This window comes from Hirundo rustica, chromosome 25 (genome assembly GCF_015227805.2).
Source record: "Hirundo rustica isolate bHirRus1 chromosome 25, bHirRus1.pri.v3, whole genome shotgun sequence".
In the NCBI taxonomy this organism is placed as follows: domain Eukaryota; kingdom Metazoa; phylum Chordata; class Aves; order Passeriformes; family Hirundinidae; genus Hirundo; species Hirundo rustica.
The window spans coordinates 2,035,790-2,140,012 of NC_053474.1; the positions used below are offsets into that span (position 1 = coordinate 2,035,790).

The 104,223-nt window shown below is 52.7% G+C and overlaps 5 protein-coding genes across 8 annotated transcripts; 1 reads left to right on the forward strand and 4 right to left on the reverse strand.

Moving 5' to 3' along the window:
* The first annotated feature begins 367 nt into the window (after positions 1-367).
* COL8A2 (collagen type VIII alpha 2 chain) lies at positions 368-30,914 on the forward strand. Its single transcript, XM_040086240.2, has 3 exons — positions 368-402; positions 21,838-22,022; positions 26,367-30,914. The coding sequence occupies exons 2-3, from the start codon at positions 21,854-21,856 to the stop codon at positions 28,286-28,288; spliced, it is 2,091 nt and encodes a 696-aa protein (XP_039942174.1). The 5' UTR covers positions 368-402; positions 21,838-21,853; the 3' UTR covers positions 28,289-30,914.
* On the reverse strand, positions 30,787-37,543 carry ADPRS (ADP-ribosylserine hydrolase). Its single transcript, XM_040086241.2, has 6 exons — positions 37,315-37,543; positions 35,905-36,001; positions 34,937-35,144; positions 34,662-34,846; positions 34,470-34,570; positions 30,787-33,954 (listed from the first exon to the last, which is right to left on the reverse strand). Exons 1-6 carry the CDS (start codon positions 37,541-37,543, stop codon positions 33,662-33,664), a joined length of 1,113 nt encoding a protein of 370 aa, XP_039942175.1. The 3' UTR covers positions 30,787-33,661.
* A 217-nt stretch (positions 37,544-37,760) lies between these two features.
* Positions 37,761-51,842, reverse strand: TEKT2 (tektin 2). 2 transcript variants are annotated; one of them, XM_040086316.1, is made up of 10 exons: positions 51,740-51,842; positions 42,598-42,769; positions 42,095-42,220; positions 41,250-41,455; positions 40,618-40,761; positions 40,031-40,145; positions 39,581-39,688; positions 39,074-39,217; positions 38,791-38,870; positions 37,761-38,117 (listed from the first exon to the last, which is right to left on the reverse strand). In XM_040086316.1, exons 1-10 carry the CDS (start codon positions 51,796-51,798, stop codon positions 37,916-37,918), a joined length of 1,356 nt encoding a protein of 451 aa, XP_039942250.1. In that variant the 5' UTR covers positions 51,799-51,842; the 3' UTR covers positions 37,761-37,915. The 2 variants fall into 2 exon arrangements, with proteins under 2 accessions (XP_039942250.1, XP_039942251.1); XM_040086317.1 differs by lacking the exon at positions 51,740-51,842 and adding an exon at positions 43,792-43,835.
* AGO3 (argonaute RISC catalytic component 3) lies at positions 44,230-77,660 on the reverse strand. Of its 2 annotated transcripts, XM_040086313.1 has the most exons (19): positions 77,568-77,660; positions 70,814-70,985; positions 69,672-69,792; positions 68,932-69,140; positions 67,641-67,777; positions 65,485-65,619; positions 63,253-63,340; positions 62,975-63,122; positions 62,548-62,667; positions 61,968-62,090; positions 61,659-61,792; positions 61,041-61,225; positions 60,607-60,766; positions 59,875-59,965; positions 58,883-59,077; positions 58,414-58,548; positions 57,738-57,839; positions 56,489-56,688; positions 44,230-55,540 (listed from the first exon to the last, which is right to left on the reverse strand). In XM_040086313.1, the coding sequence occupies exons 1-19, from the start codon at positions 77,584-77,586 to the stop codon at positions 55,432-55,434; spliced, it is 2,583 nt and encodes an 860-aa protein (XP_039942247.1). In that variant the 5' UTR covers positions 77,587-77,660; the 3' UTR covers positions 44,230-55,431. The 2 variants fall into 2 exon arrangements, with proteins under 2 accessions (XP_039942247.1, XP_039942248.1); XM_040086314.2 differs by lacking the exons at positions 69,672-69,792; positions 70,814-70,985; positions 77,568-77,660 and having other exon boundaries at positions 69,063-69,083.
* Positions 77,661-80,518: 2,858 nt separating this feature from the next.
* Positions 80,519-102,739, reverse strand: LOC120763180 (protein argonaute-1). Of its 2 annotated transcripts, none has more exons than XM_040086315.2 (19): positions 102,668-102,739; positions 95,641-95,824; positions 94,830-94,950; positions 94,518-94,699; positions 94,130-94,266; positions 93,895-94,029; positions 93,552-93,639; positions 92,318-92,465; positions 92,096-92,215; positions 91,186-91,308; positions 90,675-90,808; positions 89,782-89,966; positions 89,472-89,631; positions 89,090-89,180; positions 87,252-87,446; positions 86,992-87,126; positions 86,013-86,114; positions 84,963-85,162; positions 80,519-84,543 (listed from the first exon to the last, which is right to left on the reverse strand). In XM_040086315.2, the coding sequence occupies exons 1-19, from the start codon at positions 102,690-102,692 to the stop codon at positions 84,435-84,437; spliced, it is 2,574 nt and encodes an 857-aa protein (XP_039942249.1). In that variant the 5' UTR covers positions 102,693-102,739; the 3' UTR covers positions 80,519-84,434. The 2 variants fall into 2 exon arrangements, with proteins under 2 accessions (XP_039942249.1, XP_058279564.1); XM_058423581.1 differs by having other exon boundaries at positions 94,130-94,262; positions 94,514-94,699.
* Positions 102,740-104,223: the final 1,484 nt, after the last annotated feature.

Below are 104,223 nucleotides of genomic sequence, written 5' to 3' on the forward strand. Positions count from 1 at the left end.
GCGCGCAGTCTCCCTCCTGCGCCGGACGAACGAGCAGCGCGGCCGGGCCGGGACCGCCGAGGGGAGAGAGGGGGAAAGAAAAGAGGGAAAAGAGAGAAAATCTCAGCGGCCGCCCCGGCGCGGCCCCGCTCCGCGCCCCCCGCACCTTCGGTCCCGCTCCGCATCCCCCGCGCCTCCGATCCCGCTCCGCATCGCTGTGTCCGCATCCCCCCCCGTCCCGCTTCGCATCCCCCGCACCTCCCGCACCCCCGGCCCCGCTCCGCCCTCCCTCCCGCCCCGCTCCGCCCCGCGGGGTGCCCGGCCCGGCCCGGCCCGGCCCGCCGCTCCCGCCAGCGGCCGCCCGTGCCCGCCGCTCCGCTCCGCTCCGCTCCGCTCCGCTCGGCCGACGGCAGCTGAGGTGAGGTAAGGTCCGCGCCGGGATGGGCTCAGGGCTCCGCCGCTCCCGGTCCCGCTCCTGGTCCCTTTCCTGGTCCCACTCGCCTGCGCATCCCGCGGGTTGCGCCGGGCTCGGGCGGGAGTCGATCCCGTGGATTTCCCAGTCACGAGTCCCGCTGTTCTGGTGCCTTTTCCCGAGGAACACCGCAGGACGCTCCAGCCATCCCTCCTCGGGCAGGTCTGAGCTCGCTTTCCTCTACTTTACCTTTTCTCATCCTCTCTCCCTCCTCTGACCCACCTCGGTCACGTCCCGTTCCCAGGGAATCCTCCCCAGAGCCTCTGCCCTTTCTTTCTGCTGTTAGGAAATACGTTTGTGAGAACAAAAAGTGTTTTGGGGAAAGTGCCGTGACCTTTGGGACAAACCACTGCTGGCACTCACTGCTCCAGCCCTGCCTGGAGTCCTGACCCCTCCCGCCTCTCCCAACATCTGCACCCGGGTACCGGCACCATTCCCGGGTCCTGGCACTGCGGCGCCTTCCACAAAAACCTTGGGAAAAACAAGGTGCTTGTTTTTTTTTTTAAGAGCCTCGCTGTTAATTGGCTCCTGAGCTCCCAGGTTCTCCAGCTTTGAACATTCCCAATAAGCCAGGAAAGATCCCCCCCTGTACGGTAGCCCCAGGCCAGGCAATAACCTACCGGAGATATTTCTCATCTATGGGCAGCTTTGCTATAAGGAACATGTTTAATAAATCATAAGGCCGGTGAATTCCTGGGATTTTTATTGCTTCTGTAAAAATGCAGTTTTGATCCGTCTGCGAGGGATACTGGGAAACAAAGCGGCTCCTTTCAGAGGCGGATCCGACGAATTTAGGACACAGACCTGGCAGCGGGGCTGGTGGCTGTGACCCCCCCGGGCAGGGGCAGTGCCCTGGTGGGGCACAGGGGCTGTCCTGTGCCTGCTCTTTGAGGGACCAGTGTAACCCAGGTGCCTGAAGCCCTATCTTGGCTTTCCTCGCTCCGCTGGGGCTCTGGACACAACCGCGTGTGTGGAGCCGAGGCAGCGATGCCAGGGGAAACATCACAGCTGGAAACGCTGCGGGGCTGCACCAGGCTTCCAGTTACATTTTTCCTCCTTGCCCCGTCGTCCAAAGGGAAAAGAAACAGCAGAACCCGAGCTGCTAAAAAATGGGAGAGGTTCTTGCAGGAAGAGTCGCCTGGTTTCCGTCAGCTCAGCTGAGCCGATCTCCTGGCAGTGGGGCGGTGGATTGTCCCAGATCCCAGGCTGGGCAGAGGAATGGCAATAAAGCAATTTTCTTTGCCCATTCCAATCTGAAAACTGGGCTTTAGAAGCAGGAGCAGAGGCGAAATTCGAACGGCACACAGAGATGTGAATCCAGCAGCTGTCAGGGGCTCATTGGGATTTCGGAAACCATGAGTGCCGTGGCCAGGGCGGTTGGTTGTGGGTTGAAATAAGTGGTGGAGGCTCTGTCCCACTGAACTGGGCCAAACCGAGAGGCCAGGCTGCCCTCGTCCAAGGAGGCAGCGGTTTGGTGATCGGGATTTGTCCCGTCTCCTGCCATGCCTTTGTTTTAGGCTGTGCAGAGCCCGGCCACAGAGGCGGGGAGGGAGCGTTTCTTTGTACAGGGAAGCATTTAAATTCTTTGCAGTGATTCATATATTCCATTCATATGAAACACAGTCCTGCCGAGTGTGAATGGGGACTGCGGGGGGATTTTTTTTTAAGGCAATAAGCCCTAGAAGTGTCAAAAGTTATTCACACCTTGGTGAAATCAAGGATATTTCTGTCCGTGGCTCTTGGCAGGGGCTCAGCACAGCTCGCCTTGCGTTTGGGTTTTTGGTTTCCCACTTGGACACGGAGCAGGGGGAGCACAGGGGCAGCGCTCCCGTTCCCCGTGCCCAGTGCTGGAAGATTTCCTGGTGCCAGAGGGGCCCGGCATGGGCTGTGCCCAGGGGTCACACCCCAGAAACACCAGGGCTGGTGAGCAGCCCATGGCTGGAGAGGTGCTGTCCCTCGAGTGGTGGTCACCAAGGCTGTGACCATAGCCACAGACCAGCAGTCCCCATCGGGGCACAGCCTGCCCTGTTTGCCCTCAGCACAGGGCACAGGAACAGCCCCCAGAGGCGCCTTTTTGGGGGCTGCTGGGACCTCGGTGAGGGGCTCCTGGGGTCAGGCATGACCCTGGGGACACTGACCCGCTCTGGGGAGCTGCCAAGTCCCTGCTGAGGAGCGTTAGTCTGGCGGGAATCAAGCGGAGCAGCTGGCGGCCAAGATATGGGGGCAGCACCCCGATGCCACGAGGTGCCCCAGGTGAGGGGGCAGCACCCGCGGGGAGCTCTCGCCTCTGCCGGCCGCTCCAGGATGCTTTGAACCACCGTAAATCCTCCCCGAAGGAACTGGGAAGACAGTTTTATGGCAGCTGGGGAGGGAGATTAGCAGGGTGTTGTTTTCAGTGCTGATCCATCACGGGACGCCGGCGCTGCGCGGCGCATCCAAGTGCTCGGCTGCTGGCGGGCGGCGCAGCCTCTCCAGGGAAGGTGGAGATGAAACCGCCGGGGGTTTTAATGCTCTGTCTGCTCTCTGGATCGGTGATGTGAGGGACAAATCCTCCTCCCCGGGCTCTGGGAGCCATGGCCGGCAGTGGCCAAGCTCCTCACGCTCCACGACAACGGCGGATCAAGGGGGTTTGGGCAGCGGCACCTGCAAAAGGCATTAACCCGGTGGGGAGGGCGTGGGGCCGGTCCCGCCTGTCCCCACACACCCCTCTGTCATTCTCTCCTATTTCATCTTGTCCACAGCCCAGGAAGGAGCAGAGTTTCCATTCCTCGGCGCTAAAGAAAATATCTGTGACAATAAAATCCCATAGTTCAGAAGAGGGAGGGATAAAAAGACACCGAATTCCTTTTGTCTTCCCTCGGTTTCTCAATCCCACCTTTTTCCCTCAGGGAGAGGGTGCAGACCATCGACTCTGTTGGGCAGGTGCTAGACTCTGAGCATCCCTAGTCCCCCATGCACTTTGTCACCGCTAATTAGAGCCGGTAATTAACTGCCTTAACACAGCAGGGGTGGTGGGGACATTGACACACGCTCTTCTGCACTCAGGGGTTCCCTGTGCCGGACATTTGGGGAGCAGGGCAGGGTGCTGCTGGACCCTGGCTGCGTCCTGCCCAGTGGGATTGGGACCCTCAGGGTGGGTGGTGAGGCAGGGGTGACACCCCACAGCACCAGCCCCCCAACTCTCCCCTCCTGCTCGGGGCTCGGCTGCACGTTGCTTCCCTGCGTTGGCGACTTGGACGCCGGCACAGACATAATAAACCGCTTTTCCTTTTCCCCCTGTCACCGGAGCCGTTCCTGAGTCACATCCCTGGCCGCCTGGCTCTTCCCCAGGGCTGTCTGCTCTGGCTGCATAACCCTGCTCATCGGCTGCAGACTTCAAAGCAATGGGATCCATCCCGGCCGGGAAGGGCTGGAGGGACAGCAGCGCTCCGGGAAACATCTGCACGGGGCCGGGGGGGCCGGCTGGTGGGATGTGGTGCTCTGCTCCCCAAAAGCCTGGCTCACCCCTGGGCATTGCTTGTCTGCCCCAGAGAGCTGCAGGAGCTGGATCCTTCACCAAAGCCACGTGCTGTCCTGTTCTCCCGTGTTCTTGCAGGAGCATCCCAGGAGCGCGGAGCCCACGGCTCCCGATGGCTGCTGCCTCCCCGCAGCGCTCCCGAGCTTGGCTGGGGGCTGCAGGTGTGAGATGGGTCCTACCAAAAATGGGAGGAGATTAAAAAGGAGCCAAAGGTGGCAGTGTGAGGGTGTCTGCTGTCCCCTCAGCCCAGTGGCCGTAGACTGCTCCCATGGCCTCTGGCCCCGGTGTCAGCCGAGTTCAAGGAGCAAAGCTCCAGACCACAGGCAGCAACTGCAGCCAAAATCTGCAGAGCAGCCAGGTCTGGTGTCTGTGACCTTCCTTGGGGCAGAGCCCATCCCGCTGGCCCATCTGGAGATGTTTGTCCTCAGAGGCTCTTCCAGGAGCCTCCATCCAGATCAGGGCTTGGCAGGGAGCACTCAGGGAGGAGGACAACCACTTCAACCTCCACCTGCTGTGGGTGCAGTGGCCGATGCAATACCTTGCCCAGCGTGGTGGTTTTACGCAAAAACCTGAGTCCTTATTTCTTGCATCACTCCCAGCCCAATTTCTGCCTTCCCCTGGCAGGATGTAGCCCCAGAAATTGCCTCAAACCAGCAGATTTCTGCAAACCTGCTGCGCACCAGGGCAGCCTGGCAATGCTGGACCCCTGGGACCTCGCAGCGCTCCTGTGCCTGCCCCACAGAGCTCTGGCTGTTGCTGAGAGCCTCTTTATTGTTCTGGTGGAGGGTTTTGTTTCACTGCTGCCTTCCAAGTTCCCAGGGATCTAAATTCTAAAGCAGGGTCTTGTAAAGAGCCCTGTCCAGATGGGCGAGATGATATCGCCGTATCAGATGAGAACTATCCCTGTCTTTATCCACAGACAATGCAGCAGTGGGAGCAAACAAGGATAGAGCCTTTCTTCGGAGGCACATTAGCCAAATAAGAGCCTTCACTTTGTTTCGTGCCGAAACCTACGGCCTTGAGGCCAGACCACCTCAGGGAACTGTCCCCTCCCCTGCAGCCACACGAGGATTTACCCCTTTCCCTGTGCCCGTTTTCCTGGCAGGGCAGGGCAGGGCAGGGCAGCAGCTCCTGCCCGTGCCATTGCTGGGGTGGAGTGGTGTCCATGCCCCCAGGGCTGGGAAGGTCTCAGCAGTGCTGCAGAGATCGGGCAGCACTCAGGGACTTGTGTCCTTGGATACCAGAAGGTGGAAGATGCTCTGGTTGTGCCCCGCTGTTGTGGGAGAGTCGAACCCACTCAGACAAGAGTGGCGGCTGTGCAGGGCAGCCGAGGCTGCTCTGTGCTCTCGCTTGTGGGGATGCACAAACCCTGTGGCCAATTCACCTGCTTTCAGATCTCATTACAAGACCCAGATTTCAGCCCAGGTTTGTTTTAAGAAGTTACCGGAGGCTGAGAGAGCCTGGGACTGATTTATGGCTTCCCATCAAAATCATGTGGTTTCACCATGAAACTTGGAAGCTCTGGCTGCATTTTTCCTTTGGAGATTTTGGCTTTGCTCCAGGGCCGAGAGTGTGAATCCAGGGTGTGCATCAGGGCCGGAGCGTTCGGGTGCTGTGACTGAAACGGAGGAGATACGGATCACCACAAGGAGAATATTTAATGTCAGGACAACGCAGCCATGGTTCTCAGGGAAGCACCGATAAGGCGGCGGGAGGCTTGGCACGGCACGGAGCTGCAGCAGGTCCTTTGCTCTCACTGTAGCTTTCATTTCAACACTCAACGCTTATCGCCCTCACATCCTGCTCCGTGTCAGGGGCCAGAGCAGCATCTCCTGAGCTGCTGTGCCCAGGCAGGCTGGGAAGTTCCACTGCCCTGCCTGAAGCCCTGCTCCGGACTCACAGGGTGAGCTGCCGGTGCCCACCGGGGTTAAATATGTGGGCTTTTGCCAGAGAAGCATATTTCCAGCCTCAAACACGCATTGTCAATGACTGCAGAAAGGTATTTCTCACTGCTCCATGTGCTGTGAGCCAGCGGACTAGAACAAGACGACTTTTATTGCTATTTCTTCATATTTCCTGATATTGCCAATCTGGCACTCACAACCCACAGGCAGATCCTGACCTGGGCCTGGGTTTGGATTACAGCAGCGATACTTTTGTCTTTGCTTTGCCTTCAATTTCAGATGCTTTGGGCCCCGTAGGGCTGAGCTGGAGAGCAGAGCCCCACAGCCCCGGGGTGGGCAGCCTGGGTCAAGGGCAGACCCCAAACCAGACCCATGCCCAGGCACTGCAGGCACACAGAATCATTGGGGTTGGAAAAGCCCTTCAAGTCCAACCTCCAACCAAATACCCCATGCCCACTAAGTCGTGCTGTGAAGTTCCACGTCTGTTTTTTGAGCGCTTCCAGGGACTCTGACTCCACCACATCCCCAGGGAGCCAACCCCCTGCCCCTCACAGCAGCTCCAGGACCCCAAAACCCAGTGACTGCCACAGGCCCGCGGACCCCCGAGGGTCACGCCGTGGGGGTCTCGTGGCAGTGCACGAACAGAGGAAAAGAGCTTTGTGTTACATAAATAACGAGGTCAGGGCCCCGCGAGCTGCTCCCGCTGCGCGCGAGCACCGCGTCCCGCCGAGCATCCCCCGGCGCGGGGGCCAGCGGGACAGCAGAGTCGCTTCAGGGCTTGGGTGCCTTTATGGTTTTAATTTAGTGGCTTTTTAAAGTCAAGATGAAAGGGAGAGCCGGGCAGGGCCGCAGCAGTTCCTCTGTCTGCATCCAAAGGAAGCTGGTGGGGCCGCGCTGAGCACCAGTGGCTCCGTGCCCGCTTCCCGATCCTCCTCTTGCTCCTTCCCACCGCAGGCACGGACACGTCCGCACCACGAGCGGGCCCTGGCCGTGCCTGTCAGCTCGTGTGGCAGTGTGAGTGACCCCTCAAGGCCGCTGTGGGACACTCAGGTGTCCGGCTCTGCTCCGACAGCCCAGCACACTTGGTGCTGATGATCTTCTCCATTACACCTCCCATCGCCGTCCATTAAAGACCACGCGTGATGTCACTGCCAGGACGAGACCCCAGCGCTCCTCGGGCAGCCATAAATCGAGCTGTACGAGGAGTCTGTAATTATTTTATGCCAAGCCTGGTATTTTCCTCCCCCCAGGGAGGCACTAGAGCGAACAAGAGCAGGCCTGTGCCAAACCATGCCCGGGCAGTGCTTTTATGAAATCTTGGGTTCGTCAGAATTAATTTCATTTAAAACATTCTTCTCGTTTTTCATAAAGCACAGCAAATCCGCGGTACTTAGGGCAGGAATGCAGCCAGAGTGCTGCCGGGCAGGCGGTGAATTTCCCGCGGCAGATGGGCCGTGACGGCGGGGTCGCCCACGGTCCGGAGCTGCGCCGGCCTCGGCTTCCCGGGGGCATCCGGCTGGGAAGAGATGCTGGAGTGACCGGAACAGCCAGGCATGGGGCTGCAGCAGACCCATCCCATCCTGTGCTCCCAGGGGCGGTGGGAGTCCAGGTGTGTTTGTTTGTCCCCAAAGCTCTGTGGAGGCTGTGGCCATGAGCGTTCTCCTGCTGTTCCTGCACGTTTGGGCATCACAGAACGTTGGCTTGAGTCCCCTGGCTGGTAGCAGGTGGCCCAGAGGTGGAATTTGGTCCAAAATCAGACCGAAATGGCTCGGATTGCCAATAATCCAAGGGATTTTTGGGGCTGGGGATACCTGAGTGGGGCTGGGTGCTGAAGCAGTGTGGGAACAAGGGTTGGGAGCTGGTGCTCCTGCCCTGCACAAGAAGGTGTGAAAATGGGAGCCGTGGGAGAAGCAAACCTCTGTCCACTACTGTGGGGTCACGGCAGGGGCACCCTCCCAAAGTCAGGACCTCTGCAGGGTGGCTGCTGGAGGCCTCTTGGCTTGGGATGGAGTTTAGTCCTTGGGGTCCAATCCCAACTGGAGAAATACCTCTAGAAATCCCATAGTTCTGGAGACCTGACCCACTGGGAAGGGGTGTAACTCCCCTTCCTTCAAGCTTCCCACTCTCGCAGCTCCCCAGGACAGGACCCAGATGAGCATCTCAGCCACTGTGTCCTCTTAGGATGCAAACAGGAGCTGGTGACCTTGGGTGACCCTGGGGAATGAGAGGAGACACGGGACATCCCTGTGGGAGTTGGAAACCAGAGGGAGACAATGGGTTTGTCCAGCTGGTCCCGCTGCAGGCTGGATCATCCCCGCCACGCTGGGAGCCTCGTTTGCTCCAAACTTCCTCTTCCCTTCAGCAGGAAGCTGGCAGGGGTCAGTAGGGGGATTGGAAGGGTTAGCAGGTGTCAACCCTCAACTTTCACACTGCTGCAGGGAAATCCATAGCTTCGTCTTGCCTGCTCCTGCACGAGTCCCGCCCTTCTCCTCCATGTGTTTGGACGGACTGGGAGAGGGAGCAGCGCTGGGTCTGCACCACCTCCGAGCCCCAGCCAGCTCAGTTTTGGCTGGATGGCACTCAGGGCAGTGGGCAGCAGCTCCAGCACTGCGTGGCACAGCCAGGTGCCCGGCTGACGGCGTTTGCTAGCCGCAGGGTCGGCTTGATCCCTGTCGCTCCGCCGTCCACCGTGGAGCGTGAGAGCACAGGGCTGGGCGTGCTGTTTATTTTGGTTAAATTGAGTTTTCTCTGGGAGATTGGGGGGCGCGGGGGGCCTCCAGACAAGGGGCTTTTGTGAGCCGAGCTGCAAGCCGATCCCCTTTTGTGGTTTTGCTTTTTTGGATGATACAATTTGTTATTCCAAGAACTACCCAGCAAATGGACCCCATTAGCCGAGTCCCCAGTGCAGCTGGAGCTGGAGCTGGCGTTTGCAGCGCCTTTGTCTGCATCCACCTTGGGCCCACTTGGAGCTCTGGGGCCATGGCACTGCTCTGCCCCTGGATGGTGCTTGGGGCAGGAGCTGCTGTCCCTCCTTGCTGGCTATGCTGACGAGGCATCTTATGGGATTAGCCTGGGCTGGAAGCACTGGGTTCGTTGAATTCCCTGTCACACTCACGTCCCTGGCACACACTGACAATAACCCAGTTGTTGCCACTCTGCTGGGGGCTGGAGCCAAGGCTGGGGCAATCCAGCCAGGGGCAGCCCTTTTGGCCCCTCACACAGCGCTGGACTTCACCCTCACGCTTGATGGGAGCTGTGGGAATTCACATCCCTCTCTGCCCTTGGGCACGAGCAGCGTCCCTTGCACTGGGGGCAGGAATCCCACTGCCATCCCCCCACCTGCTCCAAAGGGCCCTGGCACAGCCAGCACACAAAGGGCAGCTGAATGCCACGGCAGCCTGTGCTGCTGGAGCCTGGCCTCGGTGCCAGGGCCACCTCTGGCCACCAGGGCCGGGCAGTCCAGCCGGAGCATCCTTGGCCCGCTCGGCGCTGCCTCCCGCCGCGCAGGGATGCTGCTGGCTCTGTTTGTCTTGGCTCCGACGGGCTTTTTCCTGCATGTGAGAGGCTGGAGCTGCGCAGGAGCCAAGGGGGTTTATAAATAACAGCGTCGGACACCTCTCTGGGTGGTGCTGAAAGCTCCTGAATTAGCCCCGCCGCCCTGACACAGAATATGTGGCTGCTGCGTTCGGGAGACACCCGGGGCTCTCCCCGTCCTGGCTCTTGCACAGCAGCCCCCGTGTCCCCCTCCCCAGCCCCTCTCGCAGCCGCCTCTCCCGAAGCCTGGGACGCTGCTCTGGCCAGCTGGGATGAATCCCTGCTCCCACCAGGCTCCTGTCGGGCCGTGTTCCCAAAGCCTGGGCAGCACGCTCCAGCCGTGCCCGGAGACGCATCCCTATGGCCCGGTGAGTGCTGGCACCGCACTGAGGGGACGCTGGCTGCCCAGCGGCCCCTTGGCCACGTCCGGATGCTGAAGAACGGGGCGGAGAGTGCTGCCCTTAGCGCTGCCCTGCCCGGCAGCACACCGCACTGGTGCGGGCAGGAGCGGCCGGAGGCCGTGGGACACTGGCCTCGCACGGAATTTGTTTTCCATCGGCTCATCAGAGCCACGCTGCGGGCCTGGCAGAGCCCAGCGGGGGCCGTGGGAAGGGGCAGCCGTCGTTTCCCAACAAAAGGAGCCCGGCAGTGGGCAGGAGACAGCGCCTGGAGCCAAGTGCGGGGGCAGGACCCTGTCCGGGGCTCCTGGAAGCGGCCGCCTCCGGTGCTCCGGGGGATGGAGCGGCCGCAGCCCGCGGTGCCTCCCGCGGGGACAAAGGCCAGCCCGGAGCGGGGCTCCCGGCACCCGGCACCCGGCCTCCTCCCACCGCGCCCCCGCCGCATTCCTGCCAGGGCCTGACATTTCAACGTGCCGAGCCTTCGGAAAACAGCATTTTAATGCTCTTGCTGTAAAAGCGGTGGAAACTGTCCGTGGGCTTGTGCAGGGAAGCTCCCGGGAGCCGGCCACGCCGTGGGCGTGCCAGGGAGCGGGCTGAACCCGGCCAGGGCAGCCGGGGCGGGGGTGGGATCCTGCGGAGCCCCAGGAGTCCCTGAGACACGCCTGCAATGGCAGCCAGATCGGTAATTATATGCTATATGCTATATGCTATACGCTATATGCTATATGCTATATGCTATATGCTATATGCTATATGCTATATGCTATACGCCATACGCCATACGCTATATGCTCTATATTATCCAATACATTATCTATTCTATATTCTATGTTATATATTATGTATGTGCTTATCCCGGTTATCTCTGTAGCAGGGGTGAGGCTGGTGCTGACTGTCCCAGGTGGGTCCTGCAGCCACTCGAGGCACAGAGGGGGCTGTCATCACCCTCCCTGGGCATTGCCTCCTGCCATCGCTGCCTCCAGAGCTTTTCCCTGCCCTCTTCCCACACCAGCTCCAGGCTGAAGGGTTCCTTGGGCAACTTTTCTGATTTTTGGTGTTTTTTTTTTTTTTTTAAATAGTTGTCCTCTAGAAAAATGGGCTGAATAGGTCAGTTTAATTTTCTCCCCGTGTTTCATTGCTCAGGAATGCCGAGTGTGGCAGGTGTGGCACCTGCAGCAGATGCCCAGCACCTGACCAAACCGGGGCTGCCACGCACCACAACATGCCCCAGGTTGGGTCTGACCCCTGGATCTGGTCTGATCCCCAGGTTTGGATTATCCCCAGGTCTGGGTCTGTTCCCAGGATCTGGCTCTGCTGCTAACGTGGGGAAATGATTGGCAATAACAGTTGGGGGTCCCTTGGGTGCAGTAACCGTGCCAGCACCTCGGCAGGCTCCTGGCACCTGTGCCAAACAAGGGGGTGCCCCCTTGCCAAGGCAGGGGGTCCTGGGCAGGCTGAGCAGCGTGCCACTGGCAGGAGGAGACCCTCTGGGCAGTGGGTCCCCAGCGGGGACCGAGGGAGGTCCCCACATGACACAGCCCGGAGGAGAACTCGGCGTGAGCTGAGTGTTTTTCCAGCTTGAAGCCTAAACAAAAGGTTTTGTAATAAATGTCTCCGTGTCCCCGGGTTCAGTGTCCGGTTTTGTGCTTCCAAATGTAGCAGATGGGAGCACAGGGGTGCAAAACCAGGGACAGGCCCTGAGGGACCGGACTCCATCCCAATCTCAGTCCCCCGGGACGCTGCGGGGACATGGGGACAGCTCTGAGTGCCGCTGGCTGCGTGTCCAGCCAGGGCCAGCGTCTCTAACAGAAACAAACGAGTCCTACTAAGAAAATATTCCATATATTCTGCACTGCTTTCCACTGGTGCTGGAGCTCCAAGTCCCCAGTTTTGTTTGGCAAAGGGTCAATGGTAACGGTGACGCCCAAGGCAGATGCTCTGGAGCTGTGAAGGTCACTGGCTCCTCTGGGCCTTTCTTAGCCAGTTCCTGGCACTGTCCCAGCTTCTCCTTTCTCCATCCTGGGTCCAGAAAGTGTTTTTTTCCTCTGGGATGATGTGGGGCACAAGAAATCCGTACCATTTCCCTCTGGGCTGCCCTGTCCAGGCCTGGTTGCTCTGCAGATGTTGTGTGTCCGGGGCAGGGCAGAGCTGCCCGATGGTGTCGCGTGGGGAGGAGAAGAGCAGTGGGAGATGAACACAATTTTGGGTGCAGGGGTCCAGGCAAGGGGGGGATCTGGAACCCTTTGAAGCAAATTCAGTGGGATGCTCGATTGAACTGGAAATTTGGAGCCTGGAAATGAGAGTGTGGCTTTGTGTCTTGGCCCGTTGGTGCTATGTGATGTTGAAAGAAGGTTTAACGACGGGGATGGTGCACGTGGGGACACTGAGCTGGCACCTCATGTTCCCCAGGACACGTCACCCAGCTGTCCAGGAATGGGGCTGTCCTGTTGTGGGACTCTGCTGCTTCTACACGGGGTCCTGGGGCACGGGGGTTTGGCATAATCCAAATGGATTCCAGGGCCACTGGAATTCCCTGTGAGGCTGTTGACTCCAAGACAAAGGAAATGTGGAAACTAAAAAAAAAAAAAAAAAAAAAAATTAAAAAAAAATAGAAATTTCAAATTGAAAAATCAAAGCAGCTGATTCAGCAATGGTGAAACATCTTGTGACAGCATCAGGCACATTTTTTCCAAACAAAATTCTGGGAAAAAATCAGCTGGATTTTTGCACAACCCACGACTTGTCCCAATGGAAAGGCACGTGGGGGTTGTCCATTGGGATGAGGGCACGGAGCCCCACGGTGCTGTGGGCAGCACAGCCTGGCAGAGAGGATGTCCACTAAAATGGGGATTACAGGGCACAGGGGAAACCTGAAATCCAGCCAGGAGCACGAGGCTGTGCTGGACAGGAGCACGGGATACGGGAGTGTCGTGTCAGAGTTTCCACTGAACACCTCGGGCTGGCTGGGGTCTCGCATCAGCTCACAGAAATTAAATTGAATTAAATAACATAAATACTGCCTGAAACGTGCACTCCATCCCCTTCCCTGGGTGTGGAAACGGGGAAGCAGCTGCACACGGCTGCTGGGCCAGGAGCGCTCCTTTATGGTGCGTGATCTTGGGGGCAGCAGGAGATGGGGATGGGATAGGGATGGGATAGGGATGGGGATGGGGATGGGGTGGGGATGGGGATGGGATGGGGATAGGGATGGGGATGGGGTGGGGATGGGATGGGATGGGGATGGGGATGGGGTGGGGATGGGATGGGGATGGGGATGGGATGGGGTGGGGATGGGGATGGGGATGGGGATGGGGATGGGGATGGGGATGGGGATGAGGATGGGGAGGGGATGGGGATGGGGTGGGGATGGGATGGGGATAGGGATAGGGATGGGGATGGGGATAGGTATATAAATGGTGAAGGGATGGGTATGGCGAGGGGAAGGGGAAGCTGATGCTGTTGAGGGGCCGCGAGTCACCGAGGTGAAGGCAGGACCGAGGCACCGCCCCGGCAGGTAACCCCATCCCCCAGCACCGCCCGCCAGGGAGAGACGCGGCCGAGGCTCCCGCTCCTGAAATTTATTTTAATGTAAACCTAGCTGTAAGGCAGCTTTTTCTCATTTTTAAACTATTTCATATCAATCCTTGGCCTGACATTTGTTTTCTTTGAGTGCGGTGGGGAGCGCGGTCGGCATTGCTGAGGATATCTCCTCTGGAATCTTGGCAGAGGCGGCTCCCTATCTTTGAAGAAACGGCAAATGCAAAACAGAAGGCCGATATTGGAGAAGCACAAACAATATTTTTTTCCCCCGTTAACCCGGGGAGCGGCGCAGGGGCCGGCTCGGCGACACGGCGGCGGGGGGGACGCTGTCCCTCCCTGGCCACACGGCACCTGCCCAGGCTGACCCCCGGGCGGGGGCACCCCAGCACCGCTCCGGCCACATCCCATCACCTGCGGCCACGCCGCTGTCCCCAAGGGCTGCGACCGACCCGGTGGCAACAGGGGAGTGCTCGCACCGGGAGGGTTTGCTGTGCTCGGGGTGAAGCCCGGGGTGCCCCAAGCAGGGTCTTGTTGGGGGTCAGGAGCTCTGGAGTCTCCCCCGAGGAGATGCAGCTCCGAGGGTGAAGCGGCTCTCAGCGGGTGTTTTGTCAGAGCGGTTTCGTGGAGGACAAACGCGGGCAGGCGCAGGCAGCAGCGCTGGCACCAGCCAGGCTCACCTGGGGGGTTGCTAAAAAGCTGGAAGAGGAGAGGAAGTGGAGATCAAAGCACCCGACAAAACCAAGGAGACAGGGTTTCAAACTCTGAGGTTAAAATAAAATTCCTGTTAGGATAAACACTGCGAGGCAGGTTGCTGTCCGAGCAGCTGGGGCAGGCATGGGGGATGTTCGTGGTGTTTTAGACAGGAGGGGATGTTTTCACAGCAATTCACACATTTGCTGTCGTACCTGGGCAGGCGCTGAGGCAGGAGTGGAGAGCTCAGGTGGCAAAACCACAGGGTGGGGACACAATGCCGTGCCAGGGACTGAGCTGCTGACCAGCAGCACCAGCTCTCCCGGGGCACTGGGAGCCAGCTCGGGGGCTGCTGGCTCCATGTCCCACTGCTCTGGAGCTCGTATTTACCGTGGTGTGAGGCCAGCACGTCTTTCCCTTGGGAGAACAGGTGCTGCTGCTGAGGCTCCTTGTTGCACCCGGAGCCACTGAGGGCTCCCTTTGTGCTGTTATGGGCTCCCTTCGTGCTGTTGTGGGCTCCCACTGCCTCCCCCTTCGCAGGGGTCCCCCTTCCCGTGGGATGCGTGGGCAGGGCTGGAACAGCCACAGCGTTGCTGCCCCACATGTCCCAGCCTGCAGCCCCCCAACGGGAGCTGCCCCGAGCACCCTGCCCCAGAGGGCTCATTATGATGAAATCCTTGACCCCAGCACGAGGCTGGAAGTTTAAATGTCTGCGGTTGATGGCCGCTTGCCCGCAAATTCCCTGAGATGGGAATCGCTCTCTGCGGGTCCCTCCAGGCTCGGGAGATTCCTTTGCCGAACACCCATTGCCTCAGAAAACGTTAATTCCGCACAGGAGCTGCGACAGCAAGGTGGCTCTGACCTGCGGCCCTCGGGGAAACTCCAACTGCTTCCCACCGCTCCCACCAGGACGGAGGAGTCCCTGGAGCAGGGTCCCAGGCAGCACAGGGTCCTTGCAGAGCAATGCCCCATGCTCCAGCAGCTCGCTGCAGCTCGCAGCCCCTGTCCCTCCCTGTGGCGTCTGGGCAAATGCTCCACATCCCGCACCAGGATCCGGGCACAAGGGTCTGTGCTTGGCCGTGGGTTCACTGAGCAGTTTGGACCCTGCACAGCTCCTGTGCAGTCCCCTGGAGAGGAGTTCCAGCCGAGGGGATGGAACCCTGCAACACCCTCAGCGTTCTCATCCCTACTGCAGCCCAGCTCTGGAACTCAGCCACTGCTCTGCTCCTCCAGCCCTTGGGGACAGGTCACAGCTGACCCCGGACAGGTCACAGCTGACCCCAGACAGGTCACAGCTGACCCCGGACAGGTCACAGCTGACCCCGGACAGGTCACACCTGACCCCGGACAGGTCACAGCTGACCCCAGACAGGTCACAGCTGACCCCGGACAGGCCACAGCTGACCCTGGACAGGCCACAGCTGACCCCAGACAGGCCACAGCTGACCCCGGACAGGCCACAGCTGACCCCAGACAGGCCACAGCTGACCCCGGACAGGCCACAGCTGACCCCAGACAGGTCACAGCTGACCCCAGACAGGTCACAGCTGACCCTGGACAGGTCACAGCTGACCCCAGACAGGTCACAGCTGACCCCGGACAGGTCACAGCTGACCCTGGACAGGTCACAGCTGACCCTGGACAGGCCACAGCTGACCCCGGACAGGCCACAGCTGACCCCGGACAGGTCACAGCTGACCCCAGACAGGCCACAGCTGACCCCAGACAGGTCACAGCTGACCCCAGAGAGGCCACCATCCCACTGGGAAGAGGAGGAGGAGGAGGAGGAGAGGGGAAGAAGAAGGGAAGAAAAAAAAAAAAATGAATCCCCACAAAAATGTCTTCATAACAGGAAACGTCTCATAAAATACCTGTGGTTTGGCATGTGTGATTCGACTGGTCAAACTATGCACCTGGCAGGGAACCCTGCTATTAATGCTGCAGCTCTGGTATTTCGGTGGAGCGGAGGCTGCTGGGGGAGTGGGAGTGAGGATTTGGGGTGCAGAAACCCCCAGCTGGGGCCAGGGCAAGGGGGACACACATCCCTCGGGTCTCACTCACCTCCGTGGGCGATTTCCCAGCTGTTTATCAGTGAGGGAACTGCAGCACCCCAGGGATGTCGTGAGCCAGGCTCAGCCTTGGCCCCGGCAGGAGTCTGGTGTTCCTGCGGCTCCAAGGCAGAGTTTTCCGGCCAGCTCTGACCCGGGGGTCTCCGCCCGGGTCTCGCTGAGGTCTCTGGCCTCATCCCCAAGGGAAAGACATGCCCCTCATCCCGGCAGCGATCGCCGGGGCTCTGCCGCTCTCCCAAGGAGTTTTGACAGCTGGAGGTGAGGGATTAAACCCTGAGCCGTGACCTGCGGCTGCTCTCCCGGCACACACGCCCGGGGTCACTAATCCGCTTGAGCTGAGCCCTGACCCGGCCGCCGCGGCGTCAAGCGGTGGCACCGGCGCTGGTGTTGGCATGGCCGAGGGACCCCCGGACCCCCGGCTCGGGGCGGTGTGAGCCGTGGGCAGCCTGCACCACGGCCATGCCATGCCGTGCCGTGCCGTGCCATGATCTGCCAGGCTGTGCCATGATCTGCCAGGCTGTGCCATGCCGTGCCATGATCTGCCATGCCGTGCCATGCCGTGCCGTGCCTATCCCGCCCCGTTCAGGGCCAGGCGCGGGCACTGCGCTGGGGAGCAGGTCCCTGCAGATGGGGTGGGGTGTTTTTTCTTCGTCAAGGAAAATGTTTTCTTGTTCCCTGGGCTGCTGGCGGGCGAGGCTCCGGCTCCGGGTCCGGCTCCGGCAGCGCGTACAGCAGCCTTGGATGGGATCGGGTGTCATGCAGTTAAGGACAGGATGGTGCCAAAGTCTCCCCCGCTCTCCGGCGCTGCTCAGCCGAGCTGCTCCCTGATGCCTTTGGCTTTCGCAGCCCGGCCCGCGGAAACAACGTGCTGCTCTCCCTCTTCATAGCTCACTTTTCGTTTTCGACTCGGTTTATTATTATTTTTAAAGCATGTGTAGCGCAAAGCAAATCATCGACCTCCCGCTGGACCCGGGCCAGCCCCGTGTTGGGCTTGGAAATCCTCCCTGCTCTATTTTTTATTGTAAATGACCGGAGGATGGAGCGGCTCGATGGGACACGGCGGCGGCCAAGCCCGCCTGCTCCAGCCCACCCACACTCGCCGCCTGCTCCCGGTGCTTCCCTTGCTTCCCTTTCCCTGCGTCCCCCCCTCCCCGGGACAGTGCGAGGTGCTTCCCACTGCTCCCCCCCAGCCCCGGGCCAGCTTCTGCCGCGGCTTCCAGCCGTGGTGGCTGTGCACAGAATGGGGGCTGCGATGGGGCGTGGGGAAGAGGATGGGGACGGCACTGGGGACAGGGACCAGGATGGGATGAGGCCACGCCAGTGAGCCTGGGCATGCAGTTGAAATGCGTCAAATTCCCCATCCTGCCTCATCCCTGAGCCCCTCTGTGGGGCCGGCGCGGCCCTGGGATGGATGTGGGGCCGGAGCTGGGGTGATGCCAGCAAGCACATGCTGTGCCCCAAACTGACCACGCTTTGACCGCCGGGTTTATGCAGGTTCCCCGCCGTGCCGACCTTCAGTCACAATGGCAGATCCCCCGTGGATCACATATATTGACTTAAAAAATAATTAGCCTCAAAGGGAGCAGGCGCGGGGCCGGCCAGGCCCTTCATTAATATTTAAGTTACAGAGGGGCCATAAATCAGCTGCAGCTCGGCCAACAGCCCTGGCCGTGTCCGTGGGGAAGCGGGGCCACGGTGTCCACAGGAACATTGCCCAGTGCACAGGCACGGCAGTGCCGACATGGGCTCTGCGGGGAGAGTGGGACAGTGCGGGGGGCAGCAGCCCCCTCCCCCTGGGAATGACCAGGAGCACGCCAGGAACACGCTGGGAGCTCACCAGGCTGCCCAGCACCAGCCACCAGCAGCTCTGGAGCGAAGGAGGAGGCGCGGGCTGGTCGTTTTCCTGCGAGAACAAGGTGACATTTCTTGTCTCTTTTCTCATGGTTGAAGTGTGAGATTTTTTTTTCCCCCCTTCCCAGTGCTTTCATGGCGTGCCAGGGGTTTTTAACACGTCTGCTCGCCGCCTGCCAGGGGAGCCGACACTCGCACCGTCAGCGTGGCGGCGGCGGCTCTGAAGCCGTGCCAGGGATCTCGGTGCCGGGTCGGGGCCCTGCTGCCCCCAGAGCCGAGCAGTGCGGCGTTGCTGGGCTCCATCCTGCTCCAGCATCCCCAGAGAACAGCACAGACCCCTCAAGAGCTGCCCCTGTATGAACCCTCCTGGCTCAGCAGCTCCTGCTGGGCTTGGCTTTGCGTCAAGGAATGGTTTTGGTCGCGCTGGAGGGGCTGGAGCTGTCTCTGAAGGACAGCAGCCCAGCCTGGTGGCTGCAGTGCCCAGGCAGAGCGGAGCGAGCCAGGAGGGGCTACAATTGGGACCCCCAAAGCATCTCCCCTGCTCCAAGTGGGGAAAAAAATATTAATCTGGTGGGATTTCTGTTGTCCATAAAAGAGCAAGGTCTTGACCCCAGACCCCAGGAGGACAGGTGGGTAACCTCCAGGAGGATGAGCAGGTGGTGCTCAGGACGGGCAGGTGACCCCCAGGAGGATGGGGAGGTGACCCCCAGGAGGATGGGCAGGTGACACCCAGGAGGATGGGCAGGTGACCCCCAGGAGGATGGGCAGGTGATGCTCAGGAGGATGGGCAGGTGATGCTCAGGACGGGCAGGTGACCCCCAGGAGGATGGGGAGGTGACCCCCATGAGGATGGGGAGGGGACCCCCAGGAGGATGGGGAGGTGATCCCCAGGAGGATGGGGAGGTGACACCCAGGAGGATGGGCAGGTGATGCTCAGGACGGGCAGGTGACCCCCAGGAGGATGGGCAGGTGACCCCCAGGAGGATGGGCAGGTGACCCCTGTCTGTCTGTAGCCCCCCACACCCACCATGGATCAGCTGCCACTTGTGACCTGCCAGGCGAGGCGGGAGCGTCGTGTGGCTGCTCCATGTGATTAATTATCAGTTCATAACACAGGAGATTTCAAGCATGAAAGAGCCTCTCCACAAGCACTTTGTGCACACTTTATCCATCATATGAGACTCCAGATGTTTCCATTTTATTGTTATTAAATCACTGCCTGGAGAGCGCGGGTAGCAGGAGGCCTCCTGCCCCAGTGCTGGGCACGGCCTGGGGGGACAGCACAGCACCAGAGACCCCTTTTGTTGAGGGACAAATACCTGGGGGGCTCAGGACAGGCTCCCCCATTGCTCTGCAGAGACTGGGGCAGATGGAATCACCCGGCTGGATCAAGGGGGTGACAGAGGACACAGAGCAGGGAACTCATTTTCGCATCAATACACGACAAAACCGTGGTCAGATTCTCTTGTTCTCCCTCTCCCTTCCCTCTGGCTCTGCTTCCCCTGCATCCCACATCTCCCCAAGGGCTGAGGTCTCACAGAAGGAGGATGCAGCACCCAGCAGCGAGGGGCTGAACCACCCCATCCTGAGAAAACAGCCCAGTGGAGGGGAGGAGCAGGGAGAACCCAGCCCAGGTGGGAGAGGAGAGAGCTAGGGAAGGAGGGAGGTAGAGACGGAGGCACAGGGGTCACACCAGGTAAGGAAAACAAGTAAATAGCTGATTCAGGGGTTTGTTCTCCTCTTTTATTTAACAGAAACTGTATTTTTACAGCTGCAATCCCTTAAAATGGGATTCTTTTCCCCTTAAACAAATCCTTGTAAAATAATGCTTCCTAAAAAGAAGCGTTCCTCTCCTCGACCCTGAAGACAGAAAAACAATAACGCCGGCGAGGCCCCGGCCGTGCTGCCAAGGAGGCCGGGGGTGGCTGTCACCCGTGTCCCTGGCAGTGCCACCCGACCCACAGCCGCGGCTCCGGGGTCTCAGTGGGGATGGCACCGCTCCGGCCCGTGGCTCTGGTGGGATGGGCAGAGCAGAGCTCCTCTTCCAGCATCTGCCACAGCCACCTGCATCCTCACAGGGCCATCCCTGTGCCCTGCAGCCCTCAGCTGACTCCCAGACCGTTTTCCAGGCACAAGAGCAGCTGTCAAGGCTGCCTCGTCCCTGGAGACTCCAAAAACCTGCCAAGCCCTTGTGGCATCAGGAACAATCCCATGCCAGGGCTCCCTGCTCCCTTGACTTAATTTGCTTTAATTTTGTTTTAATTTGGGTTGTTTTTTCTCTAGGCTGCAGCTTTTTCTTTTCTTTTTTTCTTCTTCTTTTTTTTTTTTTTTTACACTGCTGCTTCAGCAAAAGCGATTCAGGAAATTCCGATGAAATCCCGGCATGCAGCAGCCCTGCCCCTGCTCCCAGGCAGGACAGGCCAGGAGCTTAATTCTCATTAATAACCACCACAGGTTAATTACTGCGAGAAGGAGGGAAAGCGGCAAAAAGCTCTTTGGCGTCACGCGTTGTTCGAGCTCCCGAAAATAAACGTTCTCTGCGAATCAATCTGTTTGCAGCTCCGCACGTGGGGCTGGCAGGGAGGGTTGCTGGAGGAAGAGAGTATTTACAGAGGGGGCTTATTTTAAATAAACAGCCACTTAAGGCTCAGGCTGCTGCTCCCGTGTCCCATCCCTCGTCCTCCGCGCGAGTTCCCGGCGCTGCCCGCGAAGCGCCGCATCTGAGCCGCGAACGCGGCAAAGATCTGCCTCCAACATCGAGGGCTTGGCCCAGCACCCACTGGAGAGGTTCAGCACCCATTGGGGAGGTTCAGCACCCACTGGAGAGGTTCAGCACCCATTGGGGAGGTTCAGCACCCACTGGAGAGGCTCAGCACCCATTGGCGAGGTTCAGCACCCACTGGAGAGGCTCAGCACCCATTGGGGAGGCTCAGCACCCATTGGGGAGGCTCAGCACCCACTGGGGAGGTTCAGCACCCACTGGGGAGGCTCAGCACCCACTGGGGAGGCTCAGCACCCCTTGGGGAGGCTCAGCACCCATTGGAGAGGCTCAGCACCCACTGGAGTCGCTCAGCACCCACTGGAGAGGCTCAGCACCCACTGGGGAGGCTCAGCACCCACTGGGGAGGCTCAGCACCCACTTGGGGAGGCTCAGCACCCACTGGAGTCGCTCAGCACCCACCAGCTGCCCCCAGGGAAGGGAGAGCTTGGCAGTAGCAGCCTGTGTCTTCCCACAGGGGCCGTGGCTCTCGTGAGAGGAGCCCCATGTCACTTGAGGGATGTGACGGCAATGCTGGGCTCAGTGGGCTGCAGGTCTCATCCGCCTTTTTTCCTCCCTCTTATGTTTGTTAAAAATGTATAAGGGATGTGAGAGTTACCACAGACACTCGGGGCAGCTTCTGGAAGACCCCACTGGGCACCCCCGTAGTTGGTTACAGAGCAAGATGAGGGAGGAGCCTCAGGGGAGGGTCAGGTTGGACATCAGAAAGAATTTCTCTGTGGAAAGGGCTGTTAGGCATTGGGAGGGGCTGCCCAGGGAAGTGGTGGAGTGCCAGTCCCTGGAGGTGTCCAACGAACAGCTGGATATGGCACTCGGTCCTCTGGGCTAGTGACAAGTCGGGGATCAGTCACAGGTTGGCCTCAGTGGTCTTGGAGGTCTTTTCCCACCTCAGTGACTGTGGGCTTCTGTTCTATAAACTGTGCTTCCCGTGGATCTCCCAGCTGTGGTGTGTCGGGAAGGGCAACATTCCCAGGAGATCTCCGATCCACAAAAAAGCAAACTGAAGGGACTCCCGCTGCCCCGGGGACCATCCTCGCGCTCCCAGCTGCTCCTGGTGGGGTGGGGGTGTGTAGCCAGTCTCTCTCACTGTTGCTTTGTCTGCAGGAGCCGTGGGAGCAGGATGCTGCCGGACGTCGCGGCGCTGCTGGTGGTGCTGGGGGCGATGGCGATGGGCCCGCGCTCGGCGGCGGGAGGCGGCGTGGGGGGCTACGCTCAAGTCAAGTACATGCAGCCCATGGTGAAGGGACCCCTGGGACCCCCGTTCCGTGAAGGCAAAGGGCAGTACCTGGGTAAGGGGTGCGCTCCGCGGGACTGCGGGGGCGGTGGGAAGGGGACACGGCACCTCACAGCCGCTGGGCACTTGTCGCCCTCTGCCCTCAGGGTCAGAGCTCCTGGGAGCCGCCTGGCACAGCTGAGGGTGCTGCTGTCCGAAACATTTTTGGCCAAGCATGGAGGGACCATTGGGGTCTTTAACCCACTGTAAAAGGACAGGATGGACGTGGATAGAGGCCCAGCAGGGAAATGAAGCCTTTGCTGGGGCTGGGAGGGCACTTTGGTCTGGGAGCCAGGGGACACAGGGGACCCTGCAGCCTCTGGGTCCGACCCTCCTGCCCATCCCCAGCAGCGGGAGGCACAGAAGCCCCAGCACTCGCCGTCTCTGCCTCTCCCTGCTGTTAAACCTGAGCTGTCCTGGCAAGGCTTTTTCCACTCCTCCACCTATTCCGTTTCCCTGTCTGCGTTTTGCACCAGCTGGGAAAGGAAAGAGTGCCAAGGCTGGAGCTGAGACCCAGCCTGGCGAGCGAAGAGCAGGAGAGAGACATTTCCTCCCTCGGAGAGCAGCGACCAGAAACTCCACACGTGTTCAATCACTCGCTGCTGAGTGACGTGCACCCCGAGGGCCCGAGGCACGGGGGTCACTGCTCTGCACAGCCGGGGCTCCAGCACCCCCAGCCTCCTGTAACCCCCTGTCCCCAGCTGCCCTGCCTGCACCCAGCCCAGTGCTGGCACCACCACGGGACGGGCACTGCTGCCCTCGGGTATCCAAACCCGCCAGGTCGGTGCTTGGCCCTTGGCAAGAGCCACCGGAGCCTCCCCGGGGGTTGTCACGGACCTGGGCCCTCCCCGGAGCTGAAGTTTTGGCTCTGGGAGGAGAAACTGGAGAAGGCTGGGCCAGCGGTGGCTGATTTACTGGAGGGCTGAATGGCTTATCGGGAGTTCAGCTCAGCACATGTGTCAGAAAACACACAGCAAAACCTGGAGCCGAAGCGTGCTACAAGCCCCCCCTCCCTGCCCCCTTCCCAGCTGTTGTAAAGCTGCTCCCTGAATCCCAGCCAGAGCCAAAACCTTCCAGCGTAGCACAGGAACACTTCAGCTGCTGGTGGGACTGGATTCAAATCTCTCCCTGCTGTTCTCCCTTCTTTTTTTCCCCCCTTCTTCCTGTGCATGGGAGCGGCTTGCACTGCCTCTGAGCAACGCTGCCTATGGTGGGGAGAGCAGCGAGCGCGCCGGGCTGGGGCAAGGAGGGCTTTGGACAAGCTCTGCCAGGTTAGACCAGGCAGAGGGGACACTGAGGCAGCGCAGAGCACAGAAACCCCCTGGACATTGCTCTTCTAAAACCCTTGGGAAGGAGAGGACAGGTGGGGGACAGGACAGGGGGACGCAGGGACAGCTGCTGCCCGAGCCGCCGGCTGCGGGGCCGCACAGAGGCAGCTGGGGAAGCCGGTGCCTCCTGGATCCCACCGAGCTCCCATCACTGCTTAACCTCTAATTTGGCAAGGAAAATCCCTGCTGGCCTTCTGCCCCGCTCGGGGAGCTCAGCTGACTGGCCGCGACGGCGCAGGGCTGTGCCGTGTCCCTGCGGGTCACCCCGACCCGCGGGGCTGGGACCCCCGGCTGGGGGGAGCGGGGGGCTCCCTCCTGCCTCCAGGTGCCATCTGGGGAGTGAGAGGTTTCCTCATGGCCCCAGACACCTCTTCTCACCCAAAACCAGCTGCCCCAGAGCACAGAGGGAGCTCAGGGGGAGGAGACGCCGCTGAACGCTGAAACGCTCAGGACGTCGAAGCAGAGATTTGCACATTGGGGTTTATTTTGGCTTAATTTAAACCGTGTCCACGGCCCTGCAAAACCCACGAGTCAGGGCCGTGCTGGGGCACCCGCTGCTGGGAGACAGCAGGAGAGGTGCTGAAACACTGATCCCACGCAACATCCCTGTGAGCCTGCGAAACTCTCTCACGAGACAGGGCTTGGCAGCAGCTCTGGAACAAGCTCGGCTGGGCTCCGCCACAGAGCAGCCAACCTCTCCTTCCTGCGGTGTCATCTGGCCGCGCTGGCCAGAGCCGCTGCTGGCTGCTCATGGCTGGGAACCACTTCCCATCCTGCGGGATGATTCCTCTGCTGGTCCCTTCTTCGGGACCTGCCGGGATGAGCACAGCTCCGGAGGGGCTGCAGCACCCAGCTGGCCGTGTCCCTGCCCCTCAGGAGGTGGTAGGATCCGTGGTGGGAGCTCCCCGGGGTCATTCCTGCCCCGTCCCCTGCCCGCTGCCCCAGCTGCCTCCGAGTTAACTTTCGCGGCAGCTCCGTTCGTGCTTCCAGGGGAACGCAGAACCCCACGCTGGTGCTGCGAAGCACAGAGCTCCGAGACATGTGTCTGTGGTAAGACATGGGCTTTTGAAATCGGACACCAGTGGGGCTGCAGTGTCCCAGTTTCTCTCCGCTGACGGCCCCGGTTTGGTTTTCCCGTCTGCTTTTTTGGCCGCCTGCAAGCTGGCAGCTCCCGCCTGGCGTTTCTCTCCGCTGCCTTGTGTGAGAGAGAAGTGTGTGTGTGCTTTTTCCTTCCTTCGTGGGCTCAGCTGTAGATCCTTGTTCTGATTCCATGCAAAATGACCTAGAAAACTAATTCATTTCAAACCATTGCAAGAAAAAAAAAAAAAAATTAAAAAGAAAAAGTGGGGGGAGAAAACACATTGAAATAATTTTATGGAGAATTTTTTTTTTTTCCAGAATCCAAGCCCCAGAAATAGTGCAACACTGCATAGCTCCCCTGCCCTCTTTCCCACACCATTTTCCGGGACGAGGAGCAGAAGTTTGCAGTGGCAGTGTCATGACAGACAAGTATTTCCTTCATCGAGAGAGCCAAGTGACAGCAGCTACAGCTGAGGACGTGGGCCAGGCTTTGATTTTTAGATAAGCCCTAAAAATGTTTCCATTACCCAAAGAAAAACACAGCAGCACCGGGCTGGGAAGGGCCCGAGCTAATTGCTGCGTTTAGGGCAGGCAAAGCCATCTCTGATGCTCCGGGAGCTGTGCCTGCTGCTGCCACAGTTATTCTTTTCACGTGTCTCAAATCTCCCATAAGCTTTTCCCGTTGACTGAGGAAATCTCCGTGCTGGCGGATCCCAGCACCACGTGCGTCCGCGCTCCCAAAGCCCAGCTTGGCTCACTGAGGGGGCCAGACTGGCAGACCTTAAACCGTGGCACGCAGCCTTGTATCCTGCCCCCACCCCAGGCAGCATCCATCCCCATCCCAGGAACTTGTCCATATAGATCTTTTCCCAATTGGAATGATCTCCCTCGGGCAGATTTGGTTTAAATTCGCCCGAGATGTCACATCACAACCCTTTCCTCTGCCTTTCGTATTTCTCATCATCGTCCCGTGTACATGTGACAGTCGAGTATTTCCTTCATTTCAAACTGCCTGAAAAAGATTTTGTCAGATTTATTCTTTCTCACCCTTCTCCGGTGTCACGTGGGAGGTGACACCCTGCCTGGGCCAGCCTCGAGGAGTTATTTATGCTCACGTCTGTGCTTTCCATGCTGAGCTGTGGTGGGCATGTCATCTGCCTCTCCTTGCCTTTGGAGTCTCTCAGCCCATTAGTTTCTTTCTTATATCCGTTTGCAAAAGACCTCAATAAATTCTTGAAATGTCAAGTGGTTGCGGCCTATTCCCAGCTGGGCTGACTCATTTGGACGGAGCTGAGGCTGCATTTCCCTCCCAGCTCTTGGCTTCTCCTCCCTCCCCAGAGCTTTTTTGCTTTTTGGTTTTTCTCTGCCCTGCTGGACTCGGGAGCTGCGCCAGCAAGCACTGTGGGCATGGCCTAACCCATACACCCATCGCCTGCTCAGGCTCTCGAGTACATGTCCAAGAGTTTTCCTTTTAATCCAAACGGATTAAAGGTCTCCCAAGGCCCTGGACTTGCAGGACGGGGTGAGGGATTATCCTCAGTCTTGGCTCGCTCTGTCGCCATCCTCTCAGCTGAGCCCAGGCAGAAGTGACTGAATCCCACGGTGCTTTCGAGGCCGCTGGGAAGTGAGGCAGCAGGAGGTTTGAATCCAGCTCCAAAACCACCCTGCAGTAACTCATCACCAAATAACCCTGCCAGAGCTGGCACCAAGCACTGGCACCTTCCACGGCGTCACCTGACATTGTGGAGGGATGTGCAGCTGCAATGGGAACTCTGGGTTTGGCTTTGCCTCAGGACACCCCTGCTGATGTGGGAGCTCCGGGAGCTGCTGTGGCCGTGATTAAGTGGAAGGGTCCCCCCAGGCCACTCAGAGACCCCGAGACTCCAGCATCCCAAGGACACTCCTCGCCCACCGCCGGCTCTAGTGACGCTCTGTGTCTCCTCTCTCCACAGACATGCCACCACTGCTGCCCATGGACCTCAAAGGGGAGCCAGGACCGCCGGGGAAACCTGGCCCACGTGGACCCCCCGGGCCCCCCGGCTACCCGGGAAAACCGGGCACGGGGAAGCCGGGAATGCACGGCCAGCCTGGTCCCGCTGGGCCGCCTGGCTTCTCGGGCATTGGGAAACCCGGCATCCCAGGGCTCCCAGGAAAGGCGGGTATGAAAGGGATGCCCGGAGCCAAGGGCGAGCCCGGCATGCGTGGGGAGCAAGGGCCGAGGGGACTTCCCGGCCCGCCGGGGCTGCCCGGGCCGGCCGGCCTCTCTGTCAATGGGAAACCGGGACCCCAGGGCGGCCCCGGCCTGCCCGGGTTCCGGGGAGAGCCCGGCCCGAAAGGAGAGCCGGGTCCCCGCGGAGAACGAGGGATGAAGGGTGAAAACGGCGTGGGGAAGCCAGGCTTACCGGGGCCCCGGGGGAACGGGGGCCCTCCCGGCCCCGCGGGGCCGCCGGGACCCGCCGGCGTTGGGAAGCCCGGCCTCGATGGGCTGCCGGGCGCGCCCGGGGACAAGGGCGACATGGGGCCCCCGGGCGGGCCGGGTGTCACCGGGGAGCCCGGGCCGGTGGGGCCGCGGGGACCCCCCGGGATCGATGGGATCGGTGTCCCGGGCGCCGCGGGGGTGCCGGGGATACAGGGCCCCATGGGTCCGAAGGGAGAGCCCGGGATCCGCGGCCTCCCTGGCATGCCGGGCCCCACGGGCTATGGGAAGCCGGGCATGCCCGGCCTGAAAGGAGACCGCGGGCAGCCCGGGGCACAGGGAGCCATCGGCGATAAGGGGGAGCCCGGCGTTGACGGGGAGCCGGGCGAGCCGGGCCCTGCCGGCATCATCGGCCCGCCGGGCCCGCCGGGGTCCATGGGGCTGCCGGGGAAGCACGGGCTGCCCGGCCCCAAGGGGGACGTGGGGCCGAGCGGGCCCCCGGGAATGCGGGGGATGCGCGGTGACCAGGGCCCGAACGGCTTCGCGGGGAAGCCGGGGGTGCCGGGAGAAAGGGGCTTGCCCGGGTCACTGGGACCTCCCGGCCCAACGGGTCCCAAAGGTGAACCAGGGTTCATCGGCCTTCCGGGGGTGCCTGGATTAACGGGCGGCCCCGGGCCCAAAGGGGACGGTGGGATCCCGGGGCAGCCGGGGCTGAGGGGCCCCTCCGGCATCCCAGGATTGCAAGGACCTGCTGGTCCCATGGGGCCGCAGGGATTACCGGGCCTGAAAGGGGAGCCCGGGCTCCCCGGCATTCCCGGCGAGGGGAAGACCGGCGAGCCTGGCATGGCCGGACCCATCGGCCCACCCGGAATGCCAGGAACGCCGGGGCTGAACGGGCCACCGGGCCCACCGGGGCCACCCGGGCCACCCGGAGCGCCAGGAGTGCTGGACGAGACGGGCATCGCGGGGCTGCACCTGCCGGACGGCGGCGTGGAAGGGGCCGTGCTGGGCAACGGGAAGCCAGGCAAGCCGCAGTACGGCCGCGGAGAGCTCGCGGCCCGCATCACGCCGGCCTTCACCGCCATCCTCACCTCCCCCTTCCCCGCATCCGGCATGCCCGTCAAGTTTGACCGGACCTTGTATAACGGGCACAACGGCTACAACCCGGTCACCGGGATCTTCACCTGCCCAGTATCCGGAATCTACTACTTTGCCTACCACGTGCACGTCAAAGGGACCAACGTTTGGGTGGCCCTGTATAAGAACAACGTGCCGGCCACCTACACCTACGATGAGTACAAAAAGGGGTACCTGGACCAGGCCTCGGGCAGTGCTGTGCTTGAACTTAAGGAGAACGATCAGGTCTGGGTACAAATGCCCTCGGACCAGGCCAATGGGCTGTACTCCACGGAATACATCCACTCCTCCTTCTCCGGGTTCCTGCTCTGCCCCACATAACGGCTGTTGGGCACGTTTCCTTTTCACCCACTTTAGCCATAAACTGTCTTTTTTTTTTTTTTTTTTTTAATAAAAAAGTGTTTTAAAATTAATACAAAAAAGAAAAATCACTGGGAAGGACACGCAAGACATTGTCATGGGACCTTGCTTCACGCTGTTTGATCCATGAGTCAAGAGGGTAATCGGGAAAGAGACATCTATCCATCTATCTTTCTTTTTTTGGGGGAGGGACAAGGGAGGGAGGGGAGCGACTTCCTCAACAAAGCATATTTGGAATAAATACCCCAGTGACTGGACATCAAACAGGAACACGCTTGGGATGGCAAGGATCTAGCTCTGTGATCCAGAGAGGGTCAGCTGGAAGAGCAGACCCCCGTGGTCTGTATCACGTGCCCTCATTTCCCATTTGGAATGCTAGATAAGTAAATCCAGCTGTGCCATGGCTGGCGTGTTTGGTAACCAGCACAGGGTCCCAGGCACTTACACAAACCCGTACAGCAGCAGGGATCCACGCTGGATTGAGAAATTTCCTTCCAAACCATCAGATGCCCAAGTTCCAGGCTCGCTGATGCCTGTTTTTCCAGACTGTGCTTTGGGGCAGTCTCTCCGATTCACTCCGGATTCAGTGTGGTTGGATTTATAATCCTAAAGAGTGGAACACTTTGCATAAGCACCTTCTTCTAAGAAGTAAATATTATTTTTAACCCTCCCCCCTCAGCACCTTTAGGGATAAAATCATCCAGGCACTGGTATACCTGGGAGGATGCCATGACCGGTTCCAAAGGCAGTGGGGGAAGCTGGGACCCTCATGAACAACGATCTGCTCTCTCCATTCACCTGCTGGGAAGTCCAAGGGCTGGTCCTGTCCCGTCTGTCTCTGCAGCCCAAAGACTTGCTTGGCCTCAGGAGCATCTCTGCCCACACAAGGATGGCCGTGTGAGCCCAGCTCATGGTGCTGCCGACTGGTGTGACTTAAGGAAGTGCCACTGATGGACAACTTGCTTTTCCTGTCTCACTGTTGCGGGATGTGTGAACTCTTGCATTGGTGTCTCCCCCCCCTTTCTCTGGGGATCTTGGAATTAAGAAAAAATTAAGTGCTGGTTCTAGTTTTCCACGCAGTGATTTCACCACGGTGCTATGACCCATTTAAGAACATCACTTACAAGTGTAGTGCAATATGTACCTGTGACAGGGCACCAGCCCCGGGGCCACTCTGTGACTTAGGTTAAAGAAAGCAACATTTGCCTGTTGTTACCACTTTGTCTCTCTAATGCTTGGAGCGTTGCTGACCTGATCATGAGCTGCACGGCTCTGGGCTAGGCATGATGGCACTGCCCCACACAGATCCTGGAGATCTGCAGGTTTCCTCACAGTACAACAGTCACTGCCACTTCCAGGACAGGGATGCTGCTCATCCCAGGCCAGGAGCATGCTGCTGAAGTCAATCCATGTGCAAATCCCATTGCATGTCCCTCTGCAAAGGCACATCCCTGAGAAACAGCAACAATTTGGTCACCAGCTCTGACCTTTGCATTTTCCTAAAGCCTGTTTGAAGGCCAAAGAAACGTAGCAAGACTGGGACTGGGCTCATTTTCCAGATGGACTCTGAAATATTTAAACAACTTTTCTTTTCCTGTTTCTGTTCTGCTTGTTTGTTTTCTCCTCAAGCCTGTCCCGTGTTTCTGCCTCTTGCCATTCAGGCCTTCCTTTTAAAAACTTGATACCCCTGATATTAAGAAACACAAGAAGGAAATTTGCAGTTGGAAGGCCAGAGCTCTGGGCACTGCCTGCTGCGGCTGTGTCCCCTCCCAGGGAACTTCTCCCTGTGAATTTCTCTCCTTAAAGCTGTAAATTTCATGCAGAGATGAAACTCTTCAAGCTGATAGGTGTCTGATCCCACTGGATGCTTTTAACTCCTGAGGACAGGGTCAGGACCATTTGGGCTGTGATCCTAACAAGCTAGATCCCAGCACGAACAGGAGCATTTCCCAGCAGGAACAGCCCCTAAAATGAAAAGTGAAAGCTCAGATGATTTTTTCCAAGCCCGGGTTTGGGAGGGGAGGGTGCTGGGAGGGGATTTGTCTCCTTTCCTGTGGAGAACAGAGGGATTTGAGCTGGTCCAGCCTCGCGCAGGGCCAGGAGCTGCCACGCCTGGTGGGAGCTTCATCCTGCTCCTCAAAGCGATTTATTTATACTGTGCCTAATCTACAGCCCATCTCTTCTCGTTCTGTTCTGCTTCATTACAAACTTCTTGTTCGAGCTGGCAAAAAAGCAATGACCAAACTCCTCACTGTAACCACCCCCAGACTAAACTCTGTGCTGTAGATACTGTTTTGTAATTCCACTTTCCCTTCATGTGCAGAGCGAACCAATAATCACCCCTCGCAGCTATTTAACCTCTTACATTTACACACTAATGGAAAGCAAAGATATTACACGCACATAGTTAGGCTAAAAAAAAAAAAAACAAAAAATGATGCACAGGATGAGGGAGGCTGTTCACTCTCCAGAAGGATTTTTTTTTTTTTTCTGGAATACTGAGTACATATTAGCCAGCAGAAAGGATTATTTTCTGTCGTGTGTGTGAGCGCGTGGGATTTTGGTTTCAATCACAAGAATAAAAAAGGTTGGGTTGGATGAGGTATGTCTATTTTTAATGCTGAAAACTGCATTACAATGTGCATTTTTATATACAAATTCTTACTATTTTTTTTAAATTTGCCTCTAGTATCTTCATTTCTAACCTAGTATATAGAGGTTTTTAGTTTTGTAAATACTTATTACATGCACTGTCCTAGTAAAAGTTGGTTTAAAATGCACTCTTTGTGACCCAAAACTGACCTGCTCTTCACAACTAAAACTGCAGTACTTGATTGTATTGACAAACATCAATAAAACTTATTGTATAGAGGTGGGCTCAGCTGTGCTTTGTCCTGGGACTTGCTCTGTCTATGCAGTTCTCTTACATTCTTATTTCCACCTCAAATCATCTCCCAGCAGATTCCCTAATTAGCATCCTTATGCAAAAAGTTATTGCATGTTTCTTGTGATTAAGGAAAAGACTCTTGTCTCCAGAAATTCAGCTTTAGAAAGAGCTGAAACCCAGATCCTTTCAGCCTGGTGATTATTAATTTGTGGGACTCAAGTTGAAGTCTTAGGGATTCCCTTTCCCTTCTGTGTGGTTTTCCATGATTTTTTCATCCTACACCACACCTTGTGCACCGCCAGCCTCCACTCTGAGTGAGTCAGGAACACTCAGGACTGGTGAATCTGCAAAGCACCTCCACAGGCTGACAGTCCATAAAAGAAGAAAATGTGTTTTCCCACCTGATCTCACCTGGCAGAGGCAAAACATTTCCAGGGAAGCCTGGCTGACACACAGGCACCTTCAAAAGCTCATTCCTCATCCTCCTGCTGCCATTCATGAGGCTCCCAATGAACTCCCTGGTCTCTGCACCATCATCACATGCTGGATTCCAGCACCTGAACTCCTTCCACAGGCTGAGAAGGAAAAGGAGCCTTTCCAAAGACCCTCCCTGCAACACCCAGTGTCAAGTCTTGTACCCAGAACCACTCCTGGTCCTCTTGGCACTGAGGATGCACAACTTCATGACTTGAGTGAAAACAGAGGAGCAGTGGCTACTTAACAAAGATAACTCAGGGACTTTACTTCTTTCCAAGGAAACTGAAGGGTTAAGTACATATCTAAATTCAGGCCCAAAGAACTCTAGTCTTTAAGCAGGAGTTCTTTGCTTGTCAGGAGTTCCAAACATTTAAAATTATAAAGCTGCTTTAAAAGAAAAATACCTTATTTTAAATAATTACATGAATTTGGTTGCCCCTCTGGCAGAATAATGTGGAAAACCTGGTATTTTACAGCTCCGATCTGCAGCACAATACAAAAATATACAACAGACCAAAATTCCACATGTTCCCAGGACAAGAATCCATTTATACAAGGAAAACCCATTATAGCATCACACAAAAGACTGGCACTTGAAGGAAGCAGACTACAGGGAAAACTGGAAGGACCTGTGGCAGCCAGATTCCCACATGTGCATGCAGCCACCACGTGCTGACACCACCGGGGAGCACCACGGCCACTTCCCGGTGTCACAAGACACACTGGAGAAATAACAAGAGTTACAATGTCACATTGAAGTTTATAAACATTTCCATATGATGACTTTTTGTTTTCAATTATTAAAAAGCTTCCAACCCTTTCTAGACGTGCCATTCCCAAGCTGTTTCTCCCTTTTTGACCGGCTCCACTAGGAAAAGGTTTTAAGTGAAATTCTGGAACACAGCTGTGCTAGAAGGTTCTTGGCCACCAGCACCAGCTTCTTTAAATACTGATGTCCCCAATTAACCCACCTTTCCCTTTCATTTTGGGGCAATTTTTGCCAAGTACAGAGGCTGAGACTGTGATATGTTAACTCCTGCATCCTGCTCAAGTCACTTTTGTGACTGACTGCAGCAGAACCAGGCATTCTATCCCTGTAATACCTCCACTCCACAGGAGCTGGACTCTCAGGATCCTTGTGGGTCCCTTTCAATTTGGGGTATTCCGTGAATTAACCAGCAATCTCGCTTAGTGCTCTGGGCATATACAGGACTTTAAAAATACAGGATGGATTAGGAGCAGCCAGAGTGGCTGCAGCAGTGTGACAGCAGCTGTGCAAGGGGGCACAAAGTGCAGCAGGTGCCTGTTGGATCACAGGAGGAGCAGCAACTAGTGACACCCTCTCCCAGCAGGGACAATGAGCCAGTGGGGATTGTCTGCAGGCATCAAAGGTCTCACAGAGCCATCAGCAATGCAAAGAAATCCCTTCTCTGGCCCTTCTCATTCTGGCTTTAAGGCAATAGACTGCCCTGGAAATCTGTGCTTCATTTCTCCCAACTCAGCACAGGCCTCTCTGGTGACTCCTGTGAATTCCCTTTTCTGGCCAGCTAAGAATGAGCTGCTGCTGTACCAGGGGTGTGGAGACTCCCAACACCACTGGACAAGCTACTGAGCAGCAAAATACAGCCCATGGACACAGGAGCAAAGGAAAACAGAGAGAAAGTCCATGGATTGAGACACCCATCAGGAACTGTAATGACAAATGGCACAATGGTGGACAAAGCAAGCAGCAGAATCCTATGGAAAACAAGTAAATCGTTGTATACTTGGGGAGCTGCACCCACTGTCCAAGTGCAGCCACTTCCCTGCAGATCCATGACTGAAGGAGATGTCCCCTCTTTTCCAAGCTGGCTCCCAGCTGACAGCAGCAGGGACCCTTCCCAGGTGAGGCTCGCGATGGCGCGGATCCACCGCTGGGTCTGACCGGAGAAGCACAGCCGACAAGGAAAGCCCTGGAGCCGCCCCGGAGCTCAGAGCCGCTGGCAGTAGAGTTCATAGAGGCTCTTGGCCATCCTCTGGGTCTCCTGGAAAGCCTCACAGCTCTGCTCCCAGCTCGGGGGCACCTGCTCCTCCCCATAGTAGGCGCCGGCGATGGCGCCCGCCATGGTGGCGATGGTGTCCGTGTCCCCTCCCAGGGAGATGCAGTAGATGATGGTTCTCTGCAGGGCGTTGTAGTGGTCAGGAATGTCAGGATCAGCGTCCATGCAGTGCAGGAAGGAGTAAATGGCAGTGGGGACGGAGCGCAGAGCAGCGACGCCATTGCCTGGAACACACCCTGTCAGCACCCTCTGGGCTTCCTTCCTTTTCCCTTCCTACTGCAACTTGCTGTTGCCAGTGACTTTTCATAACAGCATCGTGGATTTTACCAGGAAAAGGTGCAAAAGTTTGTCCCTCAGAAACCCCCCAGTTCCACAGCACCACTCACATCCTGCAGGGCAATTCCCAGTTACCCCAGTATAGCCTGGCCATACACATCTACTCATTCCCATTCAACATGATGACCCAAAAGCCCTTAAGAGATCTTGGAATGTTAAGAAACATTATGCAAGGTAAATTTCCCTTCGCAAGACACTTTTTTTCCAATCAATACATAGAGGAAATCACTGGGTTGAGGCTCAGAATTACTGACTGGTGAGCACAGGCTGCTTTTCCAGCATATTCTGTGCCTGACAGGCAGCACAGGCTGAAGAGCAGTCTGGGGGAACACACATCTACCGGGCTTGCTGAGTTAGTCCTGCTTCCAGCTTTCCTAATGCTTGTACTAAGGAAGGTACTCACCCAGCTCAAACAATACATCTGCTTTGGGAACATTGCTGAGCTCCAAAAATTCCTTGATTTTCTTTAGACGCCTGGAAAACGGTAAATCCTCAAATCCCAGCCTGCAATCAGAGAGTGCAGCGAAGAGGGGAGAACGTGAAGAGCCAGAACAAACCCCCACAGCAGGGTTGGGGCTTTCCCCAAGCTACTCACGCTCGGGCATCACTGAGAGATTTGTCATCCGCCTCCACGTGCTCCATGTGGCTGATGAGCTGCTCCAGGAAGGTTTCCCTGCTGAGCCCTTCCTGCAGCGCCAGGTGCACAGCCAGGGCCTGCAGGATGGCCCCGTTGTAGCCCAGGGAGCTGGAGTGGGTCAGCTCCGCGCTCAGCTTCGCAAACTGCCAGAGAAAACCCCGGCGTCAGCAAAGCTTCCTGGGACACTCCCCTGGCAGCAGGGACACCCAGAGAAGCCGAGAACCTTCCATTACCTTCTTGACATCCTGGACGTCGGAGTAGACGAGGGAGATGCCGGCCACCCTCATGGCCCCGCCGTTCCCGTAGGAGCCCTTCCCGTTGAACTGGGCTCTCGCGGGCTCGAACACATCGTTGCACTTGGGGCTCAGGAGCTTCTTGAAGACGTTGACCACGGCCGTCCCATAGCCCCTGTTGGGCTCCTTCTTGTACTCCTCAGCAAACCTGGTGCGGGCAGGGGGGGGGAAACAGCCGGGGGGTTTGCTCTGTTACTGGGGTTTGTGACAGGATGAAGCCTCTCGCTAAGGTGAATTAATAACGCACACGTCAATCACTGACAGTCAGGGCTCAGTGGTTCGGTTCTGCAGGGAAACAATTCCCAGAGAACAGTGCGAAAGGAGGATGTATAAACATCACCTTCCATAACCCACTTGTTTCCCTCTCAACTCTGCCTCAAAATAGAAGCAAACTAGAAACATTTCCGTGGGTCACAACCACAAGGAAAGTCTTTTGTTCAAGTTCAATGGAAGAGTTTTCTAAACAAAGAAATGCTTTCCCTTAAGTGGAACCAAATGCTCTCAGGGCTGCGGATTCATCAGGGAAACGGATCATAAACAGAGTCAAGCTGAGCTCACTCCCATTCCCTCGCTAAATTAAGGGCAGTACAAACATAAATAGCAACAAATAAACATGAAACAAAATGTTTCTGGAATCTCCAAGCATTACCCTCCCCAAAGGTGAACACACACAAGGCTAACACACAGCAGCGCTGCCCTGTCAAGGCAGCTTCGGACTCCACACTGCAGCTGACGCTGCTGCACAGTCCAAGGCATGGCAAAGCAACAACAAATTAAAGGATTAACCACCTCTTTCCTAACTTTTCCCCCTCCAAAAATTAGGAATTAGAATTAGTCTGCCTCAGCCCCTGTCCCCTTCCAGAGACAGTCTCAGTGATGGTCACACCTCCAGGAAGCCTCATCCTCACCTCTTGGCCATGTCAACCTCATCGAATTCCCGCTTGGCCAGCAGTGACTGCACCAGCGACCTGCTCATGGCCGTGTCGTCCGTGTACGGCAGCGACTCTGCAACGGGAGGGCAAAGAGTGACACCAGCAGCCAGGGACAAACTGCTCCTGCCCTCTGCCAGCACCACCCTCAACTCCACGGCATGACTGTCACAAGTTGCCTGGAACAGCTGTGGATGCCCCTGAATCCCTGGAAGCGTCCAAGGCCAGGTTGGATGGGGCTTGGAGCACCCTGGGATAGTGGAAGGTGTCCCTACCCATGGCAGCGAGTGGAACTGGATGATTTTTAAGGTGCCTGCCAACCCAAACCTGTCTGGAATTTAAGTTCCCTGGCACTCTAAGGTTGACACTGGCATGGTTGTCAGAGTAAGGAGACACAGCCTGGGAGCTGCATCCAAAGCTATAATGACACAGAATATATCTCAAGATTAGTAAGAGCCAGGAGAAGACACCTGACATCCAGAGGCATATGGATAAGACAGTCAGGCTAACACAGAACCACAGATTTCCAGGATGGTCTGGGTTGGAAGGGACCTTAAACCCATCCTGTTCCACTCCCTGACATGGGCAGGGTCACCTTCCACTAACGCAGGATGCCCCAAGCCCCGCTCAACCTGGACACTTCCAGGGATGGAGGAGCTGCAGCTTCTCTGGGCAGCCTGTGCCAGTGCCTCCCCACCCTCGTGGGGAAGAATTCCTTCCCGATATCCCATCTAATCCTGCCCTCTGGCAGTGGAAAGCCATTCCCCTTGTCCTGTCACCCCATGCCTTTGTCAATAGCCTCCATCTTTCCTGCAGACTCTCCTCAGGCACTGGAAGGCTGCAGTCACCTCCTAAGAATTAAATAACAGCTCTGTGCTTCTCTCACGCTTCTCCTCAAGTTTTGGTACCTCTGCTCCCTGCTGACACTTCAGCACTGCCACAGCCATTCACAGCACACTGTGAGTAGGAGCAGCCCAGGCCGAGCAGAGCGAACCACGGGTCCCTCTGCATTCCTTAGGTATCCCTAAGGAATCCCTAGGGAATCAGGAATGGGTGTTGAACCGGCACAGCACAGAGGCACAGGACAGAGCAGGGCAGGGAACAGCCAGGACAGTCACAGCGGAGATGCCCCACAGCCAAGCAGGGGGTAAGGACTGGGGGCACTCAGGTTTCGGAGGAGCAGAGGGGTTGGGGATTCTGCAGGCTGGGCACCCATCAAAGCCCAGTCCTGGGGATGCTGAGGGACATGGACACAAACACCCCAAAGCCCAGTTCTGGGGAGTGCTGGGGTGCCGAATCTCTGGGGTGCCGAGTGCCGTGCACAGCGGGGTGTGTGAAGGAGGGACATGCGGATATCCCCCGCTCCTCACCGCGCTCCCCTCCACGCACCTCCACGTGCGCTCCCCGCCGCCTCCCCTCCCTCCTCAGGCGGCGCCGCTTCCAGTCCTTTGAGGAAACTCAGCAGCTCCGGCAGCTTTACGACGCTCCTGCTTTCGAAAACGGCTCCCAGGCAATCCCCCAACAACGCCCCGGCCAAGCAGCCGCGGAACCGAGCGAGGCCGGGCCGGGGCCGAGCCGGGAGCCGCCCGGAGCCTGAGGCCGGACCCGCCGCCGCCATCTTGCCGCGCGGCGCCTTCTTCCTCCGGGCCGCCAGGGGGCAGTGTGTTTGGAGAGGGTGCTCGTACACACTGCCCCCTGGCGGCCCGGAGGACCGAGGTGCCGACAGCAAACCCGCTTGTTCCCTTAATCCCTCCTGGAATCCAGCTGGATTTAATCACCGAGGATGACAACTGGGGACAGGCCCTTTATTGTTTATAAATCTCCTCGGAGCGCGGGAGGCTGTAAACATCATCCAAGGGCCAGACAGTTATAAAATAAACTGGGAGGAGAATTCCATTCTTCCCAAACGCGACGCAGATGTCGCTTGTCCTCGCTACGGAACTGAATCACCGGGAGTTTTCCTCCCCGCGCTTGCACAATTCCCGGCGCGCTAAGCCAGCTCCAGCTCACTGCTCCTCGGCAGGTTCCTGGTGCGGTTGACAGCGTCGACCTCTGGATCAAACTTCTCCACCGGGACCACGAGTTTTCTCCGGGTGTCCATGCACTTGTTGTCCAGTTGCAGAGAATTGGTTTTGTAGCCAATATCGGTCTGAATGCGGTGAAGTTGTCGGTAAAGAGCATCCAAGGCATCCCTGGGAATGAGCAGAAGGGACAGGAGTTGGGATCCAATGCTGCATTGCTTTCCAGGAACAGGTTCCCCAGGAATGGTCACAGCCCTAACCCTGCCAGAGCTCATGGAACATTTGGAAAATGCTCTCGAGCACAAGGTGGGATTGTTGGGGTGTCCTGTGCAGGGCCTGCAGTTGGTCTCAGTGATTCTTGCATGTCTCTCTCCAACTCAGGGTATTCCATGATTTTAAACTGGACAGGAAACACCCAACTTCCCACTTTCTGGCAGCATTTGGCCCTGTACAAAGAGCAGACTCATCAGATACTCATTGTTTTGGGCAGTGAATAGTGAGCCCACACGCTGCTCTGGGAGGGCAGCAAGAGATGAGCACCCGGGGAGCTGTCAGCCCACAGCAGCACTTCTGTTCCTTCCTTGTCACTCTCTTTTTTTGTCTCTTTTGGAACAGTCAGAGCCTGGATGAATTCAGAGTCAAGCAGAGGCCATGGGAGCCTTATTCCCCTCCCAGCACAGACCCCTGTGCCTGCACAGTGCCAAACACTGCTGCCCCTCATGAGCCCAAGCACCACGAGCACCCACAGGCAGGAGCTGGAGGTGTGCCCAGAGCAGGGACACCCAGAGCCACATGCCCTCAGGGCAGGCTGGGCACTGCTGTTCCTGCACAGCAGGACACTCACTGTGACTCCGTCCGCTTCTGCTGGAGCGCACGGATTGTCCCCTCCAGCTGCTGGACCTCGTCTGTCAGTCCGTACTGAGCCTGCAGGGAGGAGGGGACAGCACTTAACAGGGCTTTGACAAAGCCACAGCTCCCTCATTTCCCTCTCCCCCAGCTCTGACATTATTTCCTTGCTGTGCTATGTCACCGTAGCATCCATTGCTCAGCTGCTCCAAAGCTCATCCAGGTTTTTCAGAGCCCCCTTCCCAGTCAGTTCCCTGCAGGGATCACGCCAGGTGAGGTACCTGATCCCGGCAGAGCTCAATGTGGGGCCGGTATGTGCGCGTCTCCAGGCGGGTGTGAGCCACTTTCAGATCCAGTGTTCTCTTCTGGATGTCTTTCTCCAGCTGCCGGATCTCCTCCTCCATCTCAGCAATTTCCTCCAAGGTCTAAGGACAGACACGTGTTGTGAGGGACAGCCTGGGACACAGACTGGGAAACCGCCCCCATGTCTCTGGGAATTTTGCTAGATAGATTTTACTCAAGGGCTTCTGAACACTGAATCCTCTGCTTCCACATGGACCAGGATGGTGCAGCTGAGAAAAGGGGTGAAATAAAAAGGCTGAAACCTGGCAGTGCTGCCAAGCAGTGCCAGAGAAGCACTGGTGAGAGGTGGGAGACTGCTGGGATGTGTCACTGAAGAGCAAATGTGGAGACTACGCTCAGGCCTGGTCACTTTCCTTAAACAAACAGCCTTTGGGATTCCATTCCCAGCCAGGATTGTAGTTGATGACCAAACAAACAACACTTACGTTCTGCTCCTGCCATCTCAGCTCATTGAGGGCGGCTTCCATGTCTCTCATCCTCTTCCTCAGCGCAAACTCCGTAGCTATACGCTGAGCATCCAGCTCATTGTTGGTCTGAGGAGAGAAGAGCTCCAGTCACACACGGCTGCAAGGAGTCTGTGTCCTCACCCAAGCTGTGCCTGGAAGGTTGGGACAAGCCCAGGAGCAAAACCAGCTGGGTTTGGCTGCTGCCACACGCGTCCAGATCACACTCTCGCAGTAGCCCAAAGGCAGGGATCCATGGACAGGGATGTGTCCTCCAGATTGCTGAGACCGCTGCAAGCTTTGCAGCATAACAGAGCTCCTGCTTAAACCAGGAGGGCAGCTGTTCCCAGACGGATCCAGAGATGTGCCTGCCACTCTCCCACACCAGATCCTGCATGGCACAACAGATTCTGGGCCAAGGGAGCAGTTTACCTGGGCAATGGAAAGTGTGATTTTTCCTCGGAGATCAACGGAGGCTTTCATTTCTGCCTCTGCATGCTCCTTGTTGCAACGGCTGTTCTGTTCCCACTCACTAAGTGCAGTTGATCTGTGAACAAATCAGTTACAAAAATAAATTGAGTGTTTGCAAGACATTTTAAAGGAACCACCTGATGCAGGCCAGGATGGCAGCACAAAATGACTCTTGAAAGCTGGAGGTCACATCTTGCCTGATCTCCTCAGAGACTAAACTCCACCAAGCCCAACATCTGCTCCACCCAGGGACACATCCAAACCGTGGAAGGGAAGTGAAAATGAGCAGCAGGTCCCCCTGAACTGTGCCAGAGGTGACACCACACCTACAGCCAGGCAGGAGGGAGGCAGGGCACCTGGTCCCCGCTGGGTTTGTGGCGACAATTTAGCTATCTCCCAATAGTCTGTGGCTTCCCCATGCCGCAGCCAACTTCTGTTCTGAGCTCTCTCCAAAACGGCACCCACCAAGCCCGGACACAGCATGGAAAGAAAAAGCATCCCAGGGCTTGGGGCAGATTTGGCCACACAAGGACAGATTCTTTCCTTACCCGTCTGGGATCCGTGTTGGGTTGACCTTGAAGGAGATGTTGCCAGAGGTGGGATTGAAGGACATGCACTGCCGGTCGAGCTCCAACGCTTCCACCTTGTGCCGGTAGTCACAGCTCAGCTGCTGACGAGCTTCCTTTAAGAGGCTGCAGAGAGCCAGGCTGGAGTCAGCAGGGAGCAGGCCCAGGGCAGGGGCAGCTCACAATTCCCAAAGCCTTCAGCACCATGTCAGTCATCTTTGTGAAATGAAGGATGAGCTCCCACCCGCCCTGGGAACTGGGCCCGACCTGCCCAGCACTGCCTGCCTGGCTGCCCCGGGCTCTGCGCTGGTATTGCCCTGGAGAACAGAACTGTGAAGGATTCCCACAGAGTATCAGGGCCTGGGAGCTTCAACACCTCATAGCCACTGATTCCTAAACCAAGGCAGGCAGCACAAGAGATCTGGGACAAAATTTCCAAAGGGTGCTTGTGAAGTTACCCTTCCCTGCCAAACCCCACACCCTGAAAATCATCCAAGGTTTCTGTGCGGTTCCCTGCCTGCCTGACCGCCTCAGTGTGGCATTAGAGGCACAATTAAGTGTCTGGGGCCAAGCAAGGAGAGCAGAGTCCTCGACCAAAAGCTGTCGCTCCTCACCAGAGCTGTTTGAAGGCGTCATCCACTCGCTGCTGCAGCTCTTTCTTGGTTTTCTCAATCACCTTCACCTCTCTGAGTAGCTCCTCTTCCACAGGATCCCTCACCACATCAATGTCACGACGGCTCTCACGGAAAGTCAGGCACTCAATGGCAACATCCAGCCACAAGTTCTTTGCCTGGAGGGCATTTTCTGCTGCTTCCTTCACCTGGAAGAAGCAATCAACCAGGTGTGGGGGCGATCTTTTAGGGATGGGAGACAGAAAGGAAGGGGAACCCACCCATACCATCATTAAGAGGGACCCACACTGTCTTTGCAGTTCTGAAACCTTTTATCAAGTCTGGAATAAAAATTGCCAGAGCCAAACACCTTAGTCCTCTACACCTGCCATTTGCATTGGGAATCACACCTTGCTGGGGGTTAACAACTCCAGAAGCAGCAGCCTCTGAATTTAGAACTCACATTATCAGAGATCTCCCACTGCTATTCTCTATTTAAACGCAAACATTTTTGAAAGATGGTGTTAACATATTTCTTATTATCCTTCAGAGCTTTATAAAAAGTCCAAACAACAAAATCCACCCAGAAATCCAAACAGGAGCGTGCAATATACAGCTGCACGACATGGCTTGGCTCAGCCAAGAACATGGTGGTTTGTTTTCCAGGAAGTCATTCCACCAAGTATGGATCTCAGTATAAAATACACACACATATATAAATGTATTTAGTGAGAAGCCCCCCTTGAGCTCCAGATGGGCTTGCCCATTGCACAAGACAAGCCTCAATTATTTCACATCCCATGTTGAGAGTGTAAGTTCATTTCCAGCCATCTGCCTTCCCCACATACTTTGGTTAAGGCATCAATTTCCGAATCTATGTCTGTGAGGCATCTGGCCAGGGCCTCTCTCCATCTGTCCACACTGGCGATACGATCTTTGAGGTGGGTTCGGCTGTTGTGCTCATCCCATTTTGCCTGGAATTAGAGAGAAATGCCATTACTCTTTTTAAAATTGTAGTTGTGAAACTTGCTGGAGCCTTTCCCTGTTTTCAGGACTGACTGAGCCTCTCACAGGAATACAACACGTTGCCATTTGGAATCACAGTCATTTACACAAATGGAGAGCACAGAGAACAACATGAGTGGCAGTGAATGTGAGAGACACACTCGGGAATTTTGTGACAGTACAATATATCGTTGCAGGTGGGTTTACAGGGAGTAAATGTCCATATTTAGCATGTTCTGTAAAGCCCTTTATTCCCTCATCCATACACCCAAATCTAGGCACTCCCCAGCTCCTCAGCCCACTATCCTGACGAACCTGTGAGCAGCCCCCTTGCCAGAGGGCTCACCTGGTTGCCGGTTTCGTTGCGGAGAGCTCGTCCTTCCTGCCGGATATGATGGGAATTATAACGCTGCTGTTCGGCGTCGGCTGAGATGAGGAGGGAGTTGTTCTGCCAGTCCGGCAAGGTGAAGCGCTGGCCCGGCTTTACACTCAGCGAGGCCATCTCGCTCAACAGATGACTGAAAGGGAGTGGAAGATTTACATGTTTATTCATGGAAATACACCTGAAATGGAGCTGCAGCCAAAATCTACAGAGCTCTTCAGGAGAAAAGCAGCAGCAAGCTGCAACCTGGCCTAATGCAGACACATGTCCTTAAAATAGGGGAGCACAAGGGCAGGTGATGGGAGCCATCCTCTGCTCCAGACCAGGGGGAAAAATCCTATGCACCTGTCCCACCTGGGACAGGAATGGAACTGGGACAAGGAGTTGTGAACAGCACCAGCTTCCATGTGGTATTTACTGAGCTTGGACAAAAAAGGCTGAGGACATGACTGATTCTGTGACCCCACGGGACTGCAAGGCTTCGGAGGAACAGCAGAGTGTTTTGGCTCCTCCTTTTTTACCCAGCACATCCTGCACAACAGGCAGACACTGCAGACCTCACTCCAGAAGGTCCGAGGAGCTTCCAAGGGGGCTGCAGGTGCCCAAACCCACGGTCAGGAGCAGTTCTGGGATACCTGCGGGATATCCCATGTCTGCCCCAGCCCCCGCGGGCACAGGGCGCTGGGCCGGAGCTCCTCGAGCACAGCCACCGACACCAAGGGCTGACCGGGATGTGCAACCCAGGAATTCCTGAAGGGAAGGAAGCCCCGAGGGCGAGCACAAAGGGCCGCAGGGCACAGGGGCCCGGCCACAGGTGGAGGGGAAAGCGGGAAAGGCCTCAGCCGCCAGCTCGGAAGGGGCGAGGCCGCTTATGAGGGCACTCAGCTCCTCCGGACCCACCGAGCTCCCGACCCGCCTCAGGGCCGGGCCGGGGCCGCTCTCTCCCCTCACTGTTACCGACCGAGTCCCTCCCTCTCCACTCCCCTCTCCTGTTTTCCGGCTGATCCGCGCTGTGCCTTCGCTGCCCCTCACCGTTCCCGGCCGATCCCCGCTGTCTCCCCGCTGTCCCCTCACCGTTCCCGGCCGATCCCCGCTGTCTCCCCGCTGTCCCCTCACCGTTCCCGGCCGATCCCCGCTGTCTCCCCGCTGTCCCCTCACCGTTCCCGGCCGTTCCCCGCTCTCGCGCGGGGCCGTTGCCGGGCGGCCCCAGCGGCGGCTCTCGGTCGGGTGTCGGGGACAGGGACACCGCAAACCGCAGCAAAGCAGCGCCCAAATAATATTGGTTAAAAAACCCACGAAACGAGCCATAAAGCCAGAGGGAGCCGGGGATGTCCACTTGCAGAGCCCTTTCCCATTTCCACAGCAGCGATCCTGCCCCAAGACGGCTCTTGCTTTTTTGTGGTTTTTTTTTGTTTTTTTTTTGTTTTTTTTAATTTATTTAGTTAAACGGCATTAAAATACAAAAAAGACCGAAAGTAAGTGGTTTTCCGTCCTTGGATGTGTCTGATACCTCCCTCCACATCCCCCCACCTCCATCTGTTCCTTGCTTTGGAAATAAACCAAATTGAGGCAAGTATAAATAAAGTTTCACACCTGTGCGTTTCAAAAAAAATTTATTTTTCAAATGAATACAGTTCGTTTACAATACACTCAAGTTGATGGTATCTATAGCCAGCAGAGATCGATGACTGCTGTGTCCTATACACAGTCGTACAGAGGTTACAGATGCCTACGAGAGGGAAGGAACAGTGAAAGAAGTCGACATTTTACTGTGCTGGAAGGAAAGCAACTCTTGCAACAGGTAGAAAATTTTGGCAAGAACAATTTGTCCGGAAAGGGAGAAGGGGCAGAGGACACGGCTTCTGCTTAGCAAGTACATCTCAAACACCGACACGTTCCCTCCCACCCCGCACGGCTGCAGCCCACGGTACAAAGAGGCACACATGGTCAAGATGGTTAAGTAAAAATAAAGGCTTTTTACCAGTTTGTTTGCCATCCGTCTACAATCTATTTGTGCAACGTCTCAAGTCACAGCTCTACTTTACTCTTGAAACATTTCCCTTTTGCTTCAAAAGCCCCCAGGACCTTCACGGTGGGAACACATTCACGCTCCTGCCGAAGCAATGGGAGACCAAAACAGGGGAGCAGTCACCAGCATATGAGAAAGAGCAGACACATGGGAGGGGATCAATCCACTGGACTGGTTTATTAGAATTTTATTCAGAAAAAAATCCCAAACAGCATGATGTGTTTTGGAACAATTTAAACACGTGGCATTAAATACGCAAAATTTCTACGTGTGACATTGCTTCCAGCAAGTCTCCAAAACTAACACAGCTCGCTGGCCAGCGGTGTTTATAGCACACACGATGCCACCTGAGCCACCTTCTTCTGAAAATCCTTTAATAATTGCTCATAACCAAATGCTACCAATTCCTGTGAAAGCTCTGAAGGAGCACTGTCCTTGTCCATGATCGCACACCTCCAGCCAGGTGAACAGCCCAGCTTTTCCCCACCAAGCACCGTTTATCCACTATGAGGCTACCTGGGGAGCTGAACTGCTAATACCAAGGGAGGAGACAACAACAGGTGGGAAGGTCCTTACCCTGTGAGCCCAAAGTGTCACTGCTCCCCTATTACAGTGCCTGTAAAACCAACATTTCTCACCCACAACTCGCTCTGCCCGCCCCACTGCTGTGCTGCAGCTCACTTTTCACACCTGCCTGCAAACAGACACCAAACACAACGAGCTAGAAGCAGGTTTTTCTACAGGAAAACAACATGGAGTTGTCTCTAGGCGAGATTCAACACTGAAAACTGCAAAAATGAGAAGATTTCACTGAAAAACAGAAATCAAGTTCAAATAAAAGTACTACAGCCACAGGAGAGAAGTGATTGCACAAAAGCGAGTACCCAGAAGAAGCCATTCAGCACTGCAAAGTCGCCAGAAGCAAAACTCCATCTCTGGCATTCTTCCTCTCACCAAGTTTTGTTGGTGTTCAATTATCCTCACTACTTCAGGAGCAATACTCAAGCTTTCCCTCTGCTGGCACACCATCAGATTCCAAAACTTCCTACTAAAGTTCTTTAAATTCAGCATTGCTCCAGCGGGCATCACTTTGCTATTACATCTGAGTGGACACTACCTACCAAGACATGTATTTTCTATCAAAGAAACTGGTTTTGAAGATATTTAAGAGATTTGCAAGTGTAAGCAAAATGAAAGTTTATTCGTAACTATTTTAAAAGCTAACTTTTGCACACCTGTACTGAAATGGGTTGTGGATCTATGACTTATGGGCAAGCACGGCCCTAAACTCAACATACAGCCTTATTTTTGTGTTGCTAGAAAGTGTTATAGCATTAATTTTCCAACTGCCAGATGCATTTGAAAGACCTGTGTAATTCTCAGCAATGAAAAAAAAAGCAAAAACCACCTTTCATTTAAATAAACTTGCCCTCTGAGCATCTGTTTTACAACAAATGGGTTAAGTTTAAAGAAAGCAGGATGGCAAAAACACGGGACTGACCCCAAGGGGCTTCAGCCTCGGCAGAGCTGCAGTGGGATGGGAGGGAAGAGCTCCGGCTCCCAGCAGGGATGGGCTCCAAACTGGAGTCACTGGAAGATGCAAACGTGCAAGAAGTGCACGGGTTTGAATCACGAGGTTACCGCTGTCACGACATGGCTCACCCTCACGTCACCCAGTAACTCGCTCTGCTAAGGTGACGTGAATCATCACAAACATTTTCTGGATGAAAAATGAGGCAGAATCATTTCCCCCAGGTCAGAAAGGGAACCTGCTTCAGAGCCAGCTGGTTCCAGAGCTCCTGGCTGGACAACTTTGTCCCAAAACAACTTCAAATAGAACCTGTTGCAAAAGCTCTTCCATTTTGGTCTGAAAATCCACTTTTTCTAGCAGCTTAAAGCCCAAACTGGCATCTAAGCACAGAGGTGCCTATTTCTGCACAGTGCAGTGTCTACAATGGGGACCTGGTGTCAGAGGATGTGGGATTGTTCCTTTTTCCACACCCAAGTGACCGCACGATTCTGTTCCCAGACACTGCCACCCCCTGCTGCTGGTAAACTGCTTTCTGAACTTATCTGTGACGTTTAATCCTCACATTCCCACCGCGTCAGAGCTTTACACTGCTCCCTGACATTCAGTGGACAACATTCCCCATGCCCCTGCAACCTCCAAATGGGTGGAGAGAGGAGAGGCAATGGAGTGTATGGAAAGCTGCAGGAGCACAGTAAAGAGCGAGGACATCACTGGACAGGCAACATCCAAATAAAGGCAGAATTAAGGATTCTCTTGAGATAAACATATCAAGGTTAAATTTTATTAAAAAAAAATTGCAAGTCTACCAGGAAGTAGGTTTATTTGATGACATTACTCTCCAGAAACCACTTATTTTAAAAGCTTCTCCTCTCTGGGTAGTTCTAATTCACCAATAATTCAGGGCTTGCTTTGATTAAATAATTCAACACAAAACCAACTCTGACCAAGGACTTCGAGCTTTAAAAACAGTTCGAGAAAAATACTAACCACCTTACCAATGCAAATACAGGTTTTTCCAGCTCTATTCCTGGTCAGCAAAAGGCACATACTTGCTCTCAGTGAGTTCAAGTCCAACACAAACAGTTCAGGATACCCAAGCTCATGTCTGATGTCCTCATCAATGTCCCTGAAAGGTGTGAGCTGATCACAGCCCACCTGCCACCCACCCACCTCCTACCCAGTCCTTTGTTTCTACAGGCTTCTGTCACCATCCCAGCCTCACATCCACAGCTGATGTGTGCTCCACGCAGCCACAGCATCCCGGACACGGCTCATTCCACACGGGCAGTGGAGGGAGAGAGACTGCTCAGGGAATGGGGAGGTAGCTAAGAGCTGAGTAAGAGCAGGGCTACAGCAAAATGACCTCTACACCTGCCTGCTGCTGCTCCAGGGAGCCAGGCACACCTCCAGGCAGCCAGGAGTCTCTCAGGACATCTGTGTTTTACATATTGCTCACAAAACCCCTTGGGAAGGTGCTGTCTGAACCAGCGGATCCACTGGAAGCTGCATCTGTTCCACCCAGGGAAGGGATTCCAAGGTTTGGATAAAACCAGTTTGATTTCAGGGGGCAGCTGTCATAGGCACTGCCACCTGCTTGCAGCACGGTCCTGGAGAAGAAAAGGCATCCCTAAAAATATACAGGAACATGCTTTTCCCCTCATAGAGTAGTTTTTGAATTAGCAGTCACAGAATAACAAGAGTAGTCTGGGTTGAAAGGGATCCTTTAAAGCTCATCCAGACAAATCCCCCTGCTGTGACCTGGGACCTCTAGACCAGGCTGCTCCTGTCTGACCTGACACCTTGGATGTTTTCAGGGATGGGGCAGCCAATGTTTCATCACACACAGTGTAAAGAACTTCTTAAATCTAATTCAAACCAACCTCCCTCAGTTTAAAACCATCACCCCATATCCTGTGGCAACAGGCCCTCCCTAAAAGTTCACCCCCATCGTTCTCAGAGGCCTCTTCAAGTACTGAAAAGTACTGAAGGAAAACACCAGCTGTCAGATTTTGCTTCTTTTTTTATTTGCTACGGGAGGCAAAGGAGGCTCTGCTGCTTCTTCATTAGCATCAATATTCTGTTCTGATTTTCCTACTTGATAATTTTTTAAAGGAGTTTGAATAACTCCTACTGCGCTCTGTTACTTTGAGGCTGCCCTTTCAGCCTCTCCCACCTTTTCTCTTTCCCTTGTAGAGCTGTCCCAGCTGCCACAGGATCCCAATATCCCACAGGTTCTCCATCTCCTTGAGGAGCTCCACCCTGTCCACCTGCGGCTGATCCTTGTCGTGTTTTGGTTTGCTGTTTGTTTTTTTTTTTAATTTAAAGTATTTTAAGACTGTCTTTTTTTCAGTGGTTTGTTAGCTCTTATTTAATTTGGATACTTTAAACGATCATGCACCTTCCAATGACAGCAACAGAAACATTTCTACTGGAATTGAACCTCCCACGTAGCAGCTCATGGACACCAAGGCAAGAGATTTGTGTCCAATAGAAAACCGATTCATCAGGTGCAAGTTCATTCCTTCTGACAGAAAGAAGAGGCAGCAACTTCTAAATCTCAACAGGTTCAGTATGAGCTAAATGTAGAGAGAAACAAAGCAGCAGGTTGACAGGCAGGGGAGGAGATGGAGAGTATTGCTGCAAACAAGCTGATGGTGCAAGATTTTTGGCCCTTTTTAGTCTAAAAGGTAGAAACAGCTACTACTAAAAGGGTCAGGAGACACAGTTTTGGCTCAGAATTTAGACTGAAAAACGCTTTCTAAACCCCAGCCTAAGTAACATTGAGAAATTGGAAATATATAACAATTGAACATCATGGCAAGCTTAAATACCAACACAGTGGCATTGGGCACTGTAGTAAAAGACAAGAAAGTTGGTACAAGCTACAAGAGACATTGGATCATGTCTCGAACTTGAATCAGAAAAAATTACAGAGCAAAGAGAGTCAACTTGTGCCTGGGGAGCTGCAGCATCCCCTCAACAACGAGGTGTGGGCAACTCAGCAAGGGCACTGCCCAGTGCTGGGACTCTGAACCCCACGTATTTCACTGGTGATGTCCAGAAGCTCTGCTTACTCCTAGAAAAAAATCTGGACATGAACAGATTCCTGCAAAGAGACCACTTGGAATTACTCAGTGAGTTCTGCGGTTAAGCTCCTGATAGTCAAAAATATCCTGACATCAAGTTATTTCACATCTTGAATGCCCAACACTATAAACAGTAATAAAATGCACAAAATCATTTTAGTTGTAGAGAAACAAGGTACCAATGAAGCACTTGTCTATGGCGAGCGGGTTAATTGTCTCCTCTCAAACACGACTGGTTAAGCCAACTTTCTTTGGAGAAGAAAACTAAAACATTCAGAAACTTCTCCTGCCTAAAAATAAGTGTTAAAAGCAACACACAGAGCAGACACACAGATCTAGGAGCTGCACACAGACCACCAATAAATATACAGAAACACCACAACAAAGGACAAGGCTCATCATTAAAGAAAAGTCCCAGAACTGCTACTCAGACTGATACCAAAGGAAAGGGAAGTGTTTTTTGCAGGCATGTGCAAGCACATTACAGTGTCATCAAAGCACAACTTTGCTATTATTATTACTTTATGCAGCATTACAAGGTTACTGAGGTGCAGTGTTTAATAGTCTAGTCTACAGCTTTTCCTGACTGCAGGAACGCTCACCAAACTCACCACGGCGCCACTCCCTCCGCGGCATCGCCCAGCCACCAAGCTGCTCCCATCCAGAGCATCCAGCTCCCAGCCGGCAATCAGAAGACCCACTGATCATCCTGGACACACAGGAGCCGTGTGAGCACCAACCATCTCCCAGGCCATCCTTAAGACATCCTCCTAAGACACCCTTCAGTTCGTCTCCATCTTTGGGAACACGCTTCCCCCAAGAGAAGACATCCTTGGGGAGTTACGGATTCCTTTCGGCACCCAGCAGGTCCCCGTGGCTTCTCCCACGCCCCAAAACCTCCAGCCCCCTCAATATGAAGAGGTAAATCACATTGACCAAACCCAACCTAACCCCAGCCCACCAGCTGAATTTGGTGATCGCTCCTCAATGCCTCTTCCTCCAAAGGAAAACACCTTCCTGGTTATTCTTGGTCCTGACTCAGAGAAGCTGAGGTTTGAAAAGCACCTAAAAGGTACCATCAAACACTTGGCATTTTCAATAATTTATCTTAAATTTGCAGCCACGTACAACTGGAAAATAAAAATCTACAGCACCATCTTCTAAAAAGGCACTTTCTGAGGACTGTCTTGCTTTTAAAAAAAAAATAAAATAAAAGTCACTCCAAGTTTTAAACAGTGGAACTGCTTTGTTTGAAAAGGACCCTATGGTAACAACCCGTGTCAGGTGAGGGGGTACCTCAGACAGGATGTGAAAGGCCAGGGCACGTGGGATGGAAAGTGGATGGAGTCTCCCCGACACCCTCATTCCTGCCAAACCAATGCTCTGATATTTTCCCTCGCACGCCTCTCCCTTACGATTCCTTCCCCTCCATATGCGCCTTTGTCTACTCAGGGGATGACAATTTGGGTTTTAGTGTCACGGAGATCAGGATTTTTAAGATTCTGCTCGGGAGGTAAAGATGTAGGATCCTGTATCCATCTTGCTCATCCCTCAACTACTGAAAAGTACAAAATCTTCTACCAGCAGAAAGCATCAATGAGCTCAAGCTCTAACCACGACATTTTACAAAAACAAGGAGTGAATTGGCTAAGTGAAGTTTGATTTCAACACGTGCCAAACCGAAAATGATACTCTGAACAAACAGCATCAACCTAAAGTACCATCTTTGGGTAGAAAAGACAGACAGAAATCTTTCCCTTTGACACCCCTATGGAATTTTTCACTAGATCCAATCAATCTGCCAGTAGCAGCCACACAGAAACTCCACAGCACTGAAAGGGACAGAGCATCTGCCCGGCCTGACCGGAGACCACGATGGCCATTTAGAAACAACCACCTCTGAAAACTGAATTTACAGGTCCAACATACATAATCTGAGCTTTTGATTCCTTGGTTATAAAAGTGCTTTGAGTAAGGTTCTAACCCATCAGTTCACAAAACAGAGAAAATACCAAAAGTGGACAAGATATGAAGAAGGTGTAAGAAAAGGGGAAGGAAAAAAAAAAAAAAGGCCTCAAGCTTGAGCTTGGAATTTCACCAGAGTGAACTTTAAGACTAGTAGAAAACCAGTACTTGTAGCTGGAATTTTTACAGCAGACTACATGGTATCTCATGTTGAGCATTTTATAGGACAAGTATTTCTACATGAAGAAGTGAAAATCGTTTAGGACCAAGAGCATCTTGAAATAATTTGACTGACAACTTCCAGAAACCCATTTTACTCCTGAAAACCATTTCTGCGGCCAAACTCCCAAAAGAACACCGGAATGAATCCTATAAAAATAACTTTTGGACACGTGTAACCAGATGACACATGGAACAGTGACACAGCGATCCTGAGTCAAATGGCCACGGCTCAAATCCCTAGAAAAGGGGGGGAAAAAAAAAAAAGCGACTTACAGCGGAGTCACTCCTCCTGTTGGCAAATGTCGCGAGTTTAACGCCTCAACCACAAACATTCTGGGATTCTCTCCAGCTCTGGATCTAGCAGTGGCCAGGTGGGAGGTTTGGGCAGGGCTGGCTGGGTGAGGAGGGGCTCGGTGATACCCTGGGGCTGCCCCCACCACGGGAGCACTCAGTGGCACTTGTTCAGCACAAGTGAGGTCTCGGTGCAGTGTCTGAGGAGACGGGAACTGCTTTTCTCCACAGGCAGAAACCCGAGGCCGGTGTCTGCAAAGCAAGAAGAGCCATCAGCCTGTGCCCATAATCCCTCTTTGGACAATCCACAGCCAGCTCCCGGCCGGAGAGGAGGGGGGATCTGCTGTGCCACTCAAGATTTCCTCAAACAGCACATAAAATTTGAGATTTTTTTTTTTTTCTTTTTTTTTTTTTCAAGGAGAGCAGGTACAAAAATAAAAGAAATCCATATACTCTGAAAATATACCGGAAACTGCCACCACAGATGAGGTACCATTTATCCCGACCCCCCACCCCCAAACTGCAAACATCAAAATATATATGTTTTTAAACAAAAGAAGAATATCTGGCTATTTAATCTCAGTTAAAATGACAGCACCCTTTGTTACACTTGATATTTCACACCATTAATTCTCTTTTGAAAAAAAAAAAACCAAACCAAGATATCTAACTAACCTTGATTCCTTGCTTTTCTCCTCATTCCTTAGTGCAGTAATTGTCCATCTCCATTTAAATAAATATAGCAGCTACAGCATCATAAATGTGTGGCCCTCACAACGTCAGTAACTTGATATCGTAATACAAAGAAGTATCGGCACTTGACGTAGATATTTGCAAAACCAAGAAGAGAGATTAAAACTTCCAAATACTCTTCACATGAAAACCAGGTACAATGTTACCTTGACAACTGAAGTCACTTTGCCAATGAAGTTTGTTTAGTTTTTGGTGAAAGTATTGAGCAAAAAAAAAAAAAAAAAAAAAGCTTCTCAAATCCGAGTCACCGAGCGTGGGCAGGATGAGAAGCGGCTTTGAAAGGAGAGTTAGAAGGCTTTGTAAAAAGGAATTTTCAGCTAAATGCCAGAAGTCCACAAGAACTCTTTGTAAAATAGGTATTTTTTTGTTGGTGTTTTTTTTTTTTTTTTTTAAAGAAAAAAAAAGTTCTCTGTTTCAAAAGAAATTTCTGTATAAAGCTTAAGCTGAACCTTTTACGAACGGCACTGCTACTTCGAGAGCTTTAGGAGAAAAGTGTCAGGTCACAGACTGGGAAAAACATCTGAGAGACTCGCTGAGAAACCACCTCGCTCCAAGGACTCTGCCTCACCCCACTCCCTGCACCAGGGACAGGGCACTCTGAGCTGGGACCCCCTGGCTCCGGGGGTCCCCAACACCTCGGCGTCTGCTGAGCCCCCCCCAAGCCACCCCCCACCACTGTTTCCAGTGCAATTTTAGCTTTGCCAAGTTAGCCTTTTTCATTATTTTCCTTGATTTTTGAGAGATAAAGTAGGTATCTACACCAGCTGTTAGTAAAGCTCCTGCAGACAGCGTTGTGAACAGCGCAACGGACATTTCCATACAATATACAAAACGCACAAAATACAGTACTTGGTTTTTCTGGCAGGAAAAAAAAGAAGGGGGTTCATGCCTGGTGAAGCAGAATGGGCTCAGATTTTAGGCTCAAAATACAGTATATTGGCAAACAGCGGATTTGGTGAGAACGAGGAGAGAAGCTACTCAGACCAACCAGGTTTTCATGTGAGAGCAGGTGGAGGTCGGGAGGGCTGGGATCACAGCAATGCCCATACAAACAGCTGCAGTAAATATACTATGAACCAGTGCAAATAAAAACAGTCAAAAATGCAGTTCACGAGTTTACAAAGTGCAAAACTCCCCAGTCCCCTCGCTGAATAAACGCTCGTCTCTGACATCTTAAACATTGGTTTTAAAGTGGAATGAAAGAGTCCCATTGGTTTGTTTCACATTTCGGTGATTTAACATGTTAGAACTGTCCCAGCCCTCTTTATTTGCAAAGTGAAATGAAGTTACCAATAACTTAATTTTAAAAGGAAAGTCGCTATCAAAGAGGAAAAAAGCCTAAAAACTTTTATTAATTCCAGACATTTTACTGATGTCAAATAGGTTTAACTAAGCATGTAAAAACTGAGATCTTAATACAAAACCCTGTCCATTTAATTCAAATATGCTCCACATTTCAAAGCCAAAAATAAGGCCAATTCCTTTGTTAAATCAAAAGACTGCAGCGACAAGTAAAGCTTGCAGAAGTCTAGAAGCAATTTTTGTATATATTTTTTTTTTGATTTAAAAAAGGAAAATTCAAGATTCCTTCTGACTATAAAACTTTCCTTTCAAAATTAAGGCTTTTACTTTGTCCTTTTAAAATCCTGGAGGTGTCCATTCTCCCACGGTCCGTGGTACAGACACTGCTTCAGTACAGCTCAATGGACACAGTTTTTCTTTAGAATGCTTATTGCACTAAAAGATAGCAAAACAAGTTGTCAGTTTCTTTTTTTTTTAAAAATAAACATGATTACATTTCTAAAAAATAAAAGTTGATGTTGACCATATGTTCTGTAATAATTAAATTAAAGCATTATTATTACTCTAATAAATATAAAAGAAACAAAAGGAAGCTAAACTTCAAACACACATACATATGAGTCACATTAAGGTGTGAGAGGCAGCAAGTAAAAGTAGCAGGTTTCTTTTTTTTTTTTTTTTTTCCCAAAAAGACCTTAGCTCTAAAGTTTCAGTTCTGATGGTTACTGTATGTCATCCCAGAAAACCTGGGACATCAGATCTCACGTGAAGCTTCAACAGATTTGACTTGCCAGATAGGAAAAAATTGAAACTTTTGGACTAGGTAAAACAGCAGCTTTAGTAAATTCCCCCAGGGAGCAAGAAGAGTTGGGTCACTACTGCCTGCACATGAACCACGAGCTTCTTGGATTGCTTTTGAAAGGGAACTCTTGGAGCTGAGAACTCCAAAGCTGTGAGAAAAGACACAAAGGCAGCTGTTGGCTAAATTAGGTTCAAATTATTGGATTAGTGTGCAAAACATCTCCCCCCCTCACTGTTTCCTAGCTAGTGCTGTACATTCCAATGCACTTGGATATGTTCACATTCGAATGCTCCATGGCAAATACTGAAAGATTCCTCAATGCACGGGGGTTAAAAACTTATTTTCTTTTTTGCACACTTCCCTCCTCCAAACAATCGCTGTGATTGTTCCTAAAAGGTGGTTTGTTTTTTTCGTTTTAAATTACACAATAGATTTTAGTTTATTATTACTATTTTTTTTTTTTTTGCAACAATAGTTGTGCTGCCGAGCAACTTGAGGTAAAGGCAGAAGAGGGTTAAACTACGAGAAATAATAATTAAAAAAAAAAAAAAAAACAACCAATGACGGCGGTGCTTCCCACGGGAGCCCGCCCCAAAAAAGCAGTTGGCTGGTTTCATATTGCATAATAGTGCTGTGTTCCTGGATGAAGTAAACAATCTTCCTCGTGTCAATTTAAGGGTGAGCCTCTCGCCCCTGCACAGCGTCAGCTCCAGCACGATGGGAGGCACAGCCCCTAAACCAACCCCCTGGAAACATACATTGTATGTGGCTTAAGTTCTCAGTTCTGCTCTCGGTGAGTGTCTCCCGGGTCATTGACTTAAGCGAAGTACATCGTGCGTAAGGTGTCTTGGTGAATCTGTACAGCCTTCGCCAGGGCCTGCGGGTCTCGCCCGTTGCTCTGTCCTGACACGTGGCTCCCTTCAGCACTGCAGGGAACGAGGGAGAGACAGGCAGGGCTGTAAATTGTATTAATTCGGATCAAAAAGCTGCTTCCGCATCTCAGAATCGCTGAGGTTGGAGACGACCTCTAAGATCGAGTCCAACCCGTGACTGATCCCAACCTCGTCACCCAGCCCCTGAGCACCATGTCCAGTTGTTCCTGAGCACCTGCAAGGATGGGGACTCCACCACCTCCCTGGGCAGCCCTTCCACGGCCTGACCACCCTTTCCACGGAGGAATTCCTCCTGATGTCCAACCTGAGGCTGGTCCCCCTTGACTCGTCCCTTGTTCCCTGGCAGCCCAACCAGCCCTGGCTGCCCCCTCTTGTCAGGGAGGTGTAGAGACGGAGAAGGTCCCACCTGAGCTCCCCTTTCTCCAGGCTGAGCCCCCCCAGCTGCTACTCATAGGACTGACTCCAGACCCTTCACCAACACAGCACCAGTGACAGAGCACTGAGAAATATCAACTCTCGTATTCACCCAGCAACCTTGAGGCTTTTGACAAATCTCTTCGCCATGGCTGCTCAGCTTGTTCATCTAAAAATAAGCCTTTTATAAATACATTGATGGCTTGAAGGTTAGAAAACATTTGTGACGTACAGAGCTAGGTAAGTGGGAGCGCTTAGCATTTGGTTCATTCAGGACTACTCTGATCCTAAAGCAAAAAAATTAAATCCGCGGCTTGATTCCCTCAGACCACATCAAAGTCATAACAAAACACTTCAATAACTGAGTGTTATTCTGTAAAATCCACCAACCCACTCTGGTCTGACGTAGAGCAGCAGCATGCAGGAACGATGACCTTAACATCAGTCCTAGAGGCAACAAAAACTAAGCTCAAGACCCTCAGGAATCACCCACATCCTGGTGGCTTTTAGGCCTGACAGCTGAGGAGAGCAGTGGGGACTAACCCCAGAGCACAGCCTGTGATTTACCTGTCGTGCTCCTTGTCCACGAGGTGGTAGCGTGCTCTGAATGCCACCAGGTGAGCGTAGTAGGCGGGCGCGGGGATGGAGACGGAGCGCGTGCAGCGCACGTACGTGTGGCACAGCTGGTACGTCAGCAGCTGCAGCTCGTCCGCCGTGAAGCAGTTGTCATCCCACAGGACGTGGTAGTGGGAGGGACGGCTGGTTCCCTGCAGAGACGGGGAGGGAGGGTCACTTCTCTGGGCTTCCAGAAACAAGGCGGGTTTTGATGCTCGGAAAAGGCCAGGCTATCTAGTGTGAGCTGCTACGTAACAGCAGCCAAAGGAGCTCAGTTTTATGTCAGGCCCAAATGTATTTAAAGATGAGTAAGTCCAACATACACGTGATTATACTGCTCTAAATGTTCTCGCTTGGTAAAAACTCCTTCTACATAACCCTCAGTGATCAACATCTGCTCCCAACATGACTAAACCACGATTACTGCACCTTTTACCTACCTTCAGTTAAGCTCTTTCTCACAGAGAAACATCCCAGAGAAATAACCAGTGCTTTTACATCCTTCCAGTTCCTGAGCACCCTAACTGCAAGTATAAACACTAGAAACTCAAATTAAATCTTACAGTGCACCTGAACTGGGTAAATAGTTGTGGTTTAGCCAAGCTACAAGTCTCTCTTTTTAAAACAAATATATCTGAAGTATCAATTTAGTTGAGGTTCTTTATGCCTAGCTATATTAAGCAGGATGAGCTGCAACTACACCCAGCATTTCTGCTTCAACTTCGATACAATTTTTTTCCTAAGGGGCCAAAAACCAGTTTGCTCAGACACGGTGTAAAGGTTGACAAAAAACTCACAGAAATTATTCAAAACTGGAAAAGAAATCATGCCCAGCCAACCCAAACAAGACTGATGACAATGTGGTCAGACTCACATGATAAAAATTTAATTTTTTTTTACATTTTAAGTGGTAACCTGATAGAAGTTGAAGTATTTTTTTCAGAATGTTACAAAATAAAGTGACCCCTTTAAAAATCAAACTTTAAAAAGCACCACTTACCATCAGTGCAAATTTAAATGTGCAGCAGAGACCACCTCTTAAGCAAATAATTTTCTAAGTCCTACAATAATGTTGTATCTCAGATAAAACAGAGCTAAAAGAACATTTCCCTGCTAAATAACTGTTTGCAAACAGGTGTCACAAAAAGGAGCAAAACAACGTGTTCTAAATTCACATTTACTTACACAAAGCAACCCATACCTGTATTCCAGCATGGCTACAGAGGTAAAAATCAAACTCGTAGGGGTGTGTAATGTCTGTATCTACAGTTGTCCCAGCTGGAATATTGCCACTTCGTCCAACCTAGAGAAGAGGTTTGGTTAAGTGAGGCCTCAGCTGCTCATACAGCTCAACCGTAATGAGAAATACAAGTTTCTATTCACCACCGGCAAGGTTTCAGCACACGAAGTGCCACAGAAGTGTTTGGAATGTGCCACTACATCAGCCTTGGAGCTCTGACAAGGACACTGGATGGCTCTCCAGCACCTTACACAACACTGCACCTCCACCACATCACAACTTCCCGGCTCAGACTGAAGAGCTGCACAGACATTTGTATTTAGAATTGTCAGCTTCAGTTTGGGTTGACTAACTCAAAAAAAAAAAAGGTTCCACCGTTTTGTACTTTCTTCTCTTACAACTGCTGGAGATTGGTCCTGAGTAGCCACATGGACTTTAGCTCTGATGTGATATTTTGGGGTTTTTAATATAGTTCAGGTCAATGACTTTTCAATCTGGGGCCCCATTTTATCAAATCAACACTTCCCTGCATGCACATTCAACCAGATGGACAGAAGCCCACGCTAACATTTTCTCCAGCAGCCTAAAAGCTCGACATGAAGCTTTCCCAAAAGGCTCCTCAGAGGGCAGTGATTACCCTTTCAGTTCTGTCAGCACAGAACAGCCGTGTATGATGTCGCTTCTGCACCACAATGTAGGTAATTCCAGGCTGGTAATCCTTCTCCAAACTGATGCAGGCTTCTCTAATGGCCAGCAGCTCATAATACAAAACCTACAAGCACAAGAACAGAGGAATTTAGGTTTTCCTTCCACTGTATTCTACACACAACACCTACTAATTCGGTGTAGTAAACAGTAGGTACAACTTTGGCACAGAACTGATAATCTTGGAAAGTACTTAGAGGTATGTGACATCCCAAATTTGAAGGCTTCTCCCTCCCGAGACAGGAAAACAACTGCAACTCTTCTCACCCAACAAGATTAAGAAATTCCTTAAAAGTCTCCATTATTTTGTGTAACTGTAAGCAACTCAAAACAGTACAAAACAAGACCTGAAGCTACTACGGAGTAACAGAACCTTTCAAGAAAGCCACGAGTGAACCAACCTGTCGGAACTGTCCCTCAGAGACCCCATCCCTGTAGAAGATGATACGGGTGGGCTTGAACCGTGTTGATTTGTAGAACTGGATGAGCAGCTCCCTGACCATGGAGGCCAGGTCCTGGATGATCTCCTGCCGGGGCCGCTGGACCCTCACCGTGGCACAGTACCGGCTGGGATGAGCATCCATGCTGCCTACAACCTGAGGGGAGAGTGCAGCAGGGAAGGCTTCAAGCTCAAATCTACACCAAAACAATTAAAACCAAAACAGCCAAGGGCCCCAAGTACCAGATGTTTGTGCTGATCAACAACCAGAGCGGCATTTGCAGCAGGAACTTGTAGCTGGTTCAGGTTTAACAGCTTTTGCCCCCAGGCATCCTGGAATGCACCTGCAGCATTTGGCTTCTCTCTAAGGCATATTTTTATAATCCAGACACATTTTTTCTGTGACATTTTCTCACCTTTTACACTCAGAAAAACCACAGCTTCCCTTAGTTATTTTAAACACAGATGCAGTTTCCATAACTGCAATCAATGACAACTAAAATACCAAGGGGATGAAGTAGGAGAGGACTGACCAAGCCTCCAATGAACACCTTGAGTTCCTGGACTGTACCAACACAAAAGGTAAGAAATATCAAAAACATTTCTGCCATTTCAGGACTTTAATTACACTTCTCTCCTTTAAAAAGACAAAAATGTTGCTAGCTAACGTCACCAAGCTGTGTTTCCTTGAGACTATTTCTGCAGAAATATGTTATTTAACAATGCCATTTTACCTTGATTTAAAAATTACAGAGCTAAGGAACCACTCTGAAGTATCAAGCTTTTTTTTTCTCTTTTAAACACAGGATTTTTAATATCATTGGGAATGTAAACAAAGAACTGGCATAAGCCCTGAAAGATATTTGATAGAGACATAGTCCATGAGTTGCATTCACTATTCTAACATTTACCCAGGATGAAAAAAAACCACCACGTAAATTTAATAAAACTTACAGCAGCAATGGAAGGCTTCTTTCCATCTCCAGCTGGAGGGTGAGTGACATCAGCTCCCAAAAAGATCACTGGCTGCTGGAACACAGAAGGTCTTCAAAAAGAAAAAAGTGCTAAGTCACACTCATAGCTGAAGAGCTGCCACAAGGTCATTGCTCACCGTGGGGGTTGTTTCTGTCTCAGCCTTATCAGGTACCCGGGCCAAGGCTCAACAATGGGATCTTTGTGCACAAGAGGTGAACTTGGAACCCTCTCCAGCAGAGCCCAAAACACGCTGCCAGGACTGGGGCACGATTGTGGTGGGGAGCAGCCCCAGGGCTTCAGCAGAGCAGCACGGCCGGGGGCTTCAGAGGCCCCGTGTGAGCCTGGGGGTCCCCCAGGCACCACTGAGCTACAGCACCAGCACACACATCATACTGTTCTCCAGGACTGGAGCAGCAAGATGGTCTCACCCTGCCTTTAAAATATCCTTTCTCACACAACTGTTCCTCATTCCAACTTTGATACTGATCAAACATTTGACAAGAACCTTGGCCAAAGACCTAACCCAAAGGCCAACCACTGCTCTGAGCCTGTGCTGGAAGGAATTTAATTCTACTTCAAATACCATGTACTATTATCAGAAGAATATTTTAACTTCAAACTTGGCCACGAGTTTAAATTTTGGGTGCTAAGTAGCAAGATGTAACCACATCTGTTAAAAGAAAACCCAACACAGTGTCTCCAGAGGCTTACCGTTGATGAGGTACAAGGATGTTGTTGATTCCTCCTAGTTTAACGTTAATCTTCAGGCACAGATTTGAGAGGGTCTGTGGAGATGTTTTAATGACGTTCTTGACCTGAACACACTGTGTGGCCATTCCCAAGAGCGTATCTCCCACGCGCTTCACCTCCGCTGGGAAGCAAACGCAAGCACACAGCCTGAGTCCCTTTGAGGTTATTGCTGCATTTCCATCTTAGGTAAGTCATAATAATTTCAGTGTACGTACTCTGCAGTAACTTCTAAACTTAACTGCGCACTCAGATATGCTTCCAATTTATCTTCAGACACAAAACAATGGTTTCTAATGCCTAAAGGATCGTTCTGAGTAATTTTTAACATACGCTGCTGGCAGCAGATTTCTCTGAATGATACCTGACCAAACAGGTAAAGAGAGGTGTGCCCTTACCATACACCGGCGTCTTCCCTGGCAGGATGACAATGATGAGCTGCAGCCCTGAATAGGTGTTCTTGAGGTGTCGGAACATGGGCTCCACGCTGTCTGCACCCTGGGCATACTTGCAGAAGCAGGGCTGGCCCTGGATCGGCATCCCGGCGTCCTTGGAGATCTTGCGCAGCTGGTCTGTGAAACCCCTGCACATGAGGAGATTTTTGGATTTTTTGCAGTAGCAACGGTGCACATTAACCAAAGCACAAAGGCACAGAACCGTCAAAAGGAGGAGGATTCCAAACAGCTTTTAATGCAGCATTTTAAAAATGTTATATGAAGGCTGTACAGCTGTGAAACAACACAGGCCAGAAAGGGCTAAAAAATAATCTAGACACCTCCAGTAGTTTGTTCAAGATGTCAGAAGGGACTACATAACAGTAATGTCACAGGACAAATGCCCCACAGTGCACCCAGTACAGTGCTTTGCCTGTAGCCTCCAGCATGGAAGCAAATGAGCCCGGATTCTCACCCTAACATCTCACACTGAACCCAGGTAAAATGCTCATTTGTAATCCTACATTCACGTTTCACTCCATTAAGAGAACAGTCCAAAGCCTGAACCACGACATGCCTTACTTCAGAATTTCTTCTCTGCACTGCCTCTGTGTTGCAAAGCAAGCTATGGCCCACATCTTGATCTCCACCCCAGTGTGGAACTGTTTCCCTCGCATGTCCCACACGCCGTGGCTTGGAGTTGCCACGGTTCGATTCTGGGGAAACAAAAGCAACAGACACTCAAGTGACTGAAAAAGAAGCAGCCGGAGCTATTTTCAGTCTCAGGATAACAAAGAAGAGTTTATTATTCAAAATCTGATCCCTGCAGAGTCGAAGTGTACAGGAAATCACACCTCCAAATGGAAACCAGAGGAAAAGCCAAAGCCTCACCCGTCCTCCGTACTGCAGCATCGGGGCTGGGAGCACACGTCCTGTCACATGGGCCATCTCATCCCTCACTTTGAACTGGAACTCTTGGACAAACGGATCTGCATCGTAATTTGCACTTCTCACCTAGGAGAGAGTTTTCCATGTTACAGAAGTATCAGATTATAATCCATGTAACAAACCACAGGCTAACAGGAACACTGTGACAGTGCTCCTACCACAATTTCATTGAAAAAGGCTCAAACTTGACTGCTTGACACTATCAACCCATCCCCAATGAAAACAATTACTACCATGAGATATACTGGATGAGACTGTTTCTGTTCCCTTCATTGCTCAAGTGCTCATTTGCAGTTTGCTCATTCAAAAGCTTTTTTTTGAGCATTTCCTCACAGTAAATTAAGTGTAGAGGTGATAATGCAAGAGCCTGTACTATGGGCTCATGCAGGCCATTTAAAATAAATCCTATTAAAAAAGTTAAAGGACGAGGAGGAATGAAAAGACTAGGAAGTTTTGCATGGATGTAATGGAGCCCAGTGTCACTCTGAGCAGTGTCCCACAGAGCTGGGATTGGGGCACTCACCAATCTGCTGATCTCCTCCTGCCTGTCTGGGGCAGACCTGGCTGTCGCTTTTATCATGGTCGATGTCTGATTGTCTGTGAGCTTCTTGATGCACCTCTGGCCAGCCACGATGTTACACACCTGCAGGGGAAATCAGAAGCATTAATTCACACCAGAAGCACTCAGATCACACCACACCGTACACACCTGACACTGTGCTGCCACTATAAACCACAACCCCCAACGTGTTGGAGCAACTGCCCGTTCTTTCTCGTATTTCGACACTTTTAAGAACTTTAGGATGCAGACAGTCTTTAGTGAAATTAAAGAGTGATGAACACGTAAACCTGTAAACACACTTGCATTGCAAAGAGCATAGATTCCTAATGCTTTGCAAACTGAAAGAACCTGCCCAAACGCAGCTGATCTATCAGAGTAAGGCTCTTACTTCTAAAGGCAGGTAGGTGTGTTTTTGCTCCTGTCCCACTTGCAGACAAGGAAGGTGAGGGTATTTCAGCTGGAGGTTGTATTTCTCTCTGAAATACTGTGCTACTGTCCTCTCCACAGTCTGGCCATTTTCTAGCTGTAAAGGAAAGCTGAGAAGACAGACATTTTAGTAAAACATTAGCTGTCAAATAACATCACCCCAAAATTAATGAAGTATCAGGTCCTGTTACTCAGTGTGAAGCTATCACACATTTCACGCCCTGACAAAAAGCCTCTTACGTTTGATGACTTGCAGGCCGTCTCGTCACGTTACAGACACGGTACTTCCTTCTCATTGTCCCACAGTGAGTCACTTCTACCTTTAGACCTGCATAAAAACATCAAAAAAATTGATGCCATAACTACACAAGCATGTCTACAGGAGACACAAGGTTTCAAGTGATAGAACATAACACCTTTGGGGTCTTTGTTTAGAGAATAATAATAAGAAATTATTATTCTCGAAACATTTTTACTTTCATTATAATTTGAGCTCTGACTAATCCTGATTACTATCCTCAGAAAGTAATCATGATGTAGAATATTTAATGTTCAGTGTCTCCTGAATTTCATTTAGCAATTTCATTTAAAAAGCATTGACAGAACTCAGACAGCAGTTTTCACCATGTCCTCATGTACTCGTTCTCAATCTTGTACGTCTCTCCAAACTATCAGTACCAAAGTCATTGAAATTAAAAGGACAAAACCAGGTTTCTGCTTTATCGTGTTTCCCCCCAGCTTTTCGTCAATATTCAGCCTGTAATTTTCTCTAATTTCACTGACCAAATTTAACTTTGCCTTTTGAGCATCCCGTCTCAAAGCACCTAGCCTACACACCAGAGCCTCTCCAGACTCATCTCTGCCCACAATAATCATGACAGTGGCAGTTCCAAGAGGCTCTGGGGGCTGTTGCTGTGACTGTGCACACACTGTGCTGCTCACAGAGAGCAGCCTCAACATCTGCTGGGAGCACTGAGCTTATCACACGAGGGCTGCACAGCATCCTCACGCTGCTGTCTTTCCCCAGCCCCACAGGACAGAAAGCAGCCAAAAACAGAGCCTTGGTACTCAAAGGATTCACCTCCAGTAGTAAAGTCTAATACTAGTGAAGTGTAGTAGTAAAGCCTTTTGGGAGAGTGATTGGATTGCTCATCCCGTTGAGGTTTGTGTGGATTGTGGCCCACTGACTGAACATCCACCCAAAATCAGGTCCCTGGGTACCAGACACCAGACTGTGTTTACTTTACTGGGGACACAGACATCACAAAGAAGCACTGACTGTACCTCCTTGCTCCCTGACAACAGGAATTGCACCAAGAACATCTGCATTACTCAGAGGAGAGCACAGTCAAAAATAAACCACCACTGACCTGACACGGCATTAAGAGAAAACAGAGAAAAGAAACCATGGGGCACCGTGACCACAGACAAGGGCTGACGAGCAAACACAGAGATCTGGAAGCCATTCCCTGCTCTGTCATTACTCTGCTGTGACACTACCAAGGCAGTGCCCTCCCCCAGAGCTGCTCACACACAGTCAGCTCTAATGCACCACTTGTTTTGCTGTACATGGTCACATCCTGGCTCGAGCTCTCAGCAGCAAAGACAAGGCTGAGAGCAAAGGGATAACTTTCAATATATTCTGACTACGGTAACAGAACCTCTGAGGCACCTGAGATCAAGCAGAGGCAGTTTCTTAATCTCCAGTGTCCTGCCCTACAGAATGAAGAGAGGCTGATGTAAAAGGGGGCAAGTTAGGACTAGTACAAAATAATTCCTGTGAGTTTTTTTTCAGTCATGACTCTTCTGTGAGCACATCTCTTTTATGACTACAGTTCAAATTTACTTTTTAGCTGCCCAGTATTTCAGCAGAATCTAATCCTGCATCAAGTGTTTAAGAGCTGAGCTCCTTCATGGCTTTTCTCTCTGCAAATTACACTGAAATGAAGGATATGGGAAAATACAAACCCAAGTAGCATATATGGAGTGAAACCACTCAAACCAGCAGCTTATGCAATTCCTTTGGAATGGAATTTGGCCTTCAGCTGCAAGTGGTACTTGTTTTTCCACAAGGCAATCAGTTATTAGAATTCACTGTAAGAACACCGTTTCAAAGAATCTGTGTTAGCCTTGAAATCAATGTTCACTTTGCCACAGCAGGAGCCCACACACAATTCCAGGTGGCCTGAGGGACCCTGGGTGAGAAGAGGTTGGCACCAGCCACTTACCTGCCCAGGCAATGAACAACGTGCTCCCTCTCTCCCTCTAAGCCACTGGGAGTGTTTTTCTGCTCTCATTCCCGCAGAGCCGCGTTGTTTCTCTCAGGATTAGAGCTACACACATGGAAACTACAATTCTCTTGGCAGTTCCAGGCCCTTCTGATGCAGGTTAACCAGGCTTCCAGTTAAAACAATTCCCTTAGAATTACCTTTACTGTGTTACCTGGGACAAAACCGACCCATTTCTACTCACCCTTTATCTCTTTGGTGAATTTTACCCGATGAGAATCAGTCAGAGGTCTTGGTTGTTCATCAATATTATGAATGTCAAGGACTTCACACATGAACTGAATTACGGGTTGTGCTTTGTAGAAGGCAGTGGCAGAAACTACAAAGAGCAAAATATTAAGGGTAAAAAACTCCAGTCAAGATATTGTGAAGTAGTTCAGGCATCAGTATTTCTTAGAATTCCACGTAAACCTCAGGTACATTCAGAAACAGAACAACAAGTTCTGCAAGAGTAAAATATCAAAAAGCCAGCAGTGACACATCTGTCCTCAGTACAGTCATCCTGCTACTACCTGGAATTTCAGGGCTTTGAAAGGGTTTTTCCCCCAGAGAATATTTGTTTCTAGAGAGATGCAAAGCCCCAGAGAGACATTCCCTTTCACCTCTGTATGAAGCTGCAGAGACAGGACTAATACCTCTCTACCGCAGACTTCTGAATATTAAAAGCTAACATAATTCAACATGCAATATAATTTTGTCAATGACACAATCTGCTCAATTACTGAAATAATATCTGGTGTAGGCATGAGCACTATTTTGACTACACACAAATTGTGTCAGTGTAGTGGGGAGTGCAACTCTCTTATCCTCCCCACATGCTAATGACACAATCACTTCAAGGGACAATACACTGGTTTTAAGCAGGACAGCTGACTTATTCCATGCAAGGAAGATCATAAATTACCTACTTGACAAAGTTTAAGCAACAGAAACAACACCTTTGGCAGGAAAGGTGAGGTGGGACGAGACAAAGCTCGGACACAAACTGTTCCACACATTTAAAACTTGAAATGGCAACAACAGAAAAGAAATACTCAACAAGCATTTATCAGTTTTCCAGATCTCATGGACCAAACTGCCACACATCTGTGCTCATACAACCCAACATTCTTCAGACATGTGTCACTTGAGCAGCCTACCAACCTCACACGATGCATCAGCCAACACCTCCTGATGCCTGAGATTGCTCCAGATTTCTGAGTGACCCCAAATCCTCACTCTCCCCACCTTGGTAGTGTGTGGGTTGTCTCCCACAACAACACTTTCACGGAGAACCTTGTCCAACTAAACAACTGCAAAAGCTCCAGTGATGGGATCTGAAGGCAATTCACAGCCTCGTATCAGGAAACAGAACGGCTCTGTGAATCACCGCTTACAAAGGGCTTAAAAAAAGGAAGGACTGAAGAAATTCTGCTCCATGAGTTACTACTACACTTGCTAAAAGCTGGTAAGAAAATCTTGCCTCACAAAGTAACAGCACAGTACATCATCAACTGGTGTGAATTCATCATCTTCTACCTGAATTGCAGATCTCTCAGTGCCTTGCATATAGATACCAACACTGGTTCTTTCTGGGACAGGTTGAGATTTTTACATTCATTTTTTTAAACCACAGCTGCTGTTAGAAAGGCAATTTTACAAGTCACACAAGAATCACCCATAATTTATGTAAACCAGAACACGCGGACTTGCAAATTTTCAGCAAGACAGCCGAACATCTGCAATGTTTTATTATGCTCCAAGACAGATGCTAAACACAACCTCTGCACTTGGGAGTGTAGAGCAAGACAATTTACCTTGGGTTTATAAAGCATTTCAAAGACAGTGAGAACAGAATGTGAGTCAGAGCAAACCCCAGGCAGCACCTGCACCTCCACCACTGGCACTTTTCAATGAGGGTTTTCCAACTCAAGCAGAGTCGAGTGCTCACAGGATGCAGGAGTCTGACACAGGCACCAGTCGATCTCAGCTCCATTCATCCGGGACTCAACAGCGCTGCAGAGTTTATGCTTTTGTGTAAGAAAGCTCATCCCAATCAACTCTATTCAGAGAAGTGTCTGGGGTATGTTTTACAGAGTTTTCTTGGAAGTACCGAGCACCACTCACTGTGTACAGCTGCACAGAGACATGGAGCAGGCAACCTGCCCCTGTACTGAAATTCAGCAGGGAAACAAGCCCCGTGCAATTCCTTTTTATGTAGGGATATTGGTTTTTATACAGCAGCAAAATTTCCGCTCAAACATTGACACGATGACAAATGCAAGGAAAAAAGTCTGGTATTTCTAGGCAGCCTTTGCCATACACGCCTGGTCTGAATCCCAGCCCTGAATCTCCACTCACCATCGATGTTGAGCATCATTTTCCACATGGCAGGTCGGACCGACTGGTGGAAGCCAAACCAGACCTCCCTGCCCCCTCCCAGGGGGTGGTCATAGCCTTCTGGAGCTGAGAAGAAGGAGCGGCCCACAGGGGTGTACCTGGTGAAACAGGTGGCCACACATTTATGTTCTCGCTTTCCAGACATAAAATTCATGTAGCAAAGATCGTAACACACAGCATTAATGGGTTTTGGCATTTTGTGCACCAGCAATCTGTGCCGAGAAGCAAGTATAAACAAAATACCCTGAATGCTTCTGTTCCTATTGCAGTGCTTTTAAATTTAGACAAAAACATTTACTATTTTTAGCAATGCACAAACCACTTTCAGTTTTTACAACAAATCAAGAACTAAGTCAACTTACCCTTCCTGATCATCTGCTTCAAGAAGGTGGAAGCTCCACCACAGCAGAGTCTGTTCAACAGCCTTGTCTATACTGGCCTGACCCTTAAATACCATTTTTCCTATTTCACACGGAACTTCTGAATACAAGATACATTGAGAGAAGCAAAAACTATGAGAAACAAAGAACTAGAGGAAGTGATGTTTCTCTCACAGGTAGAAAACAGCTGCTCCTGAGCCTCCACACCTCCTGTTTTGTAATGCACAGGCATTAGTACAGAGGTGAACATCTTCAGATCCGGGGAGGCTGAGGAACACCGGATCCCACAAAACCACTGGGCACTTTTTTTTTAGGAGTCAGCTACACGCAGTGAAACCTACCAGAGCAAAGCCATCGTGCTGCCTAAAGCCAACAAACTTCAAAAATAACTTTCACTGACCAAATCAAACTAAATTAGCCTTCTCTAAATTTCAGGGTTCTGGGATAAAATAAGAAATATGAGACTTTGTTAAGACAGGTAGCTGGTCCCAGCCATGTATTTCAGACATGAGAACTGTGCACTGGTGACACTGTATCAATGGATTAAAGAGTCTCACGCTTTTCACAGGCACTGCATCACTTGGCTCAAGCTGAGCAGAACCAGGACAGCTCACTGGAACCTCTCAGCATTTCAATGAAGGCCTCTTATAAATGCCTGCTGTTTCTTGATCTTTTCCAGCACACACATCACCTGCTCTGCCTACAGAAAAACACTCGTACAGGACTGGCTACGAGCTCCCCGTTCAGCTCACCAGCCGTGCTGCAAAGGGGAATGAGCAGTTTCCCTTTTCACCTGTGAAGAAATGGGGATGAAGGTCTCCCAGTGGGGATACTTCAGGTAAAGACAGACTGCAGGAAGACAGTGAACCTACTTCATGGAGGGGAGGTGTCGTAGCACCACATCGACAGCATGAACAGGGTTAGTGCTGATAGGTTTGTCTAGTTCCAGAGGCTCAGGCAAGGTTCTTCCTGTCAAAACTTCATGCAGCAAGTGCCAGCTCACCCGAGAAACAAACTTTATTGACACTTTGAAGGGACGATCTTTTCCACCTTCTCCGGGTAGTGTCACATCCAAATCCACCTGGGAAGGGGAGAAAAGAAAGACATAAAAAGCAGCTTTTTAATCTGGAGTCCGGCAGCCTTGAGACTCCACTCCTTTCCATAACTGGGCCAGAGACTCAAAAACTCAGATATTGAAGACACAGCACATTTGACGAAAGCAGATTATCAAATGCACAAAGTGAAGAGAACTGGGCCCTGACCAAGCAGAAGAGGATAATATAACTTTTCGTCACCTCAAATCATAAAGCAATACATTCTATAAAAATTCTGGCTCGTTTTTCCAATTCATCGTAAGATCATGTGTTACAGTCTGTAAAATGAAATGTTTTAATAATTTTTTTGTTGTAGAAAGCAGCTACTAAATTCTACAGGAAGTTCTGAATGCAACTGTGACGTGAACATTTACACAGACAGGAATTTGCAGGAAATATAGCAGAAGGACTCAGTTTCAGTACAGATACTGTAACATACTTCCAGCAATATTTAAAGTGGGTATTTTTCCCTTTCCAATGAAGCTGCTACCAACATAATGTCTTCCCAGTTATCTTACCCCAGTAGTGGCCACAGGAAGTGGATTGGCTGTATAGAGGCTTCTTTTCCCATCATAAACTGGTCTACGGTCCCCAAATATTGTCACTTTAAAATGCTGCACCATAGAGTCCACCACGTCCCTGGAAAAGGGGATATTTACATTGAAGATGTTTCTGAAGGAGGATCAGACCTGAGCTGGTTCCCATTCCCCGGTGTTTTGCTGAAGTAGTTGCAATAAACAATACTTGAGTGAATTATAAACACCCACTGCTATTTCAAAAGGTGCTTCAGATATTTTAAATAAACAAGCAGTACGGAATAAACGCAAATGCTCAAATACTGCGGAATATTGCTACTGAAATAATTTCAGAAACTCCTAGAAATGACCAAGGCCTTTGCATCATCTTTATTATGGACAACAAGGACACTGCTACCTTGGAAAAAACCCACAAAGTGGTAATGTGAACACCCCCAACTGGAAGCTCTGCCAGATTGTTGCACTGTCTGCAGCAATGTTTATCTGCTCCTCAGCTGATGAGAGTTTTGAATTCTGCCAATACTGGTTATAAATATGAGATGCCCTAACAAAAAGGGCTTGGTTTTAAGTACTTAATAATCTGAGTTGCTAAAAAATCATGTAAAGGCCTGATCCAATTTGCACACAATTACAGATTCTCCTCCCTTGCTTTATTATAAATTGATGGCAATAAAGATTAACCCGACACAAGCACTGAAACTACACTTGAAAAACCATCATGAAATTTTCAGCTTATACAAAAATGCTTCTCGATGCGAGCAGTAGATAAAAAAGAGACTTTTGGAACACCTCCAACTGTAACAGGCCTTTGGGATCTGAATTCTTTGGGAGGTCTTGGTGTTTCAGTGGCACAGAATGGAAACACTTTCGTCCAGCACGTGCAAACCAGCCTCCCTGCACAGCAGCAGCTTCCAGGTACCACGTCCTGGCCAGGCAATATTAACCCAAAAGTACTTCAGGAAGATGATAAATATTGACTTCCTCTTCAAGCTGAATGAGCAGCAGCACTTTCACCTCTCAGCTGGGAGGTGGGGAAAAGGAAAGAAACTCTCCCTTTTTCACAGCCCTTGATGTCACTCAACATTCCCACTGGTATAATTTACGAGACAAACGTATCTTCTCACCTGTTCACCCTCCGAGGACACTTATCTGGTTTGATATCCACCTCATAGAGGTAGACATCAATCTTTGGGATTTCAACTTGGAAGCAGTTGGCCAGCAGTTTAATGGGTTTGCCCATGGTGCCATAGCCGGGACGTCTGGGCACCATGAGCAGGGGCTGTGCCCCCACGGGTCCTGCCAAGGAAAAATCCCAGATTAGGAGAAAAGCACAACAGACAATCCCCTGAACCAACTCCCAGGACAACCAGGAGCCAGCACACTCAAGGAAAGGAAATCAGCTGTCTCCAACAGCATGCTGCCCATGAAATTCCAAACAAATGCTTGCCCATTATTAATTCTTAAGCCTCCACCTACATCTAGACTGTTCACTTAGGAGCTTCAGTGATCAGCATGAATAAAATCAGGAGGTTTTGTTTAGGAGATTTCCTGAAAAAATCCAACCAAAAATCCCAAACAAAAGCAAAAAGCAAAAAAACCCCCAAACCCTTAAACAAAAACTACCCCAAAAATAACGCAGGAAGTTTTACAAGTCTTTTCTGAACACCCTGGCTGCAGAGTACGAAAATACAGAAGTAGCTCTGGGCTGATGCACAGGATTGGAGATAAACTCTTCATTTCAGTGCCAATATCAGCTTAGTCTTAGAAGACAGATTATTCTTGAACTTTGCTGGCTGAAAATGGATGAAGAGCAAGACCATTACCTCCCATCTAACTGCCCCCATAAAGCCAATTTGGCAGAAAAGACTCAGATTAAGACAGGATTGCAAAACTCTTGATTACTTCTAGGCTAGAGAAGAATACCCAGAACTGCTCAGAGAAACATCCAAATCTGCACTGAGATGGGTATTTTGAAAAGCAGCTAAAATACCTGCCCAGATTTGTTCCATTCTCATCTATTTAATTTCCTTTAATTTAGCTGAGAACCCTCCACTCAAGATTTGCATTACTCATGCCTCACAAACCAAACACAGTAGTAAACACAGCCCATTTCCCAGAATTTCTACTGGTATTTCCACAAAAAAAACCACCTCTTTCCAGTTAAGAAACAACAACAAGCCCAAAATGCTTGGTAGCCTGAGTTCTAAGAAGTTACTCGTGGCACAAATGTCCTGATTTACAGAATATCTGAGCGAGGTAGTGCAAAGTTCTCCCCTCTCCTCCTACTCGGTGACGCAGGCAGCGATTCCAGCCCACTCGTTTTCATAGCAGAGTTAAAATGTCAAGTGCTGGGAAAAATGGTTTTTATTTTCCTTTTGATCAATCTTCATAATTTCTGTAAAAAAAACCTGTATTATCTTGAAGGAAATCATGTCCTGAGAACACGTGGACATCAATGCCAAGTTCCTCTGTAACATTTGTCTGGCTCTACCCAGCAAACGACTGAAAAATTCTGAGTGGGGCTGGCTTGGAGCCACAAGATAAAACAAAACAGAAACCAAGCAGCATCATTTAAAACCCGCTCACAGACACTGCTTATGCAAAACTTGTTCCAAGCATCTGCTCTCTTCAACTTTTCCTTCATTTTAATACTCTCACATGAGTAAAAGCAGCCCTAGAATTTACTCCAGCTACATTTGCAGAATATAAGCATAAGCAAAAAGAAGTTACTACTAAACATTTGAGTGGCATAAACAAGTCAACAGTTCATTTTAATATTCTGAAGACATACACAGCATAGTTTATATTTATTTCCTATCTGTAGGAAAGACTAACAAAACTGCTGAACTAAAGATAACATTAAAAAGGGTCTTTTAGCCTGGTCAGCCTCGTGTGTCCCACTCACTCTGGAAGAAGTTAGAACCCAGATTTTGGCAAACAGGAATTAAGAGACCAATAAATGAATCAAAAGTGAAGGTCTGCACACCGTTCAGGCGTAACTTTAAAAAATTCAGCTATTTTGTTATTATTGTGTGAATCATTTGCTCCCTTGGACAACTGAACTTAAAAACATGAGTATGCCAGTACTGCCCAAATACAGGAGCACCCACCCAGCAGACCCCGCTTTCCAGAGACACTGAATCTGTTCAGTGTCAGAATCTGTTGTGAAAGTCTTGTGTCAGTGGCTTCAAAGCTGTGACTCAAACCCCAACAGAACACAAATAACCAGCGACGCTCCGGGGATGGTTCCGCCGCCGATCTATCGGTGACTCACCCAACCTCATGCCTAAGTCCTGTGTCAAGCCCATGGAAATAAACACACAAACCAAAAATATTCTAAGTACTATTATTTTACAGAGTACAGGATGCCCGGGTGGCAGATCCTTTCCCTTCGAGTCCTTTTTAACCATTGCAAAAAACAAAGTGGGTCAAGGCTCAAAAGCCTTTCCCAAAGCAGCAGCACTGTGAGGCTTCCTCCCCAGGGGATGGAGCAGCTCCTCAGTGATTCCAGAGAGTTCTGCACTGCTCATCAGCCCCCAGGTTTGAGAGGAGAAACTTCTTTGTGCCAAAGAAACCAATATACTCTGCCATTACAGCGCCAGGTATGCACAGACCATAGAATCATGGAATGGTTTGGGTTGGAAGGCACCTTAAAGATCATCTCTCATTCCCACCCCCTGCCATGGGCAGAGACACCTTCCACTACCTCAGGATGCTCCAAGCCTCATCCAAGCTGGCCTTGGACACTTCCAGGGATGCAGGGGCAGCCACAGCTTCTCTGGGCAGCCTGTGCCAGGGCCTCCCCACCCTCACAGGGAAGACTTCTTTTTTCCCAATATCCCATCTATCTCTGCCCTCTGGCAGTGGGAAGCCATTCCCTCTGTCACTCCAGGCCTTGTAAATAGCCACTCTCCATCTTTCTTGTAGGCTTCCTTCAGATATATGCCTAGGATGTTCTTAAAACTCCAAGCAAAATCCCCAGACCAAGTCTGTTCAGTGCGATGGAGCAGAGCTCAATTCATAAAACCAGCAAAGTCCCCAGCACTAAAACCCAACCGATTTGTAAGAGAAAACAATGAACACACAAACAGGAACTAGAACTGGCGTCCCGCACAGATTCTTGGAAGGCTTTTGTGCAGCAAGGGAGCACGATTCAACACCATGGAGTGGTTTGACTTGGAAAGGACCTTAAAGCTCCCCCAGCTGCATTGTGGAAGTCCCTCCAACGGTTCCAACGAGTGAGATTCCTTCCTTCCATGGGAGTATCGCTGCTCCGATGGAGCCTAAACACGGCCGAAAGGGCGGGCGATCCCTGGGCAGCCCAGCCAGCGCACGGACACGGCTGGCCTGCATCCAAACGCTGCCTGCACCTACCTAGCAACCAGAGAAGCCCTGTCGGAATAAAGCCTGAGCACGACGAGCAGGAGCTCAGAAACCTGCAAACGCTTCCAGCACACCATTGTACGAAAAGCTGCAGCCTCTGGCACGCGCGACGTTTTTACAGAATGAAGAAAAATCCAGCAGGATGCTAATAGGAAATGCAGGTTTCCTTACAGAAAGGGCCATCCCCACCAAGCTTCCAGAAAATAAAAAAAATTATCCTCTTTCCCACTGTGGCTTCAGCATTATGAAGCCAAACTGGATCAACAGAGATAACTTAGTCGTTTTATTTTTGTTTATACAGCAGTACTAAATCTAACTGGATGGGTGCTGGAACAGCCCAAAACACATCTTCAAGGCCTGAGCAGGTAAATACAACTTACTCTGGCTCAGGAACACGAGACAGATTTGTGGAACCGATCCCAGCCTCAGGCTGGAGCTGTACTGGGGAGAGTTAGAGCTCTCTGTGGAGGGGGAAAAAAATAAAAGATTCCCTTTCACAGGGCCCCTGGCCACTACTCAGAGGCCCAGCCTGTGGAGCTCTAAGAAAATCTTATCACTAGCAAAAAAATAACCTAATTCTGGATTAAAAAAAGTACATAGAGAAGATTTGATTCAAATGTCGGTTTCAATGATCGAGCTCCGTCTGCCAGAAATCATGAATTGCCTCATTTCTGTCACTCGGCCTTGCTGGGTGGCATTACATTATTTATGAGTAATGCAATCCATGTTTTCTAAACATTCCTCCTTGCAATTTAGGGTTGTTTTTTTTTTTTTTCAAGGTTTCAGATACGAAGTCATGTTCAAACTCATCAAAAGCCAACATTTTGATGCCGTGCTCTGCGACTGCCGAGCGTACAAGCAAATACTGGTGTGGCAACTGGTTCTGTCCTAATGGATTTCCAGAAAACACACTGAAGTGTTTTGGGATAATTTAAAAGACAAGCAATGCTTCTGAACCATTAAAAAAGCCTAAATGCAAAAAGCTTTAAGCCCCAAAAAAGCAGCTTATGCGCACATAGCGAAGTTAACACCCAATTGCTCGGGGAGAAGAGAATGTGCTAGCCCACACAAACCCTGCATGAGCTTTCCCTGGAAGGTATTTCCACAGACCAAAATCGGGAAGGTAAAAATTAGCCCAAGAAATACTCTGACACCTTCATCCCTTAGGAAGTAAAGCTCCGAGGATGAAACAATTTGTAAAGTTCATACTGTGAGTCAAACCACTTCCACAGCAACTCCCGGGGAAATCTGCCACTGTATCTCACAGTAGAATAACTCTTGAAGGCATTTATGAATCAGCCCCTTCCCTGCTCTACCACACCCACAAAAAAAAAAAGGGACTTTTAATGGGCCTCCCAAATCACTACTCAGAATAAAAGAGAGAGAAAAGCCTCTTCTCGGGATTTTCTCTGCCCAAAGTTTGCATGGAAAATAAACAGAACGTTAAGGATGTCTGCAGTGTTTCATTAAAAACTGAAATCAAAAACCCCCAATCCAACACAGCTTAACACTTGTAACACAAAAAGCTGTGAGCTTTGAAAGAACAATGTAGGACATGGAAATGAAGACAGTCAGCACTGATACTTGGTTATACCATGGAACATCCCCTGTTGGTGGAATCTCCCTGCCTTTTGGGAGTTCACTGAACATTCTCCTGGTGGAAGTCCAATGCCTGTGCCGAGAGCAGCTTTTCTCTCACTTCACTGTCCCCACTGAACATTTTACTGCCGTTCCTCAGTTTGGTTTCATCACAACCCCCACCCCGAGCAGCCACCTTCACATCCTGCTCCTACTTTCAGTGATGCTCAAATTCCATGGACCAGGAGAGCCAAAATACTTCCCAGATTCCTCAGCCTCTCACACCAACAGGACATCACCTACAGCACTGCTCCACCCAAGATGTCCTGGCACAGGCTTCCACACCTTACCCCAGGGATACTCACACGCCAATCTTTATTCCCCTCTCTGCTTATTTTATCCCATGTTTTCCCTTCATGCACAGAAAACAAAGCACAAACTCAGCACCTTTCTCTCTTTCACGACAGAGCTTTAATCCTCATTTGTTCCACCAAGGATGGTTTGCGTCCTCCTGTTCCAACACCCCAAGACTTGGAAGGTGAGCACTGCACTTAACACTTCCCTCATCACAGAGCAGACACAGGAAGAACCATCCATCGTGCTGGACGCTGCTCAAATCCACAAGGAACACTCTGCAGCAGCTTTGCTAAAATCCAACACATTGCAGCCTAACAGCAGGTAAACTCACTCCAAAGGAAAACTAAACCATTTACGGGTTCCTCTTGCAAATCTGTTTATCAGGAGACAACTACAACTGCACTGGGTTATAATTAGAGTTTATTTAACACCGTGTAAGAGAGCATCATATGAATGCCACCAGATTGTTAAAATCTTGCATCTTAAAATATTCCCAACCCATCACAACCTCAAGCCAGGCAACAGCTAAGGTAGGGAGTTTTTCCAGCCAAATCCATCATTGTACTTATATCTCCAAGTGTGTTAGAAAAGGATCTCCATATGGAGATGGAAAGGCATGTTTTGTGTTGACACCTTCAGTTTCAGTCTTGTATTTTCACCACCTGTGGTACTTATTCAAGTGACAGACATGGAACTCCAGGTGGCTTTGGACATTCCCTCTTCCATCGAGGTACAGCCAGGAAACTGCTGATGAAACACTGCCCAACCCTCATCTGCTGTTTTGCCAGACATGGAATAAAATATCTTGAAAAACTGAAACAGAACTTCCTTCTCCAACCCTTAAAATCCATTTAAACCACAAAGTTGATAAATACCGAGAACGTGCTTTCCCGGCAAAAGGATCAAAAGGCCAAAAAGTGAAGATTTTCATAGAATCACAGAACGATTTGAGTTGGAAAACACCTTAAAGCCCATCCCATTCCACCCCCTGCTACGGGCAGGGAAACCTTCCACTAGCCCAGGTTACTGCAAGCTCCATCCAACCTGGCCTTGAACACTACCCACGGATGGGGCAGCCACAGCTTCTCTGGGCAGTAACCACCTCGGAATGGTTATTGTGAAGCAGCACACCCAGAATCGCAGGGATTAGCCCTAAAACTCAGCGTGCTCACACACAGGGGCCAAACACCCGCCGTGTGCCCAGCGGGAGCTGCTCGGGGGAGCGCTGCCCGGTCCCGCCGGGCTCTGCGGGTCCGTCCCTCGGGCACCGGCACGGCGCGGGTTACGCAAGCCGGGCACACCGGTTATGAAATACCGACAATTCCTCCTCCACCTCCGGCACGGGAAGCAGGGCACGGAGAAGCTCGGCCCCGGCTCTGCCCGGTACCGGGGCGCTGCCCGCGGGGCTCAGCTCCTCCCGCCCGATCCCGCACGGGGATGGGCACGGCCCGGCCGCTGCCCCGCGGCACCGGGAGCCGGGCTGGGGGTGGGGGGGGAGGGAGGGATGGCGCGGGGGGCCCGTTCCCCGACCCCGCCGGGCCCCGCCGGGCCCGCGCTCACCTGCGCTGCCGATTTCCATTCATGGAGCTGGGGCGCAGCCGCTCGGGGCTGCGGCGGCCGGCGCGGGGCTGCGCTTGGCGGCGGTTCCTCGGCCGCGCTCCCGGCTGGGCCGCTCCCGCAGTTGCCGGCGCTCCCGGTGCCGCTCCCGGAGCCGCTCCCGGCGGTCCCGGCCGCTCACGCGGCGGCGGAGGCGGAAGTGGCGTGGCCGCCCCGCAGCCCCGGCTCGCGCGGCCGCTCCCGCCCCGCCGCGCGCGCGCCCCGCACGCCGGAAATCCCGCCCGCGCTTCCCCTGCCCCCGCGCGCGCCCCTTCCTTTCCGGGGGAAGGGGAAGCGCCGCCGGAAGCGGGCGGGGCGCGAGCCGGCGCGGTTGCCGCGGCAACGGCGGGCTCCGGGACAGGGGGGAGAGGCGGGAAAGGCGGCGGGAGCCGGCGGGGCCCTCAGGGCTGGGGGAACCCCGCAGGCACCGGCGGCTGCCCCGGTGCGGGAAGGACTGGGCTGGAACGCCCAGGATAACGTGAGCCCATCGGGAGTCGTAGCGGAAGCACCGGGGGGTTATCGCCGACCCCGCGTGTTGCGGTGTTTTCGGTACAACGCCTTGTGTCTGCGGCGTTTTCTCCCTGCCGCAGCAGCTGCCGTGTGCGGCGGCTTCCAGGGCTTCCAGCCCGATCCCAAATGAACTCAGCTGATGTCTTATTCCTCGCTAAACCCGCCAGAAGAACCCCCGCGCCCTGGCCCCGGTGACGCCCGAGGGTTCCCGTGCGCGGGACAGGGACGCGCTGGGCGGGAGCCGCCGGCACGGCCCGCACGCTGCCCCGCTCCGGCCTGCGGGACCTGGGACACGCGGAACCGGGAGCCGGGGGGCGATCGAGCCCTGAGCGGGCTCCCCAGGGAATGGGCACGGCCCCGACCCTGCAGGAACTCGGGGAGCGTTTGGACAACGCTCTCAGCACGGGGTGGGATTGCTGGGGTGTCTGTGCAGGGCTAGGCATTGCACTGGATGATCCTTGTGGATGCGTTCCAATTTAAGGATATTCCATGATTCATGGTTCGGTCATTCACAGTATCAACATAAATTCAGAGCTTATGCTTGCCCTGTTGTCATTTTTTGAGACTTTTTAGCAATGTTCAGTACCACTCCATTACGGATTCGTTACACAAACTGGCACCAAACAAGCAGTGAGGTGAAAGGGGCAAATGCCAGGCGGGGAAGAGATTAAAAGGTGACAGATTTTATGGGATCAATGCTGGGTCAGTTTATCTCTATTTTCTCTGCCCTCAAAAGATTTTTTTTTTTTTTTTTTTGTAAGAACAGTATATTGGGACTTATCCAAGTGGGTTTGAGCCTGCTGCTCATTGTGTAGAAATGTCACTTTTTCTGGTGGTGGGAGGGGCCCTTCCCCTGTGTTGGAGTCCAGGGCATAGAACAAGCCCACAACACGCCGGGAAACAACTGGGAAGGGACTGAAGAACTAGAATTGTCAACCAACAGAAGTTAAAAATCCATAATCCAAATTTTAGGGTCGTTATTAAGAATTACCATCCTGAAGTTTCCCGGCTGAATTAGTCTTTAAAAGCATACATTTAGTTTCCAGGGAAGTGACACAGTGAGGATTTTAAACCCATGCAAATTAAAGGGTAACCTACTAGAATATTCCCTTAACTGAAATCGGGAGTGGGAAATGTGATCTCCAGCATGAAGCAGATACGTGGGAGAGAGGCATCTCTGCGAACACACATCCCTCAGGGGCAGCACATCTGGTCCCACAGCTTGGGCACTGTAATCAGCACCAGGGCCGGGGCTCAAATGCCAATCTAACACTTGAAACCAGTTTTCTGACCTGTTTTCCAGGCCTCTAGACCCAGCTGCACAAGGGACGATTTGCTGTTGTACCTCACACAGAAAAAGCCCCTTTAAAACCGCTAAAGATCCTGTTATATAGTAGAAATCGTTTAGAATAGGTGATACAACCCACAAAGCAGCTGGATGTGTGCAGGACCTGTACAGGTGCCCAGCTCGGGACAGAACTTTCTGCTGCTGCAGTTAGGTAAATTAACTGACAAGTGCCTGCATGCCATTAGCACTTCCTTAAGTTTACTTGGCATTATTCAAAAACTGCTAAATCATTCATTGGCTTAAGGTCTGCCCCTGCACCTCTGTAAGGTAAAACAAAGAACTCCTCCAATAAGGAACTCAGAGGATGGCAAATAACCTCCAGTTTTGGACCCTAAAACTCAACCATAAGCTGCTGGCATTGGAGAAGACGAAGATGTTTGCAAGAACAGCAACGCTGGGAAATGTAAAACATGATGGGAAATGCAAAACATGAGGCAGTGCAGAAACCCAGAGGATCAAGTTTAACCTCAATCCAAAAGGAGTCTGAAATCTGTCCTTGAAGCACCTCAGAGCCAAGAGGCCCTGAAGCACTTGGTGAGGCTGGAGGAACAGCAGAATTTGATGTACATTTCTGTTATCTAATAACCCAGGAGCCCCAAATCAGTCAGTTCTCAGGTGACATCTTAATAAAAAGTGGAACTGTACTATATTCCCAGATGTTTTAAGTACATTTGTTTGCTTAAGTGTTTCTCTTGAACTGAAATCTGGACAGTGAGGGGTGTTGGATCCTCTGCAGTGCCAGTCAGCGTTTCATTTCCCTGTTTGTCCCCACGCCTTTCCCGAGGGAATGGGAACGGCTGGGATGCGCATGTCCCTTCCCCACGAGATGTGACTCAGGAGTGTCACCCCGACATATTCACATTGCTTTTATTTAGGTCTTCTGCCAACAGTTACAGGGTAACAGACACTTGGGACTGCAAAGTCGAACTTGCAAGCAAAAATCAGGACCAAGGCATTAAAAAAAACCCAAACAAACAAACAAAAAAACCCAAACAAACAAAAAAACCCCCACAAAGGCAATTAAATCAAATCCAATATAAATACAATGTTCTGGAGCTCTTTAATCATACTGCTTTCTTTAATAAAGAGGTGGTTAGGATCTTACAGTATTTTTGCCTAATCCAAGGATTTTGTTACTCTTCACCAGTCTTAATTCCACACATACAAAAAAAAAAAATTGATATTCAACCTTTAAAATATAAGCCATATTTTCTTAATAAAATAAGTTTTGTGCTGCTGCTTGTTTAGTAAGTACTGTACATCAACTGTTCACGGCTATTTAACAAATGGACCATACAGAGTTCAAGCTAGAGCAAAAAAAAAAAACCCACAAGAAAAATAACAACCCAAACTGAGCGTCCTGTAAACACCCTATGTACAGTCCCACACTTGCTCATAGAAAGGAGGTACGAAGGGGCTGGAAATCGAACACAAAAGCACTGGAGTCCTGGAAATTTCCTTTCACAACTATTGAAGTGCAAATCACTCAGGCAAGATATGAATTTCACTTGTTTATTGCTCTCCTGCTGTCTGGCTTCCCTTCCTGAAACAATCACATTCTTTTATCTCACACTGATTTACCAAGAAGAAAACCTTCCGCGAGGCAACGCTGGATGCTTGGGATGTTTGAGACATCGTGTGCGATCCCAGAACACCCCGAGTGCCCTGGAAGCTGCGGGGGGAGGGCAGAGCAGCCCCCCCGCCCCATCCTGTTCAGATACAAGGGAAACAACAGCATTCAACAGGTAAATGAAAGCTACTCCTCTTCCCACGGAGCTGCATGCACTCTGCGACGCCTCCCGTCGCAGGTGGAACTCGTGCGCATGGAGAAGGCAGAGACTCGGAGCTGATCGGGATGCCCGTGTGGGGTTTGTGGCTAACTACAGTTCCTGATTGGTACCTGGGGTAACACCTATCCGCTACAGGCAGCAAAACGCACCTCAACATGCAGCTACTCGTTTGCATCTCGGACAAGAGAGGGGGAGAAATGCCGATGCCAGAGCACGGAGAGGGTACGGTGCATAGTCCGGTATAGAAAACATGCGGGTCACTCCAACCTCTCTAAACTTCTTCAAAGTGGAAACAGGGTTTAAAGGGCACAGCAGCTACTGAGTTTGGCTTTTTTGTTTATCCAAAACCATGAAAACCCAACGCAGAGGGTGAAATAAGGGCAGAACACGATCTGCAAGACAACAGCTGAGAGTTTCAGAAGCTGTGAAGCTTTTGTGTAGTTAAAATTGCTGTTAAAAGTAGGTGCTACATCAGCAAGTCTTCATTCATAGTTTTCTATGAACAGCCACCTTACAAATGAGTGCAAATCTTAAAGGTCCATTTTACATTTCAAGTCTCAAGGTTAAAAAAAATTGTTACAGAGCAACAAGCTGTTTCTGTAAATGCCCACACTATCTCTTTTCAAATGGTTAAAAATGGCACGTGCTATGCCACAGCTACGAAAAGACATTTCAGAATTCTAGACCCAACTAAAACACCAAAATTAAAACGAGGAACCAAAATACCTTTGCCCCTCACTGCAGAGCAGCAGCCAGGCGCATTCCGGTGTAATGCTGGTGAACAAACTGATTTGCAGAGAGAACCTTGACCTTGACCCCGATTTTATTCGTAATGAGGAGCTTTCTAACACCAGGTGAGCGGGAACAGCCCCTCTGAGATTGTTTTGCTTTCAATGAACACAAGCCAGAGTTCGGAGGATGAGATGGAGGTGCTGATTGGTGTCACTATGCAGGCACTTGTGTAGAGGAATGTAGGCTTCTCATGTTGACACTTAGTGTTGATGTGTTCCCTACGCTCTAAAAGCCTTCCTAAGAGTTCCCTACCTACTGACCACGGACAGTTCCCGGTCTCCTCCCCGTCACCTTGAGGATATACAGCAGTGGAGGTTGACACAAGGTGCAAAGGAGGATATGAACCAAACACTGTGGTCTCGAGGGAAACAGGACTGTGCTAAACGTAGGATCTTCACCAAATGTGACATCAGTGGGCTCAGCACTTAGTTTGCATAGCATAGTGATGTTGTCACTGTTCACAAACACGTTGCCCCAAAAGAAAACGGGAAGAGTGGATTCCCGGGGTTAGGACAGCTCAACGGGCCAACATGACCGGTGTGGTTTTCATGAAGGCAAGGCAAGTTTCAACGTCAGAAAGTACAAACCAAAGAGGTGGAGATGTGCTTCTGTCCGCGCGCGGGCCAGGGGCAGCGCTCGCGTGGGGCCGCTCGGGAAACGCGTTCGGCAGGAAAATGATACCAGAGCTCTTCCCCTCAGAGCGTGGCAGGAGCGTGCGCCTCGTTTGTCTCTTGAAGGAAGCGCTGTGAACACTTTCATAGAGAAAAAACCCAGATAATGTGCCCGGATGATATCGGTACTGAGCTGCCACCACGGCCCCGCCACCGTGCGTGCCGTCACTGCGCAGCAAAACGGGTCTGAAAAGCAGTGACCAGGTTCCTGTGGGGAAAAAGGCTGTTTTCCTGCTACAAGCACAAATCAGGAGTTTCCCCCATGACAACAACAGGGATTTCATCATGCTAAGGAACAATCTGGTGTGCTTTCAGAATAAAAACCCTGGGCATGAGAGCAGTGATACCATGACACAAAGAGCAGCAAAACCTAGCAGCAGAGAGGGTGAGAGCCTGGAGGTGCTGGAGGTGGGGATGTGGAAGGTGGGAAAGCAGCCGGCCTGGGCAGACACGTGCAGAAAGCACAGGGGCAATGGGCGCTGTGGAGCACCCGGCACAGCACAGGCTGCAGTCGGCAGCACTCATCGGACACGAACGTCGGAGAGCTGTGGCGTGAGCACATAGCCTCAGGAAGCGCGGGGATGTAAACTCTCGAGAATGTTAATGACTTGTGGATTTTGGCAACAGACTCGATATCGTATAAAAATAATGTTTAGTAAAAAAATCCCGGTGTCCATCATAAAAATTCAGGGGGGGGGTGGAAATAAAAAGAAAGAAAAGCATGGATAGCGCTTTCTGTCCTCATGGGATGGAGATGCCCCCATTTGTCAGAAACAGTTTTAAATAACAAATAGTACAATGGAAACAAAAACGGGTCAGCAGCCATTAAACGTGTCCTGTATGAAAGTGCACATCTTTCAATGGGGTTTAACCACCGTGAGGTCGTGATCTGACACAAACTGCAACTGAGGATCATAGAAATTAACTCCTTCCGATGGAAATATGGACCACCATCAAGACAAGATTACTAGTTTCCTTACAAGATTAAAAACATTGAAATTTTGCAGCATCATAGTAAGGCACTCACCCATGGAAAAGTCTGTGACTGTTGCTTCAAGCGGCAGCAGCTGACTAGCTTGTAACACGAGGAAGACAGTTTTCAGTTCTGAGCTAAGTGCTAGGGTGCCTTACATTATCTGGGGGGAATTACTCGGGGGCAGGGAACTGTTAGTGTTACAATTCTCCTATAAACTAGTTGTTTGTGGTTTTTTTTTTTTTTTCCCTCAACCCATTAAAGCATCTCATAATCTAAAATATTAGTTTTATAAATCTAGTCTTCTGTTTTAAGGCTCTAAAAATCCCCTCCCCCCAACACCCACAAAAAATACCTACCAGCGCCTGGTGGGCAACGGAGGACCAAAGCCGCCAGTTCACAGTCAGGAGTCTCTAGTATTGCATCTTAAAAATGAAAACCTGCTTCTGCCTCCCGGGAGTTTTATCCCTTCCCTTGAATGCCTTCATGTGTTTGGTCAGGTCAAAATTTTGCAAAGCCAGAAAAAAATTAAAAAAATAATCATCATCATCATCAGTCTCTTCCAATCCTACAAAGGTGTTGGATCGTTCTGTCCCGTGGTGCTGGTCTCCTGCCTCGAGTCGACACTGCCTGCCCTGCAGTGATTTCTCATTGGAAAAAAAAAACAAGGTGTCCCAATGCTTCCTTTTTTGTATGGCTCCTACAAATCTGAAAGCTTTCTTGAGTGAGGTAACAAAAGTTAGGCTTTCAAGCAAAGTACATGGTACGTAAAGTGTCCTGATGAACCTGCACAGCCTTCGCCAAGGCCTGGGGGTCTCTGCCGTTGCTCTGTCCAGATATATGGCTGCCCTCGCCACTGAAAATCAAGGAAATCACTGCGTAATTATTTCATATTTTCCCTTCAGGAACACTGAGAAACTCCCCTGGAGATGGGGATCAGCTGAGTGCTGGCAGCACGGGATCACCTCACTGCAGCGCACAGGGAGGCACAGGCACGCTGATGACCGTGACTGTACTGCAGATTCCAGCACCTTGAGGCAGCTGGAAATGCTCAGACACCTCAGGAATGCTCCCACAAGCCTGAGATGAGCTCAGGGTAGGATTTAACCCTCCTTTATCCCCACTCCCCCTGTACTGGGCCTTAAGAGGATGCAGCTACATGCAGGTCTTCCCCTAGAAAAGGTTTTGCTGCAGCACTCTTGCACACAGGAACTTTCAAACATCGAGGTCCCCTACCCACGCCTAGCTCTGCCCTCCGAGGGCCGTGCCCCTCACCTGTCGTGCTCCTTATCCACGAGATGGTACCGCGCCCGGAACGCCACCAGCCGGGCGTAATAGGCTGGGGCTGGGATGGAGACGGAGCGGGTGCAGCGCACGTAGGTGTGGCACAGCTGGTACGTGAGGATCTGCAGCTCGTCCGCCGTGAACCGGTTGTCATCCCAGAGCACGTAGTAGTGGGACGGCCGGCTGGTGCCCTGGGGAGGAGGGGGCCGCTGTGAGAGATGCTGCTTGCGCCCCGATGCAGCTGCCTCGCATCCCCATCAGCCCCTCCCTGATCCAAATGATCAGCCAGCCTAGGCAGGAGGGATGGCTGCACTTCCCTGCTGTGAGGGAAGGCAGGGAGGCAGGAAAGCCCTTGGCACCGAGGTGCAAAGCAGCACTAATGCTGGTGCCTGCTCCCTCTGTGCCACACAGCCCACTGCATCCCGCACTGCATCCCGCACTGCATCCCCCACTGCACCCCGCACTGCATCCCCCGCTGCATCCCCCACTGCACCCCCACCAACCCAGGCCAGCTCCCACTGTCTGCACTGGGGAGGGGAAGCTGAGCAGCCTCCCTTCTGGAAGCAGCTGTAGATTACACGAGTGCAGTTTTTCCAGTCCAGCTTCTGACTAATCTTGGCTGCCTGCAGCCAGGCAGCTGCAGAGCAGGCAGGGACGGCTGGCCTGGCTCTCCCACCCACGGCCAGACAGCAGGTCCCTGCTGATGACCGGGCGCCGCGGTGAGCCCGGCACACTCAGACAGCAGCTGACAAGCTGCTGAATTGGCTGCTCTGAAGGAGGAAAATCTCTTAGGAGAGACCCTTGGCTCCAGGAGAGGAACCGAGTACGTGCCACACAATGCAGCAGCAGCACGGACCCGGCACCTGCTCGCCAAACCACCGCAGTGGCAGCTGAGATCCAGCTATCCTCAAATCCAACTGCCCACGTCTCCATGCTAAAGGGAGGCTGTGACAGGGCCAGGACAAATGCACGAGAGCACAATCTGCAACAGCAGCCAAAAAACCCAGCACCATCCCAAGAGCCAGGACTAGAGCATGGTACCTGAATGCCTGCATGACTGCACAGGTAGAAATCAAACTCAAAGGGGTGGGTGATGTTGGTATCCACTGTTGTTCCTGCTGGGATGTTCCCACTCTTTCCAATCTGCAGGGAATAGAAAGAGATCCAAGCACTGCAGAGTTTGGTTATTTCCAGTTGCCAAGAGCACTGTCCTTAACACAGCTGTTCTGCCTCAGGACCATGGTGGAGGGTCCCCATCTCCATTTGGATGTAGAGATGGTCTCCAAGTGCCCATTCAGGAGGGAAAGAAGCAGCTCATCCTACTCTGCTTCCTGCCCAAATAGGCCTGCTGGCATTTTCTGCAGGCATCAACACCAGACATGACATGGAGACACAGCCAACAATATGAGAAAGAGAACAGCAGGGTGAGGACTGGGCAGAGGCCCATTCGACTACAGAGATGAGGATCAAACAAGCAAAACTCCAGGGATCTCTGTAGAGCATGTGCTGGAGTCTGTGCCACAAGATACTGGGGCTTTTGCATCCTGATCAAAAACTGTCCTTAGTTCCCAAGATTAAATCTTCCTGCTCGTGTGGAGCAGTCTGGTTAGACTCAATCTGACTATTAAATTCAGATGAAATCTAGGAACAGTGACAGCAATCAACATTACTGCAGAGCACACATGAACAAGCTGTGAGCAAGCAAGGGGTTATTCAGCCTGTCACGTCAGCAACTCCAGCTATCACCAAAACAACAGATGTTTTCAAGCTGACAGAGGCTATTTCAAGAGTCATCAGGATCATCAGCAGCCAGTAACTCATAATTACAGCAAACAGCTGGCTGGAGTTCTAGAAGCAGACTAATCCATGTGGCTGTAGGAGTCCAGTGAGCAGCACGTTTCATTCAGAATGAGCTCTCCCTGCCTGTGGTGAGATTTCCCCTCGGCAAAGCCAGGGCTGGCTCCTCCATCAGACAGGGATGAATCAGCCGCCTCCAGCACTGGCACTCCGCAGCACTCACCCTCTCGTTCTTGTCTGCACAGAAGAGACGGGTGTGATGCCTCTTCTGGACGACGATGTAGGTGATGCCAGGCTGGTAATCCTTTTCCAGTTTGATGCAGGCGTCTCGGATTGCCAGGAGCTCATAGTGAAGGATCTGGAGAGACAAGGGCACACAGAATGAGGGGACACAGCAGCACCCAGCTGTCCCTGGGCACCCTTAGGGAACCTCACAGAGCTGGTGCAGCCCTGCTGGCCTGCGGGGACCTGAGGGTTCCTCACCTGTGGGAGCTGCCCCTCAGGAACGCCATCGCGGTAGAAGATGATCCTGGTGGGTTTGAAGCGCGTGGATTTGTAGAACTGGATGAGGAGCTCCCTCACCATGTAGGACAAGTCCTCAATGATCTCTTGGCGAGGACGCTGCACGCGCACCGTGGCACAGTACCGGCTCGGGTGGGCGTCCATGCTGCCCACAACCTGCAGCGACAGACAGGCCAGGCCCAAGTCTTAGGGAAGGACAGAGGGGATGTGGGACATTCCCAGCCTCCACCTGCTTCCCACACGCACAGCTGGCCATGGGCAGAGCACCTGAACTCACGGATCAGATGGGGCAGCAAATACTGTACAGGCAATCAGTGCCCAAAAGGGACATCCTTGCTCATGGCCTGATGTCACACTCTGCCATGCCCTTTTAAACATTCGTGGGAATTTCTGGCGAGACAACTTTGGTTGGTGCCACTGAATGCCGTGGCTGTGGGGAACTGCTGCTGCTCTGCTCTTGCTTCACTTCTGCCTGGCAGTGAGCGGGAGTGGGGCTGCCCAAGATGGCCAAGGGCTGCCCCAGACAGCCACGGGCTGCCCAAGGACATGGTGGGACAAGTCACTGCGTGGCAGCCCTTGAGCAGGGAGCTCCCACTGCAGTGCAGGCAGACCTCAGACACATCAGAGCAACAGAGCAGGGGCAGCTGGGCTTAACTGTGACACAGGGCTGGTGGCACAGCGTGAATCAAGTGCTGGCCCATGCTGGGAACAGACACCCAGCTGCCTCACTCACCACGCTCAGCAGTGACTGCGCCGTGTGCCCCACATCCCCCGAGCAGAGGGGAAGCACCACAGACTCCACATCCTCAGCACCGTGAATCTGCTGCCCCTGCCCTCCCTACACTTTCACTTTCACTTTACAAAAACCTGCTCCCCCACTGGAGCACATGTGTACAATAGAAACTGTTCCTTTAGTTTCAGCCACAGACCCATTGCTATTGTCTAATCAGCAACACACCAAGGACAAGGTCAGGTTGCTCCAAAGGCTCTACTCTTCTCCTCCCCTGCAGCTTCAAAAAAGCTTTCACAAAAATTAACAAAAAAGCCCCAGTGGTCCTGCACGAACCACAAAAGATATTTTCAGAGGGGAAGCTCTGCCGCCAGGAAACAGACTGTTCTGTCCCACCCACACCTACAGCAAACAGCCCAAAGCCTTTCCCAACCCCTTCTAATTAAGAAAAAACACTCCTCCAAAGACACATTTGCATGCCAAGGAAAACCTGAGCTGTGAGTCCTGGAAAGTTAAGAACTTAATAGGAAAATGCTGACATGCTTATCCTGCATGGCAACGAGCACAGGGCAGTGTTTCCCAGCCCAACAGAGGGCACAAACTATCCCTGTCCCTCCTGGCACCAAGCAGCACTTTGCTCCATGGATGCTCATTATTAGTTTGAGAAGGCAAATTCTCCTCCACAAAGGGCTCAGAAGCCCAGTCTCCCAGTTCTCCCATGTCCCAAACCCCAGCTCTCCAGCAGGGGGAAGGTCGCTGAAGGGCTGCAGCTGGACAGGGATGTCCCAGGATGACTCCACGCAGCACCGAGCTCCCGGCAGACTCAGGGCCACGCTCGGGGCCGGCACATCACGAGCCCCATCTGGTGGCAGCTGCCCTTCTCCCCGCGGCTCCCAAAAACTGCTGCTGAGAGGCAGGAGGGGATCTGGACACAACTTCCCAGGACTGACGGGGTACGGGCCCACCCTGAGAAGTGTCATCATGGGGACAGCACTAACACATGAACATGGGAGTCCCATTCCAGATCCTGCATCCTGCAGGGTTTTTGGGCACCAAGCTGGGAACTTACAGCCGTTATGGAGGGTTTCTTCCCATCTCCTGCTGGCGGGTGAGTGACATCAGCCCCGAGGAAGATCACCGGCTGCTGAAAGACGGCAGAGCTGGTGAGAGAGGAGAGAAGAGAAAACAAGCAGTCAGCCTTTGGGGCCATCTCAGGGTGACGTACAACACAATGGAGATGATCAGATGATATCAAGGATAACTCCTGACCTGCAACTCTGGTCTGGACACATCAACAACTCGTTATCAACAAGGCAAAACAAGTTACAAACCCACATTTCAAAGAGCTACGTTATGAAAGCCCCCTCTTGTCCATGTAAAACCAGGCAGGCAGCACCACAAGGGACTTGAGGTACAACCCCAAAACTCTAAGAGGCAGTGGCCGTACGAACCGCTGGTGAGGCACAAGGATGTTGTTGATCCCGCCAAGCTTGACGTTGATCTTGAGGCAGAGGTTGGAAAGGGTCTGTGGGGAGGTTTTCACCACATTCTTGACCTGGACGCACTGCGTGGCCATTCCCAGGAGAGTGTCCCCCACACGCTTCACTTCGGCTGTGGGCAGAGGAAGCAGGTGAGCACACGGGCAGTCAGCCCTGCACCACTTCCAGCAGCACCCTCAGGAATGAGGAGAGAGAGCCCAGCAGGAGCCAGCCCTGCTGAGCCAGCCCAAAGCCCTGCTCTCTGTGCCCGCCCCAGACGCACCGTACACCGGCGTCTTCCCTGGCAGGATGACAATGATGAGCTGCAGCCCTGAATAGGTGTTCTTGAGGTGTCGGAACATGGGCTCCACGCTGTCTGCACCCTGGGCATACTTGCAGAAGCAGGGCTGGCCCTGGATCGGCATCCCGGCGTCCTTGGAGATCTTGCGCAGCTGGTCTGTGAAGTTCCTGTGCCAGGAGGAGAAGCCGTGAGCCCTGAGCCCTCCTGCATGCCAGCTGTGCCACGGAGCCCCACAGAGACAGGACCATCACATCACCTACTGGTGGCTCTATGGCACCCAGCACGTGTATGGCACAGGAAACACAAGAGCAGCACATGTCAGGGCTGAACTGTCCCCTGACTCTTTCTAATGCAATGGAGCTGAGCCCTTCTCCCTTAGGAAGCTGGAGCAGTGGGGAACAAACCTGCCGCCTGCAACAGCTGATTTCCAGGTGATTGCAAAGCTGATGCCAGCCTGCACTTACCACAACTCAGCCACACTCTGGATTTTTGGAATGCCAAGGACTGATTTGATGCGGTGAGCCAGAAGGAACACAGGGCTCACAGCTCTGCTGCAAAGGGATCAGGGGAGGAATGCGGTGTCACTCCCACCTGCACCCAGGTACTGCAGACATGGACACTCTGAGCTCTCCCAAACCCCAAACACTGACCATGCCAAACACTCAGAAGAGACACACAAAGCGCTCACCTCAGTGCATCCACTCTTAGTCAGGAGAAACCTGAGGCCCCAGAAGAATCCAAAACCATAAGTGACCATTTCCCTAAATCAAATAAACTGCTCCTGCTTCGTGTCACTTTGCTACAGAAACATATTCTCTAAACTACCAAAGCTACCTCTGGCTTCCCCCACCCACATGGGCTGCCCCTTTCCTTACTTCAGCACCTCCTCTCGACACTGCTTCTGCGGGGCAAAGCAGGCAATGGCCCAGACTTTGATCTCAATGCCGTTGTAGAACTGCTTCCCTCGCATGTCCCACACGCCCTGGTTGGGAGTTGCAATGGCCCGGTTCTGCAAGGCAAACAGAGGGTCAGAGCGCGGCCGCAGCCTGCCCGGCCCCGCAGCCCCAGAGCCCTGCGCGGCCTGGGGCTGTGCTCCCTGTCCCATGCTGGAGCTGACTCCCTGGCAATGGGCAATCCACAGCCTCAGCTCCTCAGCAGTGACAAAAAATTCACCCGAGCTGCCCTATGCTGAGCATCCCTCTCCTCTTCATCTCATCACCAATGACCCTTGGCTAAAACTTTCCGAACCAGTCATATTGCAAAAAACTCAAAAACCACAAAGACAAGGTACTTTGATAAAACCCTCCGGCTCTAACTTTTGCTCAGAAACAGTGCTTCCAGGTGTCTCCTTGCACAGCGCAGCCCAGCCCAGGCAGCCCCACTTACCCGGCCTCCATACTGCAGGATGGGAGCCGGCAGGACCCGCCCTGTCACCTCTGTCATATCATCCTTCACCTTGATCCCAAACTCCTGAATGTATGGATCCAGGTTGTAGCTGGCATTCTTCATCTGAAAGGGAAGGAAGGGCCATGGGAGGGAGTAAGATCAACTGCTGCATTCCAGGCAGCTGCAGCTGGCCAGGAAATTTGGGCACCTGGCGCCCTGTTCTCCACAGAGCTGCAGGTGGAGCAGCTCTGACAGGGGAAGGCAATAGATGAACACTGAGGCACAAACCCTCTCCTGCAAACTGACCCATGGGGACCTGATTTTGAAACACACTAACCAACGCAACTAACAGCACAGCCTGCTCCTGAGGTGTAAGATTTCAACAGACAAGTTCAGACTGGCAAGGAACTTATCAAGAGTCCCAGAAGGAATACCAAATGTCCCTGGCTTCAAAAGCCCAGATGTACATGTTTGAGGAACAACAGCCGCATGAACCAGTGGCCAGGCACAGACAGAGTTCCTGTACTGCAGCCCCACCACACACAGCCCCACGCACACCCAACAGCCAAGGCCGTGTCTCTGTTTCCCATTTTTAGTTCCAGCTCCCTTTGGGTCAGGTTCCATCAGTGCAAGGGCCTGAATTTGCTGCATGTGCACTTGCTTGGTCTCTTTGAGCCAGGCTCCCCTGTGCCATTCCATACACACAGGATCCATGTGCAGGGATCCAGTGGGAAGAGGGGGACAAACCCCCACCATTAACCTCACTAACACCTTCTCAGAAGGTCACACTTCTCTGCCACAGAGCAGCTGAGGAGCAGGACCACAGCAAAGTCCACCACGGCCACGATGCCATAACCTGCCATTGGTGCCAAGCCCCAACCCCACCACCCATGGGCCTTGCGTCCCGTACCAGGCGACTGATCTCCTCCTGCCTGTCTGGGGCAGACCTGGCTGTTGCTTTTATCATGGTCGATGTCTGATTGTCCGTGAGCTTCTTGATGCACCTCTGGCCAGCCACGATGTTACACACCTGCACGGGGAGGGGACAGACAGCAGCCATGTGTTGGGGACACATAAGACACAAGGGGACCACAGCGGAGCACAGCCTCAAACCATAGGTGCCAACACTCACCTCCAAGGGAAGGTACGTGTGTTTCTGTTCCTGGCCAACCTGGAGACAGGGCAGGTGAGGGTATTTCAGCTGCAGGTTGTATTTCTGCTTGAAGTACTGAGCCACTGTGCACTCCACTGTCTGACCACTCTCCAGCTGCAGTGGGAACCTGGCAGAGGCAGGACACGAGGGATGCACCTACTCAGAACAGACACTTGCACACCTCAGGCACTATGTACTGCGGCTGGGCAGAGGCAGCTGCCAGGCTCCCACCCTCAGCTGCCATACAGCAAAATAAAAAGCACAACGGTGGTATTTTCAGAAATGGAGTCAGGAATACTCTTACCCCAGACTGAGGTCCCTAAATAAAGCTCTCCCTCACTAATCCAGTTAATCAGGGCGAATGTTTATTGCAGGACATGCCACACATGCCATGGTTGGGCACAAAAATACAGCGCACTGGCACTCAGGAGGGCTTCTGTGCCTGGTGTCCATTCTGGGAGCTGAACTGAGCTCCAAGGAAAGGCTAACTGGCCTCTCTAGGTACAGGACAGCAGTTGCAGGGTGGGCAGAGGGAGGCAGGAGGGGAACATTTCCCTTCAAAAACAGGAAGAAAAAAATCAAACTTCCCGTCTGCAAGGCTGAGAGGTGCCACGGCACCCGCAGCTGGAGCACAAAACCCATCCTCAGGCAGCACCAGCTGCCCCCAGCTCCATAAAGAGCTCCATGAAAATGTAAAATTGACCTGATATTCTGTAGAGAACCAAAATTACAGGAGAGCCAGGCTGACTAATTCGCTGAGGTGCCACATTCCTCCTGCGCTCGCAGAGCCCCACGGCTGCAACCCGAGGATGCCGGCGCACAGGAGACACTGAGGGTGCTCAGGCCCAGCCTGCTCCCAGGCACACGCAAAAAATTCCAAGGCAGACACTCATGTTAGCCCCTGAGAAAGTCTCTGCTCTGGCAGTGACTATTTTAAGAATGAAGAAAACCAAACAGGGAGGTAAAAACTAGGACAATTCCTGGCATGTCAGCTCCCGCCCGCCGCCGCGCTCCGCCTGCCAGACACAGCATCCTCTGCACTCCCATCTCCCTGCATCCCACTCCACACATGGCACAGGGCTGCAGAGCCCCAGACACGTCTCCTTTTGCCATCAAAGACAGGAGCTTCCTGTTCAGCTCTCCCTAACGACACCAGCAGCTGTTAACAAGAACAGTGCGAATTTTTCCAAGGGCATCTGCCCACCCGCCTTACGTCTGGTGGCTGGCTGGCCGTCGGGTAACGTTACACACACGGTATTTCCTCTTCATCTGCCCACAGTGGGTCACCTCCACCTTCAGACCTGATGTGACACAGGGAGACACAGCACAGTCATGGTGAAGATGGGAGCAATTTCCCTCTGCCTGACTTCCCCGGGACACTGCCAACACTTCCTTAACTAACTTCCTACTTGCAGATAGCCCAACAGCGTGAGGGAGGCAGTGGTGCCCCAGAAGACATTTAAAATGTGCAGCCCCTGTACCCCCACCTCGCTGGGTGGGACACAAGCCACAGCCAGTGTCAGGGGACAGGTTCCAGAGCTCCCTGGGGGCTCTACCTTTGATCTCCTTGGTGAAACGCACTCTCTGCGAGTCGGTCAAGGGCTTGGGCTGCTCGTCGATGTTCCGGATGTCCAGCACCTCACACATGAACTCGATGACTGGCTGGGCTTTGTAGAAGGCAGTGGCTGACACTGTGAGACAGACACCACGATGTGCCTCTGCTCTCAACCGGCCTTCCCAAATACTCCCAGCCCTCCCAGTGCAGCTCCCCAGCATGAGAAATAACGTCACCATCGATGTTGAGCATCATCTTCCACATGGCAGGCCGGACCGACTGGTGGAAGCCAAACCAGACCTCCCTGCCCCCTCCCAGGGGGTGGTAGTAGCCTTCAGGAGGGGAGAAGAAGGAGCGGCCAACGGGAGTGTACCTGTGAACCAGAGCAAACCACGTCAATGGCACACACCGGGCCCATGGCAGCACCCCCAGACCCCCGGGCTGGCACTCACCCCGCCAGCTGCATCACCCTCTCCATTTCTTTTGCAGCAGGACCCAAGGACACAACTGGCACAGGTGCCTCTTTCAATGACTGTCAAGGCCAGTCGCAGCCACAGCTGCCTGCCAAGGGCAGCAGTCCCCTCCCCTCCTTGGCACAGCCCCGCTGTCCCTCAGCACAGGTACCTCATGGAAGCCAGGTGCCTCATGGCAACATCCAGCGCCTGGACGGACTCCAGTGGGACGGGGATCTGCCCACTGACCAGGGCCTCGTGCAGCATGCGCCAGCTCACGATGGCCATCCATTTGATAGAGACCTTAAATATCCTGTCCTTGCCTTCCCCCGGGATCGTCACCTCAAAGTCAACCTGGGTGCAGGAGGGAAGGGACAGTGACCATGGCATCCCCACAGGGATGAGGCGGGATCATTTTCTGTTGGTCTTTCCCAGGCAGGAGGGAGGTCACAGTGCCCACACAGGGCCCGCTGCCCTCTCTTACCCTCTCGTTCCCAATGGGTAAGGCTGTGACAGTGTAGATGTTCTTCTTCCCATCATAGACTGGTTTTCGGTCACCAAAGATCTGCGGTTTGAAGTGCTGCACCATGTACTCCACGACTTCCCTACACAGGCAAGACAGAGGGGCAAGAGAAGAGAAGGGAGAGGTTTGTTTTGTCGCTTTCTTTACAGCCCGATACCTTCTGCAACCTGTCCAGTCCACCGCAGCCTCCCTCCCTGGGGCAACTGAGAGCAGAGATGAGACCCCTGGGGCAGGAAAGCAGCCACGTGCCTTGTCCCACAGCTCAGTACATTGGCTGTGGCAGAAGGAGTGTACATGGCACTGGGGGGAAGAAGAAGTGCACATGGCACAGTGTGACTCGCTGCTGAAGGCACATGCAGCATCTGCCCTCCAGCCCTCGGGGCACAGAGCTCCCTGGGCTTCGAGGGCAGGAGGGGACAGGCAGAGAAGAGCACATCAAAAAGAAAAACAAAGAAAAGTACAGGATGGCCTGAGGTCTGGGCTTGCTATTTTTAAATCAGGGATTGCTGCCAAAATAGCACAGCTGCTTCGGAGCAGCAGGGACTTTGCTGAGGCTCCAGACCCCTGATGCTCCCAGGCCAGGAAGCAACACTGCTGCACAAACATGGATGGGGGCCCCAGCCACCTGTGCCCCCCCTGCCACTGCTGTGACCCCTGCCATGATGGTTACCCTAATGGCTTCTACTGCAAAGACAGAGACAGGCACTTATAAAACCTCCACAAGGAATCTGGAAGCAGGGAACAAGTGCCAAACCTCTAATACTTGCCTTACCTGTTGACTCTGCGTGGACATTTATCGGGTTTGATATCCACTTCATAATGATACACATCGATCTTGGGAATGTCCACTTCAAAGTAGTTGGCCAGGAGCTTGATGGGCTTCCCGACAGTTCCTATCCCAGGCCGACGCGGTGCTTGAAACACCTGCTGCAAGGGGGGCAGGTATGCGCCTGCAGCTGTGGAAGAGAGCACACGTCAGGAGGGCTGCCAGGGACCCCACACTCAGACAGACAGACAGACAGATCGCAGAGAGTCACAGCACTCTCCATCACCACATCCTGAACTGCAAGGTCTCCCAGCACCCCTCCTCCTGGCAGGAGGTGGCAGTGGCAGAATTCAGAGCAGCACACCAGGAAGCAGCTTCCCTGGGCACCATCTGGGGAGCACTGGTGCCAGCAGAGCCGTTGAAGGGCAGTGCCAGGGCACAGCGGCCCCACCAACTCCCTTGGCACAGGCTCCAGCACTGCCACCTGCTACGGGAGAGCAGCACCAGCTCCATAGTCAGGGTACCCCTTTCCAAGGGGATGCAATTCCCTGGATACTCTGTCAGCAGGGAAATACAGACACACGCATTTCCCCTCCATTCCCCAGCAAATTCCGACTCACTGCTGGAGGGAGGATGCCACGAGAAACAGGAAATGCATTGTTCCATCTGCACAACACAATTGCTGAACTGCTGGGTTTTGCAACAAAAACAAAACAAACCTAAAACAATCCCAAATCCCCACTTGAAGCAGTGTGGGGACCTGTAAAGAGGGAAATACCAGTTTTCCCACAATTCCCATTACACAGACTCACTTATGAAGTTCTGGACTTGCAGGATGGCACCAGCACATGGCTACAGGACTGAGCTGCATTTCTAAATCAACAGCACCCTCAGACTCATGTCTTAAAGTATTGCCAAGGAGTTACTCCACCCCACTGCTCTGAGGTGAGCTCTGCCCTTCCTGCCCCGTTCCCACTTTGCCCATTTTCACCCCTCCCAGTCTGCACCTCCTATCTGCTCCTCACACACCGTGAGGTCCCAGGCAGCTGGGGCAGTGCACGGATTGAGTGTGGGAGTATTCAGAGCACTCCATCTGCACGGCCAACTGTCCACATCGGCCCACAGACAGCAACCCAGCTCCAATTCAAGCTCCTGAACACATGGTGCTTTTAGCACCCCTTTCTCCCATCCACTTTCTTTTGAAATCCAAATTTCCATTCCAGGCTAAAAATATCAGAAGCAGAAAAACAGCAGAGCAGCAAACTAAGCTTCAAATTTGCCTTTTACTTTTACACCCAAACTTTGCAAGACTTTTCCTGCCTGTGGAAGGCCACCAGTCCTGCAGGACACCGAGAGGATGGGAAAACTCTTGAAAGCATTCAGGGGCTGAACTGCAGAAGTTAATTCTGCAAAACCAATCTCGGGGACCCCTGAGTCCCCTGCAGACACCCACAGCTGCCCCAGGACAGGGGGACTGCCAGCAGCCCCTGAAAAACATCCGTGCTGTCCTTCGGAAGCAGCTCATTTGAAGGAACTGATTTTCAGATGAGCTGCTCCCAGTGTAAGTCATGTTTCCACATGATTAACATTTCTTGGCAGAGGCCAGCTCCCTGGCTGCGAGCTGATGCATTTTTAAATCATGCCTCACAAGCAAAGAGGTATTTGCCAGTGCTGCTGGAGACTCCAGTTCCTGAGTTTGAGTGAAGAACCATACTGCCCACCTGCAAGATCTGTCAGGGGACAGCAGCTCTCTGCTGCCTTTCCTGCAGCCACATCAAGGCCAGCACCTCAGCTTCTCCTCTGGATCATCTCACCCCTCAGGACAATCCTGGCAGCTGTGTGTGAGCAGGACCGCACACAACCCCGTGTGCCCATGGTAACCCCACAGATGCAGGGAACACAGGGCAGTGGCCACAGCTTGAAGCTGCTCAGTGGCACTTGGGTGCCCAAGAGAAGCTGAAGCCAGTTAGGGGCTGGCAGGAGTTGCAGAGGTGTGACCAACTCGCCCCAAACCAACCCCACACTTGGCACTGCTTCGGTCACTCCAAAGCTAAGGCTTTACCACGCAAACCCTTTTGCCAGAGGATCCCCAGATGCTTCATGAACATAACACCCCACAATTAGGCTCATGAATCACAGGCGAAGGAAGGAGCCAGCCTGCAGCAACACAAAAGTTGGCTCAGAATTTTGATGGAACACAGAAGATACAGCAAGCACAGTGTAAGACAAACGGGCAGAGTGACCAGAGGGAACAGCACCTGATGGCACAGGAGATGTTCTGCAAAGACCGGGGCAGGACCATGACCAGCATCGAGGATGGGCAAGTTCACCCCTGGGCTGACTCAGAGAGTTTTATTTTGGTGACCACAACACACAGACCCTGAATGTGACAAGCCAAAACAGCTGCCCAGGCAGCACCTCCAGCATGTAAGCCGGGCTCTCACCCAGCCTTGGCTGCTTCAGCCTAGGTGGGAGAGACCCCAAAACCTTTTGGTGAACATGCAAGCTTGGTTCATCCTTTCACATGCCACATTCCTGCTCTGGAGCACTCACGCTCCCTCCACGATTTGTTTCAGTGAAAGCCACCCTTCCCCTGGCTCAAAAGATGCTGCCAGAGAATCCTGGACAGCTCGACTGCCATCCCCAGGCACCTCATGCCTGAAGCCGGCTCAGGACAGCAGAAAAGGAGCCAGCAAGAAGAAGCCTCGTTAAAAAGCTACCCGGAGTGCATGGAAACAGGGGGGCTCCAGCACACAGGGGGGCTCCTGCATGGGGAGGGGTTGGATCCTGCATACCTCGACTCTCCATGGCGAAGCTGCACAGACTCCCACTTTGTCATGTAAATGCGGGCGCCGGGGCCGGGGGCTGCAGGGCGAGTGTTGTTCCTGCAGCACAATGCGGCCAGTGAGCGGGATGAAATCCGCTGCCATTAGAAATTCCGCGGCCCGGGAGGAATCACAGACTTTCGCACACAAAGCCGTGCCCTGGGGACGAGCCGGCGGCGGAGCATCGCCGCCCTTGCACCGGGTACCGCGGGCAGAGACGGCGGTGAGGGCAAAGCCACCGAAGTGAAAGCAAGTTTGAGGTAATTAGCGCTGGAATACGCTTTGTTTCTGTTATTTATTGTAACAGCTGGGGAACGCGACCCGCTGCCCAACAGCTGCCTGAGCCGGGCGAAGCCGCCGGTGGGACGGCATGAAATTACCATGTCATTGAAATCCTCTCCAGAGCCGCATTCAGCCGAGGGGCCGCGGGAACGGGGCCCAGACAAAAGGGAGTTTTATTGCGGCGGAGGCGGCCCCCGCTCCGCACACCCACTCGCCAAAATACAGCCGGGAACCACAGAGGTGCAGACGGGGCCGCAGCACAACAAATGTCACCGGACACGGAGCGTGGTCCGTCCTCACCCTGAGACATCTCCCAGCCTAAACCACCCCAGAACGCCCCCAGGAAGCGAAATCCCTGTCGGGGAGCAAAGCAAGGGGTAGCACCAGCGGGAAAGGCAGCTGCTGGGGAGAGTGAGCAATTGGCATTCCCAATCTCCAGGCTCGACACCTTCAAAACCAAGCTTCAAGCAGCGACCAATGCATTCCACGCAGCCCAGAGTTCAAAAAGCCCCATCTCAGCTCTGCCAACGCAGACATCGCCGCCTGTTCCTTCCCGAGTGACCTCAGCACTGCCAGGGTCATGAAGCTGTGGGTGTTCTTTGGTTTGACACCGAACTGAATTTCAGCAGGTGATGCACACACGGGACAGAGGCTCCATCTGCAGCCGTCAGAGCTCAGCATTAAACCTGTCTGTGCACCAGAGCCTGGCTGCTGAGGGCAAGGCTGAGCTGCCCAAGCTCTGCTCCTGCCCTGCACTGAGGTGGCTGCACAGAAAAAATGAGCCAAAGCGGGCTCTAAACTGTTTTACTAAAGGACTGACATTTGAAACCTGCTGAGTTCTTTGTATCCTCACGCTAAACATTGCAAAGGACACTGCTACGCTTCCCAGTTGGAAATTACGGGTGACACCCTAAAGTGCAAGCTATAAACCTGCCTGGCTGAATGGGTGCCCCTGCACCCTGGGACGTGCAGTCCTGCAGGCTGAGCTGGGCAGGAGTGTGAAGCTGCAGGTGCTGGGACAGAGCGCAGGGAACAGCAGCAAGAGCAGTGCCAACTCCATCACACCTGCACGCAGGGACTGTACTCCAGCTGCTCTGGCTCTGGAGAGCAGCATGGAGATGCCAGTGGTGTGGTGATGCCGGTGGTGTGGTGATGCCAGTGGCGTGGTGATGCCAGTGGCGTGGTGATGCCAGTGGCATGGTGATGGCAGTGGCGTGGTGATGCCAGTGGTGCAGACACGGCTCAATTGTGACCTGACCCGTGAGAGTCCTGTGAAGCTGGCCTCAGCTGTCCAGCAGCTCTCTTTTCCATCCCTGATGGGGTTTGAGAAGCACCGGCACAGCAAATGCCAGCACCTCTGCTGAGCACACCGGGTGGCACATCCAGGCTGCACAGTGACTCTGCACAGTGACCCTGGGGCCCTGCTAATGGTGCCTGGGCCGGGCAGAGGCTGACACCCCTTGCTCAGCCCCGCAAGGTCTCCCGCTGCTCCTGCACTGCCCAGGCAGCAGCCAGCGACATGCAGAGCCACAAGCTGCAGACAAAGGCAGCCCCCAGTGCTGGAGGGACGGGACAAAAGCGATGCCAGCTCCTTTCCACGTCCCACGGCAGCCCCGCAGTGCCACCGGCTCCCAGAGCGGAGGTTGAACCCACCCGTGGCTCCGTGTGGATCAGCCTGACCAAGGAGCAGCTTCTCTGCCTGATTTGGCTTCCTCCTTGCGTCTGCCATCTTAATAACTTGTCTGTGTTTTGTTCTTCCCAGGGTTTAGGGAGAGGCTGCAAAGAGTGTTTAGAGATAAACCATCCATGCTGTGTCTCCAGGCAAGGTGCTTCTCCTGGCTTTGTTTCTCGGTCTAATCCCGTCCCAGAACCAGGCATACGCAATTTCGTGTTTCCTGAAGATAAAGAGCCCCAACAGATGGAGCAGCTTTGGGGTTTTTGCAAGGTTCAGCACAGGAAGACAACGGTTGAGATTAACAGCCTTTAGGAAGTTCGCGAGGGATAAAGAAAACTAAAAGTTGTGGGAAAATAACTTCATTTTTCAAAGCCACTGCATGTATGTGCCTCCCTGAGTGCTGCCTGGGTTTTCCCGCTGCCTTTCCAGGCATCTCCATGTTGGGTACATCCAGGCACATGTCAGTTTCTGCTTTATTGCCCTGATAAGCTACAGCATCGTCAGAGCTTGCATGTGAGGCTCAGCCCATACTCAGGGTCTGGCACAAGCAAAGGGGTGCCACAGCAGGGCAGGATTCACAGCAGCTCTGATGACACAGAGTTCATTAGCGCTCTGCCTAAGGGGTGAACCTGGGTGGGAGCAGATATTCCCCAGCCGAATTTGGGGACAGAAGATGAAACTCCCAAGGGTGCAGCAGCAGAGCCTGCTCCTCATGCAGCCCTCACAGGCCCAGAGACTGAAATCCAAACCTGTCCACCAAGTGCATCCCCATCCCAACACGAGAGATCCTTTTAAAGCACCTTAAGAGCATCATTTCAGGCTGGGGTAGGAGGGTGCCCGGCAGCATTATCTGCACGGCCCTGAGGCAGACGCGCTGCTATCGCCCCAAGGCGCCGGCAAAGCTCCACGGTGCCGCCAAATCACGGCTTCCAGAGGCCATAAATCAGCCCAAACACAAAGCACCAGCAGCCAGAAGGTAACGCAGACACAGGGAGATTTCTGTGCCACACTTACAGTAAATATCGTAAGAAAGGAGTGACGTTTACAAACACTCAGTAGGTTTATGTCAAAATCTCGCCAGGCTGATGTGTTACGGCAGGTGGCAAACCCACCAGCACAAGAGAGGTGGCGGGGCAGCGACCGCCGATCCTATTGCCCTGATCCTCGGAAGGACAGCAGCTCCCCATCCCCATCGCCCCCTGCCTCAGCAGGGCAGTGACCCGCGTCTCCATCACCCCATCCCTCCTTCTGCCTTATTTTAGGCACCAAAATCCTCCCGCGAGTCAGCAGCACAAGTGAGCGATGCTCAGGCCAGGCACAGGAGCGAGCGGCAGCCCATGCGATGGCCTCGGGAACAGCTCTCCAAACCCCCGAGGAGCTGCCCGGCACGAAGGGCACTGCCAGCTGCTCCCGTCCCTGCAGCCGGGCGTGCGGAGGTCGGGGCAGGGGACACGGGGGTACAGGGTGGCTCTGGAGCACGGGGCCATGCTGAGCCCCGGCTCCGCGCATGCCCTGGCTCGGGCAGAGGAGACGCTTCGTGCTGTCACGGCACACGGCGTCGCCGGCTTCGAGCCAGCTCCAGCCCGCGCCCCGAACTCGGCGAACGGGGAGCTGGAGGATGGAGGGGGAGCAGGGGGATGAAATGGGAGCTGGGGGGAATAAAATTGCAGCTGGAGGGGTGGTTGAATGGAAGACGGGGGGATGGATGGGGGTGGGAGGTAGGGGAATAGAATGGGAGCTGGGGGAAAGGATGGGGAGCTGGGGGATGCTGCTGCTGCTTTGTGCAGAACAGGCCGCTTGAGCAGGGCTCACTCCGCGCTGTGGGGACCTGCGGCTGGACGTCACCCCGGCCCCGTGCCCCTTTCCTGCGAGGTTTCCGCGGGTCCTTCCATCGCCCCTTCCTCTGCGCCCGCACCGCTGCTGCTCTCGGGGCACCCGGGGGACCCGGCGGCCGCGCAGCTCCCCCCGCATCCCCGCTGCTCAGAGCCCCGCGCCTCCGACACCCCCCCGATCCCCGGCATCGCCCCCGCACATCCCGCGCCGCCGCCACATCCATCGCCGCCCGCCGCGGTCCCCTCCGCGCACCCCTCCACCGCGCTCCCCCGCCCCGATCCCCACCCGGCACGAACGCCCTGGCCCCCGCCGCGCACCCGCCCCCCGTTCCACCGGCCTCATCCCTTTCGCCCCCCGCCGCTCTGTCGGCGCTCCCCGGCGCGCAGCGCTCCGACCCCGCCATCCCCGCCGGCGGTACCCGCTCCCGAGGGTCCCGCTTCCATCCCATCCACGCGGGCGCCGCTCCGAGCCGGGGGCCGGGGCAGGGCCGTGCCGGGGGCCGGGGCCGGGCAGGGCCGGGGCCGGTGCCGCAGCCGCCTCACGCCCCTCACGCCGCGCGCACGCGCCGCCGCCGCCCGGCCCCGCGCGCAACAAAGGCGGCGCCCGCCGGCCTCGCCGCCATCTTGGGGCCCGCGGGGACCGGGGGCACCGGGGGGAACCGGGGGGGAACCGGGGGGAACCGGGGTGTCCGCTGGGGACAGCGGCGGGTGCCCCGCCGGGGCCTCGCTGCAGCCGGGGAGCGGCAGAGCGCTGCCCGCCCGCCGGCGCCCGGGCCTCCCGTTGCGCCGTTGCCACAAGTATTTATTTCGTAGGGGTTTTGTTTTGGTTTGTTTGTTTGTTTGTTTGGGGGTGGGGGGGGGGAAATTGACTCATTTTGTGCGGCCGGGCCGAGGAGGAAGCTCCAGTTCTTGTATCGGCCGATGCACGGTCGTTCCTGAAGTGCCCTGAGGCTCGCCAGGCAGGAGCAGGGCAGGAATTCTCCGTGGGTCCATCTAAATCCGTAGAACCGGGCAGAGCGTCTCTTTTCTGTCCCGTTTCCCATCACCTCCCAGACCTGCCCTTCCCAGGAAGCGCAAATCCCGACCCTGTGCCTTGCCTTTGTCAATAACATCATAAAGCCCAGGAGCATCATTCCCACAAGGAGCCCAGGTGCGTGTTCCTGGCTGGGCCATTCCATAAAACGGTGGAAAAGCCACAAGAATTCAGGCTGTCAAAGCATTCCTGCCTCGTGCTGTTCTCCCAAAGCATGAGCAGCACCTCCTGCTGTCCCGAGGGAGACGCTGGAGCAGAGCCCAGCTGGGATTTTGGAGTCGGAGCTGCACAGACAGCACGGCTGTGGCAGAGTCCCGCGCATCACTCAGACCTGGGTTTGCTGAGGTTTGGTCCTCTTGGACCAAACCTTCATCATGTTTGGATGACACCAGGATGAGCAAACCTTGGGGCTTGAGCTCCTCAGGTTTCTGTGAGGCCAAGCAACCTGAGTGCCAAAGCCGCAGGATCTGTCCTGCAAACAGCGCTGACACCTAACGCGGGGCTGCAGAAGGTGCTGGGCATTTCAGACAATCCCGTCCTGGTTTCAGTCACAGCTCCCACTCAGGCCTCCTCCAAAAGCTCTTCCTGTCCTTTCTGCAGTATTTATAGTGCAATGCAGCTGTCTGAGGAGACAAACCCTCACCTCACATAGAGAAGATGAAGGAGCCAACAGCTCTTGTATTTACTCATTGCATCTCTCTGATACAGAACCCCCTCTCCAGGCAGGCACAGTCCATGAACACCAAATTTTCTCTGTAATTTCTCAAACATTATAAAAACAGGCTCATTCTGAACCCTACCCTACCCCTGGGGTTTGAAATATCAGCATCCTTTAGGATCCTGGGAGATGTCACCCATATATATTTCTTTAACTTGCTAACTCTTAATGCAGCAGAAATAGCTCTATGGTGGTAATGAGTTCCACAGGTGACACGTTGTGTA

Bases quoted from the DNA above. Each gene is read 5' to 3' on its own strand.
- COL8A2 (XM_040086240.2), top strand. From the start codon at position 21,854: ATGCTGCCGGACGTCGCGGCGCTGCTGGTGGTGCTGGGGGCGATGGCG. The intron at 22,023-26,366 runs GTAAGGGGTGCG...CTCTCTCCACAG, and splicing joins AGGCAAAGGGCAGTACCTGG to ACATGCCACCACTGCTGCCC.
- ADPRS (XM_040086241.2), bottom strand. From the start codon at position 37,543: ATGGCGGCGGCGGGTCCGGCCTCAGGCTCCGGGCGGCTCCCGGCTCGG. The intron at 35,145-35,904 runs GTGAGGATGAGG...TGCCCGCACCAG, and splicing joins GAGGTTGACATGGCCAAGAG to GTTTGCTGAGGAGTACAAGA. The intron at 34,571-34,661 runs GTGAGTAGCTTG...CTCTGATTGCAG, and splicing joins TCTCTCAGTGATGCCCGAGC to GCTGGGATTTGAGGATTTAC.
- TEKT2 (XM_040086316.1), bottom strand. From the start codon at position 51,798: ATGTTTGTGGTTGAGGCGTTAAACTCGCGACATTTGCCAACAGGAGGA. The intron at 42,770-51,739 runs GTAAGTCGCTTT...ACTCCCTTTCAG, and splicing joins ACAGGAGGAGTGACTCCGCT to TCATCTGTTGAGCGAGATGG. The intron at 40,762-41,249 runs GTGAGGAGCGAC...GGCTCTCTGCAG, and splicing joins GACGCCTTCAAACAGCTCTG to CCTCTTAAAGGAAGCTCGTC.
- AGO3 (XM_040086313.1), bottom strand. The intron at 63,123-63,252 runs GTAAGAGGCTTT...CTGTCTTCTCAG, and splicing joins CGGCCTGCAAGTCATCAAAC to CTTTCCTTTACAGCTAGAAA. The intron at 59,966-60,606 runs GTAAGCCTCTGG...TTCTTTTTGAAG, and splicing joins ATCCTTGTACCTCATCAACG to ACCTTCTGTGTTCCAGCAGC.
- LOC120763180 (XM_040086315.2), bottom strand. From the start codon at position 102,692: ATGGAAGCGGGACCCTCGGGAGCGG. The intron at 94,030-94,129 runs GTGACGTTATTT...TCTGTCTCACAG, and splicing joins GATGATGCTCAACATCGATG to TGTCAGCCACTGCCTTCTAC. The intron at 89,632-89,781 runs GTGCGTCTGGGG...CTCTGCCCACAG, and splicing joins AGGGAAGACGCCGGTGTACG to CCGAAGTGAAGCGTGTGGGG.